We start from the raw sequence: 144,179 nt of genomic DNA on the forward strand, positions 1-144,179 counted from the left end.
TGCAAGCCAAGACAAAAAGGACCCAACTGCAGTAAACGGCATTGAATTCTTTTATGGTTAAATTCTTTTGAGGTCGTCAGATCAGAATAACTTTACAGATGATACCCCACCCTTTTGTGCCTTTAACACGACATGTTACTTCGGGAAGTGTGAAATATAAAAAACCAAGGAAGAGAGAGGGAGAGCTGACTTTTCAAAACCGGAAAGTGGAAATTATCGTCGTGCCTGGTAACAGACCCGACCGCCATTATCGTGCTCCGGCTCCCCGGGTAAAAAGGTGGGCCCCACATCTCAGTAATTCACGGGACACACGCACGAAAACACGTTGGTCCATTTACTCATCTCAGCTACTCTCTGTACTCTACTCCACCTACCCTTCCCATTTCCGATATTTCCTTCTGCAATCGTGCACTGCGTCTCGCTCCTTCTTCTCAGTTCTCACCTCAATTTCTCGTTTCACCTTCTCTTTTGCTCTTAACCTCCTCCTGTTGTTGGGCTTCAGCCACTGCTTCGCCCAGACCACTTAGACCATCTAAAGGTTCAATTCTGATCGGGTCAGGTCGGGTCGATGTCAATCTTAATTCAATCCGCAAGTTGTTGAACCCTCAACGCTAATCGTAATTCAACCCCAAACTTTTTGGGTTATGTTGAGCTTGGAATTTTTTTGTGGTATTAATCATTGTATACAACACCACATCAATAACTCTTTTAGATATGATAATAGTGGGATTAAGAGAGCATCAATTGAAGTTGAACTACCCCTCAGTTTGGATTGCCCTAATTTCACTACTTTTGCCAAATTTTCTTATTTTATAGATTAGGTTGATTTTAATTAAGTATGTATTTAGTTTTATGGGCGTTTATTAAATAAGTATTTGTATTTGATTTGACATTAAAATTGAGAAAAGTGGTTGATAAATGGCTTATTAACAATTGAGCGTTATATCAATAGAACAATGAATAAACGTTTAAAGAAATGTTAAAATGAAGATTCCCCCAACAATTGATATACACATAAATCAAGACCAATTTTTATTAATACCAATGCATACTAATTGGTATGATGGGATAAATATTGGTGTGATGATGACATGGCACCGTTTACATATGAAGTTAAATTGTATTTTGGGTTGACTAAAGCACTAATTATGAGCCCAAATTTCATTCAGTCTAACATGCATCAAGCTGATTCTCCCACTTTAAATAACTTATTAAAACATTAATGCAAGGACACATGTAGAAGTAAAGAGTATAGTTATAATTTAATTTTTATGATCAAGGCAAGTATCCCTTTTATGTAACATACAGATATATAGATAGAGATATCTAATATTTTCTGGTGATTCCTCCAAATAATATTAGATTCAACACCAACCCTAAATTTTTACCCAAAAAAAAAAAAATAGAAACAATCCCAAAATTGGGTTGGTTGGGTCTAACCCTTGACAAGACCGGGAGATGAATTGGATCAACCCACTATTAAGAGCCCTGATTGGGGAATGGGCCCCCAATGAATGTTGCTTTTGAGGCATTAACGTCTTTGTCATCTAGATTTTTTGATTTATAGAACAATAACGTGGAACAAGATGATGGAAATAAAACAAATCTGTACATTTAATGCAATAACAATAAAGGGGGATATTTGGCATCAAGGCGTTGTAATTTTGTTTGGGGTCCACGTCAGTGCTATGTCCACATTTCAAGTAAAACACAAGCAAAACGCGTTTGATTAGACTGTTTGAGGTTATAATGGCCATACCTTCACAATACAGGACATAGGGTGCAAATGACCAAATAGCATCACGATCCGATCCTATTTGGTCGAATACTCCTATCCGATTCGATATACATATTATTTATTTATAAAATATAAATATAATATATATGTTTTTTGTTTATTTATAAATATATATTATATTATACTTTTATAAATTTATTATATTATTTATTTTTATATAAAAAACTGTGTATATATATAATAAAAATAATTAAAAAATATTTTTTATTTTTTGTTTTTATTTTATTTAAATTAATATATTTCATTTTTCTTTTAATAATTTATTAATTTTTAAAGAAAACAAGTTGGATCAACTCAGATCTGAAGATCCAACTTACTAATAGGATTGGAATTCAAATCGAATCCTATTAGATCCAATCAGATCGGATATGGCAAAAATAATGTCAGATTGGATTGAAATATACCCCATTTCGAATATGATCCTCTCCGTTTACATCCCTAACAACCCAATGCAATAAGATGAAACATGAAATAAATGTTTTCTCCGATGATAGACACATTTCAAAATGATGTAACGCTTACCTAGCTTATTATGTGTGGCAGATTATATATGTTAGCGTTTATTTATACTAAACGTGTTTTAGGGTGAAGTTAATGGGGTGTGGTGTGATTGTTTCGAGACTGAATCTGCTCCTTACATAGGGTGCCTCACACCGACCTTAGAGGCACATTCCACCATACATTGGGATTATCTTCCATATTTATACATTATTATTCACGGGAGATGTTCCCAATGCATGGTGAGATGTGCCTATGAGGTCGGTGTGAGGCACCCTGTGTGACGAGCAGATCCCAATTCCACAGCCATCCTCATTTGTTTCACCACACCTCACCATGATACCAAATACCCACAGTGTGACCACTTAGGTGCAAGTGAGTGCTCTTTGTTTTTTTTTTCACCTTGTATTCCCAAGGCTCGATTTGGAAGGAGTACAAATATAAATATGTAGAATGCAAAACATTGTATTTTGTATTAATTTATATGTATTTATATTGTACATATTTATATTTATACTCTTTCAAAAGTTTGGATTGGTTAATACATCTGCTTGAACTTTGAACGGTCTTTACAGCCTTGCATTGGTAATATCTCCGTACTTATGTGCTTTATTTCATTGGAAGATATTCCCAATGCAAGGGTGTGAACATGGGCTTGCACTGATCAAAGCAGATCTCCTCTTTCCAAACTGAGCTCAAAGAAATATGGAATGAAACCAGAATTTTATCATACAAATTTGCATCGTAATTAATCAAAAGGATTAAGCCGATCTCTTCTTTCCAAACAGAGCCCAAAACCAGAATTTTACCATACAAATTTGCATCATAATTAATCAAAAGGGTTAAGCCGATCTCCTCTTTCCAAACTGAGCCCAGAAAATTATGGAATGAAACCAGAACTTTACCATACAAATTTGCATCATAAAGGTTTTACTATGATACTGGGTTTAGAGTCAATCAATCAGTATCATAAAAGAGTTGACCCATAAGGTGGTGTTTAGCAAAACTCACAGGGTGTTCGATTTATCAAATCTATTCCAGTACTATGTTTTTCTGTATCATAAATTTTCCCTATCGATGAGACAACCATTATACCCTATCAAATCTATTCCGGTACCATGTTTGTGTCTATTACTAGTCGGGTTCACCTATTGAATCGGAAGAGGAACAAGATCTACTCCTTAGCGCTTCACATGCACATCCACTGTGCATTAGAAATATCTCTCATAAAAAATAATTTATAAGTATGATAAATATCTCTCATAAATTTATAATCGGAAGGAGATCCGGTCTCACTGGAAGAACACAGAATCATGAATAAGACGATTTTATTTTACCAGGAAATTCATTCATTTCTCTAGTGTGATACTAATTCTGATACTCGATTTTGTTTTTTTTTTTTTTAATTTTGGCTGTTCTTATGTCATATCCTTGGTTCTCCTAGATTTGAACCAGTTTCAAATCTTGTTTTATGTCCATTGTCCAAGGACTGCTCTGCCTTTAACCACACGAATCAGTATAAATGCTTCGCTGAAGCGAGTCTGAGTTGGAGCAGTTCCATCTAAATACAGACAAGATCCATATTGGAGAATCGAGTCGGATCCTTACTACTGAAATGCATTGCGGTGGATCAATACCTATTCATACAGAGTTGGATCCTAAAGAAAAATGCCATAACCGTCCACGATTATTTCATAGAATCTATGTTAGTTGATTTGGGTTTTGTTTGGATAGACTTTAAAATATGGATCTTTTTGACTGTGTGTGGATTGGGGTGGGGGTGGTGGGGGGGGGTTCTTGCATTGACGTTTTCCATTTTCATGTCCTAGTTATGTTTTCCTTTCTATTCCTTTATTTTAATTGAAATTAGGTTTAACCGTTTAAGATCATGATGCTGTTTCCTTATGCCCTGAAAGTCCGAAAAATAGGGGTGGTCAGATTAGAGGAGTTGCCTATATGTAGAGGTGTCGATTGGACTGGATTTGGTCCAACCCGATCTAGTCCAATGTAAGTCCACTTACAAATAGATTGGATCCAAAATTCAATATAAACTAAATCCAATCCAATCCACTAAAATGTAAATGGATTGTATTAGATCCAATTCAATTTGAATAAAATATACAAAATTATATTAAAAAACAGAACATATAAAAATTACAAAAATATATTAAAATAAAAAAATCTGAAAATTACAAAAATATATCCATTTGACATTGAAAAAGCACTTTCGTAAAAGTATTTTCATAAAAGTGCTTTCGTAAAAGTATTTTCATAAAAGTGCTTTCGTAAAAGTACATTTATAAAAGTACTTCTATAGAAATGCTTTTGTAAAAGTACTTTTGTGTAAATGCTTTTATAAAAGTACTTTCATAGAAGTGCTTTCATAAAAGTATTTTTCTAAAAGTGCTTTCGTAGAGTAGAAGTGCTTTTATAATAAAATTACTTTCGTGAAAGTGCTTTTGTAAAAGTTCTTTCATAAAAGTGATTTTATAAAAGTACTTCCATAAAATTGCTTGTATAAAAGTACTTTTGTAAATTTTCTTTTATAAAAGTGATTTCATAAAAGCACTTCGTGTAAAAGTACTTCTATAAAAGTACTTTCGTAAAAGTTCTTTTATAAAAGTGATTTCATAAAAGTGATTTCGTGTAAAAGTACTTTCATAAATGTGCTTTTATAAAACTGCTTCTGTAAAAGTATTTTCATAAAAGTGCTTTCAAAAAGTATTTTTCATAAAATTTCTTTTATAAAAGTGTTTTTACAAATTGGACATTCAGTTTTTATTAGTTTCAAATTGGACATGAATTTGGCATCATGATCGGATTATTATAAATTTGGTTTAGATCCAATTCAAAATAATAAGAATATGGACCAATTAATTTTCAAATTGGCCCAATCCAATAATTATAATAGATTGTCTAAATCCGATTTAATAAGGTTTGGATTGACACCCTACCTATTGTCTAAACCGGTCGATTGACACCCTACCTATATGTCCTCCGATTAAGATCATGATGTTGTTTGCCAAAGCTATAATTCTAGGGGAGGAGAGATGAAGAAAGTGAGTTATTGGTTGCAAAAGAGAGGAGAGGAAATGAAAGAGTATAGAGAGAGAGAGAGAGAGAGAGGTTTCCAATGATTAATGTGTTAGAGTCCCAAAATCCCTAAAAGTCTCAAAATGGGTATGTGGCTCTTATTTATAGAAGCTTAGGTCTTCCATTCTAGATTATTCTTAATTTTTAATTTTTATTGTTTTACCCTTAATTATTCTAAAATATTCATACTTAATTAATGCATATGTTTATTTTGACCAATGTTACTCTATAATATTCAATTTCTTAAATAGTGTATATGCTCTTAATTGTCATTTTGGAATATATAGAGTGCAAAATTTTATATTTTGTATTATTTTGTATACATTTGCAAATATGTAGAGTGCACTCTACATATGCACATGTTTATTTTGTATACATTTGGAATAGTTTGGTAGGAGTACAAATAGTGCAAAACCTTATATTTTGTATACATTTTGCATTGTTCATATTTGTATTCTGCTCTTACTAAACTAAGCCTTAGTTTGGAAAGAGTATAAATACAAATATGTGGAGTGCAAAATCTTGTATTTTGTATTATTTTGAATGCATTTGCACTGTACACTTTTGTATTTGCACTCCTTACGAACTGAGCCTTAGTGCATCTTATATGAAAATAGGCCGATCTGAGTTGGGTTGACCAAGTTAGTGGTCTTTCATGACTTATGGTCTTACATCTGCCTATAAAGATTGATATTATAGGCAGCATGGAGGTACAAATCACGCAGGCTGGGGTGAGTTTAAAGTTAGCCTAGGCCCAACCCCAAGAATTATTCCTAAGGCTAGAGCCTAAACAGAGTGTGAGGTGGAGCCTATTTTGTCTGATCTAAGCCCAACTCGCATTGAAATTAGTATAAATGTGTGTGTATAATATATATTATATGATCATACATTTGAGTGTATACATATAAATATGTATATACATTTGTATTTATATATGTATAAATAAGGGTCATTTATTAGAACACCCTTATAGTTTTACGGAATTTACTTAAACCTTCTTATAGTTTTCCTTTTATTAAAACACCCCATATAATTTGCAACCTATTTACTTAATTGACCTTTGTTTTTCCCTCTGAAAATAGTAACATAATCATCTAAACTGAGTGGAAAATGGGCATAGGTCCCGGATTGTTTATTCCAAAAATACCCTTAATATTTCATATAAAAAACAAATTTAACAAAATAGTGTCAAATAGAGTGGTTGTTCATGTTTTATTAGGGGCAAAAATAATATTTTCATTTTTATTAAATTTATTCAAATGAATATCAAGGTCAAAACTGTCATTTCTACTGTTATATAATGAAAGATTGATTAAGTAAATTTATTGCAAATTATAGGAGGTGTTTTAATAGAATACAAACTATAGGATAGGTTTTAGTAAATCCATAAAATTGTAAAATTGTAGGGACTGTTTTAATAAATGACCCTATAAATATAAAATCAAGCTAGGTTTGAATTGAATAAGATTTGATTAAAAGTAAACTTGGGATCGGATTACCTAAGGGCCAGGTCCAATTAAAATCCAAGTTCGTGCAATATAAAATTGTGGGATTGGATCAATTAGGGATTGGGTTGGATATGACCAAATTGCACCCTAGAAGTAGGGCTGTTAATACGTCCGGTTGGACGCAACAAATTCAAACCGATTGAGTCGGTTCCATTTTTTTGATATATTGTTTCAATTCATATTGATTTGGAATCGGTTCCACTCAACCGAACCGATTTAGATTCAACTCGAACTATATATATATATATATATTAAATTAATAATTTATTAAATAAATTAGTATTATAGATATAATATTTCCAGTAGATTTATTATAATCGGATCCATTGGATCAAACCCGATTATCCCAAAAATTGACCGACTCAATTCTAGAACCTATCGAATTTGGTTCAATTCTAGGTTCTTAGTATTTTCTTGTCGGATTGATTCCAATTCTACCTAGACCAATCCATTGACCAGAATAACAAAAACTGTTATCGTCTCAAAAATAAACTGAATGACTTTACATTGTTATAAAGGCTCTGTTTAAAAATAATACATATAAATACAAATGAATACGTGAGGTTGCATGCTGGCTGAAGTTGAGGTTGGATCAATTATTATAACTTCAAGTATATTTTATTTAAATATTTCATCGAATAAAAGACAAAGGAATAGATTATTCAGTTCAGCCAATTCAGCCGTTGGCAACGGTTCCTGACTCAGCATCTTAATGGATCAACAGAGTGAATGATCCCCAAAGTGCAAAACTCCAGCTGCAAAGGGTGCTGTGCTACAGGACCCAAATTGTACCCATATATTTATTAGTGGCAACCTCTGAAAGACTGAATCTGCAGAAAATGGTTCAACAGTAACGCAGAATGTCTTCATGTATATGCAGCAAAATGAGCCACGGCGCAACAGTGCAAGCTTTATTTACTGATCTATCCAGAGTATAGATGAACCATGAGAGGAGATAATTGTAACTTATCAGAGCAAAACCCGAAATCCCGAATAAATCAGGAGTGCGCAGAAAGTTTGATCTTTCTGGCCCTGACTCATGAAGAAATGAAGAATTTCTGCAGTTGCAGTTTTGAAAAGATATCGAGTCTCGCGAGAAAATGGGGTACATGTGACTGTGATGGAACTGTCAAGTCACTGTTCTTTTTTTATTATTTTAATTACTATTTTTCAGTATTTAACGTCAAATCACATCATTTCAGACCCCCTCCCTACCCCACCTACATCTCAACCTCATCCTCTCCAACGTTTCTTTCTCCTCACTGTAAACCCCTTTTTCCTCTCTCTCTCTCTCTCTCTCTGTATTCTGTCCCCTTTCTCTCTCCCGTTCTGATTTCTCTTTTTCTGTTACTTTTGTTTGGGTGTTCGTTGTTTTATTCTTTAATTTGATCGTTTTCGTTTTAACTCTTTTTAACCCCATGTGGGTTTGGTTTGGTGGGTTTGTTGTTGCCACTGAGAGCAATTTAAGAGGAAGAATTTATTGAAGAAACTCCTCGCGCTCCCTTTTTTACCACAAGCACATTAGTTTTTTCTTCTTTTCTCTTTTTGTACAGAGAAAATTTTCATTCTAAACGGCACTGAAGAAATGACTAAAGATGAAGACTTTAAGTTCCTCAAGATCCAGGTTTGTCTGTCTCTTCCACTCTCTCTCTCTCTCTCTTTGGGCTTTTCTTTTTTCCTGGACAAGAAAGGTGGAATATGGTCTTTTCTCCTCACAAAAAATTTCTTGTTTGTTGGGTTTGTTTCTTTCTATCTTCTACAGACTTGTGTTCTTAAAGTAAACATACATTGTGATGGATGTAAGCAGGAAGTAAAGAAACTTCTTCAGAGAATCGAAGGTACCCACTTTCTTACTGTTTTTTTGCTTTTCTTTTAAGTTTTGAGTCTTTGTTCTTGTAGCTATGCTGGTGGGTTTTGTCTGCAAATCGTGAAAACTATGAAGGCTCTAGCAGAGAGTACAGTGGAGCTTCCCCCATGCCCATTCCCTATTCTGCCATTGATTGGTATAAATTGTTTATTATATTTTGTGTTTTTGCTGGTTCAGGTGTATACACAGTAAATATAGATGCAGAGCAACAGAAGGTCACAGTTTCAGGAAGTGTAGATTCTGGAACTTTGATTAAGAAGTTGGTCAAATACGGTAAACATGCAGAGCTTTGGTCTGCAAAATCTAATCAAAACCAAAAACAACAGCTGCAACAGTCTCGTGGAGCCAAAGATAACAAAAACAACAAGGACCAAAAGCAAGGTGCGATCAAGGGTTTCCAGGCCTTCAAAAATCAGCCGAAGTTCCCAACATTCAGTCCAGAAGAGGATGAATTTGACTGCTCCGATGATGATGAAGATGAAGATGAAGATGACTTACAGTTCCTCCGAGATAAGATGGGCCATCTGGCTATGCTCAGGCAGCAAGCGAATGAGGCCAACAGTGCCAAGAAGGGTGGTGCTGGTGCTGTTCACATCCCCGCAAGCAGCAATGGCAAGGTGAACAATGCTGGAAATGGGAGTGCCAGCAAGAAAGGTGGGGCTGGGGGTGTAGGAAACTTTAACCAGAATATGGGTTTGAAAGCTGCATCTATTGGGATAGATCAGAGGAACATGGCTGCTACAAAGATGGGCAATGCCCATTTAGGTGGAGGAAATATCAATTCTGGCAAGGCAAACGACATCAACCCCATGTTGAACCTAGCAGGATTTCATGGCCATGGTGCTGATGGTGGTGGCCTTGGAGGCAATGGAGTAGGGATTCAAGCGCAAACTAACAATAGGTTTCAGGGGTCTTCTGCAGGGTTCCCAGCTGCTGCTGGCGGGTTTGCAGCAGGTGGACACCAACCACCACCCATGATGATGCCCACCATGCAAGGATACCAACACCCCTCTTCTTCAGTCATGAACTTGCAGAACAGGCATAACGTGAACAACATGATGATGATGAATGATACCAGGTACATGCAACCCCAGATGATGTATTATAGGTCCCCCATCATCCCTCCCAACACTGGCTATTATTATAATTATAACTATAATTCTGCTCCATACCCCAGCGTTTACCCTGAAAACAGGGCTGATCATTCAGCAGCTTATATGTTCAGTGATGAAAACACTAACGGCTGTTCAATCATGTAAAGAGAAACAGAAGTGGGTTTATGGGCAACAGGTAGAGACAGTACTGTCTTCTAATGGGTGGCGGGGTAGATGAGATGTCTCTGATATTTGCTGAGTGATGAATCTTTCTTGGTTTTATGGGGGTTGTTAAAAGGATGTTCTTAATTTCTCTCTTCAATTTTGTTTTCTGTGTTCCCTTTGTTCTTTATTCTGAACTTGTATGTTTGTGTGGACATGGTGAGATATCATCTACCAACGGAAATGAAGATCATAATAATGATAATAATAATAAAGAGAAGGAGATTAGAATGTAATCAAGTTCCTTGACACCACAAGAGTCAACATGGTTTTATTTTACTGGACAAGGTCATTGGCTACCGACAGCTTGGCCGTAGGGTACAGGAATTAGGTGGGGTGGACACGTGATTTTCACGTGCACATTTTGTTGATGTCATGAACTCACTTCTCTTCGTGCATGTGCGCGATGTGCGGGAGAGAGGAGGGAGGACATGCCCTGCTTTCTGTCTGCCTGCTGCAGAGAGCAAATCTGCCCCCCACAACGTCCCAGAGCACATTCAAGCCGTGTATTGGGAACATCTGATCAGAAGTGAAGTGATGATGTCATCATCGTGAGATGTTCACAATACACGGCGGGGATGCGTTGTGGGACGTTGGGGGGGCAATCTGGTGGGGGGCAGATTTGAACACCCTTCTGTATCAGTGTATGGTCCCCCCCGCCCCGCCTACTAGGCTACCACCAGTACTACATAGATGCCTAGAATTTTACATTTGGTAGGAAAATGAATGGTTTTCCTTGGAAAACAGCATCCAATTGGAAAAGGTTTTGTTTAACTTTGGAAGCAAAATAACACAGCAAACTTTGCAAAATATGAAAATTATTCGACTTGGAATGAATTTCATTTTTCTCCAACCAGGGTCATTTGCATAAAGCACCCAACGGTTCTAACCCACTTGAATTCAGCACCCAGTGGTTCAATACTTAATTTGTTGCAAATGCTTTGATTTTGCTGAAATGGGGTTACAGTGCACTCTGGTAATCTGAGAAGTTTGATCTTCTAAATTACTATATTCTTACTCGGTGGTGAGTAGTGAGTGGTGACAACAACTAAAATCCCTTATTAAGCCTAGTCAGACTTTATATTCGAAATTCAAGTGGAACAAAGCGAAAAATGGGTTGGGGGGGGGGGAAGAAAAGGGAAGTTGGGAGTTGGGAATCTCAGAAATTCAGTACTCGACATTGACCTCAACTCAATCAGTCAAACAAAGATGAAGGGGGAGGGCTCTTCACCCAACAAGTTACAAGTAGTGACGTAGGCTTCCTTACAATGGGGCAAATACAGGAGGTTTCCCAATTCCTAGTAATAGTATATGTCATCATGTCATTGCCAAACAGCCCTTCAAGAGAAAGAACATTGTGAATTGGACCTTTGGTACGGTGAGTGAAGAAGAATTTTACAGGGGGATCCCCAACTGAAAGGTCGTCAAGTGATCCATCATCATATAAAGTGGTCTAAGGATGATATTTTATTTTCAGCTTGGATTCTTCTTGCTTTCTTGGTATGAGTTCATCAGTGACGCAACTGGCCTGGGTTGGTTTTATACAAGTCACAACCTTGGGGCTTAGGCATTTGTGTAGGCTAAATCAAATTTTCAATCCGCCAGGTGAGACTTGGCTAAACGGAAATCAAATTTTAATAGGCCTGAAATGGTAAATGGATTAAACACATCTCAGAGCTTGGTCAAAGTCATAAATGCCCCCTAAAACTTTTTGAAATGACCTATATCTCCCCCTCTTTTAAATCCAATTCAAGGTTTTTTCCTCTCTAACAATAGAAGAGAACACTGTCTTTCCCCATATTACAGTTTGCATCTAATCTTGAACAAGCACTACGGGCATTGGGGGTGATGGTGGTGTTCTGTGACATTTGGAGGTTGAAGAGTAATGGTGGCTTTGTACAGAGAGAGAGAGAGAGAGAACCCAACAAAATATTTTGAAGGGCAAAATAGTAAAATAGGTAATTATCTCATATATTAGAAGAACACCCAAACACAAACCCTTCTATATTTTCAAAGGCCTTGAAAAACAAAAAAAAATTATATGTGCCACTTTTTGGACTTCATACATAAAATTAACTTTTTTCAACTTTTCAAACATCAGATTTCAAAATTATCAATTACCACCTAAGTCATATACTCAAAATTGGATTTGCTATGATAATTGGATTTGCTCGGGCCCGTTCGTTTATGAAGTAGATGATAACATGAGCACATCATTAATATTAGGGTAACTCAATCTAATGTGGTGCTCACTGTTGTCTACGACAGTGATTTGACGTTTAAATCCCATAGAGGAATTCAACTCAAAATCTGCTTGGGGCCTTGTAAGAGCCCAGGGCCCATTGGTCAATTGGTATAAAATTTTTTGAGACCCTAGTTTTCCAACAAAAGTTGATTTTCTCATGTGGAGATTAATGCACAAAACAATTCGTATAGATGAAACTATCATGAAAGGAATTGCTTTGGCCTCTAAGGAAAACAAGGGCTCTTATAAAAAATATGAATGTGGCTTTTTTACACAGGGAATTAGGGTGCCTGCCAACTTTCATGCAACAAGGGTATAGAGGCGGAAAACTGGATGGATTTTAATTCAATCAATTATGTTTCTGGAAATCTCACCAACATCTTAGGATGGATTATTTAAAAATCCCTACCTGCACGGATAATGAGGTTTGTTTCTTTTTCTTTTTATGTATTGGGTTTGGGTTGAGTGGCTGAGGAAGTGATTTTGTATTTTGGGTTTTGCACTTTCAAAACAAAAATAAAAGGGGTTTTGGGAAGGTGGATTTTGTTTTCCCCTGCACCTATAAATTCTCCTTTCGGTTATCAAAGCTTTTTTTTTTTTTCTTTCTAGTAAATTGAAAGGACTAGTAGTCATCAGAGCCAAAGGTTTAAAATTATTGACACACACAATAAAAAAACTGGGAGTTTACATTGGCATCCACACAGCATGCCCCACAGCACATCCCAACTGTGTATTGGAAATATCTCCCATTGACAAGTATGAAAGATGTTCCCAATACACGCTGAGATATGCATATGGGGTGCTTATATGATCTCAAAAATTGTTGTAACGGCTGTTCAAACAGCCTTTACAGCCTTGCATTGGGAATATCTCTGTACTTATATACTTTATTTCATGAAAAATTATTCTCATTGCAAGGTTGCAAGAGACTGTTCAAATGGTGTGAATACGAACTTGCACTGACCAAAGCCGAATTCATTGAATTTTGATAACTTGATACCGTACGATGCGCACGACACAGTAAGACATGCATAACCTTGGTCCGAGTATTTCATTGTCCATGAAATAGATTGCACGGTGTCCACGGTCCACCTAAATAGATTGGGAGTCAAAGCGAATTTGCTTTGGGACAGAACCAGTTTACTCATTCAACTGCTCAGACGATGGTTATCTAAATCTCTTGAGTATTTTCAAAAAGAGGGTTGGTTAAGTCATGTTGAAGAAATATGGCAACAAGCTAAAACTTGCAGTTTTATCCCCTTCAATTGCATGCAGATGGAACCATTGGCCAAGCTCTGCAGAGTAGATAAGTATCATCAGACCCATAATGACATGTGGCAGAGGCTAGTCCTAGTGGTCCATATTCTTCGGCAGAGCTTAAACTACAGAAATGAAAATGTACTTCCTAAACCATCCCCATGCTTTCACATTGTCACTAGTAAAGCCAATGAATACTGATGGTGTAGCAGTTTTTGAAATGTAAGTGTCCCTCTGAGGATATACAGTAGCTCTTTTTGAAATGTAATAGAGTGGACTACTTGCAGCTGCAGCTCCATTCCCTCTGTTTTGCTTTAATTTAACATTTCATATTGCACCAAAAAAGAAAAGAGCAAAAACAAATAAAAGAGAGAACCCAACTGCTTTTGTATATTTTTGGAGCCTTGGCAATATTTCCAGGTTTCCTTTGTCCATCCTGAACAAATTACTGGGTTAAATGAAAGGGATACGTAAGTAATTTTAAGGAAACAATGGAATGTGGATAAACTATGGAAAACTCAGGGTCACAGAATTCCACAATTTGGTCAGTAACATTCTTCTTAGCAATCCTGACTAGCAGCCAGCCAAGCTCTTGTTGTTTGACAGACTCGATGTGGCACAGTGGCAGAAATGAGATGGAAAGCACGAAATCATCATGGAAAGTTGAGGATCACATATGCAAGTGAAGAACCACCCTTGAATGCATAAAGCTAATTCATTTAATCATTAAATTAGCTTTCCTTTCGACCTTTAAATTCACTTTATAGTCTTAAATTCAACCAACCTGATTGCAGAAATTCTGTACACTACAGCTTGCCTTGTTTAACTTGTCCAGTTAGTTTTCTTAAGTAGAACAACACCAATATTTTGATTTAAATCTAATCCAATAAGGACAAATCCTTAGAGGCCTAATGAAAGCAATTTTACCTCAAGAATATTCAAGACCGTCCACTATGTTAACTCTGTTGCACCATACACATATCATGAATAGATACTCAAACAGATATTAAGGACAAAGAATACAAAACTAGAAAAAACTAGCTTACTGCAAGCATAAAAAGAAAGTCACCATGAATAATAAGATGCATACTACAAAAAAGTATTAACTGTTGCATCTATTAAATAACCCGTCCAAGAATTTGCCATCAAGAAATAAGAAACCAATTTAAAGAAACAAATCTAATAACTTAATAAAATCCACCTTATAACAACAAATATTCTGTATTTATTGCAACATGGTGTTCATTGTAATTTTTAATTTGGTAAGCATAACAAAGCACTTTAAAAGCAATGTAATAATGCACAAATTAAAGATCCAAAGGGTGTACATGTAACTTGTTTTCAATGAAGAGTAAAAGGATTACTACCTAACGTTTCTGATCCTTCCTCCGCCTTGCTTGGGCTTTTTGCCATTTCCTTCTTGACACCAGTTTGTTCTTTGGCTTCAACTTTAGCTCAGGTGAGAACTTGAAGTTTGGATCTCTCATACGTGCTTGTATATCTTTAAAAAATTCCATGTTTAGCTTCTTTGGTCCTCCCTTTCTAAGTTCTGCATATTCTGGGCCCGAAACAATATTTTCAAAAGCTCCTATTAGAATGTCAATATCAGTCATAACCTCCCACACATTGATATAACGCCCATCTGGCCCTTTCTTCAACTTTTTCAGGGCATTCTCAACAGCAAGCTTCCTAGCTTGTTTTCCTGGGGATAACTCTGGTGGTTCTTTTTCAGCTTTCAACAGTTCAGAGATTGTTCGGTATTTTGGTGTCTCCTCAAACTCAAACAATTTGTCTATATATGCATCACTACTTTCATTTGGATAGGCTTCAGTAGGAATATCATCATCATCGTCACATTCACTTCCTGTCCACAGCGTCTTCTCTTCATCACTTCCAGACCAGACACTTCTCAACTCATCGCTGTCATCAGCATCAATAAGATCTGAGTGTTCCTTCGCTTTCTGTTTAACTTTCCCGATCTCATTTTCTAGATGGCTTCGACCCTTTTTACCATCATCATCATCATCATCACTTCCTGTCCAGAGACAAGCCTCTTCATCCATCTGTTTCTCCCAGGCTTTCCTGAATTCTTCATCACCAGGTTTTCCATTGCCAAAGAGGTCATAATTGCGTCCACCACGGCTGTATGACCGCCATGCTGGGGTGATCAAGAAACTCAACACATGTATACATAGGTACCAGAAATAATGTAACTAAAACAAGATTGCAGTTTGAAAATAATAGTGTAAGTGCCAAGAGTATTACTAAAACTGAAATTTTAAACAATCAGGTCAAACTGTTACAAGAGCCAATGGTCATGTGTTATAAGAATAGATGAGTTTTGTTTGGAGTGGGTAAATTTACATTCTTCAGAGACGTTAATTTAAAGAGGTTGTTCTTAAATGGTTCAGCTTAAAACAATAACCAATAGTTTCATTAAGTACTTTCTACAAGAACATAAAATTCATTAACATCATGTCCCTTTTAAACACGTCATTCGCAGAGAGAGGAACAAACCTTGTACCATGGGGAAGTATCCACTGTCGATATGAGTTTCTAAAATGCTATAAAATAAACTACTCCGAGATTCCAATCTGAAACAAGGATGAATTCGTCATTTGAAAGAAGTATAGAGAGAGAAAGAGAGGCATAAGAGAAACTTAAGACCTGCATTTTCAGTTGGTATTGGGATCAATAGACCCAAATCCACAAAAAAATAGAAGATTGAAAAGAAAGAAACGAAAAACTATATTCAGGTTGGTCTCAAACCTTGAAAGAGATGATGCTTGCAAACGAGACCTATGAATGCAGTGGAGAAACGAAAACAACCATTGGCGGCAAAATACCCTCCGAGACATTTTCCCAAATTAAGGGTTTTGAGGCAACCTGTAAAGCGGTTCTGTTCAATGATGAGTATCGAGTTCATATACTTTGCTGCCTCAACAGTAGCTAGTTTGAAAATTAAAACATCGGCAAATCACAAACGCGTGAGGTGCTGACGTACCCTCTCCTTACCCTGAGACTTCAATGCCTGAAACTTCGATGGAAAGGTTACACGGGCACCCGGCGACACAACCTTATTTCGGCGAGAGCCCCATTTCACACTCACTCACTCACTCACTCACTAGGTTTGGTTGTCTGTCACGAATTCTCACTTCTCTGAGTTTCTCTCTCTCTATGATATTCTTCAGACCTTGTTGTGGTAAACGAAACTAATAAACTTAGCAACCAAACTTTGCTAATTGCCATTAAAGAAAAGAAAGGCTCAGCAGTCAGCAGCTAGACAACCCTTTGGATTTAAGCAGAGCAGCGGTCATTCCTGCTTCCTCCCTCTTCTTTTCGTTTCCAGACTCCAACTCGGCCGGTTCAGGCGCGACACGGACTTCAATACTTTTTTAGATTATTCTCCATTTCTGTCCTCCAATAAGAAGGCCCATGATAGATGGTCCTGATTTAACTTGTTATGAAAGAACATGGTCTATAGTTTTGTTCTGAGTTGGGAACAATATAAACCCTAATTGCCGTAGCCTGTAGAGTTGGATTTGGATTTTTAGTGGGTAATTTATCCTTTGACTTACATGAGGTTTGCATTGGATTTATTATTGTCATTTGTCAAACCCAAATACGATTTAGACCTGATATGATATCTAAAGTTTATTCAAATCTAAATATTAACCAAAAATAATTCGAATTTTGGCATATCTGATTATTCTATTTCATATTTTCATTCATATGCAGCCCAAATTTAGAATCCTTCAGTTCCCTCTAAAGTGAATACTTTGGTTTGGGCAGCAGGTCTGAATAGATGTCTTAGGGAAGATTCCCTTGTTAAGAGGGGTGTGTAGATTCAGGACTTGCTGTGTGTTCTATGTGGTCAAATGGCTGAAGACGGTAAGCATCTGTTCATTCACTGCTCTCTGTTATAAGTTGGCGAGGATCTGCAATCTGGAGTCATTTTCTGTCCGGTTTGGGGCTCCAGTGGTGTATGCGATGCTGTGTTGAGGATATATATGCTATGGACTTGGGAGCTGAAGCACGGTTCCAACTTTCAAGTTGGCGAGGTGCATTTGGAGTGTCCTGTCTGCAGCCATATTTAACAAGGCTTTTAATATGGATTGCTTGATTGCCTTTGCCTTCGGCAAGCTCATCTCTTGGGTGGCTGCGGCCAAGGGCCTTCAAGCTTCAGTTCTTTGTTCTTAGTTGAGATCCAGGGGCTTTCTTTGAGTTACAATGTATTATATCGTGTTTGGTTCCTGACCTTGAGGGCCTTGGTTGTAATCTGTTTTTTCAATCTTTCTTGAATAAAATTTTATCTTACCTTTCTCAATTCAATCGTTTGACTATTCTGTCAATTTAGGTTGTGTTTGGTATCATTACCACCTTTGCTTGTAAGAATATATATATTTTTATCATTGTTGGTTTTTTGGAAACATCAAATTGGATGTTTCTATGTAAGCGCCAACATCCAATCCCATGCCTATATTTTTTAGTGGAAGTGGTTATCTGATGTGATGTGATTATAATTTTTCAAAATTTTGTATTGATAAACTCCGACAGTTTCTTGTAGAAACAACAATGATACCAAACACAATCTTAGGTATTGTGTCGATCATTATTAATAATGATTAAAAGATGATAAAATGAGAAAAAGTGGATTGAAACGGTTTGGTTGGGTGTATAAAAAGACCACTTACAACACCTATTAGAAAAGGTGATCTATTATAAATTGAAAGGGTTAGAAGAGCCGGGGACAGGCAGAAAAAAGACTTGAGTGGAAGTAATAGCAGATGATTTATAAATGCCTATAATTTAATGATGAATATTGCATCAAAAAGTATCAATGATAGACATGACACTGAACAAAATGGAATTGGTAAAAAAGGATTTATGTCACCAACCCCATAGAATTGGGATACAGCTTGAATGATGATCATTAATTCATTATAGTACCCGAACTTCAAAACATGTCATTATAGTACTTGAACTTTCAAAAACTGTTAGTTTAGTTTAAAATCGTTAACTAACGTTAAATGGCATGTGAAAAGACACAAATACCCTTTTGAGTTTTGAACGAACAAGAAAACCATAATTTTGAATTGGTCAAAATAGCCATGTTTAAATCCTTTCTCATTGCAATTGGGCACCACTGTTCACTTTATGCCCTAACCTTTTTACCGAAAAACTAGTGCTTCCTAGTAGAGAAGCTACATGAAAAAATGTTGTCGGGGAAAACGACGTTGTTGTCGAAGAAGAGGGATTTAAATTAAATTGACATTCTTGTAATCCTTTTTTTTTGGGTTATTCAATCTATAATAAAGAGGGGTTTATATTGATGTTGTTCCTAGAAAATACAAGTAATTCTTGCCATCATCAGTAAGGCAATCAAGGTAAAATGGTCTAAAAATATTAAAAAGGGTATTTTGGTATTTTTTTTTTAAATTAAGTCATACATGCCATCATGTGATACAAATAACTAATGGACTATTAGCAATGGGTATTAATTGGCAATTTTTGGAAGTTTAGGTACTCTAGTGGCATGCTTTGAAGTTCAAGTAGTAAAGTGAGATTAGCCCCAAAGTATAGAATACTATTCTACAAAAAAAAAAGGAAAATGTATAGGATACTTATATGCAATTTACCTTATTTTATATTACTAATGAAATAAACTTCAGGGTACCCTTAGAAAACATTAAAAAATAGTAAAAGGATTAAAATATGTGTGTAGATAAGGAAAGCAATATAAATCTTGATACTTAAAAAATTATTAATTTTAATTACCCTGAAGTATATTTCTCCTTTTTTTACTTTTTTAGTTGATATATTTTCACACCTAAAAATAGATACAAATATGTTCAATGCAAAACCTTGTATAAAGTATTTCTTAATCTCCTATGCATCGTACATGTTTGCATGTACACTTGACCCAAATTGAGCCGAAATTGAAATTTTGTAAAATCGAAGAACTGAAATCAGTGGGAATAGACAGAGGCTGGGACAAGATAACTCTAGGGAGATTTTTTAAAGCATGTTTTTTTTTCCCAAAACGTATAAGATATCAGGACTCAACTGCCACTTATTCCATTTTGGTGGTTAATGGTTCAGCTGAAGGACATATTATCATGTCTAGAGGTCTGAGGCAAGGGGGTCCTTTATCTCTGTATCTCTTTATCTTAGGCACGGGGGTCTTGTAACGTATGCTTATTAAGGAAGAAGAGTTAGGGAAGATAAATGGTATTAAGATAGTTAGGGAGGCTCCTTATATTTCTCATCTTTTGTTTGCGGATGATGTGTTTTTGTTTATTAAGGCCTCTAGAAGAAAATTCATAATTTTTTGGAGATTGTAAATAAGTTTCGGGATTTTTGGGGGCAAGTTATAATTATCAAAAATCTGGGGTTTATTTTAGTAACAATATTCATCATAAGTGAGGAAGCTTCTTTCAAGACAACCGAGAATGGGAAATCTTGATTTTCATTCGAAGTATCTAGGTATTCCCCTTTTCTGGACTAAAAATATGAATTCCTCTTTTGAATATCTGTTAGATAAGTTTGAACCTAAATTGAATGGGTGGAAAGTTGCATTTGTCTCAAGCAGGTAAATCGACTCTTCAATCCATTCCTAATCATGTCATGTCTGTTGTTTCTCTTCTGAATGGATTGAATGAAAAACTCAATAAAGTTTAGAAGCAATTTTGGTGGTCTTTTGGGAAGAATCTTAAGGGTTTTACTTGGACAAATTGGAATTAGCTTTATTCTCCTATTTCTTATGGTGGTTTTGGGATTTGGAAAGCCAATAAAATGAATGTAGCTTTTCAATTAAAACTGGCTTGGATATTTATTAATCAAGATTATAGGCTTTGGTTGAAGTTATTGAGAAGTAAAACATATTCAATCTCACAGTATTTTTCCTTATAAATTGAAATCTAATTATTCTAGAATTTGGAAAAGCATTTATATATCCATCTTTCTATTTAAGCCTAATTTGGGATTCAAGGTGTCTTTGAATTCTCATGAGAATATTTGGATGTGCCTTGGATTCAAGTCCGTAATCTCTTTACAGCTCCTATTGGTCCTGTCACCCGGCAAAATAGAAACATATCTTTTAATGAGCCTTTTGATTCTACGGGGAAATGGAATTTGGAACTAGTTTTTTAGCTTCTTGGGGGATAGTTGGGTGTCTTATATTTTGAATGTGCACATTTTTAGGAATGTACAGATTGATATGTTCAGTTGGAGGTTAGCAAAGAATGGGTCTTTGACTATTAAGAATGCTTATAGGTCAATCTGGAGAAGGAAGGAGTTTTGATTATCTTGGAGATTGAAAGGTTAATTAGGCAAATTTGGAAACTATAAGTTGCTCCTAGATATAAGTAGTTTTTATGGAGGGTGATTCCGATTGCCTCTTTTGCTCATGAGAGAGGTTTTAATATTTCCAGTTCCTGTGTCTTTTGTGGTGATATAAATGAAAATGCTATACATCTATTTTTTAACTGTCTGGTGGCAAGAGCTTTATGGTTCAACTCTCCTTGGAGTGTGAGAGTAGAATTCTTTGTTAATTCTGAAGCCGCTGATACTATTATTGGTATTTTGAATCTTTTTGCTGCAGTTACGGATAAAGTGAATGTTCTATCTTGATTGTGATCTCTTGTTATTATATTTGGATTATTAGAAATAATGTTATTTTCAGAAATCAAACTCTTTCAGTTAATCGTTTGGTATCTACTATTAGTGTGGTTTTTAAGATGTTCTTATGCTCTTCTGGAGCAGTGTTTGAGTGATAACTTAGACATTTCCTGTCATGTGGTGCCTCGATCTTTTATTTCCTCAATGCATTATATTTTCTGCGATGAAAGAACTACTGATGCAGACAAGGGTTCTTGGCTTTGTTTGTTATAACTCTAATGAAACTTTTCTTGTTGCCGCAGGGGGGAGATGTTTGATTCGAGAAGGACCAATAGAGACAGAATTGTGGGCAATATAGAAAGCCTTGTGTTTTGCAAAGGAAAGGGATTTTTTTGGCCATGTTTATCTTCTCAGATTGCTCTGTCCTAATTAATGCTTTAGCTTCTGCTTCTATTGGGGATGTTCCATTTTCTTATTTATCTTTGCTGGACAAAGTTACTGGCCTTTTAGGTCCTTTTTGTTTTCAAAAGTTAAATATGAGTAATATGGCTGCTCATTCTATGGTGAGAATAGCCAAATGTACTTTGGATGATTTTTTGTGGGAGGGTGTTCCACCTCCTTGTTTGGACTTATCTTTGGATGTAGATACTTTTTTATAATAGTAATGCTATTTTAATGATAAAAAAGAGTTTTATATACCCCTCTGGCCCTATCGAGAATAGACAACCACAAAAAAGGCTTTTTTTTTTTCAGTACATAAGACATACAACAACAACAACAACAATTACAACAATAATAATAATAATAATAATAATAATAATAATAATAATAATAATAATAATAATAATAATAATAATAATAATAATAATAATAATAATAATAATAATAATAATAATAATAATAATAATATCAATATGTATCCGTTTTTGAAGTTAAGGATATGTGGCACTGGCCACTGGTGGATATGAACCCAACACAAACTGACACTGAAACTGTCGGTTGATGATTTCTTGCCATGGATACACCGCTTGTTGCTTCAAGTTTTCTCAGTTGACAAATATTAAAAATTATATAATTTTAAATATTAACACAAATTATATTGAGTTTCTAAGAATTAAGAGTCTCATGCATATTTTAGTTCTATCAATTTTCACTGTTTACCAATTGTGATCCAGTAGTTCATACATTACATATGACTTGTTTATGCTCATCTAAAACATTGATTTAGTGTAATTTCTACCTACGAAATGGAACAATGTTTTATCCATTCCTTGAGTCATTTGTTCTGCGTTCACATCAGAACTTCAGATCTACAATTTAAATGCAACAGTAGCATGATATACATACTGGAAACTAAGTTCTGCCCTCTGTGACTACAAAAACGGGTTAATGTATGCTTTGAACCATGGACAGCCATCATGTCTGGGATCAAGCGATTGAACACCCTGGCTATGGCAACTGCTGATCAATGAGATACCACAGAATCGCGTTGTTTGATTGAACTTGTTACACATCAGAGCTTGTAATTGTCAACTGTCGCTTTAAGCAGCTGAAGCTTCACTGAAACTTGCGTCATCCAACAGTTCAACAACAGGAGCAAACTACAAAATGGATAAGTTTCACCATTATTTACTGAGCAAACATGGATTACTGCCATACTGGAAATTAGAAAAGAGAGGTTATCCAATTCCATTTGCTGGATTGACCAAATCCATGTGTCAGATGACTTCACCCTCTAGCCAGTTCGACAGCAAGTCAACAACATGGCCAATCCACAATGTACATCAGATAGGTAAAACTTGTCTTAGAAGTACCACATCTATACTCCATGAGATGAGCTCTACCCTAGAAAGAGGCCAGCGTTTTTCCCTGTGGGAGCTATTGAGCTAAAACTTGCCCTCAAGAATATGGAGAACACTATATCACTTCTAGGCCGCAAGAAATTGCCACGGGTAAGATTCCTATCTTGTCTCAACCTCTTTGCTACATGTTTACTTCAAGCAAGCCCGCAATATAATGTCTCAAAGTTCCAGATGTACCTCATCATCATTTTCCGCATAGATGCCATCTACTGCACTGTCCTGGAATTCCCACCCTAGAGTGGTCTCAAGCAATTCTTTAAGTTTGTATGTCTACAATATCAAAAGACTGAAGTTAGAAATTTCCCAAAGCAACATCAATTAGTTTCTGCCATGTAAACAATTGAGAATTTGAGTGTACAAGTTGAAAGCCACAAAAACCAATATGAGATAAACCAATGTGGACCTCAATCAACTGAAACTCAAAACTGCATCTACAATGTATCAGCCAGATGCCATGGATATTAATGCTAACCACCAATTTAGACTCCTAATGTTTACCGAGGTTTGAAACAATGTGGGTTAATTCAGATAACTTTCAAAATAGAATCTTTCCTAGTTTCAATGTAATAGTATTCATCCTAATACCTCTAATGCAGAATTCCATTAATTAAAGCTTTATCCAACTTTGGCATCAGAGACTGAATTGTGCTCACAATGGCTCTATTAACTATATGGATGTCATCATATCCAAATTTTGTTCAGAACTCTAACATTCAACATATCATAAAGCAATAGGAGTATCATCTGGTAAGAAGAAGCTTGAAGCTGGACATACGATAGTTCGTAGTTCATACACTATCAATTGAACATGACGCATTGAATGAACTATGAAGTGCATAACCATCTGAGGAACCATTTCACAGCATGCATGCCTTGAATCCAAGTGAAGATGCTGGGAAGAAAACTGTTCTCCCTGACACTTAACTAAGATGCTTATCGAATAGGTATATTTAAATTTCCTCTACACAGTTGATGTAAATCTCGTGCTTGAAAGCATGAGAACGTGGGTTCAAGTTTGAGAGCACCCACTTTGTGCAAACAATGCAAGGGTTAGGACCATATTCAGTCTACCCCTCCCAAGACCCCAGATAGCTATGACCAATAATGGGCGATGGCCTTTAGTCAAAAGCAAGTTAAAATGCAAATATCCTGATGAATTAAATAGCCATGAGTTTGGCATTTCTTTGCATATAATCTATTAATCTTTGAGAATCATTATTTGAAATTAAAGCATGAAGAACATTGAGAGACAAGAGAGAGCCACGGAGGATGGTATAAGAATACAAACCCATGATAGAAGATCTCCATCAACAACTGAGGCTTCTTTTATTAAAGAAAAGAAATCCTGGAAATAAAATTCCCATACAAATATCAGAAAAAGTAATGCTAAAAAAATATAAGATCAACAGAAGCGAGAAATGCCATTTAAGGCCATTAAAAAAAACCCAACACTGAGTTCCTTCAAGAAAAGTGACTTTAAAATGCAACCAAGAAAAATTGGTGACAGAGTGTATTTCCTGTAATTTATGACTGGCCCACCAGATGTATCAAACATTTTAACAAGTTTCTTTCTCCATAGAGTTGCTTTGTTACAGATATCCTTGGTGACAGTTACAGTTTTCAGATATTTAAACCAATGTTTTTTTTTTCACGTACATCATGATTCAATTATAGAAAAAAAACTACCTTACCAAATCCTCACCCGGCCAAATAAAAAGAAAAATAAATAAATTATAAATAAATAAGATTACCTTGCAAAGACGGTGCAAAAAACTGTCCTTTGAAAGCCATGAATCATCTAAGAGCACTGATGCCCCCTTTTGCACGGCTGATGTATTTATAGAATCTTTCTGAAAACCATACTTCAACTGGTAGTAGATAACTTTTATAAACTGCAGTCTACAAACCGTCAGATAGTAGTTGACATAAAGGATGAAGAAAACAACTAACATGGACATTTGTTGTGATTAATATATTCATTATTGTTATTATTCTATATTATTGTTTTAGATAAGAAATTGTTGCAACATCAATTAACTGGATAAAGCAATCTGTTGATTCTGTTCATCAAAATTGTCCAACAAACATTGAATAAATACCATGAAAATGGGTATACACACTAAAACAAAGTAGGACATGTCAGCATTCCTCTCCTTTCTTTCCCATCCCTTCTCTATTTTTGTGTTTTTAAAATTGAACAAAATAACTCAAGTAGCCAATCAACTTTAAGACTTTCATATTTCCTCATCAACTCACCATTAATTCTCTTCTGTTTCTCATTAACTTCTTTGATTATCTCTCCTCATTAAGATTGCCATTAACTCTTTCTCCTCTAATAACTCATTTCACTAATTCTCTCTCCTCTCAATTACGCCATTAAATTTCTTAAAATTCATGGACTCTTTCCTTTTTATTTTTCTTTTCTTTCTTTGAAAAAATGAATAATAAACCAAACATGCTTTGCTTAGGGGTGATCATTTCAGCTAGGCCTGGGCCTGCATCAGACCCACAAATTTCAAGGCCAAGCCTAGGACTAATACTTCAAGCTCAGCTTGGCGCACAAACAAATAAAGTTAAAAAATTAGGGCCCATTTGGCCATGCGGTCTTTTGGCTGTTTACAAGCCGGGCAGACCGATTTTCGGTCTATTCCCATTTGGCTTGCTGAAGATCTAGCTGCCAAAAGCCAAAGCGCCAAAAAGACACGAGAAGCCCATTTTGTGCTGATTTCAGGAAGCTCCAAATGAAGCTTTTAGCATCTTCCGCATTTTATTCTCATGCGGAAAGACATGGAAAGACGTGCATCTGCCAAACTAGCTTCAGGCTGCTCAGATCTTCATGCAAAAGCTCAATGCGTCTTTTGACTATCAGAGCTACCAGAAGATCTTTCCAAAAAGACTTGCCAAACAGGCCCTTAGTTAATAAAAATATTATAAATAGTTAAATCACCCAAAAATAATGCTTGGGTTAGACATAGAGGGCTCTTTGTATGTGTGTGTGTGCGTGCGTGGTTTTTTCTCCTTTTTTGAATCTTTATTTTTATTCCACATCATATTACATAAATAACCATTCATGAGTGAGTCCCACCAATTGGTGGCATTCCAATAGTTTGAATGCCAAGAGTTACCATCATCCCAAACGTTTGTTTGGGGGGAGGGGGAGTTTTACTCTCTTTCAAATTGCATTTATTTGTTTTATAGTCAAATTCTAATTAATTCATTAATCACAAAAAAAAACTATATTTTGAAATCTAATAATTAAAACTAATAAAAAATTAAAGTTCAGCAAGTTTTTATCTAGCAATTATTAAAAATTAAGAAACTAATAAAAATTAGTAGTTCATAAAGAAAAAAATTAAAATGCATTTGAATTCCATTTAAAAATAACTAATATTAATAGAAAAGTTAAAATTAATAATAAAAAGTAAAAGATCATTTAAAGTAATAAAACAAATAATTTGCATTCCATACAAAAATAATAAAATTAATTAAAATAATAGAAACAATAATGGCTTAATTGGAAATGTCATAAGGCTCCTTCTACTTAGAGATGACCATTTATAACCTAGCCTGACCAGCTAGACCTACAAATTTTCGAGCTCAAGCAACTATTTTCTTCTAGGCTAAGCTAGGGATGGAAATGTTCCCCATTTCCCCAATCCTTGTGGGGATTTTCCCCAAAATGGGGCAAGCATGGGGATGGTTTCCCCCTGTAGAAACGGGGATGGGGAAACTTTCATCCCGTTGGTGAGGACGGAGCGGGGGTGGGGAGAGCACTCCTCACCCCACCCCATCGAGATCCTTGCTATATATATAATTCCAAACCATAGATATTTAGGCTTTTAGTAAATTTAAGGCTTTGAGGTCCAAAACTTGGGATTTATGTTGAACATTTGTGTTTTTCTTATGAATTAGTTAATGAATTTGCTTCAATATTTTTTAACTTTCATCCCTTTGGTGGGTACAGAATGGGGATGGGGAGATCCTTGCTATATATACAATTCCAAACCATAGATATATAGATTTTTTAGTTAATTTAAGGCCTTGAGGTCCAAAACTTGGGATTTATGTTGAATATTTACGTTTTTCTTATGAATTAGTTAATGATTTTGTTTCAATACTTTTAAAAAATACGGTCGAATATGTTTGAATATACTTGGATCTATTTTGATAGGATTGTAATTGTAACTATTTTATTTTTAATTTTTTTTTGGAATGAAATGAAGTTGACATCTTAAAAGAAATGGCGAACGGGGATCTCTATGGGGATGGGGAAATCCCTATCCCCAGTGGCAAGGATGGGGATGGGAAGGGTCTCCCCATTCCTACCCTGCCCCATTGTCATTCCTAAGCTAGGCCTAGCTTGGAACCATACCTAACCCACACATAGTGCAAGTTGGGCCCAAGCTAAGCAACCCCTAAGCTCAGCTTGGAAGTTATATACGTATATGGTAAATATTATTATATAATATTTAGATAACAAATTTTATATAGGTATATGGTATATATTAATATATAGATAACAAATTTTTATAATTTTCTATAGTTGACTAAAATTAAATAAAAACTTTAATTTGTAAAAAATCATAGTTTACAATTAACATGGGCAAGCATGTCCCTATCCCAAGCCTAGACAAATTACTAGTCTTCAGGTGTGGGCTAGGCCGAGCATGGGTAGCCTTAAAACTGTTAATACACTATCAAAATTTGGCTCAATATCTTTTATGTTCTTGCTTCATTGGGCTACACAATGGAGGGTAGCCCATCTCCCATACCCATAACCCCAAAACCCTTGGTGGCACTAGGATTCGATCCCAAGTCTACTAGAACAAGCCAGTGGTAGTACCAACTGAGCCCCACCAATCAGTAGCTCGGGATCAACTTGACCCATTTCATCTATACTTGTACTTTAATTACATGAGCTCCTTCGTCTTCAATTTTTCTTAACAAAGCCTGTGCATCACATGGGTCCCAACTAGTATATAGCAGTGTTTTAAAAGGCGTGGGAGGTGTACGCCTAGAGGCACACCTCTAGGTGAGGCGCTCCCAAAACGCCCTGAGGCGTATGCCAGAGGCACTAACACCTCTGAGGCATACACCTCTTGCGCTTTTTTCATGAGGCGTGCTAGAGGCGTACGCCTCATGCACATCTTATATAAAAAGACAAAAAAAAAGAAAAAAGAAAAAAAAAGGAAAGGAAAGGAAAGGAAAAGAAAGGGAAGGGAAAGAAAAAGAAAGAGAAGAAAAAAAGTGAAAAAAGAAAGACAAGCCCCCCCTTTCAACTAATGTTATGCATCTTTATTCTTCTTAATATAAAAGATTTTTAGAAAAAATGAGATCCCCCCTCCTCTTAAGGAAACTTACGCCTCCTTGTGTTCGGGAGGCTTACGTACACCTCACACCTCTAGGTAGTGGAACGCCTCCATGTTTTAAAACATCGGTATATAGTAAGATTACCACAACTACACAATTGTTTGTTTTCACATGATTAAGAACCTAAGAGAACTGTTTCAAATTAATGAGGAAATTCAACACATTACCTTTATAAACAATTGAGTCCTTGTGCAAAAAGGCTGCAAAACAGTATATAAAATATGTTTGTTTAGACAATTATATGGCAAGATTAAAAATTTATAAAGCAACAACTGGTTTTATGTCCATCATAAGCTGCTCAATGATGTTTCAACCTAAAATTTCATTAATGTTAGAAAATTGGCAAATAAATGTTAACCAATACTTACAGCTTCTGAACAGCTGAAAAATAGACTAACTAGAGCTTTCCACTGAAAAAATGCTTCAAGTGATTGCCCCATCTGCATGTTATCAAATGTAATATAGATTTAGATAATCTTTTATTCATATATAGTTAATTGACAAATATACAAAAATTCCATATTGGAGTGCACATACCAGAAATGCAATAAATGCAAATTGCAACTCCCCCAAAAGTAAATCTTCTGCACCTCCATACTCTTTTACCAATATGGTTTCTAACAGTTGTGTCTGACACAAAGAAAGAAATATTTCTAAAATTAGATGATACAATAATTCAATAAGATTTGCCGCATCTTTTTTTTTTTTTTGGGGGGGGGGAGGTGGATCTTAAGATTGTTCTTGTTACATTCTTTCTTTTCAGCAGTCCTATTCCCAGCGAAAGAGCTGTGAGCAAGCAGGTCCTTCCTAAGATTTGGGCTTTTGTTGGGATTTAGAAAGTGGTACTTAATAAGATTAATACACGAAATATGCTCCTAAAAAGGAGGCCTAAGAGATGTTTTTCACCCAATATCTATTCCTGGTGCAATGCCAATGATGGAACTATATCCAATCTAATAATCCCTTGTTTATTTGGGTCTTGTGTTTGGGACTATATCCCAAAAAAGGAAGTCTAACAGGTGCATGTAAGGTTAATACATAAGCCTGGTCACCTTGTTCTTGGCACAAACATGCACTTTCTCAAAGGTTTGCCTTTTTTTAATTACCCTCTTATACATTCGTATGTGTTTTACACCTTTTTAATGGTTTATTAAGTTCTAAATTGCCTTTTATTGGTGCTTGTGTACTAATAATGGTCTATCAACTTTAAAAAGATAAGAAACAAAGACCTTTTGAATACATGAGCCCAAGTTGTGGAAAAAAAGAATCTCATACAGCAAAGTTTCCACTGAAGAAGATACAACTAATCTATGATCTCTAACCCTAAAAATAGAATTAACTATGGCCAAAATCATAAAACCAACCCTCTAGATCAGCCATATGTGCATCAGTCACATACTCAATCTTGTATTGGAGTATTCCTTGAGAAACACCAACCATCCAAAGTTCGCATCTTTAACTCAAAATATGTGCCAAAAGAAGGGCTTCTTTGGCCATGTGGAAAGGGATTTTAAGCTGAATTTAGGCCCATGAATAAAGGGCAATGAGAGGAACATGTAGGATCCTTTCTCTTTACCATATTGATGCAGGGAAGATTATATGATTCTGTTAACAGGTCAACCAGAGAAGATCACTAGCTGACCCCACCTGGTTTTGCCCAGTGAGGAATCATGTGTGATCTGGTTTCTAGACCATTATTGGATAAGGACTTCTGAAATGGCCAGATGTTAAAAGGGTTTGTTTAGCTCTGCAGCAATGGTTTTTTAAACTAAATTTGCCTAGTGAAAGAGGGAGACTTGGAACCCAGACCTAAACAAAGGATAATAACTGCCTAGAAATCCAACCCCTAAAACAAGAATCATCCATAAAACCCCTTACCAAACTAATAAGACAATACTGACATCATCTATCTTCCAACACCAACAGCAGCAACACTCTTACCAAACTCTACCCTTTCACTCAATATTAGTTACTCAGTCCCTTTCTTAACCAAGCTCATCACTTAATTAGTAACAGCAACTACAATTTCAACACTTGTGATGTCATAGAAATTTCTTCCTCTCAATCAAGCCTTGTATCACCAGATGGGAATACATGAATCCTGTTGCACTATTCCACTTTGTTCAGTGCCATAATCCATTGTTAAATACTTAAATTATGGGCCTTCAAATCATTTCTCACTACTTCAATCCATGTCTCTTTTGGCCTGTCCCCATCTCTTCTAGACCCTTCAACCAGCAACAAATCACTTCTCACTAGTGTCATAGAGGGTCTTCTCTGTACATGAGTCCATGACCAAATCATCTTAGTTTTCTTTTCCTCATTATATCACCTATTTGGACTACTCCTAGATGCCAACATACACGTTCAAAATGACTATAGCTGAGATGAATGAGTGGGAAGACTAGAATTGCAGAATTAGAAAAAAGTGCATTCATGGCACTCTCCATGTATCAAACATAATTACTGTTAAAAGCTACTTATTTTTTTTTATTTAGAATCATTTATTTCTTCTCCATCTCTCAAAAAGTTGATTCAAATCCATTTTCCATGTCTTCTCATTTCACCCAGTGATTTAAAAGGCATGCCTAGGCACACAAGCGAGGCATATTTTAGGGTATGCGCCTCACCTAAGTCCCTAGGTACAGCCCTTTCAAAAGGCACATGCCTGGTGCACCAGGGTGTGCGCCTAATGCACCTTGCGCCTCAGCCCAGGCATGTGCCTTTCGAAAATTTCACACTTTTTTGCTTTTTTTGAACCTAGCAGCTAGGCCAGGGGCTCTGCCCTCAGATCCCTGTACCACACCCCTCGAGGCAAGCCCAAACAAGTCCATGTTAGGGTCTTAAATCCTTAGTTCTCACACAAAAAATAATCATTTTGTAATTTTAATTGCTTTTTAAGAAGATATTTTATTAGGATGAATGAATGAACAACATTAACAAATAGGGGGTTGCCTCGAGGGGCATGGCAAAAGGCGGCTAATAGAATCAGGAATGCAATATGTTTTACATCACATTAGCTACTTGAAGTAATGTACTTGAGGAAAAAAAGAGATTGTGGGTTTAACATGCTTGAAAATGTTTTATATGTTTGATTTTATTTTTAAACTTTCATTTGAATACGCTTTGCACGTTATGTTTATGCCTTTTAATTTTAGATAATAGGCTTTTTAAAACATTTATTTTAAAATTTAAGTTTATATTTTTATCAATATTATGCTTAATATATTTTTTTGAATTTTTGACATTTTTTATTTTTTAGTTTTTTTTTTGTATTTTTTTGTGCCTTGCTTCAAAAAGGCGTGTGCCTCACCTTACGAGGTGCAACCTCACTCTTTAAAAGAAAACAGCACAAAAATTACAATTGGGCCCAAAACAATGAATCCCTAGTTACTCCTTGCTTAGCTAGATAGTCAGCAAATGCATTAGCCTCCCTTCCCACTCATTGTATAGTCAAATTCATATGTTGTGTTACCCATTTGAATTTCTTCATTTCATTTCTATAACACCATATCATGGTTTTAAAAACCGACCTAGAAACAGAATCGTTCTAGCTACCGGTTTCCGAGTAATTTCTTTGCAACCTCTACAATCTTCTTCTTCTTCTTCTTTGTACTGGATCTCATATCTGAGTTTGTGTCTCAGACTCTCAATTCTTCTTGTGCTGGATCTCAGATCCGAGTTCGTGTCTCAGACTCTCAGTTTCTCCCCTCTCTATCCTCTACAACTTTCTTAAATCGCGAACCGCTGTCCGGGTCGAACGAATCGGCGGTTTGACTACCTAGGTCAGCAGTTTTCTGACCAAGCCAATGGTTTTTGACCCAAGAAAGAGTTAAGGGTGAAACGGAACCGGTTGCTTGGACGGTTTTTGGGCCAAACGGTCTGACCGTCTGAGTCAACAACGGTTCAAAAACATTGCACCATATCATTGAGTCTAGGTCTCTAAGCCAACTCACCACCACCTTGGAGTCCCCTTCTATCACCAAATTCTCCAAGCCTATCTCACTTGCAATCTGTATACCTTGTAGGACTGCATACAGTTCAGCCCTTAAGGAGTCTCCATTCCCCATCGGTCCTGAGTAGAGTGCTCTCAGATTCCCGTCCTTATCTTTTATGGTCCCTCCAATTCCAGAAAGGTCTAGGTTGCCCTGACTACTCCCATCAAAGTTCAGTTTCATAAAGCCTTCAATGGGAGTTGTCCAAACCAGCCATGTTTTACTCTTCTACACTGAACTAGAAGCCACTGAAAACCAATTCCTCCAAATGACATCAAAGGAGAAATGTCTAAACAGTTCCATGGTTTGTAACCAATGTATGGTTTTGGTCATTACACAATTCATAATTTGTTGTTTACTTCTCTCCTTCTCTTCGAAGATTCTAGCATTTCTTTCTTCCCATAATGTCCACATCATTGCTGTTGTAGTGCACCTCCACATTACTCTTCCTCTTTATCTTCAGCCAAACAAATGTAGATGGGTCAAATAACATCTTAATCTCCATTGGCATATTCCACCTGCATCCAAACAAAGAGAAACACCACTCCCAAATTTCTGCAGCAAATGAACAGAAAATTAGTAAGTGATAAACAAGATTCACCATCTGATTTACAAAGAGTGCACCAATTCGGGGAAATACACAAAAAAAGGCCTCTTCTTTTGCAAGTGATCCAGAGCGTTAATTTTCCCATATACCACTTCCCAACAAAAACCCTTAATAGGGGGAATCGGCACACTTCCTTCCAAGGAAAAGACTGAGAGGAGGGTGACTGACAAACAGCTTTGAAAAAAAGAGGCACAAGAGAAGAAGCCTTTAGGATGTGGACACTGAACTCTCCTATCTGGTTTAGAAGCCTCTAAGCAGACTTTATCAAGAAGTAGGAAGTAAATCCTTTAAGGGTCGGTCACCAAACCAAGTGTCTTACCAAAAACGAATTAAGTTCCCTAAGTTAACATCATACTTGATAAGATTAAGGAACTTAGGAAGCAGATTGTGAATTGCTTTCCAAGGTGTTGCAAGGCAGCCCGACATGATACACCAGCATCCCAGCCACTCTCCAATCTCCCATGAATACTATCCATTACCTCAACCCACAAGTTTTCCCTCTCTAGAGGCCACCTCCATAACCATTTTCCCAAAAGAGTTGCATTCTTCTTTCTTACATTCCCAAGACCTAGCCCACCCTCTTCCTTTCTTTTGCACACAATCTCCCAGTTAATTAAATGGTCTTTTCTTGTCTCTCCTAGCTCCCAAAGGAAATCCCTAATAATTTTTTCTAATTTCTTTTCTTCCCTTGGAGGGATCCTAAAAACAGAGAGGAAATAAATAGGTAGGTTAGCCAAAGTAGATCTTATCAAGGTAATCCTTCCTCCTAAAGATGTGTAACTCCTCTTCTAGGCGGTCAATCTCTTTTCACATCTTTCTACAACTGAGTTCCAAAATCTGCTTTCCTTAGGATTGGCCCCTAGAGAAAGTCCAAAATATGTCAGAGGCCAAGGGGTAATATGACACTCTAAGCACTCCGCTACCAAGATTAGAACATTCTCCAACAAATTAATCCCTGCTATACAACTCTTGTCCAAATTGCTTTTCAGATTGGACACCTTTTCAAACTTCTAGATCAATTCTTTTATTCTCCTCACTCTCCTAAAGTCACCCCTTTCACAAAAAATTATGATATCATCTGCAAATTGGAGATGAGTAATTGGAACCCTATTTCTACCCACTTTCTATCCTTTAACTTCATCTTCCCTATCTATCTTAGAAAGGAGTCTACTAACCCCTTAACAAAAAATTATGATATCATCTGCAATTTGGAGATGAGTTAATGGAACCCTATTTATGCCCACTTTCCATCCTTTAACTTCATCTTCCCTATCTGCCATAGAAAGGAGTCTACTAAAAATATTTGCCATCAAAGTAAAAAAGAAAGGATGGAAAAATGACAAGACCAAAGGCATCCAAAGACCCGATTACACCATCTTTCCCCAAACCCCCGTTGTTGCAAGAAATGAAAAGATCCAGGAAGGAAGGATTTATGTGCAAATTGGATTTAGAAAAGGCTTATGACTTGGTGGATTGGAAATTTTTATTAGAAGTTGTTAAAGTGTGCTGAATAGGGGTAGTTTAGTCTTCTTATGTTTGTTAAGTAGCTTGCTTATGTGGCAGTGTTATTAGAGTTACTCTGCCCCACACTTAAGTAAGGGCATTTTTGTCTTTGTAAAGATTATTAGTCTAATATAGATTAAGGGGGTCGACTGTATGAGAAACCCATCAGATTTCGACAGACCCTTCTTCTTCTTCTTCTTCTTCTTCTTCTCTTTCTGGTTCGGACTACTGTAGCACTAGTCGAAACATGGTATCAGAGCCATGCTCCTGACCTACTTCAGTTGGTAAAGCGCCTCAGCAGTGTTCGTGACTCTTCTCCTTCGTTTCTGGTCAGTCAATGGAGAGAACTGGTTTGCCCTAGGTCAGAAACATCACAGCTCGTCTCTCTCTGCTGTGCATAAACTTCTTCAGCAAGGAAAGTGACTTCAGCAGTGAATGGTTGGTTGATATTCTCAAAGGAAGGTCGGTTTTCTCTTCTTCTAGTGTTACTGATATTTCTGGGTAGAAACCCTACAAGAAGATGTTAGTATTGATTGGAACCTAGAGAACTAGGTTCATTGTTGCCCTAGAAAGGGTTGTGTGTGCAGTAGCCGAATGGTGTAGGGCTGCTGTGAGTTGTTGAGTGGTGTTAGGGCTGTTGTAAGTGGCTGAGTGGTGTAAGGTGGAATGCAGTGACCTTGCCGAGCTCATTGTGGTTGTGTAATGCCCTCTTAAGTGTGTTAAACAAGTCTGAACTGGGTGTAGCAGTTTTGACTGTGTTATGGTGCTTGTGATGCACATTTTTTTATTAAGTGGTTGTAAGAGGGCCTATTTGTGATTAGTGAGTGGTAATTTGATGCTTATGTGGGTCGTAGGTGTGTGAAGTCAGCAGTAGTGTGAATAAGAACAAGTGTGTGCTCCCACTGTTGTGTTTAGGGGCTATAGTAGTTGCTGAAGTATCAAACTGTGAACAACATCAATCAGTTTGTAGCTGAGAAGTAAGGTTTAAGGCAACTGTGAAAGAGTACAATGGCAGCAATAGGAGATGGGTACAATGATCAGAAACCTAGTGTGGTTATTTCTCCCGACTACCTAGGGGTACAAATGACCTCTATTAAGCTGAATGGGGAGAACTATGTTCCATGGGCTAAATCAGTGGAAATTTTTCTCAAGGCAAAGAAGAAAGTAAAGCATGTAAGAGATGAGAAGCCACCGGTTGACTCTCCAGGGTTTGATGATTGGGAACAAGAAGATGCTCAAATCATGACTTGGCTGTGGAATAGTATGGAGCCCAATCAGGTATTGCTTGCATGTCATCTAAAACTCCTTCCTGGATTATTGACTCTGGAGCCTCAGATCATATGACCAGGACTCTAGGTGTGTTCTCTTCTCTTTCTGAAACCTCCACATCACAAACGGTTACACTTGCCAATGGGTCCTCATCTCCCATCTATGGTGTTGGTAATGTTGACATCGCGTCTGTCCCCTTATCATCTGTTTTATATGTACCTAAGTTTCCATTCAATCTTATGTCTGTTAGTAAAATAACCAAGGCTCTTAACTGTTCTGTTACCTTCTTTCCTTCCACTTGTGTTTTTCAGGATCTCAAGACGGGGAAGAAGATTGGTGGGGGGCATGAAGCTGGTGGATTGTATTACCTTGACGGTGGTGGATCTTCAATTGCACTTCAGACTTCCCTTACTCCTCTACAATGGCATTGTCGACTGGGACATCCATCTCTCAAGGTTCTCAAGATGTTGGTTCCGTCATTGAGTCAGTTGTCAGTTTTACAATGTGAGTCATGTCAGTTTGGTAAACATCGTCGTGTGTCCTTCAGTCCAAGAGTTGAGAGTCGTATGTTGAGTCATTTTTCTTTGGTTCATTCAGATGTTTGGGGTCCAATCAAAATAGAGTCTTATAATGGGTACACGTATTTTGTCTCCCTTATTGATAACTGTTCAAGAATGACATGGATTTACTTAATGAAAGAAAGAAGTGAATTATTTTCCATTTTTCAAAAATTCCATGCTGAAATATGCACACAATTTGGTGTTCCAATCAAAGTTCTTCGTTCAGATAATGGTCGTGAATACTTTCTTACTTCATTTCAACAGTATTTAGAACAACATGGCATTATTCATCAGACCTCATGTGCTTTCACCCCTCATGTGCTTTCATCAGACCTCAGCCTCTTGAAACTGCTCGGTCTATGATTTACCACATGAATGTTCCTAAACGGTTTTGGAGTGATGTTGTACTCACTGCATGTTTTCTCATTAATCGGATGCCCTCTTTTATTCTTCATGGTCGGTCCCCCTTCTCTATCTTGTTTCCCACTTTATCTCCGTTTCCATTAACTCCTCGTGTCTTTGGTTGTGTGTGCTTTGTCCACAATCTGAGTCCTGTCCCCCTTCTCTATCTTGTTTCCCACTTTATCTCCGTTTCCATTAACTCCTCGTGTCTTTGGTTGTGTGTGCTTTGTCCACAATCTGAGTCCTGGAATAGACAAGCTAGATGCACGCTCAATTAAATGTGTCTTCCTTGGCTACTCTCGGACTCAAAAAGGGTACAAGTGTTATAATCCCATTATCCGAAAGTGCTATGTCTGCCCTGATGTCACCTTTTTTGAGTCTGTACCCTTCTTCTCCAGTCATGAAGCACCCTTGTCTTCACCCTTACCTCCTCTTCCTCTTCCTGTCAGTGATCCAGTTCCAGAGGCTGTTGTTGGAGTAGACTCGTCACCTCATCCAGTGCAGGTCACCACTGAACGACCACCGATCCGACAAGTGTATACACGTCGAACGACATCGGCCCCTCCTCCGGCTTCTACCTCATCTGTGGATCCTCTCATGGCTCCTATTGCTGAATCTTCAGACCTTGACCTACCCATTGCCTTACGGAAAGGTAAACACAATTCTACCCTCCATCCCATTTCCAATTTTGTTTCATTATCTCGTCTTTCTACCTCACATCGCCAGTTTGTTTCACTTTTGTCCTCTATTTCCATACCTAACAATGTTCAAGAAGCTCTTAGTTCACCTAGATGGCGGCGAGCAATGGAGGAGGAACTTTCTGCTCTTCAACATACTCAAACGTGGGAACTTACTACTCTCCCACCTGGTAAGCATGCTGTGGGCTGTAAATGGGTGTATACTGTGAAATACTTGCCAGATGGTAGTGTGGAGCGTCTGAAGGCCAGACTTGCTGCTAAAGGTTACTCACAGTTGTATGGAGTGGACTACATGGAGACATTCTCTCCGGTGGCTAAAATTGGTACTATTCGTGTACTCATTTCCTTGGCAGTTATGTATGATTGGCCTCTCTTTCAACTTGACATAAAGAATGCCTTCCTCCATGGTGATCTGGTGGAGGAGGTATATATGGAGCAACCACCTGGGTTTGTTGCTCAGGGGGAGGTTGGTAAGGTGTGCAAACTGAAGAAGGCAATTTATGGGTTGAAGCAATCTCCACGTGCTTGGTTTGGGAAGTTCAGCGAAGTGGTGAAGAGTTTTGGAATGAAGCAATGCCAGGTTGATCACTCAGTGTTCAGCTATGACTCAAAAGCTGGGAAGATTTTATTAGTGGTCTATGTGGATGATATTGTCATCACTGGTAGTGATAAATTGGGGATTGGCAAACTAAAGGTATTTCTGCAAAATCATTTTCAAACAAAAGACCTTGGAACATTAAAGTATTTCTTGGGAATAGAAGTTGCCAGGTCAAAACAATGTGTAAATTTGTGCCAAAGGAAATATGTCCTTGATCTATTGGAAGAAACAGGACTATTAGGTGCAAAACCGGCTGAGACCCCTATGGAACCAAATGTTAAGTTGAGTAGTGATACAGGAGAAGTATTTGAAGATCCTGGAAAATATAGACGACTAGTGGAAAAGCTGAACTATCTGACTATCACGAGACCCGACATCTCCTTTGCAGTCAGTGTGGTGAGCCAATTCATGTAGAACCCTCGTATACCTCACTGGGATGTAATCCTTAGAATTGTGAGGTATCTGAAAGGAGCTCTAGGTCGTGGGCTATTGTATAAACCAGGGGGAAAACTTGAAGTAGTTGGGTATACAGATGCAGACTGGGCAGGCTCAGTGAATGACAGAAGATCTACTACAGGCTATTGCACATTTCTTGGAGGAAATCTTGTGACATGGAAGAGTAAGTAGACGGTTGTGGCCAGAAGCAGTGCTGAAGCCGAATATAGGGCCATGGCCCACACCACCTGTGAATTAGTGTGGTTGAGGAATCTCCTACAAGAAATTGGGTTTCACATGGATAAACCTATGAGATTGTACTGTGACAACTAAGCTGCACTCCATATCTCTTTCAATCCTGTCTTTCATGAGAGAACAAAGCACATAGAGGTTGATTGCCACTTTGTGAGAGAGAAGGTTCTTGCTGGAGAGATAAATACAGAACATGTGGGCTCGAATGACCAGTGGGCAGATTTGTTTACAAAAGCTCTAAGCTCAGGGAAAGTGAACTATCTATGTAACAAGCTGGGATTATATGACATATATTCTCCAGCTTGAGGGGGAGTGTTAAAGTGTGCCGAATAGGGGTAGTTTAGTCTTCTTATGTTTGTTAAGTAGCTTGCTTATGTGGCAGTGTTATTAGAGTTACTCTGCCCCACACTTAAGTAAGGGCATTTTTGTCTTTGTAATGATTATTAGTCTAATATAGATTAAGGGGGTCGATTGTATGAGAAACCCATCAGATTTCGACAGACCCTTCTTCTTCTTCTTCTCTTCTTCTCTTTCTGGTTCGGACTACTGTAGCACCAGTCAAAACAGAAGTAATGCATCTACACATTCATTAGCTATCAAGATTTGATCAATTATTTGTCTCCCATGAACAAATGCCCCTTGGAACTAGCTTATGAGAAAGAGGAGTATTTCTTTAATCCTCGAAGACAGAACCTTAGCAATTATTTTGTAGATACTAGTCACCAAACTTATGGGTCAGAAGTCCTTAAGTTGACTAGCATTTGGGTTTTTCGGAATCAAAGCCAGAAAAGTTGCATTAACTCCAAGGCTAACAATGTGCGTGTTTGAGAATTCTTTGAAGACTTTAATCAAGTCATCTTTCAATACTTCCCAACAATCCTAATAGAAAGCCATTGTAAAGCCATCTGGACCCAATGCTTTAGATCTGTTCATGGAAAAAACTGCTTTTTTTTTATTTCCTCCTCCTCAAAGTCCCTTTCCTGCCACCTTGCCACCTCCTCTTCCAATAAGGGCCACTCTAATCCTTTTAACCTCAATCTATCCCCCAAAGGTCTTCTGTAAAAGGATTTAAAATGGTCCACAAAGATTCTGGCTATTTCATTCTGACTAGAAATTACTTCCCCATTAATCTCCAACCTAGCCACAAAGTTCTTACACCTACCATTGGCCATCGCATGGAAGAATTTTGTGTTCCCATCCCCTTCCTTTATCCATTTGTGTCTTGATTTTTGTCTCCAACAGATTTCCTCTCTGCTTAGAACTTCCTCCAAATCTTTCTTCATTTTGCATCTCAATTTCCCTTCTTCCTCATTAAGGTTTCTCTCATTCTCCAATTTATCCAATTCTTCAATCTGAGATGTGAGAGTAAGCTTCCTTTCTTTTAGTCTTCCGAAATGGTCTCTATTCCACTCCTTGATCTTGCTTTTCAATCTTAGCAATTTCTTATGGAATTTGATTCCCTCCCACCTTACCCCCCTTAGATCCTCCTTCCACCACTCCTCTACTCTGTGAGTAAAATCTGGATGTATCAACCACATATTCTCAAATCTAAAGGGAGTGGGACCATGTAAAAAAATTTCAGATCCTAATCTAATGGGATGGTGATCTGAAGTGACTTTGGGCAATGCTCTAGACACCAAACATTCCCAATGATTTTCCCATCCTATGTTAAACAAAAATCTGGCCAGCTTTGAACACAGTGGATTTTCCTAAAAGTTGTACCAAGTGAAACTAGTATAAAAAAGAGGAATCTCCTTCAACTCGCACATGTCTATAAATTCATTAAATTTTCTCATACGGGTGATTATTGACTGACGGGGGTTAGAAGTTTCTTTTTTTTTTTTTTGACAATTGGGGTTAGAAGTTTCATTAGAGAACCTTATCACATTGAATCCGCTCCCAAACACCAAGAACCCTCCCACAGGCCCCATATTGCATACAATTCCTCCCATAGATCCCACCTTTCTCTATGACTATTTGGCCCATACACATTAGTTAATACCCAGGAGAACCCGTCATCCACATTCTTAAACCTTACCGATACAGTATATCTACCAATCAGCTCCTCCATTGAATCCAATACCTCATCCTAGGGGGCCTCAGGGGGTACAGTGATATTATGGAGAGACTTGTAAATAATGCAGGTAACTAAAGGATTCTGTCATGGATGGTGGGTATTGCAGACAGTGGATTTGAAAGGGGCATAAAAATACTGTGGTAACAAAAGCCCTGATTTAATAATTTTCTCTTCTGATAAATAACTCTAAGTTTAATCAATATAATTTCCTAGGAGCATATTGTTTAATGCTATGCAAATAACTGAATAAACACCACATAATAAAGAGAACATAATTACACAAAGATACACTAAAAGATCTAAATGGCTAATCAAAATAGTGAAATTGTATAAACTTGCATTCACAAAGCCACCAATCTTTTAGCTTAAAAATTATTTTCAGAAGGTAGAGCATTACTTTGTCAATGTTCAAAGAAGTAAGTTCTTGTCCTGAAATGCCCTTATTCTTGACAACACGGGGAATTGATGTGTAGTAACAGCCTCGTCTCTGGGATTTTTCAGCAGATGTTGAGAACTTACTATTCCTTAACTGCTCTGCTAAAGCTTTCTCCATGACTGTCTTAGGGACTTGTTCAACCAGTCCAGATTCACACACAACAGTAATTTCACGTCCAATTGGTTCTGTAATTCCCAAAAAGAAGGAATACAAGGATTCTAAAGATACAGTAAAAGGAAATCAACAAAGACATAAGATGAATTCTACAAGGGCAAAATGGAGGAACAGGGGCACCCATACCTACCATCCAAAACAAAACTCTAACAAAAACTAAGGCGTTTCTAAATATTAAGTCCACAAAATAAGTACAACACAATGTTTTAAAAGGTTCAGGCAAACTAAAAAAACACCTGGAGGTGCACAGTGGAGGCATGAAACACTTAAGGCATAGACCTCCAGCTTAGTGGTGTATGGGGCATATGCGCCTGTTGTGCTTTATACAGGAAGCATATGCTTCATATGATCTTAATTTTTAAGCTATCTTTTTTTTTATGAATGATAATAAATTTATTAATTCAGAAGCAAATTTTTAAGCTATCTTTCTATATTAAGAATGTTATAAATAAAAGTGGAAGAACCATTTTACCGTGCTCCCCATTATACTAACATAATACCTAGGATGGTAGCCCTCCAAATTTGTTTCCGTGTTCTCCATTATCTTTTAAGCTGGCTTTCAATCTGAGAAACTTTCTGACACCCTTCACTACAATCATTCTACTCCTTTGCCTTCCTCTTGTACTTGCTCCTCCCCACTTATGGAAACTTTCCCTTTACTCCTAATTTAAGCTGATTCTGTGCCTCTTGTTCTTTCCATAACTTCTTTAGCAAGAAGTGGATGGGCATGTTGTTGTGTCCAAAGCCTCTTTCCTGATGAGGTTATTGGGTGACATATTAGACTCGATTTGGGAAGAGTACAAATACAAACATGTACAGTGCAGATACAAGGTTTTGCACTGAACATATTTTAATTTGCGCTCTTCCTAAACTGAGTGTTAGTTCCCATAATATAAACAAGAAATACAAAAGAGCATTCCAAGGGTCGCACTAGATTAAAGAAGTGACACCAAACGCCACAATGCATACCAATCCGTTCAATGGTACTCTTTGTGATGTAGTTTGAAATCTGCTTCCAGGTCCCAAAATGATTCAATGCATAAGGCCCCAGTTGGTTGTCAAACTCAAATCTCTTAACTGCCTCATGATACTTCTCCTCCTACAAGGAAAAGAGTAACAAGTTCAATGGTTTCCAATACAATTGCATGTACACAAAAGGAAACTGGTCATCTTTATCGAATTCAATATAAATTATAAGAGAATCACACTTCAGAGAATTTTCCACCAAATTTGGGAGTTACTATCTCAGTAATATCATGACAATGGAACATGACATGCCATGACCATAATATACATGTTCACAGACCTGAAGACTATAGAGAGGTGGGTAAAACCACCTGAGATTTTCTAGTTTCTTTTGAAACTAGGCCTGGATCTTCTACAAAGCCTGAGCTGCTATTACTTTTACAGGGGTTTAGCTATGGTTCTTATGGGCTCTGCCGATCTGGAGGTAGAAGGATATTCTAGAACAGTAATTGGATGGATGGTGAGAGGAACAGTGGGTCTATCATGTCAAGGTAGGAATCAGGAGGATGTGGGTTGATCTATATTACCCAAATATGGCATACATGGCTGGATAAAGTACTAGATATGAAATTTTTACACTAAAAATTAAAGTATCTGACACAATATGGCACCTTTGTGGGTGGGTCACTACCCATTTATGCTCTATTTAAATAGGTTGATGGATTAAGTGCATTTATTTTCTCCATTTTTAGTAATACATTTTTGTAGTCATCCAAATTCCAAAAGTCAAATGAGTACTAAAGAGAACAGGTTTAAGCATCCCCTTTTTTTATCAGTAACTTAAGTCTTTTATTAAAATTAAAATATATACACAAAGTGTACAAGAATACACGAGATAACTGTTATGGACGCATTCCTCGGGAAGACGTACCGTTGCCACCGGCAGCAACAGGCACCTGACCCACCGCCAGCAGCAGCAGTGATTCAATGATTCTCATCCTACCCAATTCGGCAACAGCAGCCTTATCTAGATTAGATTAGATCATCTTGCTTGTTCTTATCTTATTCTATTGCTCTTATCTTATCTTGTTAGTAGCTTATCAGATTAGGATTAGCTTATCTTATCCTTAGCAAGATAGAACCGGAAGTCTCCCTATTCAGCAAGGAGACTCCCTTTGATTAGGACTCTTGTAATCTTCTATTTAAGGAAACCCCATTATTGAATGAGGATATCAAATTTCCAGTCAAGAAAGAAAGTAAAAGGAGAGTTCGGTGATCTCTTGGACAAATCACCCTCTAGGACGCCAAGATAGGTTCAGCTAGAAAGGGGAGGAACAAGGGAAAACAGGAGCTTTTTCCCGTGGACCGACCCGTGACGCGATCCTATTCCCGGGCCCATAACAACTTGGTATCAGAGCCAACCGTCATGGGAGATCTGGAGCAGCTATCATCCAGGGTCCACGAACTGGAGCATAGGCTCGTGGAAACCAACGTGGAGGTTCGTGAGGTCAAAGACGATGTCCAGGAGCTGCGACGCTTGCTGGAATCGTATTTCTCTAACAAGGAGAGGAATCCAGAAGGGGCTGTAACCACAAACAGCCGCCGACCAGACTTGACGGAGTCGTCCGGCGAACAGCGGGACGTCGCCCCGGTAGCCGCAGTCATCCCCAAGTACAGCAGGCTAGAATCCCCATCATACAACGGCAACGGAGACCCCTTAGGCTGGCTGTATTGCTGCGAGCAGTTTTTTCGGAATCAACGGATAGATGACCGGGATAAGGTAAATCGTTCTATATTGCTAGAAGAGGATCGTGTTAAAGCAGAAACAGAACGTGCTAAGGCACCAGTAGATTTCACTACATTGCAGCTCCACAATTTGATGTATGAGAAAATTCATTTTGTGAAAGCCATAAAGGTGCGCAAAGATTTCAAGTCAAAGTATCTGGATATTGAACTTGTGCCTGAAGAAGAGTTTTTCAGTTCAGCCCCTCAAGATATTAAAGGATCTGTACTATCAAAAGACAGTGCACATGACCTGATGCTAAGGCGGTTTAATTTTGAGCTTTTCCAGCGAAAAGAACTCTGCAAACTTCATGAGAAACTGGAGCAACACAAGAAAAGCCTTATGGAGACCATTGCACACCGAAAGAAGTTCCTTTCAAGTCTCCCGAAATCTCTGAAGAAAGCATCCTTGCCTGTCCAACACCAACTAGGGGTTCTGCATACAAAGAAATTAAAGCAGCATAATTTAGCAGAATTACTGCCACCTCCACTCTGTGTGATTTACTCACAATTGTTGGCTCAGAAGGAGGCATTTGGGGAGAGTATTGAATTGGAAATTATAGGAAGGATGAAGGATGCTCAAGCCTTTGCCCACCAGCAAGCAATTAAGGACAATGGTGTTTCTACAAATACAGAAATGAATAAGTTGGAGGATGATGCGCCTGATGAGGAAGAGGAGGGCCAAAGAAGGAGAAAGCGGCCAAAGAAGGTTACTGGAAAAGAGAACCTTGACCAATCAGGAATCTATCGATCTCATCCTCTTAAAATCATCCTTCGTATACATGATGATGAGGTTTCAAATCCCAAGCTTGCAAAACTGGTTACTCTGAGGTTTGAATACTTATTGAAGTTGAATGTTGTATGTGTTGGGATTGATGGCTCTCAAGAAGGACCTCAGAACAACATCTTATGCAACTTGTTTCCTGATGATACTGGTACTGAGCTTCCTCATCAGTCAGCTAAGCTCTTTGTTGGTGCTGCTGTTGAAGTCTTGGTAGAATGGTGTAATTTACCATCGGCCGAAGCCACATGGCTCCCATTGGCAGAGTTCCACGCCACATATCCAAAGTTCGAGCTTGAGGACAAGCTCGTAGTCCAGGAGGGGAGTAATGTTATGGATGCATTCCTCGGAAAGACGTACCGTCGCCACCGGCAGCAACAGGCACCTGACCCACCGCCAGCAGCAGCAGTGATTCAATGATTCTCATCCTACCCAATTCGGCAACAGCAGCCTTATCTAGATTAGATTAGATCATCTTGCTTGTTCTTATCTTATTCTATTGCTCTTATCTTATCTTGTTAGTAGCTTATCAGATTAGGATTAGCTTATCTTATCCTTAGCAAGATAGAACTGGAAGTCTCCCTATTCAGCAAGGAGACTCCCTTTGATTAGGACTCTTGTAATCTCCTATTTAAGGAGACCCCATTATTAAATGAGGATATCAAATTTCCAGTCAAGAAAGAGAGTAAAAGGAGAGTTTGGTGATCTCTTGGACAAATCACCCTCTAGGACGCCAAGATAGGTTCAGCTAGGAAGGGGAGGAACAAGGAAAAACAGGAGTTTTTCCCCGTGGACCGACCCGTGACGCGATCCTATTCCCGGGCCCATAACAATAACCCACTGTTAGGCTATCCCATCAAACATAACCCCCCACAATAAAAACCTTTTACAACAGAGCCCAAAACAACCATTCTTTAGCCATCCCTTGTCTGGCTCTGGCCAAAGCATCAACTAAACTATTTCCTGACCTAGGAATCCAATGAACCTAAGTGTCCCCTCTCAACATAAAGAAACAAGTTCCCTGATCATCTGCACTTCAGAATATCTCATGAAACATGATAGGAATAAATTTAAAGAAAACAGGCTACAGAATATCCAGACTTCTATCCCCGGTTTGCACTGTTTAAGAATATCATTATATATATATACATACATTTTACCAACTTACAGCAAATATATTTATGTTTATATGTCCAGAAACCGCAGAATCGAGGCTTTAAACTCTAAAGCTAACCTGATGTGAGAAACATCAGGCATTCAGGGTCATCAGCATGCATGATGCATCATAGACACAAGGAACGAATGAAAATTAAATTGCTTACTGACCTCTTCTTCTGGCAGTTTGACTAACCGTTCCTCCTGCTGATGCCATCTACGAACAATTACCTATTAAAGTCAAAAGACAACATTGGCAAAGTGCCAAAATCATGCAGCAGTGCAAATTCAAGGCAAGTTTCTTAATTGAAATCATCATCTCCAACATACATACTATAATACAATAACTGGGACAACTCTAGGAAAATCCTACTTTGCCTCCTATCTGTTTCAGGATCACTTGCACCTAATGCATTTCCTACTATAAGCAGCATATTAAAACTAGCCCAGAGGTTGAAATGCTTTTCTCTCCAGGTCAGCACCTCAGAATTTCAACCATCCAGGTCTACAGGTCAACCCATGATGCCATTATCATCATCTAAGCTTATCCCAACTATATGGGTTGACTACATGAATCCTGATTTGTACTTCTTTTCTGCTTAATACCATATCTGTTGAACGCCCAAGTATATCGTTGCCCATTTGACACCAAACTGGGGTTAAGGTGTTGCACATCACTTCTGGAGAAAACCGTAGCATGAGCATTAAAAGATAATTTGGAATCCATGATCATAATACTTTAGCAAAAGACATTGGAGCTATTCAGAGACTTTTCAATCAATGGCATTGTTAGAACTTGGACTGAAGTGGCACAAACAGGTTAGACACATTGAAGAAGTGAGAATGGGTCAGAAACCTCCGGCTGTGAATAAGATGAAGCTGAACTTTGATGGAAGCTCTATGGGCAATCTGGGTAAAGCAGGGCCAGCACGCATTGGGGGAGTGATAGGAAACACCAAGGAGTGGAGGTAATGATGTATTCAGGTCCAATTGGCTTGGGAGACTTGGCAAGGCTGAAATCATGGCACTCTTACAAGGAAAGAGATTAGCACTACAGCTTGGTATTAGGGAGTTGGAAATTGAAGGAGATTCACAACTATCATTCACTGGACCAAGCAAGTCAAATCACCTTGGAAATATAAACATGCTTTCAAGGAAATTGATGTCATAGCAAAGCAAATAAATTCTAGTTTCAATGGGGTGAGAAGAATTGTAAATGGGGTGGAAGATTTTCTAGATAAATTGACAGACCTCATTTGTTTTGGGAAAAATTGTAAACTCATGTGACAAGGGTGTGTTGGAAATTTCTAGAGGTGTAAAACGGGCCGGGCCAGCACGGCACAGCACGGCCCGCGCAAAGTGCGGGCCATCCCGGGCCATGCCACTCTCCCCTGGGACAACTTGGGGGATCGGCCCAGCACGGCCAACGGCCCAAGCCCATTCAGGCCCGTGCCGTGCCACGGGGCTAGGCCGTGGACTGGGCCGAAGCTATTTATTTAAAAAGGATTGAAAAAAAACTTAAAATTTTAATTTTATATGAAATTTGATGTATACAATTGCTTATATATACAATAATTAAATAAATTAGTATAATAAAATTGAAAACAATTGTTTATTTTATTAATATATTATAGGGAGAATGACTGATCAGCCCAGCTCAGAATTCTTTAACCCCACCGTACAAGGGGGATGAATCCTGACCGTGGATTGATGTCAAATCCACGGGCTGGATGCGGTTTATAGGGGGGCTACTAGTAGACTATGGGGGGCTGTAATTCAGAATTCTGCTGTGAGCTGTAGAGTACTTTTCCCTATATTACATATTATATGTTATTATATAATTATATTTTATATAATATATTATATTATTTATATGAATAATATATATGGGTCATGCCAGACTGGGCAACGGGCTGGGCCGTGCCAGAACACGGGCCGCAGACGGCACAGCCCACTCAGTCGTGCCGGGCTGCGGGCGGCACGGCCCGATTTACACCTCTAGAAATTTCCAACAATTGTACTAAGTTTTTTATAAATTTTATTAATGGCATCCTTTTGCTGATGAAAAGAAAGTTTTAAATGTCAGCTGCCAACCTGATGCAACCTTCCTTTATCTAGGCTTGGGACCACCCATGTAAGACAAGCTCAAACCAGCAGAGTTCAACCATGATGTCATTCTTATAAAAAATTCAAAAAATAATAAAACACAAGCAATCCATTGAATGGGTCAGCAGTTCAACCATTCAGGTCAACAGGTCATTGACCAAGTCAAAACTGGGATTGTGACTAGGTAACTGGTCCAACTACTCAGGTGAATGATGGGTTAAAACACTGACTGTAAGGGCTATCACCCAATGTTGGTCTCAGCTAATAGGCTGGATACAGACCTAACGCTAGGTTTTTCTTTTCTTTTTTTTCTTCTTTTTTTAGGCACAATCTGGCAAAGCAAGGGGCATTGAGGAATCAATTTTACTAGGGACAAATACCTCAAGGGGAGTTGTAACTGAAAAGTCTGAGGCTGGTCACCCCCTAGAGGAGCAGTATTATACAATTGTACTATGACAAATCTTTTTAAAGTAACTAAATGGTTTGATAGTTATCTATCAAAAAATAAATAAAAAAAAATCAAAAAGTTGCATCTTAAAAGGGGCATACCTGAAAAGGAACAAAATTAATAGTTCACATACCTCCGAAGGACAAGCATCAAGGAAAAATCCAACTACTGGTGAGAACTCATTGCCATTCCTACACAGGAAACATTCCATAAGATTGGGATGACTGAAACATGGAAAGCAAGTGAAGCCCAAAAAAAATGAATGCATTAACAAAATCCTCACAAAGGTACTACTAACGAAGATAACAAAATGTAAATAAAGTTTGCAATAATAATGAAGTTAGTCTTTTTAGGCAAGAGCAATTAATTTTATCCCACACTAACCTCCCATTACAAGTAACTATACACATCATACTTCTATTTTTTTTGATAAGTAAAATAAAAGAAGAATACAAATAGTTGGTGATAAGGCATCACCTGCTTACATCAAGAAGAAGAAGATGCCCAGATTCAATACAAACTTTCCAAATTACATATTTAAAAACCCAACACTTCCCCCAAGTCCTCCTTTTCACATTGACCGAATTCTGGAAACCATAACCCAATCAGCCACTGATTTGCTAACTGCAGCTACTATCCTGTCCAAATTACAGATTTTGCCATAAAAAACTCATATGTTCCTCTCTCCTTCCAAATATTCCAACAAATTGCGAAAGGAATGCAGCTCCAAACCACCTTTGCCTTCTTGCTACCTCTTAACTTTGGCCTAGAGGTGTAAAGTGGGCCGTGTTGTGCTGGCCTGCGGGCTGTTACAGGCTGTGCCGCCCTCCCCGGTGAATTTTGTGTATACAATTACATACTATATATTATTATATAATTATAATTTATATAATATTATATAAATATATATAAAATATAATATATATATATGGGCCGTGATGGGCCGACACGGCCCACTTGGTCGTGCTGGCCCGTGGACCTAAAACCCCAGGCCCGCATGATCATGCCGGGCCGGTCCAAGTTCGTGTCGGGTCGTGCCAGGCCGCGGGTGGCACGGCCTGATTTACACATCTACTTTGGCCATGAGGAAAAGATTTCTGAAGCTGAATTTGTAGGAAAATCAGATACTCCAAAGGGCCCAAACAAAGCTGTGAACAATCTCCATAGGAAACTAGCAATCTTGCATTCGAAAAATAAATGTTTACATATTTATCAAAAATAAATAAATGTTTACATTCTCCTCCTGATCTTTGCATAAACAGAACCTATTGACCATATGGAAGCCTCTTGGTTTCAAATGATCCACAGTCAAGACACTGTCCACAACCAGCCATGCAAAAGCTTCTACCCTTGGGAGTACCAGATTTCCCCACATGCCTTGTAATTGATCTGATTCTGAACTGCTTCTGCTGAGAGCTAAATAACAAGATTTCACAATGAATTTTCCATTTGAATATTCCTTCCACCACATTTAATCCCTCGTCTGAGAAGATATTTTAACATCCTCTAACTTCCCAAGAGAGAGATGCATCCGTCCACCTCTCTATCCAGCAAAGGCCTCCTGAATTTTGGGTTCCATGTCAACTGATCTCCCTTTCTTTCATAACAGCAGCTAATAGGAACTTCAGCCTCAGCTAGCCTGTATAATATTGGGCATGTCTCACTTAGCTTGCCAATCCCGCACCAAACATCCTCCCTAAACCTTAACTTTTGAGCCATCTCCTACTGAAAAACTTGTTAGATTTCTGAACTCCCTGTTAAAATTCATAATCCCTTTCCACACAGTCACCCAATAAGAAGACCTCACCACTCTAGATTCCCATCCAGACCTTACCACCCCATACTTCCCCACCACCACCCTCCTCCACAATGAATCTTCCTCTCTCCATAACCATTTTCCCATCAAGGCCCTATTAAAAACTCTTACTTTTCTAAGCCCAGCCCTCCCTTCTCCTTTGGTTTACAGACTTTGTCCCATTTCACCAAATGAAATTTCTTTCCCCCTCCCCCTCCACCCACACCCTCCCATAAAAAATTCCTCTGAACCTTCTCAATTCTTTCAGCCACTTGAGTTTGGATCCTCAGCAGACATATAGTATAAATTCGTAGACTTGAAAGTACACTTTTAATTAAAGTTATTCTCCCCCACCCACCAAGTGAAAGATAGTTTTCTTTCCACCCATCCAGTCTCTTTTAAACCCTCTCCAAAATTGGTTTCCACAATGCACCTGAATTTGAAGCCCCCCCCCCCCCCCCCAATTGGTAAACCCAGGTAAGCAAAGGGAAGCTCACCAATTCATGAGCTGTGCATTTAATGTTGGACGAAGATGTAAAACTGTCCTTCAAATCTGATAATTAAACCTGATTACAGCAATAAAAGAAAAAGATGTGATTACAGCAGAAGGAAGAAGAAGAGAAAGGAGAAGAGAGTTTGATGGTTTTCTCCTCTCTCTCTCTCTTAATCTTTTATTAAAATCACTTAACTATGACTAATTACACCTCGGCCCTTAAGTGGGCAGCCAGCACTTAAATAACTTAAAGGAAACACAAAACAGGTTAACAGGCCCATAATGAAAAAAGGCCCATTAACACTTAAAATGTAAACACGATGCTACTTAAAACATAAACAAGTACTAGGGCCCATTCGTCCCAGCCTCTCTACAGACGATATGACAGAGGATTTTGGTGAATGACAAGAAAGATGAATGAAAAGATGAGGGTTTATTATTATAAGAGATTATTAAATGAGGACTGAGCTGTCTGCTATAATATGCCAACACAGGGGCCCTTAAGGCCCTAAGCCCCTAATATGCCAATCTGGTTGTATTTTTCTATATGATATAGGGGAGACACAAATTTGGGTTTGTATTGTCCTTGATATTCTTTTAATGCCACAAGGGATACTGTTATCAGTGCATATTGTGATCTTTACAAAGAATAAAGAAAAAAAAATTCCTTGGTATGATTCAGGTAACTGAAGTTAGAAGAACCTTTGACAAAGATGGAGATGAGAAATGTTTTAAGCGAGAAATACTTCCAATAGAGATCTGGAAGTGTACTGGATAAATTGGTATATCTTGGCTAACCAAGTCATTCAACAAGATCTTAAGCAACTGGTACGAACTGAGAAGTGTCGAGCTATATGTCAACTATATATATGTATATGCATATGTCAACTAATATAAAACAGAATAACAAATCAAGAAGAAAATAAGAAGAGGAAATAGAGAAAACACCAAGATTTAACGTGGTTCGGTTCGGTAGCCTACAGTCCATGGGAAGAGATGGAAAAATATCTACTATGAGAACCATAGATACATGGCTGACCTCTCTACAGATTCACAGCAAAATATCCACTCCCACTCTACCCCTAATCCCACACAACCAATGGCTTAAATAAGCAAAAGGCCAAATTATACCAGAATTTCACACAAGTCCCTCTTCATCACATAAATACATACAAGTCCCCAAAATTTATCAACATTACAAATATACACTTGTAACCTCCAAAAACCCAAATATAACTAAATACAATATATCTTTCGACACCCTCCCTCAAACTCAAGGTGGGGAAACCAACTTGAGTTTGCAAGAAAGATGTTGAAGTAACCTCCATGAAAATAGGTATAATTTTGAAGCAGCAACCATTAAACTTGATATGTTAAAGGGGCATCTTAGAAACCAAAGTTGGATGTTAGAAAGCTAAATGAACTCATGTCAAAAAGCCAAAGTAGAGCCAAGTCATGATCTAGTAATCACCAAATTGAAGTTGGCAAATGAAAGCCAACACATATCATGCCAAAGAATCAAATTTAGCCATCAAAAGGTTAATACAATCTCCGAACTAAAGAACCAACCATGTCAAACAACTACATCATTAGAAATGCCAATAGAATTACCAAAACAGAGTTGGCTAGCAAAAAGCCAACTATGCTGAACTCCATAAATGAGAGCAAAGGTCCAGAATTGATCAATGGAAAGCCAACTATGAACTCTATAAACCAAATTGAGGAATCGGAGTTGGCCAATCGGAAAGTCAACTAGATAAAGTGAATCAAAATCCCATGTCACCGAAGGAGATCAAAACTCCAAAGATTTCTTCATAACTCAGAACTGATGAGTATAATAAAAGATCATGGCTGAAACATTTCGTAAAACATCTTCCATGCAAAACATGTTTGATGTAAAAAACAAAATATAGGTCAATGATAATAAATCCATCATTCACCAAAATAGTCCAAATATCAAACCAAGACACAAACAATATCAGATTAGAACCGATCATAACAATGGAGAACCATTGTAGAAATTTGCACTATCGAGACATTTTGTCAAACACCAAATAGTCACCTTGAGCTCCAGTATCACATGTTGATATTGATAATCATAAATAGACCAAAGAAATTGCAGAACTTCTATAATACTTATTAAAAAAATAGCGCTCCCAAAGAAAACACCAATCTTGGCTAAATGACCAACAACCAACCTTTTAGACAATAAATCAAACAGTTGATAATGCAACATAGAAACCAGAATTTGCTTGAAGATATGAACAAGTTTAGATGCTAGAGAGCATAACCTACAAGACGAGGAGGGAAAATATAAATCCTTCTAGAGAGCCAACAAAAGAGAAATCCAAATAAAGCTTTAATAGTGTTAAAAATAAGGATCGGAAGATGCCCTAATATACGAACCAAATCAAATTTCCTTGCCCAAATGACCATTTTATCTTCTTTCTCATAGAAAAATGACCTGAACTCTAAAAGCTTAAGTCTAGATTCCACTAGGTATGAGAGAACCAAAAGAATATCCAAATCTGATATTACTTTTTCTTGGGTTTCGAAAGAAGCAACGAGAAGCAATATCATCCCTTTTGGAGTCTAGTAAAATTCTAGAAAAATGATGAAAAATACTCACAAGTATTCTTCATTGAATGGTAAAAGTCCCTAACAGATTGCTTCATAGATTCAAGCCCCACAGGCCTCGCGTGAACAGTAATGTGAATAGGGATCGTGAACAGTAACTCAATTGTTAGTTTTCCTTAGTTTACCAAACTAATTTCCACACTAAATCTGCTATGGTACCATATTGGCTAACATAAAACAGAACAACAAATCAAAAAGAAAATAAGAAGAGGAAATAGAGAAAACACCAAGATTTAATGTGGTTCGGCTTGGTAGCCTACATCCACGGGAAGAGAGGGAAAATATCCACTATGAGAACCAGAGATACATGGCTGACCTCTCTATAGACTCACAACAAAATATCTACTCTCATTCTACCCTAATCCCACACAATAAATGGCTTAAATAAGCAAAAGGCCAAATTTTACCAGAATTTCACATAGGCCCCTCTTCCTCCCATAAATACATACAAGTCCCCAAAACTTATCAGCATTACAAATATACACTTGTAACCTCCAAAAGCTCAAATACAACCAAATACAATATATCTCTCGACAGTATATGCATGAAAGAAAACTCACTCAGCCATAATCCAAACAATTTGGGTTTGGCTAATACAAATTCCGTCCTGCCATGCTCTATCAGCTATCAAGAGCCTTTTAGTTGTCAAATTATAAATCCTTATATCAATTTTTAGTTCTTACCATTTCAGCCCATGTTTGCTTTTATCTTCCCATTGCTCTTTTAGAGACTTCTATTTACATCAAGTCACTCCTCACTACTGCAGCATTGGTCATCTATGCAGACAATCAATCTATTTAAGTTGATTTTCTCTAATCTTGTCAACAACCAGGACTACTGCACTTCTATCTAATATCTTTTTGAGCAAAAGGTAGTGTATTGTATTCTGTACTGAGATAATTATATACAAAAAACACATGTACAGTGAATCACTATATGTATGCCCAATACTCAAAACATTAGGCTGACTACCCCTTCTTCTTAAGAAAATAATATCTCAAAATAAAAATAAAATAAAAAGGTTAATGAGGAATATCCTTGAAACTCTCCAGCACTAATAGCTAAGAAAACAAGGAGCTACTTTGTTATTAAAAATTCTGTAGTTTCTGACTCTCCAAATACACCAAATTACTGCTACTGGAATTGTATCCCAAAGTCTTCTGCCTCTCTTGATTAGGCCTTTTAATTTCCAACCCAGCAAATGTGGGCTTTAAAATAAATGATTGTACACCTCTCTTGGGAAAATTAAGAAATAAATGGCCTGTTGTTTCCTTCTCCTCATCACATAAAACACAGCATGATTCAGCACTGCTGTCCAAAGTATGAAACCTACTTTGGAGGGGTGGGCGCGCACGCACGAGGGGGGGGGGATAATAGGTCTCCTTGATAAAGGCCCCCCTTGATGCTTTGAAATCCCACCAATTCTCCATTTATCAATCTGGAGAATTTTAGGGTTGTGATGCACACTTTCACCCAGTTTCTCCATCTTATTCCAAAACTTGTTCTCTTCAATATATGATCATAAGCCTTATCAAGATCAACTTTACATAGCAACTCTGCCTTATCACTTCTGAGCCTTGATTCTATCAGCTCATTGGCTATTAAAATTCCATCTAGCAGCTGCCAATTGGGGACAAAAGCCCCTTTAAGGTGTAGATACGATTAACTCCAGAACCGATCTCATTTGGTTTGCTATAAGCCTTGTGAGAATTTTGTAAAAGCTTCCAATAAGACTTATTGTCCTGTAATCTTTGATCTGTGTAGCATCTCCAACCTTTGGGATCAACGAAATGAATGTCACATTGAGGCTGCATGCCAATGAAGCTTTAGAATGACATTCCTTTATTGCCTAAGATGTCTTCCTTGATAACCTCCTAATTCTGTTTATAAAATAGGGTGGTGAAACCATCATGACCTAGCATTGTCCCCTTCTATTTCATGTTTTTAATTTGGGTTGGTGGGCCTGGTGTCTTCTTTGGTTCACCCACTTGAAGCAGTTCCATTCAGTTCGATCATCAGTTCTTGTTGGTTCTTCTACAAGAATAAACCTTGTTAAACTTTTTTTCTCTTGCTCATCCAGCTGTCTCCCACACATCTCCTCTTATTTCGTTTCTTTCACATGTTCCTTGATCAGGATTTTGAGTTGTTGTCTAGATGTGGACCACATATTTTGCTCACCCTGATTTATTTTGAATTTCGCATGCTGGATCAATCACTCGACCTTCTGGGCTGTCAGGGATCCTATGGCTTCATTGATTTCCCCACTTTCGACCCAATAGCCATCCAACAGATGGTCGAACTCTCTCTGCTCAGGTCTGACACCATCCACCTTCCCTGCCTCTGCCTAGTGGACCATCTAATTCTAATTCTATCCTTTCTAGTCTTGCCACCATCTATCTGGGCCATCTTAACAACACTTGTCTTTTGGATATGTTATTTCTTGATTGTCCACTCTATTCCACATGAAATCAGAGAAAATGACGATGAAGCAAAAACTAAGATGTAGAGGAATCCACTCTATCTTCTTACTTACACAATTCAAAGAGAAGTTCAAGAGAAGAGGAATCCATGAGAAAATAGATATAAAATTACAGAAAGGAACTTCAAGTTGATCCATTGACATGGATAAGAATCTATGCAAGGAAGCAACAACCAGCATGAGAAAATTGGTAAAAAGACCAGAAAGTTTCCAGGTTCAACAATCAACAAGAGCCCTCATGGGGTAATGTTGATTGATTAGTTCAAAGATGGGGCTAAATACAAAGCTAGAAAGAAGAAGGCTCTTTAAGTCTAATGCTCTCAGTTCTTAAAATGAACGAAACAAAGGATGGAACATAAGTAATATAATCTTAGTAAAATGACCATAAAATTCTCAACACTATCATTCAATATCCTGGTTCAACTATTCATCAGAATGGAGAGGCTGAAGAGAAGGCAACCAATAAAATTAGAGTCCAGTGGATAAAGTGGAGATGTGAATCGAGGTTGTTTTTTAATTGTACATACCAATAAAGTTGCATTTCACAGAGCAAAATGTTGGGCAATCAGGAACTAGCACATAAAAAAGATGACTATAGTAGAGATAAGGATCTTGAGATGGAGGAATGGTTAAACTAAAAGGAATAAAACTAGAAATGACTTTCTATAGGAGTAGGACCAACTACCAAGAAAATTAGGGAAGTAGTTTATGACAGTTTGGCCATGTAAAGCAAAGATAATAATGGCAATAATTGATGCTTGGAGCAAGTTAACTTCTAAATAGACAAGTAGAAAGCCCCAAAAGAGTTGAACTTAGATAATGAGCAAAGATGTGTTAGCTAGTTCTTTTATGATATAGCAGAATAAAGGACCATGAGTTCGGTAGCTGATTGCAAACAAAAGTCACGAGCAAATACACACATACATGCTAATGATTTCATCATGATCTTCTCAAACTGTACAAAAATGGCTATATTTCAGGACTACCAAACCTGAAAACAAGAAAGAATTTCCTTTAAAATTTATCAATTTCCTAAAAAAACACTAAACCAAACAATAAAAGATAGGCACCTTACTATCAAAGAACACCTTATCCTTGCAATATTTTGAGCCAATTATTATCTAACAACTCAAAGTAGTTGAAATCATTGGTTCCTATTACTTTTTGGAAAATATTTATGTAAGCCAACAAGGATAAGGATGGTCTAAGAGTCATGAAAGCAGATCAAAAATGCCTTCGGGAGGGAAGACTAGGTCAGTGAAGGTTTGGAAAATGACCAAGTCTGGGATTGAAAGAGCGAGCAAATGAACATCTGAATGAATGAATCTCCCATGTCTTTCTTGCTTGCCTATTTATAGAACCCAAGAGGTAAGTTGCATGCATGGTGGTGCAAGAGTTGGGATATTCTCAGTCCCAACTGTTGCTATGGAAGCTGTTGAAAGCTGTTATTTTCCTAAGTATAGTACCGCAGGGGTACTATTGTATTTTTACCCTTTTATATTTTTAGTTGCTGTCGCCCTAGTATATATAACAAATAGCTGGCGCCGCCAGCATGCTTTTGGCTCTCAAATCTTTCTCCTCTCTTCTTCTCTCTCTCTCTTCTCTCTTCCTCTCTTCTTTTCTCCTACATCACTGCACTGATAACATGGTATCAGAGCGGCACCATTAGATCTGAAAAGGAGAGATTGCACCAGACTTCCAGATCTGCCACCACCATCTACAGTTCGAGTGATTGAAGATCTGCCGCCATCATCTACAGTTCTCACGCCTGAAGTAATCTCTCTCCTTCCCTCTTTTTTTTCTGGTCGTGCACCAGGGCAGAACCCGTATTAGGTCTACTGGTTGGATGTGAGGTGACCAGCACCTCAGTCTTTCCTTTTTTGTGGGGTCAACTGACCCCTGAAAAATTCTGTAGGTCGGTGAAGACCTTTTATGTGCTGCAATAGCAGCTTTTATGCTGAACCTGAAGGTCAAGGTGACCTGTACTTGCTGTAACAGCATCCATGTTTGATGCGTAGATCAAGAATTGACCTGTCCGCCCTGTAACAGCACCGGTGTTTATCAAAAAGGGGCCTGTTAGTGCTGTAACAACACCTGTGTTTTTAAAAAAAAGGGGGTAACAGCACATGGTGTTATCAAAAGGGGGGGTTGTGTTTTCTGAAGAAAAAAGGGGGGCTCCCTTTCTCCCTTGGTGTTAGCCTTTTTTTAAAGGTTTTGCCCCACTCTTAAGAGTCTTTTTTGAATCTGTAACCATGAGCGGTGAAGATTTTGCCACGTCCGGTGTTTCCTCAATGCAAAATGGAATGAGTGGGGGTGCGGACCTACCCTTTCCCATGGCTGTTATTCCTCTCGACGGTTTAAATTATTTGGAATGGTCAAGAGGGATCAAGTTGTACATTACTGCAAGGGGAAAGATAGGTTATATAAATGGGAGAATAAAAGAACCCAATTCTGAGAGTGCTGAATATGACAGATGGAACCAGGAAAACAGCATGGTCATGTCCTAGCTTTTAGTGTCTATGCAACCCCAAATAAAAAGGAACTTTATGTGGGCTGAAACGGCAAATGAAATCTAGGAACTGGCAAAATTAACATATTCTGAGCTGCGCCACTATGCAAAGATTTATCAGTTATAGGCAGAATCGTCCACTTGTAAACAGAGGGAGAGGTATCTTTCTATGTACTACTCAGACTTGACCTCTGTCTGGAAGGAGTTAGATCATTATCAGAGTGTGGCCTGGAAGTGTGATGAAGATGCAAAATTATACAAGAAACTTGTATCTCAGCAGAGAGTGTTTGCTTTTCTACATGGCTTGAACCCTGCATATGATTCTATCAGAGTTCAGATCCTAGGTAGCAAGGATCTTCCCTCCGTCCAGGAAGTTTATGCTCTTGTACAATCAGAAGAAAGTAGAAGGAACTTGATGAATAGTTTTGGAATGGATGCAGTTGGGTTGGCAGCAAAAGGAAGTGTGATTACAGGTGGTGGGAATACCTTTAAGAGGGGGGACTCTCAAAAAGGGTGGATGACAAAGACAAACTGTGGTGTACTCATTGCCAGAAACCTTGACACACCCGAGATACATGCTGAGATCTTCATGGGAAGTCGAAATGGGCTCAAGATTTGAATAAGAAGCAAGATTCAGATCTGAATAAAGAGTCAGGACAGAAAAGTACAAGAAATAACACCGTGGCAAACATGGCCTCTTAGGAAAATCAGCCCCCCATTACTACTATGACCCCGACTCACGTCTCTGGATCTGACCCAAGGGAGGATATTATTAATTCCTTCCTTGACCAATTAGAGCTCTATGGTAGAGCAATTCATCAGATGGATGCTCCTCCCTCAACCTCATTTGCGTTTACATTAGATAACTCTGCCACAGCTTTCCATGTTGCATCTCACACCCCTGACACGATTTTGGCTTGAGGTTGTCCTTTGTGCTACCTATCTCATCAACCGTACGCCCTCTCGTTGGTTAGAGTGCAAAGCCCCACATCAGCTTCTTTTTCCTAAGGCTCCCCTTCTTTCCATTCCTCCTCGTGTGTTTGGTTGTCGTTGTTTGGTCCAAAATTTGTCACCCACTCGTGGAAAATTAGACCTCCGTGCTATTCCTCGCATCTTCTTGAGGTATTCTTTCACTCAGAAGGGATACCGCTGTTTTGATCCTGTTTCTCATAAGTTTTATGTTTCCATGGACGTCTCTTTCTTTGAGAGTGAGCCCTTTTCCCATGATTCTCCTCAGGGGGAGTGTAGGAATGAGGAGAAACTGGTTCAGCTCCCTCATCTTCCTGATCCTCCTCCTTTTCGTGTCTTATTTCGTCATTACAGAGGCCAACCAAGTTCAAGAGCTGTGCAGAACCTAGAAGTTGTACCTCCAATGCCATCAAACCCTCCAGGGGCAGATCATACTCACTCAAGTATCTTGGTTCCTATCGATGTCCCTGACCCTATCGTTATTGATACCTCAATTGCTAATGACCTTGACCTTCCTATTGCTCATAGGAAAGGTGTTAGGACTTGCACCACTAAACACCCCATTTCCCACTTTGTTTCCTATGAAAACATTTCACCCTCTTTTCGGATCTTTCTCACTTCCATTGACAGTGTTCCTATCCCTAAGAATGTGGCAGAAGCTCTTTTAGTGCCTGAATGGACAGATGCTATGAAGGAAGAAATTAATGCTCTACATAAAAATGGCACATGGGAACTAGTAGATCTTCCTAAGGGAAAGGATCCAGTTGGAATGTAAATGGGTGTTCACAGTCAAACATAGGGCTAATGGCACGGTAGAGCGATATAAAGCTCGTTTAGTGGCAAAGGGGTTAACACAAGTGTATAGAGTTGATTATGCAGAGACTTTTACACCTGTTGCCAACCTGAACTCCATTAGAGTCCTTTTCTCCCTTGCTGCTAATCTTGACTGGGATCTACATCACCCTTTTCTCCCTTGAAGATGAAGTTTACATGGTACAACCCCTTGGTTTTCAGGCTCAAGGTAATGAACAGAAAGTGCGCAGGTTGAAAAAATCATTATATGGGCTGAAACAATCACTGAGAGCCTGGTTCAGCAGGTTCCATGCGGTTCAGCAAAAAGGATACAAGCAGTGTCAATCAGATCACACATTGTTTGTGAAAAGAGGGGAAGGAAAAATTGTTGCTTTGATAGTATATGTTGATGATATAATTATCGCTAGTGATTGGAATGATGAAATCCAAAAGTTGAAGATTTTTCTTGCTACACAGTTTGAAGTAAAGGATCTAGGTCCTCTAAGGTACTTCCTTGGAATTGAAGTTGCCCGCTCACAAAAGGGTATCTTCATTTCCCAAAGGAAGTATATCCTAGATCTACTCCAGGATACAAGAAAATTGGGAGTGAAGCCAGTTGATTCCCCTATCGATCCTAACCACAAATTAGGTGATTGCCAAGGTGAACTTATCAAGGATGTGAAACAGTTTCAGAGACTTATAGGAAGATTGTTATATCTTTCTATGACCCATCCCGACATTGCTTATGCAGTCGATGTTCTTAGCCAATTCATGCATGCTCCCAAGACTGCTCATCTTGAAGCAGCAAAAAGAGTTCTCAGATATCTTAAGAAGTTCCCAAGTGCAGGCTTGTTATTTCAAAAGCACGGGCATTTGAAAGTTGAAGTACACTGATGCAGATTGGGCAGGATCCCTGAATGACAAAAAGTCAACTAGTGGCTACTGTACCTTCATAGGAGGAAATCTAGTTACCTGGAGAAGCAAAAAAACAGAATGTGGTAGCTAGATCCAGTGCTGAAGTTGAATATTGGGCAATGGCTCATGGAGTGGCTGAAATTATGTGGCTAAAGAATCTATTGAGTGAGTGGGTTTTCTAGTGGACAGACCTATGACCCTATTCTATGATAACAAAGCAGCCATAAACATTGCTACTAATCCAGTGCTACATGATAGAACTAAACACATCGAAGTCGACAAACACTTAATCAGAAAAAAGGTTGTCACAGGGGAAATGTGTACTCCTTATGTCAGCTCTGAGGATCAACTTACAGACATCTTTACAAAAGGGCTACACCACTCATGGCATCATGATTTATGTGACAAGTTGGGCATGATTGACATCTATGTCCCAACTTGAGGGGAAGTGAAAGTTGTTATTTTCCTAAGTATAGTACCGTAGGGGTACTATTGTATTTTTACCCTTTTATTTTTTTAGTTGTTGTCACCCTAGTATATATAACAAATAGCTGGCGCTGCCAGCATGCTTTTGGCTCTCAAATCTTTCTCCTCTCTTCTTCTCTCTCTCTTCCCTCTTCCTCTCTTCTTTTCTCCTACATCACTGCACTGATAACAAAAGCAAATCCCGCATTTCTCTCTCCTAAGAACACATGTCCCTAAAGACCACATGGTTTTTAAAGCACGCTTTTGAGGCCCTCTAAGAAAGTGATGCATGTAAGTATGGTTACCAAGTATGGCCAATCGTGGTTTCCCTGGAACAACAATCACACATCTATCATTTTCAAAGAAATCCTCAAGTGCTGAAGTTTCCCAAGGTCATCAAGTTTTGATTTTATTTCATCCTCATGAGGTAGTGAGGTTAGGCACCCTTGTGAGGTTGCAAGGTTGAGCACTCACGAAGTCAATAAGACAGTAGACCCGCCTTGCGCCAGGTTCGTGAACTCTTACCTCGCGAGGCATTTCTTCGTGACGCCTTGGTCTCACTTTTACAATTGGGCTTCACCTAAGCGTTTTCAGCTGTGAATTTACTTCTTAACCCTTGAATGTATATCCATTGTCTCACAATTTCCTTTTAGAAACTACTGTTAATCACAAAAGTTCTAAAAGATATTTTCTTAATTTTATTTTCTTGTTATTTAAGGCAAAACTTTAAAATGGGCCCAAATAAAGCAAATGACCCGGATGGGGGTCCACCAAAACATCCTACTGGCAGAAAGGAGGGAGAGTCCATGGGTCAAAGCATTCCAACAGAATGGTAAAAAAACAAGTCCAATTTATTTCTGCAGTTCAGAAAATAAATTCCCTCAAAAAATTCAGGAATTGTTTTCCAGGTTTTTCTTTACTCTGAACAAAATATCACCAATAAATTAAATTCCCTATCGGAACCAAATGACGGGAAATTTTAAAATCTGGAAAATATTCTGTATCAGTATTTTCCTGCGAAGCGAAGTCCATAAATGCTGAACAATAACCGAGCTCAACAAATGAGTGGAAAATATTCGTTTGGTAGTAAATGGATAAAGAACATGGGAAATGCCGAACAATGAAAACCACTGCACATAGAAGTACTTAATTTATCACCTTCTAGTCGTTACGAGTACTTGAGAAAACACAGAACACACACCTGTCTGCGGAGCTATAGTATACAAAATGAGGTCCAGGAGGAATCATTTTTATACCCTTGAAAAGAGGCCCCACCGAAAACATCTGCAAACACATCAAATAACATTAGTTGAGAATGTCAATTTGAAGAAAAAATTGGAAATGGGAGAATTTTCAATGCATTAATCATATAAAGCTGCAATAAAGGATAGGTTTCCATGAGTTGCAGAGGTCAAATGCGAGTGGTTGTTTGGGTCGGCACTGTATTCGCTCACCAACGAGCTAACTACTAGATTTCGGGGATTTGCCATGATTAGATGGAACGAATCAGCAAACTATGAATACCAATAGAACGGAGCGTTTCCGATTTGGGAATAGATGAAAAAAGAAGCCTTACTTGCCTGAGTATCGATGCCTACGAGAGTGTACTGAGGAACATCGAGAAGGAGGAGAGTGGCGCCGTGCTTTACAAGCTTCAGCGCTGTACCGGAGTCCATTTGAAGATCAAAAGGATGAGTCTTCTGCTCCGAACTTGCTTCCATCTCCTTTCGGTCGCTAATTTTTCTCTATTCTTTTGCAAAATGGCGAGAGAAGAATGGAAGGGAAACGAAATAACGAACCACGCTACTATCAGAGCTTACTGGAAGCCTCTACTTTTATCTGTATAGCCTGAAGTCCTGAACCTACTTTTCGTTATAGAGTAGGAATGACCTCCGTATTAAGTAAAAGACCATTAATCTGAATTATTTCAATTTCTTAAATTATTTATATCAGAAATTTTGATTTAGGATTTTTATTTGATTTAAAAGACTTAAGGGGCAGTTACAGTATTATTTAATTTGAAATTTACTATTTAATTATAAAAAATTAAATTAATAAATTAGCATGAATTTTATATATCTTGTTATTGACAATCTATTATGACCTACTTTATTTGAAAATCACTATTAATTTATATTCTTTTTAATATGATTTAAGAGATTAAATGAGGTCTTATTTGTAAACAGCAATCCACTTTAATTGGCATTTACTATTTATTTGATAAATTTATTTTTAAGAGCTAAATTAAGTTATGCTTCCAAAAAATAATTAAATCTAATTTGCAATTAATAAACTATTTCATTTAAAAGAATGAAACTCGCACCATTTGTATTAATTGTTTAGTCATTTGTATGAATTTCATTTGTTTTTATTTTTATCCATTTAATATTTTAAATCTTTTTAAGTTACAGTATTTGTTTAATCGTTACTTTTGAAATGATTGTATTTGAACAAAATTCAGTTAGTACCATAACATTTGAAATTGCCACTTTTTAGGGATTAAGATGATACGTGTGTGTAAATTTTAGGAGAGTGGAGTTGTCATCTTTTTATGAGTAGATAAACTTTTTTAAGAGTGAGAGTTTAACTTCTTATAAGATTCTATCTATTGAAATTTTACAATGCTACAGTCTAAAGGGTGAGGGCTATCCCTTGACCCAACCCGATTGCCAGGTCTAATCGCAACTCTATTTGTTTCTCTCAGCATGTGCACATATGTGATGTTGAGCTCATTGTGATGTTTGATATCCATACAAACTTTGATAAAGTTGTTGATGTTCCACGGGGGCTCCATCCTTCCATATAGGCAGTTGATAATAAGACTTAAATCACCTTCGATGACTATTTTATGATGAGGAAACCTGCTAGCATTTTGATGGGCTTCTATGGCCGCCAAGCTTCGGCTTCATTTTATTGTACATTCTCCTATATCCCTGCAACTATACCATAATGCTTGACCAAATTCATCTCTTATAATAACTCCTAGAGCACTTTTTTCATTTATATTTTGAAATGCATCAAAGTTGATTTTTAGTTCCCCATAATGTGGTTTCACCCAGCCCTAAATGATAGATTTATGATGAGGAAACCTGCTAGCATCTTCACGGGCTTCAATAGCTGCCCAAGCTTAAGCTTCATTTATTGTACATTCTCCTATATCTTTGCAACTACAACCACACTCATCTCTTATAATAGCTTCCTAGAGCACTTTTTCCGTTTATCTTCCAACATGCATTAAAGTTGATTTTTAGTTCCCCATAACATGGTTTCACCCAGCCCACTGATAGATTTACCTTTTCCTTTTTTCTCATGTTTGTTCACCTAGGAGATGTTGGAAAATTAATATATATTAGTTCTAACCTTTTTCCCAATTATTAAAGGGGGAATGCTCTTATTATTAAAAATTATCTCATTCCTCCTCTTTTGTATATTTAAAAGGGTAAATCCCACCTTTTCGATATTGAGGTTTTGAGTGCTATTATTGATGTGACTGTTTTCGGTCATATATCATTTTTTCGTGATGTGTTAATTTTTTTACTAAGTACCTCATCATCTAGTCTACTCCCAAGTGGCCTGTGACTCAGAGGCTGAAGTGGAGCTCTTTGGTGGCGAACTACCTGGTGGTGAACTACCTTGATGAGCTGTTTGGAGGTGAGCTACCTTGATGAGCTGCTTGGAGGTGAGCTACCTTGATGAACTGCTTGGAGGTGAGCTACCTTGATGAGATGCCTGGAGGTGAGCTACCTTGATGACGAGCTCTCTAGTGTAGTGCAACCCGATTGTTACCGGCAGGAGATGACCTGGCTACCAGTAACGACGGGAACTGAACTGGTTACTCCCTGCTGACAATGATCTGCTCATCTTTGTAAGCGGCGGGAGCTTAGGGACCTGCGAGAACTAAATCAGAGAACCCAGGGGTGTTTACCCAATGAGGTCACTTCGCTGGCTAAGTTAGCGCAATATAGTAGTAGAAAGCTTGAAGATGATAAGAGGATGAGAGAGCTAGAGAGCAGAGGTTACCCATCCCTTTTCGCATCATACCTTTGCCCTTGGGGGGTGAGGTCTTTATATACTGGAGTCCTCATGGATTAGGTAGAGCAGTTCCTGGATCCCAGCTGTGATGGGATTGGCTTGCGTGTTAGATGGGTGAAAAGCCATCAAACGGTAATATTGTCCCTTCCCGTTAGAACTGGGGAGTGGGTGAGCTAATATAGCCGTTTCAAGTCACAATCCCGTAAAATGCGGGGTACGGAGGTGTGTTCCTCGAGGTTGTCAGGTTGGCGCCTGTGTCAGGACGCCAAGTCGATGCCTGGGCCAGGCCGTCAGCTCGTGACAGGGCCAAGCTGCCAGCTCGTGCCAGGGCCAGGCTGCCAGCTCGTGCCAGGTCACACCAGTGCCAGGCTGCGCCAGTGTCAGGCCGCGCCAGTGCCAAGCCGAGCCAGTGCCAGGCTGCGCCTGGTGGGACACCATCAACTTAGCAAAGGCAAGTTGTTGTCAAAATGGTCCCGGGTGTCGCCTAGTTGTTCTGAGGTGTCAGGCTAAATGATGGCGAGCTGCCTAGCGGCGAGCTGCCTGTGAGTGCTACATGGTGGCGAGTTGCCTGTGAGGTGTTGCATGGTGGCGAGCTCGAGTTGTCTACCTGTCAAGGGGCTGCACTTAGTTGGCATGAGGTGCCGGGTGTCACAATGTCATTGGAGGGCCAAATCCGCCCTCATCAATTATCAATTTGAATTCTATTCCACCACTCCAACAAGTTTTCATTTGGGATCCAAGGGAGGCCGGTGCCCCCCAAGGAATTCCAAATTAGTCTCGAGTCTCGGTAGTAAAGGAAGAGGTGTTCAGCATCTTCATATTGACCAGAGAATGGGCATTCAACTTCAGTTCTTAGGCCCCAGTTACTTAACTGTACTTTGGTTAAAATGTTCCTTTTCAAGCACAGGTAAAGGAATAAAATAACCCTTTAGGGATATTTCAATTTCCAAATATTTCCTAGACCACCATAGGAATTTGTGTGATCCCAATCTCCTTCCAAAAGCCTATAGGCAGTCTTTATCGAGTACCTACCTTTGGAATCAGGTTTGCAAATCATGGAATCACCCTCATTCATTTGGGGTGGGGATAGCTCTGGTTTTTTCCCATAAATTTTGGGGAAGAGTCTCTATTATTTTTCTTTGTCCCACATCTTATCCTCCTTAATGAATTCACACACGTTTTGATTCTGGATATTATAGCTTGAGTCCCTAGTGCTTTGTAGAGGGGAATTTCCTACCCATATATCATTCTAGAAGTTAATAGATCCCTTCTTAAGAGTATCTCTGATTTCAAGAATGCCTCTCCGGGCCCAAAAGATGTTTTTTTTTCTTTGGGGATGATATATTTGTTTTTTATTACTTTGACCCATAGGTTATCCGTTGAGTAAAAATTTCCCATCCTAATTTTGCCAAACTTGCATTATTTACCCACTGCAACTTTTTCAATCCCCAACCCCATTTAATTTGAACTTACAAAGAGTGTCACATTTAATTAGATTTATGCTTTTATTTACCTTACCTCCCCATGAAAAGTTTCTCAGCTTCCTTTCCAAATTTTCCACCATAATTTTTGGGATCTTAAAAAGACCTCATTAAATACTGAGGCATCATTGAAATTGAGGCTTTTAGGAGGGTGACTCTACCGGCTAAGGGGAGGGAGCTTTTTTTGTTACTCTATCCTTAATGAGAGGGGCCCCAAGTAGTTTTCTTTTTGTTTTGTTTTTTTTCTCCATTGGGATTTTTATTACTCTAGATAGGACTTTTTGTATCCTTTTATGAATATTTTTGAAGAAGAAAATGGTCGATTTGCTACAATTTGGCTTTTGACCATACGCTCCAGCATATCTCTCCATGATTTCCTTTATTCTCAATGCATTATCTATATTTTCCTTTGCAAGCACAATACAATCATTAGCAAATTGCAGAATTGGAAACGTTGGCCCTCCTCTAGAAGGTTTAAACCCAATGATTTCTTTGTCTTTTTGGTCCCGCTTACTAAAGAGCTTACCTAGTGCTTCAATACACAACACAAATATGTATAGTATTGCATTAATTAGAATCTGGTAGAACACTTTGTCAATGCATTGCATCACCCAATTTATTCACCTGCCATGAAAACCCATTTTGATCAGCGTTTTCCTATGAATTTCCACTCTCAAGTGTCATATGCTTTCTCCATGTTGATTTTGTAAGCCATTAGGCCAATCTTGCCCTTTTTTTCTTCATTATATCCATCATTTCATGAACAATCAAAATGTTATCTATTATTTTTCTCCCCAGAACAAATGCATTTTGGTAAGGGGCAATAATTTTCCCTAGTAGAGGTTTGAGCCGATTTGCTATGATTTTTGCAACAATTTTATATATAATATTGCAAAGGCTGATTGGCTTAAAATTTTCCGTAGAATCAAGGTTGTTAGTTTTTTGGATTAATGCGATAAAAGTTTGATTTAGACCTTTGTCATTCGGCCTGAGTGAAAAAAAAAAAAAAAAAAAAATCTTTCACTATGTCTTCTATTGATTTTCCAATGATTGATTTGTATTTTTCGAAAAATTACGCATTTAATCCATTTGGCCTTGTGGTATCTCCCATAGAGTTAACTGCATCCCAAATCTCATACGAGGACACTTCTTTAATTAAGTCTTTATTTTGTCTCTTCATTGTTACTTGTTCCAATTCAGCAATCACATTGTCAGTACCTGTCAAGTGACCCCTTTGAATCTATCTTCAAATTTCTTGAAAAATAGCTCTTTAATTGTTGGAACTTCCTCTACCCAATTACCATTATCATCTTTAATTTTATATATACGGTTTCTATTTATCCTTATAAGGGTAGAGGTATGAAAGAATTTTGTATTTTGGTCTCCTAGCTTTACCTATTACATTCTTGATTTTTGAGCCCAAAATATCTGTTCCTTAATTAGAATTTTATTGAGTTGTTTTCGAAGGGAAGCCTCATAATTAATTAGCTACTTTTTGTTTAGGTTCTCTATTAGACAATTTTTAATTGATCTAGAATATTTTTCTTTTTTTTTTCAAATATATTCCCAAAATTTAGTTTGTTCCAAATTTTAATTTCTCTAATCGTGTGGTTTCTCTTGCTAGTAAATTGATGACCTTTAGAACCCTTATCCCTTTGTTCCCATGTGTTTTTTAATTATCTGTTCCAAGTTTGGGTCATTATCCCACATGGATTCAAATTTAAACGGTTTATAGCCAAAGTCAATATTCTTATTGACATGTACCATGATGGGGTGTGGCTTGAACCCAAGAACAGTAAGTTTTCAGCAAAGGCATATGGGTATTTGATCAACCATTCCTCATTAACTAGAGTTTTTTCTAGTTTCTCAAAGGTGGTTTTGTTTTTCCATGTATATTTGGTGCCTCTTGTTTCTAGATCTATTAGACTACAGTCTTCAATTAAATTGTTGAGAGTGTTCATGTGGTTCACATTTACCGGTCGTCCCCCACATTTTTTGAGAGGAGATCTCATAGCATTGAAGTTGCCAATGACCATCCAAGGTAAGTTAATTATTTAATATCACAATTTCCTGTAGAATATCCCATGTGATGTCTACATTACAAAGATCATTTTTCCAAAACATCCAAATACCACCTGAATATCCAATTGGATTGACTACAAAGTACAAACCATTGATCAAAATGCATTCTACTAGCCAGTTTTCCTACATCAAAAGATTGACATCTTGTTTCTAACATTGCAACAATAGCAGGATGATTATTTTACTCCGGATTAGATTTCCAGCTTACCTACTAAGGATGGGCCTTCCAGCTCCTTTAACATTCCATACAAGTACTTTCATTGGGATTAACCTTCTCAGTTGGCGTTGGACACATTTCCTCCATCATGCATGCAATTTCTTTCACCTTGCTACGTTCATCTATAATGGTGGCCCGTGGGTCTGTTGTGACAAGAGAATAAGTTTTGTCATTTTGAACTACCCACTATTGATCCATGTCTTCAATAGGATCTTCACATTCATCAAGGAAGTCATCATCATCATCAAGATTATCGCACTCATCTTCGTAAACATTCATACGTTCATTATCCAAACTATCCACAATATTAACTATACTAAATCCCACAAGGTCTTCAAGGTTTGTGTAGAATGAGCCAGTTGGGCCAGTGTTTGATTTCTTGACCACCCATTGCTTATCTTGATTGGTAGGAACAAGGGAGGTGCAGCCAGGTCTAATAATTTTTATCTTGGCCAATGCTTTGGCCTTGGATACAACATCCTTCGTTCTGTCTTTGTACCATGAGCTTTTCACTTTTGAATGCACCATTAACCACTAAGCCAATACTTATTTCATGATAATAAGTGAAATACCTTTATTTTTATTCAATTTAATGTCCACAACCAATTGAAATAAATAATATATATTATATTCAACCACCTCAACTATAATTTAAAAAGAATAATATTTAAAATTAATAGTTTATAAACTAATAGAACAAATAATCTATCAAATTCACATTTATATCAAAAAAATAATTTTTAATCTCAAGAAATTTATATAAATAAAAATATGAGCAATAAAATAATTACTTTAGTACTTAAATTTTATAAATTTGCACATGATGTGTATCTTAAAAATATAATAAAACATTAATTAATATTTTAATTTGTATTAAATAACAATGTATTTATTATTTACAAAAATAATAAATATTATTTATAAAAATAAAAATATTATTTACAAATTATTTGAGAATATAATATAAATTGAATCTATCAAATCCACTAATCTACATTTAAATAAACAAATTGATAATTAAAAAAATAAAATTATTAATTATTCCATTATTATTTTAGTAATTAAAATTTATGAATTTACATATGACATGTATCTTCAAAGTTTTAATATATTTAATATATTTTAAGATAATATAGTTTTGTAAATTAATAGTTGATATTTTAATTTACATTCTATAATAACATATTTATTTTTTTTTAAAAAAATATTATTTACCAAACATTTGAGAATTAAAATTTTAATTGACCTTTTTGTTAATATTAAAAATTAAAAAAAGATAAATGTAAAATAATTTATATAATAATTCAAATATAATAGTTGCATATGTTTTTTCTTTGCCTTGGACTTTAATAGAAAATAAAATAATAATGGTCGTGTATGTATTAATTTGTGAAAATATATAATATATCTTTTGGACTCTTGATTAATGCATTATCATCAATAAAGTTGTATGATATCTATACACCCTATTATAGTAATTGTAATGTATTTCTTCATATATACCATTAGAATATACATCTCCTATCTATCTATCTATCTATCTATACACACACACACACACACTAAAGTAGAGCTTGCCATGTCAATAGTCTCTCCTTGCTCCATATACCAAACCAAGCAATACTAGAGGGGGTGCAAGATTCCCTTTAGAAGCACTAGGAGTTGCCAGCTAAGATGGTTTATCTCCTTTTCCCTCTCCTTTTTATTAGGAAACTAACTATCCCCCACTTTTTCCTAAATTATCTCTAATTCCTATTTATCCTCTCCCCCACTTTTCATCTATATCTATCTAAAGAAAGTTTCAATTAAAACATTTAACAATCATTTAATAAATGTTTTTAAAACATTTATTAAAAACACAAAAAATAATTATAATAGGTTTAATAACATTCATACTATTAATAATTTTATATTTTTATAAAATTCATAATGAAATCATGTAATAACAATATGAATTATAATTTTATGGGTTATTAAATTTAATAAATAATTAATATTTTAAAACATAAATAAAAAATTATAAAATAACAAAACATTTAAAATTAAATAATAACTTTAAAGAAATAAAATTTAAATAACAATAATTATAATAGATTTCATCACTTTTGAATTAATAATTTTATATTTTACAAAATTAAAAGAAAAATTATGTAATAATAGTATAAATTATAATTTCATGGATTATTAAATTTAAAAATTAATTAATATTTTTAAATTTTAAATAATGGTATTATTTAAATAATTAAGTAATATTGTAAACAACTATTTTTAAATACTTTAAGTATCAAAACATTAATAACTAAATCATATCTTATATATTATTTCATAAACAAAAAACAGATTAAATAACAAAATTATGTCATAACTTTAAAACAATTATCAAAAGCACAAAAGTAATTATAACTATCAGGGCCCAATGTGATGCACGGGATGTGGCACCCCTCCTTGTCCCTTTCCCCCGTAGTCAAGACACTCTACCCATCCCTGCCCCGTCCTTGGTAGCGAGGCGGGTTGGAGGAGAGGCACCCATTCTCCATCAAAAGATGGATAATCTCTAAATTTTTCCTACCCCGAGGCAACCACCTCAAAATAATCTAATTTTTGGATATTTTACAAATAGGATTATGGGAATCTGGGGTATTTTAAGAATTGGATTATGACAATTTGGGGTATTTTATAAATGGAATTGTGAGATCCTAGGATTATAAGAATATGAGGGAAAACTTAGAGATATTTTAAAAGTCAATATTAAACCAACTAATATTTTAATAATTTACCATCGGGTTTAGGGAATTATATGCAAACCTCGTCCCTGATTTGGAGCAAAAATATTTTCCCCATCCCCACCTTGTCTCTTCCTCATCCCTATTTAAGATTCGAGAAAACTTGCCCCGTTCGGGGTGGGGTAGGGTATTATTTATGTTTTATATACTATTTTTTAAACATGATTTAAAAAATAGATTAAATAACAAAATTCTATAGTAACTTTAATAAGAATAATAAAATATAAATAAATGAAAAAATAAATATTATTGAAATAGTGCAAGTAGATTAAATAACTTAGAGGTATTAAAGCTTTTTATTAGTTATGTATTGTAGTTTTGCTATAAATTTTCAATAATTATTGCATATTAAACTATTGTTATTTGTTAGAAATTAGACTATTAATTTAACTGAAATTAGGACTGCTCACTAGGCAATTCAGTTCGGTTGGAGATTGTTTGGCTAGCCAAATTGGTATAGTTGTGTTAGGGACTTGGTCACTTGAAACTGACCAACCATTAGTGAAAACTAACCATTGGTTAATTAATAAATATTAAAATTTTTAATGTTTAGTGTAATTTACATTAATCATTGTAATTTAATAAATTTTCATTAAATTTTTACAACAATTATTTATTCATAAAAGATATTACTAATTGGCATAATTTACTAATTTCTATAAAATCAATAATTATAGTTAACAATTATCAAATAATTCAGGGAAACTCTTTAACTAATAATGCATAATTTTTAAATAAATAATAATTAAAAAATTAGAAAATTAATCCATGAAAAAATATTATCCAAAACTATTTAACTAAGAGTCCATTATTATTATTATTATTCAACTAAATAATTATTAAAAAAATTTTGAAAAATTAAATTAGGAAATTAATCTATCAGAATTTGTTTCATATTTATTTAAATAACAATCTATTATTATTATTATTATTTTAATAAATAATTATGAAATAATTTAGGAAAATTATTAAATCTATCCACACCAGTCTAGACCACTTAGTTGACTTCAACCATACTTGGTTTTACATTAATTAACAACAAATGATTTACTTTTAATTAAAACTAATGTAATTTACTATAATTACATTAATTTACTAAAATTACATCATTTTGATTAATAGTAAATAATTTATACTTAAAAGGTAAATACTTTACATTAATTCACATTAATTTATTGTTATTGTATATAACTAATTTACTATACACTTTTGCTAATCAACAATAATTTCAATAATTTTTGGAAATTATCATAAATATTGTAATTTATTGTTATTTAATTTACTATTAGTTAATTACTTATAGAAAGTAGATGACAGTTTTTCCTATAAAACTAGGGCCCTACCCTACTCCACCCAAAACGGGGCAAGTTTTCTCGAATTTTAAATAGGAATGGGGAAGAGACATGGTGAGGATGGAGAAAATATTTTTGCTCCAAAACAGGGATGGGGAAGGGATGGGGTTTGCATATAATTCCCCATACCCGATGGTAAATTAGTAAAATATTAGTAGATTTAATATTTATTTTTAAAATATCTCTAAGTTTTTCTCATATTCTTATAATCCTAGGATCCCACAATTCGATTTTTAAATACCCCCAAATTGTCATAATCTAATTCCTAAAATACCCCAAAATTCCCATAATCCTATTTGTAAAATATCAACAAATTACATTATTTTTAGGTAGTTGCTTCGGGGTGGGGAAAATTTAGAGATTCTCCATCTTCGACGAGGAATGGGTGCCTCGCCTCAAACCCACCCCACCATCGGCGAATTGGTTTGTTTGGTTTTATTGAATTTTATAACCCAAAGAAATAATAATTAAAATAGAAAATCGCTTCTCATTTAGAGCTGATGTAGCAGCATGATTCAGTAAGGCATTAGGTGCTGTACCATTTTAGCTGCTACAATAGAGATTTCAGGTATATGTGGGAACATAAACGTTCCCTTTAATACTCAATTGAGGGCAAACTCATCAACCCAAAGATCTGTTTGATACATTACGTGTTTTTGACTTTTTGTCACTCATTATCCATCAAAATCTGCGGCAGCCAATAAAAACTTTGAATTTTCGAGCCAATGAACAATAATACTCAATACAACATGGGTGTCAATTCTCAATTCTCAATTGTCAATCTAATTCAATCAAATAAATACTTTGGACTATTAAGTCTGGATTAGTTCAATTCAATATGTCTTAATGGTCCATTCAATCTGTTCAAATTGATTTTGATTTGGATGAGGTCCAATTAACACCCTAAAATATTAGAGTTGCAAGTCGGGTTGGCCCGAGTCAATAGTTTACACTATTTTGAGTTCGGGCTTTGGTTTGGGCCTATTGAAAATTTGACAAACTCCAACCCTAACCCAAAAAGCTTGCACCCTTACAAAAATATGGAGGAGAATCTCCTCAGGAGAGCAAATGTTGAGCTTGTGTTTTTTAATTTAAAAAATCTTGAGCAAATGAATGACTAATCTGTACTTTTGGTATGTGAATTTAAAGAATTTGCCAAATAAATTTGCAATAAAGCTCCACTAAAGAATTTTAAGAGACTGGAGGGGCCTCCATCAAATAATCTGTACTAACCTATCTAGCTACATTCCCAGTGCTGAAATTTCAGAGACTGGAGGCCCTTGTAGTTCAAAAGAATTTTAAGGTTTTTAGTGCTGATATATAATCAAAGGGAGTTTCAGTGACTTTATTCCCTTGTACTATCATTGCCTAAGGTCTATATAAAAGGCCATATACCCTAATCCATAAGGCCACAAAGTCAATAATCACTGATTTTTTCAAGAGTAAATAAATAGACACTGAAGTGAACAAACAAAAAGAAGATAAATCAGAAATCATACACAAGATCATGGATGCTGCCACAGAAAAAACCTTTTCTTTTATCACTGCACTACTTATTTGCTTTCCAACTTTTCTTTTTATTTTAATATTTTTGGACACATCAAAGCCCACTAAGGAAAAAAGATGGCCCCCATCTCATAAAACTACCTGCTTTAGGCAATCTAAAGTCTCAGACATGATTATATATACAAGTACCCATTAACACAAGAGTTCAGAACTGACCTACATTCTTTACCAACTTTTCTTGCACAAAGTTCTTCTCCTTTCTACGTTCTTTTCTTCTTCTTCTTCTTTCTTTCTTTCAACTTTGATTCTTTCATTTGGATGAAGAAAAAGACTAAGAAAGATACCATGAGAGCTCTTCTTTTCCTGCTCATCTTCTCTGTAGTCCTGTCATGGTCTCCTACTACATGGGCAGCAGATACAAAACTAATCAACCCATCGAAGTTGGAAATGTTTGTGGACGAGCTCCCAGACATGCCAAGAGTTCGAGGTTTCAACATTCAAAACGGTGTCCCTGTGTCGAAATCAATAACAATTGGCATGTTTCAGAAGAAATGGGTAAGCTCCTATCCTCCAACCCATCACTTGAACTAGAAATTGGATCTGTTGATCTGTTTATGGAACTATTTTCGTTTTGAAATTATAAGCTTCTGGGTTTTCCATGGGGTATTTTAAAAGCTTGTGGGTTCAAAGAACAAAGAAGAAGAGAATCCTTTGTCCCTTTGCCTTTCGTGGGTTCCATCTTAGCTATTCTTAAGGGTGGGCGTGGGACCCATCCAATGTGTGTGCATCATGCTTCATGCATGTTCATTTATTCCAGTGCTAGTGTCCGCACGGAAGTATACATAACTCGACAGAGTCAAATTTGAGTTGATGACTTGTATGGTGGGTCCGGGTGTCTGTATTTTGCTGGCTAATCAACTAATCAAGCCTACGCAGCGGCTGACAAAGCCACTATTATCTTTTGTCACTTGTCAGTAAGTCAATTAAGATAAATCCACTAACCACACCCGATAAAACAAGTGATGAGTCCATTATGGGACAGCTCAAATTTCCATCATCAGCACTTGTTTGGAAATTGGGATCCACTACAATAAATAATATAGTAGTGCGCGCAGCATCTGATAATTTCTTAATGATTCGTGGTTCTTGCTTGGCAGAAATTCCACAGAGATCTCCCAGCCACTACTGTTTTCGCTTTTGGGACATCCAAGAAGGTGGCAACTGTACCGGGCCCAACAATTGAGGCCCTCCATGGTGTCGAGACATACGTGACGTGGCAAAATCATCTCCCTTCACAACACATACTGCCGTGGGACCCCACCATCCCCACTGCCAGACCCAAGATGGGGGTCCCAACGGTTGTGCATCTTCATGGTGGAATCGATGAGCCCGAGAGTGATGGGTACGCAAAATCATGGTTCACCGCTGGATTCAAAGAGAGAGGGCCCACTTGGACCAAGAAGACGTATCGCTATCACAATACCCAACATCCAGGAAACATGTGGTATCACGATCATACGATGGGATTAACAAGAGAGAACATCTTGGCCGGGCTGATCGGGGCCTACATTCTCCGTCATCCTCCGGTCGAGGCCCCACTAAGAGTCCCCTACGGTGACGAGTTCGATCGTCCGTTGATCGTCTTTGATCGTAGCTTCTACACCAACGGTACAATCTATATGAATTCCACGGGACATACTCCGTCCATACACCCACAGTGGCACCCGGAATACTTCGGCAATGTGATCGTCGTCAACGGTAAAGCATGGCCCCGGATGACCGTACGCCGTATGAAGTACCAGTTCCGTATCATCAACGCCAGCAATTCCCGGTTTTTCCGATTCTTCTTCACTAACGGTATGAGATTCATCCACGTTGGATCTGATTCCGCTTATCTGGCTCGACCAGTTAGGACCAAGAAGCTCCTCCTGGCCCCATCCGAGATCGCTCATGTGATCGTTGATTTCTCCAAATCAACGTCCGACATGGTGATCTTAGCCAATGGTGCAGCGTATCCGTATCCGTCTGGTGATCCTACGAACGATATCAACGGGAAGGTCATGAGATTCGAAATCAACGGACAACATGAGGTTGACACGACACGCGTTCCACCGAGATTGATGAAGTATCCGAGTCCCGATATATCAAGTGCTTCTACAACCCGATACATATCGATGTACGAGTACATGACACCAATGGCAATGGATATGCCTAGTGTCCTGTATTTGAATGGGAAATCATTCGATGATCCAGTAACGGAGATGCCAAGGGCGGGGACCACCGAGATTTGGAATGTGATCAATCTGACGGGTGACAATCATCCGTTGCACATTCACTTAGGCTTGATCACGGCTTTGGAACAGACGAAGCTGGTTGAACTTGAAGAGTTCAAAGAATGCATGATGATGAAGAACGACGCGATCGAGTGCCAAGTAAGCAAGTATGCACGTGGCAAGAGGAAACCGGTGCCAGCTCATGAGAGAGGGTGGAAGAACGTGTTCAAGATGAGACCGGGTTACGTGACCAAGATCCTAGTCAGATTCTCTTTCATCCATTCAAATGCTTCCTATCCCTTCGATGCAACAGCGGAGCCTGGTTACGTCTACCATTGCCACGTAAGCTATTCTCCTCTCACTTATGCCACTTATCCGGTTCTGATTTCTAAATGTATTCATGTCTAATAATCTTGATTTATTTGGAAGTCTCTTTATTCATTTCTAACAATCCTATTTCCCTTTCCCCCTCTTAATGCAGATATTGGATCATGAAGATAATGCAATGATGAGGCCTTTGAAGCTCATATCTTGAGCAATGAGCCCCAACAATTCACATAAAGGCTAGAGCCTCAATGAGAAAGAGAACAAGGAAGAAGAGGCCATGAATTCAATAAAAATCTGCTTGTATTTTATGGGTTTGTGTATTTTGATAAAGTAAAGTAGTAAAAGTTGTAGGCCTTGTGGCTTTCACTTAATAAAATGAGATGTCTATGGTTTGTTGCCATCAGTTTCATTTTTTCAATTCTTATTCATTATGGACAAGAATCAATTACATGTTACAAAATTTCAATCATTTTAGAATGAAAAATGAATGCATCATGGCACAATAATTATGTTAACATACAACACAAAAAATGACAGTGTTTCATGTTGTTCATTGTCATTCATCAAATATGCTCTATAGATAGATACAACATACATGCCATATTCATTCTTCAAAATGATAGTACTTCATTGTCTTTAGATTTTTAACTACAACATACATACATACATACATACAAATACTTGTAGTGAAAATACATAAGTATATACATGTATACATTTATGGATGCATCCATATTTGCACATACGCATATGCATACATGCATAGATAATAAGAATTTATAAACATAGATACATGTTCGTATAATATTATATATACAAATATAAAGTTAGGTTAAGTTCAGGTTGGTCATGGACTCAACTACCCTAACCCAACCTGAAGTTAAATTGGAATCAACCATAACCCTAACCAAAACTTCAACCCGACCCAACCCAATTTGGTTTTTCATTTTTTTACGGGTGGGGGGCTGGGTTCAGGCTAACCCAGCCCAAATTGTAGCCCTAAGTATAAAGAAGCAACTTTGGTTTATAGTGCACTTGTCTATCTACAGCTTATTCGTAGTTCATTTTGCCTCTATATTCAATTCTTTGACCACTAATCTTCTTTACAACATTTTAATTGAGGATGAATATTAAAAATTGATAAAAATTGGTTGGGTCTGATCAACAAAATAAAAAATATCTTAATTGAATGACTTCATTTCATCTCCAGCCATATTAAGCCATCCAATTCAGCCACTTCAACTGTTATCAAATGGGCCCTTAGTCATGGTAAAGGAGATCTAGGCGGCTTTCTTAGATATTGTACATGCATTTATACACTGCCTACTCTATGTTATTGCATAAGCTTAGCGAACATATTTGGTTAATAGGTTGTCTCAACTAATAAATTTCTAGAACTTTTAGTTTGACCTCGTGTTTGGTTGATGACTTGGTGTTGGTAGAGGTGTCAATGGACTGGTTTTGGATTGGATCCTGTTCAAACCAAATCACTTTGGACGGATTGTATGGACCAATAAGGCATAATGAATTGGACCAGTCCAGACTTAATGCTCCAAAATATTTATTGGATTAGATTGGACCCGGTTCATCCGTAATGAATTTATATTGGATTGAGCCAATATCTGATTCATTGATAAAATATAAGAACACAGGTGTCAATGAATCAGGTTTGGATTAGAATTACTCTAAATTAAAACAAATTTGAACAGATTGGATGGTCTAAACATTGAATTGGACCTGTCCAAAATATTCATTGGATTGGACCTGGTCCATATGTAATGGACTCACATTGGATTGGACCAAATCTAGTCCAAATGACACCCATAGGTTTTGGTTGTTTGATTATTTTCTTGCTTGATTGTCATAGGTCTAATAGGAGAATCTATGATGCTGCAAAGACATGGGTACTGGAAGAGCTTAGACAAATCAAAACCCACACATGAATTTTGATAAATTCCACTAGATTAGTTAACACTTTTATGATACTAGTTGATTAGTCACAAGTTTTTTTGACAACGTGTCTTTCAGGGTGTCATGGTTGAACCTGTCTAATAGGCAAATACCTAATACAAGTAGGGCTCAACATGGACATGATTCTTATTAAAACTAGTTATATAGGCTGTGTTTGTTTGTGATGCATGCAAATCTGAACCAGATAAAAATTTTGAACCCATTTGTTTGTAATTATGATTTGCACTCTTGCGGGGTGCAAAATTTGCAATTTTTCTTTCATTTGCATCTATCTATTAGCCGTGTAAATTTTATATTTTAAAAAATGATGCAAAATAATAACCTCCCTCATACTTCATTTCTCTTTCATATAAATTGGGGAGCACATCACTTTACTTCTTATTTTACTTCTTAAAAACAAAGAAAACAAGGTAAAATCTAAAGAACACATAAACGAAGATTTAAGCTAAGCCCAATTGCACTCTTATGCATTTGCATCAATGCATATGCAATCAAACGGAGTAGGGATGGATTCGAATCGAACCGGATAAAACTCGGCTCACCAAGGTGGTACAAGGCTCGAATAGCTCGTGGCCACCCCTAAAATGGAGCCATAACAAAAAAAAAAAAAATTATTATTAGAACATAAAACGCTAAATACTTTTAACGAAGGATTAACTCAAAACCGGCTTTAGAACCGGGTTTAGATTCAGGTTCAATGGATTGCGCTATCCTGGCACAAAGTTTTGACCTTCTTGGATGCCACAAGTAACATTAAATTATTAATTACATTGATACTCTTTTCTTTCTAACACACGGCATAAGAAATCAAAGGATATTAGATTTCTACTGAGTGCTGTACATAATTCTTTTCCTACTAATATATGGGTTCTGTTCTTTTCCTTCTTTCTTTTTTCCCAGACCAAACGGGTTGGTGGGTTAGTGGGCGAATAGAATTTTTGCACGAGGCCCATGGTATCAACACCCGCAATCAAGTAGGTTAGCGTATAATTATTAGATTAAGCTCATGTTTAGTTTATTAGTCTTTACTTTAAGCTTGCTTTCCTAATTAATATAATATGAGCAGTTTCTCCTATATATAATATGGATATCTTTCTACAGTTCCGGCCGACTTCAGACTCCAAATCCAAACCCTTATATTTATTATTTTCAAATCTGGCTACAATTGTTAATCCCTAAGTAGGATTACGAATCAATTAGTGCCATCATCGTGCACTTATTACAACTCGTTATATTAAATCAAACACAGTCATCTAATCTGATCTCTTGCTTTCAATAAAATCAAACCAGCTGCAATGGTCGTATCATTGCGTTATCTTCGTGATCCAGAATCTGCGATCCATGAAAGTTAAACATAAACATCATTTAATTAGTACAGTCCAAATGATAAAGAAGAAATAGTATGCACACGTACTGGGAATTGAGGGCTACTTACGTGACAATGGTAGACATATCCCGGCGTCGTGGTGGCGTCGAACGGCCACAGCGAATTGGTCTCGACCAGATTAAACTTGACGACGACCGTTGTTTGGGTTGCCGGTGCCATCTTCACCGTGTTCTTCCATGTCATCTCGTTAGCTGGCACGCCATTGCCGGTGGACGGCGGGGTTAGGTATGATGCTACGTTGCAGGCAACGGCGTCGTTCTTTTGCGCCATGCAGCTAGTGAACTGAGTCGGATTGGAAATCGACTGAACCTTGATTGCTTGGAAAGTAGCCAAATGTATGTGCAGCGGGTGATTATCGTTGGTCAAGTTGATCACCTCCCAGATCTCTGTGCTACCGGACTTGGGCGTCTCTGTAACCGGGTCCTCGTATCGTTTTCCGTTAATGTAGAGGTGTGTGGATGACCCGGATGGTGTTGTATATTCGTACAACACAATGTACCTTCTCTTGGTTGCAGTGTCTGTTGTCGATGCCTTGTAACTCACTAGGCTCGCTGGAATCCTTGATGAATCGGGGATGGTTGGGTTTTTGGGTACAATGATGAATTTCATGACCTTGGAGTTAAGGTTATCCACCGGGTTACCCGACGGGAATGGGTAAACTGCATTGTTGTTCATTACGATCTCCGTGGCAGTAGATGTTGAGAAGTCAATGATGACATCGGCAATCTCAGAGGGTGCTAAGAGGATAGATGCCATCTGTACGGGTGCGGGTAGGTAGGATGCATCGGATCCTACTTGGGTAAATGAGAGCCCTTTGCTTAGCGAGAGCTGCAAGTATCGCGCGTTGGAAGCGTTGGTGATTCTGAAGCGGTACTTGCGTTTCTGTACCTTCATGAAGGGCCAGGCCTTACCGTTGACGATGATGGCGTGCCCAAAATACTCCGGTTGCCATTGCGGGTGAATGGCTGGTACGGTGCCGGTGAAGTTCATGTAAAGGGAGCCGTCGGTATTGAAACTCCGGTCGAAGATTATCAGAGTCCGGTCGAACTCTGCTCCAGATGGAAGGTTTAGGGAAGCATCCAAGGTGGGGTCACGGATGATGTAGGCAGCAATCAAGCCTGCTAGGAGATTAACACGTGTCAATCCTATTGTATGATCATGGTACCAGAGGTTTCCTGAGTGTTGGACGTTGGGGTAAGTGTATGTGCTTTTGGACCACGTTGATCCAGTTTCTTTAAAGCCAGAGGTGAACCAGGCAAGCGGGTGCCCGTCGTGTTGGGATTCATGGACCCCACCGTGGAGATGGACTACCGTCGGGACCCCACCTTTTTTAGGAATGGCGGTGGGGATGGACGAATCCCATGGGAGTATGTGGGTTTGAGGGAGTTTATTTTGCCACGTCACCAAGGTTGGGACTCCTTTGATGGCCTCAATGGTTGGACCCGGTACAGTTGCGGCATCTTCCGACGTCCCAAATGCGAAAACCGTCGTTGCAGGCAAATTGCGGTGGAATTTCTGTACGAGAACAATCACGAAAAACTTGGTTACTACTTACTAGAGAGAGAGAGAGAGAAAGAGAGAGAGAAAGAGAGAGAGGGTACCCATTTCTTCCGGTACATGCCAATGGTGAGGCTGCCGGGTTTAGGAGAGGTGGGTCCATTCGAATACCCCAAGAGCGAGGGCATCTGTGGGAGTTCATCGACGAACATTTGCAGAGAACCAGCAACCTGAGTCAGAGTTGCATCAGTTATCGGAGGTAGTGTGGCGGCTCTGCTGCGAATCGTCATGACTAAATATATAAGAGTTAACAATAGTTTAGCCACCATCTTTTCTTCTCGTTGTCAACTTTTCTGTAGGAAGAAGAAAAGAAAACAAAGTAATTTCAAGAAAATAGTTAGCATTGAATTGGACCAGTGGATACACAAGTCAACCAACTCGAGTATGGACTTTGTACAAGTTCGAGTTTTGTGTCCACATTGCAGTCATATCTCGAGCTAGTAGCTAATTAGAGAGAGACTAAATTGAGAAGAAGAGAGACACTTGGGGAGGAGAGATAAAAGGGGTTCACCAGACTTACCTTGAACAGAGAAGTTTGCTGAAAGTAAGGAGGAAGAGAGCAGAAGGGGTGAATGTGGTGATGAATTCTCACGTCCAAGCCATACATGCACACTATAAATGGACGAAGGGTCGAGACAGGGTTGGTAGCATGTTTGGCTCTGCATTGAGCAAGGACGATGTGACGCAAAACCCACCACCGTGGGGTCCAAGAGGAATCAGCCGGTGACGCAAATTTGGTCTGATCCAAGCTGAAGTTCAAGTAATTTTTAATCTTAATTGACGGAAAGAACTGAACCAGAAAGTTTGGTTCCATAAGCCAGCAACAACCTATATATATATATATATATAATTAAACATTATTTTTCGTCAAACAAATTAAACAAACTAATTGAAAGTTTTGTTAAGTGTCATTTTTTTTGTCCTGTTTAGTTAAATGGTTGGTTTAGTTTGGTAGTTGTAGTTGTACCTTGGTGCCTCAATTGGGACCCACGGTCACATTAATATATATGGTCAGTTTATTTTTTTGGTAGTAAGATTAATATATGAATTTCCATGAACAAACGCTGAAAACAAATGTAGGGCTCTGATTGAATTGCACCGAGACAAATGTATGATAGTACAAATGAGAAGAATATAAATTCTAGTGATTAGGTAAATATCGACACCACCTTCAAATAAGGAACTTTGCTAGCTTTTTGCTCGGTCAGTCACCTTGCAAAAGGACTGCCCAGAGGTTGTGGAGGCTTGTGCCTTTCGGGAAGGGCTTGATTCGTTGCAATGAATCAACCTTTGGGCCTTTCAAGAACATTTCGAATTCTATAGGCTCAGTTTGGAAAGAGTATAAATACAAATATATACAGTGTAAGTATATTAAATTAAAATAAAAATAAAGATTTTACACTTTACATATTTGTATTTATACTCCTTCCAAACTGAGCCTTAGGGCATATTTGATTTGATAGTAGAGGAAAATAGAAAATTGAGGGAAAGTTCTTCACAAAATTTGTGATCGAAATTCTGTGTATTTTGTTTGTGAGAGGAAAAATAGGAAATAAAATTAAGTGATCCCCACTCCATATGAAAGAGAATGGAGATGGAAGGAGGATTATTTATTTGGAAGTGTGGTAGGAAGGATGATGTAGTCTCCATTTTGTATGAAATGGTATTGACTATTGAGGTATAACTTAGAAGGATGATGGTGCTGCAAATTTTACCTCAGTTGTAATGCAATTGTAATATTAATGAGTGCAAATGAGATAGAAAGGTATAAATTTTATATTTAAAGGTAAGAGTGCAAAATCATAGTTACAAACAAATTGATCGATACGAAAATGAACCGGGTGCAAAATTTGTATCTAGTTCAGGTTTGCACTGCAAAAGAATAGAGCCTTAAGAACTTGCCACAACTTTTGTTTTTCTGTTATTTTCTGTCAAACCAAACACAGCCCTAAAGTCTCCTTGCATGCATGACTCATTGACTCATGACCGGCATAATGGGCCCCTGACCCATTCTGGGCCTATGTTTTTTTATTAAATCCAGCCGAAGATCAACATTGCTCCTTCTTGATTAACGGCTGTACAAATAGACACACATGGGTCCTCCTCTACCTTTTGTTTTGTTAAGATGTATCAAGCTAATTGTACTAAACTCATCAACCTTAGCGGTTGTTGAGACCAACAATAGATAGTGATTTGAAGCAAAATTACAGAGAGGATTACTTAGCGGTTGTTTGGTAAATAAATGTTTTGTATGATTTTGCTTTGAAAAATGTGACAAAATCTGTTTTTAATATTTTGTAAGATTTTTTTACACTTCAGTACCATTAGGCGCCATAGGCACCATATAAGCCAAATAATAAAAAAACAGTCTTAAAAAAATGAGAAATGTCAGATTTGGCGTGTTTTTGATAAATGACTCTCATGATTCTTTTTTGGGATAATAGCATATAAGGGCAACTTTTGGATCCTAATATCAATAAAAGTAACATTTTTTTTTAAAATTCAAAAATAGGGTAACTTTTGAAAAATAATATCAATAAAGGGCAGAATCACTGTTCATCTTCTTCCTATTGCAATCTATTCACCAGCACCGCCGCTTGCCTCGCCCACCTCTGCCTCTACCTCCGGCAATGTTGCCGGAGGTGGGAAGAGGCAGAGGCGGTGGCGCTGATGGTTATTTCTCTGCCCAACGCCTCCACCTCTGCTCACCAGCGCCACCGCTGCCTTTGTCTCCACCCACCTCTAGCAACATTGCCAAAGGCGGAGGCGGAGGAGAGCGGAGGTGGTAGTGTTGGGTAGAGAAATAACCACCAGCGCCGCTGCCGCCGCCTCTGCCTCCGCACATCTCCGGCAACGTTGTCGGAGGCGGAGGCGATGGACAGCTGCACTGGTGAATAGATTGCAAGAGGAACAAGATAAACAGTGATTCCCTTATATGCTATTACCCTTTCTTTTTTCGAGAGAGCTATTTGTTTGTTAAATGTGTTTATTTGGTTAAATTGCTCAACCAAATAACTTTTTTGACGTTTTTTTGTTAAATGTGTTTATAATACTGAATTGACACCATTTCTTTGAAAAGTTACATCGATACCAAACATCATCTTAATAAATAGATAGACAGAAAAATTTGGCCTTGTAGGATTGAGGTGAATGAACTCGTTCTGAGCCTGCCCTGATTGCAACATTGAAATACAATGTACACATGGGATTGGTTTAATATAGGAGTATTATATATGGGATGGGTTGGGCCGGGCTTGATATTCTCTAATCATTTAGTTGGGTCGGGCCAGGTTTGGGTTAATTCAGTCTTGGATTGGGTTGAGGTTGAGCCAAACACATGATGAACCCAACTCACTGACACCCATAGCTGAATCTGGTCATTTTTTACAGACCATTTGATTTGCAGGAATAGGAATCTGAAATCAATAGACTGAACTATTCCAATTTCAACTGTTTGGTTGAATGAAATCAAAATCCCATTCTTATTCATGGTGGAATGGCAATTCCCCATTTGAGGGAATGGCCATTCCCTCCTCTTCCCTTGAGAATGAAACCCCATTCCAGTTGATTTTAATTCCTATCTGAATCAAACTATTCCTATTCCGAGAGATTGTGATTTTGATTCTAACTATAAATCACATGGACCCTTGTATCTTTATAACATTTCATATTTTAGCTGAATTCAGGTTTGCTATTTCTGAGCCTGACAGGAGTTAGAGATCCTGACCTCTCTCAGTGGACTGGGTCTCGATCATTCGACAGTTGTGAACTTGTGAGGGTTTCACCTAGGCTAACTGCAAGATCTAATCCCAAACCGTCATCCAAGATTCCTTGACGTTATTAGAGATGACGGCAAGTAGAGAATCTGGAGATCTACACGATTGAGGTCGCCATTACTCCGTGAAAGTCTGTTTGGGAGGGTTTCAGTGTTGATTGAAGTGTGTTGACAGAGTGGCTTCTGAAAAATTATTAAAAATAAGTTGATTTATAATTCATGTTAACTTATTTTTGGTTTTCTGGATTTCACACAAAACGCCTAAAAGCCACTGCGTGAAAGCCCTCTCGAATGGATGCAAAATCATGTACTTGAGTGAAGCCCATCTTTTTGCCCAAGGCTGCAAATCATGGTTTTTAAAACCGAACCGGCGACTAAATTGTCAGGGGTTCGGTTACCGGTTTGAACGGTCCGACTGTTCAACTCAAACGGTCAGCCCGTTCTAACAAAAAAAAATGAAAAATGGTCAAAATCGTTTGAACAGTTAACCAGTTGGTTCAGTGGTTTGTTGACCAAAATCAACAGTTTTGGGGAAAACATGATTTTGGGAAAAAACGGAATCGGTCAGGTGACCGGTTTTTCTGATCCAACTGTCTGGTCTGGTCCGGTTTTAAAAACCATACTACAAATAATTGGATTGAAAGGAATGGCAATGGGGCGGGGCAAGGTGGGGATGGGGGCACTTCCCATTTCTATTCCCACAAAAATCCCCATTCCTATCTCTGCAAAAATGTTCATCCTTGTCCCTATCCCCATCCCCATCTCCATGTTGGATCCCTATTCTTAGAGATCACATCTCTGCCCCACAAGGAGCCACCCCACAATGCCCCACAACACATCCCTGCCGTGTATTGGGAACATCTCCCGATGATGACATAATCAAGACTGGTACTATCATCGGGAGATGTTCCCAATACACAGTGGGGATGTGCTGTAGGGCATTGTGAGGCGGAGATGTGAGCTCCTATTCTCAACCATTTTTATGACGTCAAATTCATTTTATTTTTATTTTTAATTTCATTTCAAAAATGCTTTTTAAAAATAGAATAATTATAATTTAAAATCTTAACAAAATAGATCTAAGGCACGTTATACTTACCTGGGTAAGTGCATTTACCCATATTCTTTTATTTCCCAGGTAAATGAGATAATGGCCATTTTAAACATAAAAACCTATTATTAAAAGGGGCAATTTTGTCCCATCCAAGTGTTGGCAACTCCCCCTTCAGGTGAGAAAGTTAATTACCCACGGTAAGTGATGCCTAGAGAAAATAAATTTTCCACGAACCCCACGTAAATCTAAATAAAGAAGATGGGTAAATTTTCCATTGACCAATTTTCCTTCCTCTCAAAATCCAAAAAATGAATAGGTAAATATATTCAAACATATTTAGAATACATTCAAACATATTCAACCATATTTTTAAAAATATTTATACAAATTTAAATGAAGATCCCCATGAGATAGGGATCAGACCCTTAGGGTAGTAGCTCAACCAACATCTATAAAAATTTTTCATATCCATCCCTGTGGGGGGAAATCATGGGACAGGTTACTGTACAAGGATAGGGGTAATGGAAAAATTGCCATCCCTAGATTGGATTGATGATTTGGTATTTCTATACGATGTCAAAGATTAGGCTTTTGTTAAGTTGAACCCGATCTGCCCTCAACTAAAATAGGAAAGGGAGCATTGAACCCGACCCGAACTGTATTACATACAGTACACTTTGTACTCAACCAAACTTATATATAGCATGAATATTTCAACGCTGCAATGGAAACGGGTCGGATTCAGCACGGGTGTATCTCAACCCGAACCTGACACAAAATCCGATTAGGCCAACCTGACCCTAATCCAATGGGATCAGGTCATTGCGGTTTTAGTTACCACGAAACCCGACCCACTGACTATATGTTACGTACTACGATGGGGTTCATTTATGCCTGCGTTGGTTTCTTCAAGTTCGAAATTTTCAAACCACTCACCATCTCACAAATCTGAATTTAAGCAAATCTCCCTAGCAAGCAAAACTCTCATAAACAGATGCATTTTTGTGCCGGTTCAGGTTGGACTTTGTCGCCCGTAGAACAATGAACAGTGAGCCTTGGCCTGTTGGAATACAGTGTACAACAAGAAAAATGGACAAAGCCGGTGGTCTGTAAAGCCACCGGCTCAGGTGTGCCTAAGGTGTGTTTCCTGACCTGCCGGTAGAAATTTGAAGTAAGAAAAATGAAAAGTAAGGCGGCAATTTATTACGACAGTATATTGGGGTTAATCCGGTCTAACCATTTTAAATTAGAATCTCAGTTATATTATTTTTTATATATTTACTATTGGACTCTTTTCTTCACGAAAGAGGGTAGATTTTAACTTTAATTTTGCCGTTGAGCCACTGCTAATAGATTTTAACTTTTGCCGTTGCCGGAGTCAATAAAGGATCTCTCTCTCTCTCTATCTTCGATCAAGGCGGAAACGAAATTGCCGCTATCTACCTCCCTTACAGTTGCAATTAACTTTTGTTCTCTCCCATTTATTCAGGTATGCTGTTATTTTGTTAATGGTTTGGATGAAAGCAATTGACGATGTTTTCTTCAAGGGCTCTGCTTCATTTTCAGTGTTTAACATCCGAACCATTCGACCAATAATTTTTTTCGTCTTACTAGGTTCTTATCAGATGACCTCCTTTTTTCTCTCTTCTTATAACTTGACACACCTTTTCCCTGTTCCTTTTTCTTTAGGCTTGTAATGTTTGAAAAGTAGAAATAAATTATGATTCTTAGTTTTCTAGCGTTTGTTTATTGCTCTGTTTTAATTTTAAATGGCAGGAATGGTTATATTTTTTTGTATGCATCTTCATACCTAATTTCTCATTAATAAAATCTTCTAATATTGCTTATCAAAAAAAAGAGAAGTTGAAACACTATCTTAAATAAAGAAGCAAAGTGTCTAGAACAACTACTATCTCATTGTTAAATTGATCCAAGATTACTAAATTCCATGCCCAAATTCCGTTGAGACTATCAAATTTGATTGACAATTGTTATAAGTGTTTCTTTCCAGGTTTTAGTGGACTAGACAATGGTTCAAATACATAAGCAAGCTTCAGGTTCTGTTTTATTTGTTGACCATTTCACCAATATTTTTCATACTCTAATTTTATTACATATACATATTATGAAGTTAATTGGCTATGGAGACTGGCATATGGTATTCATGTATGCTTTGACAGGTTGTCTTGTTATTTTGTTGAGCAACCAAAACTTCTAGACATATATATATATATATGCCTCCATCCATGTTGCTTCTTTTTTATTGATTTGCGATAGATAAACTCCTACAATGGTTTCTACTGTGACTGGTTCTCTCCTAACACAAGCCCTATAAACCACCCAAGATGTGGACAGAAGTTTGGACGGGCTAGTAAATTGCGTATTCTTTGTTACAGGATCCAAGAAATCCCAATGTTGCACACTAATTTCTGCTTCTTGAACGGTTGAACCCCCCATTCGAATATTAGAGAAGTTAATTATAATTTTGAGAGATATTTTGTCTAACTGTCCCTTTGTTGCAACCCTCCTTAGTTACTCACGACCAATTAAGGATATTGCATTTTCAGTTGCCAAGTTTGTATAGAAAAGTGGATCATTCATTAACTACCACATGGTATGTTCAGTTCATTCTTTTTCTACCAAGTGGATCAAATCCAGCTGGCACATGGTGATTCCAGAATTAACTCATGTTTTCATCAATGGTAAATTATTAGGTAGGCATGCAATTGTGGCCTTTTATGGTAATTTGCCAAATTATTTGTGTTTTATCCCTTCCTTTTCTCTCTATATTGTTTTCGACAAGTGCAATTTGTCTGTTTTATGACAAGAACTGTGTATGGAAGTTTAGAAAAATCCAAAATTGACATTTAGTGACAATGTGAAGCTAATTGTTGGCATTAATAAAATCTCTCTATTAAGCATAGTTGTTGGCCTTCTAGTTTGTTCTTATTCTGTAGATGTTCTTGAAGAGAAGAAATTTTAATTTGAATAAACTATTGCTTAACTTCATGTGATTGAATTCAGAATATTTGGCACACATTTTGAGACATGGAATGCTGGAATACTTGGCCCAGTTGTGTTGAAGGGTATTAATGAGGGGGGCAAGAGACTTGTCATGGAAGAAATAGTCTTACAAGGTTTGCCTTCAATTTTCTTCATCGTTATTCTTGCCCTTTTGTCGGAGCCGTACTCAATGGGATGCTTCTCTATAAATTGGTTCACAGGTGAATCTTTAGGCCTCCATTCACTAAGTGGAAGTTCTTCTGATGAGTGGGAGGGGGAGTTTTTAGTGGCTCAAAAGCAGCCTTTAACATGGTATAAGGTGAGGATTTAGTCTCTATTAAGGCCTCCATGCTAATCTCTTCTGTTATCAATTTCTATGTTTGTCTATTCGTTAAAGGTACCCTTTATTTGATTATATGCTTAGGCTATATTTGATGCCCTAACTAGCTAGGGATGAACCACTAGCTCTAGATATATCTAGCATGGGAAAATGTCCAATATGGATAAATGGTTAGAGCATTGGTCACTCTTGGCTTGCGTACAAGGCATCCCACACTTGTGGTGATTGTATTTATGCTGCCATGCCATAAGGTTATGTAAATGAGCAAACCTATGGACACACTATGCATATAAGTGCTGTAGGAATATTACTTGTTATGTTTATGTTTGTGCCCTTACCTGTAAAGGGTGCAATATGGGCAGGCTTGGGTTGAGTATTTGTTAAAATTTCAAGGGGCTGACTCATGTAGCATTATGATGGTGATGTCCTCTAAAGTCTAAACAAAGTGAGCAAAAAAATTGCTCCAAAGAACTTGTCTGACCAGCTCTTTAGGCAAGGTTTCAATTGTGTCTCATCACTAAAAACTAGTGTTGAACAAACTTGGTAGAATAGTCACAGAATTTGGACAAGCCATATTGGTTATACTTATTATCGATCACTTGAGCCGGAATAGTCACAAAATTATTAATAAACCTTGGTAGAATAGTCACAGAATTTAGTTAGTGCCATCATCAACAAGCACTTATTATCGATCACTTGTTTAATTTTGGAATAGCAGGAATCAGATAATAAAAACACCCCATGCATCTAACTTTGTTTCTCGTCAAATCAAACCAATTGCAATGGCCGTATCATTGCGTTATCTTCGTGATCCAGAATCTGCACACATGAAAAAAATAGGCTTTAATTAGTTTAAAACCCGAAGCAAAATCGAATCAAATTCCGAACTAGTAGTCGAACCAAACAGTGAAAACCATTGAAGACTCACGTGACAATGGTAGACATATCCTGGCTGCGTCGTGGCGTCGAAGGGGAAGGGCGAATTGGTGTCGACCAGATTGAATTTGACGACAACCGTTGTTTGGGTTCCCGGAGGAATCTTCACCGTGTTCTTCCAGGTCTTCTCAGTCGCCGGAATGTCAATCAGTGGCCCGGTTAGGTAGGAAGCCACATTGCACGCAACGGCATCGTTGTTCTGCGTCATGCAGCTTGTGAACTGGGCCTGATTGGAGAGTTGTTGTATCTTGATTGCTTGGAACGTAGCCAAATGTACGTGCAACGGGTGATTGTCGGCAGTCAAGTTGATCACCTCCCAGATCTCTGTACTGCCGGACTTGGCTGTCTCTGTAACCGGGTCCTCGTATCTCTTCCCATTTATGTAGAGGTGTGTGGTTGATCCAGAGGGCGTTGTGTACTCGTACAACACAATGTACCTCGTCGTCGCTGCAGCATCCGTTGTTGATGCCTTGTAGTTCACCAGACTCGCCGGGATCTTAGACGAATCGGGTGCTCTCGGGTTTCCGGGTGCATTGACGAACTTCATCACCTTGGAGTTCAGGTTATCCACCGGGCTACCCGTCGGGTTCGGGTATGCTGCATTATTGTTCATGACGATCTCGGTGGCAGTAGAAGTTGAGAAGTCAATGACGACATCAGCACTCTCGGATGGTGATAGGAGAATGCTTTGTGTCTGTACGGGTGCGGGTAGGTACGACGCATCGGATCCTATTTGGGTAAACGAGAGCCCGTTGCTTAGCGAGAGTTGGAAGTAACGGGCGTTCGCAGCGTTGGTTAACCTGAACCGGTACTTCCGTTTCTGGACGTTCATGAACGGCCAGGCCTTGCCGTTAACGAGAATAGCATGGCCGAAGTACTCCGGTTGCCACTGAGGGTGAATGGACGGGACGATGCCGGTGTAGTTTATGTAGAGGGAACCGTCTCTGCTGAAGCTCCGGTCGAATATCATTAGGTTCCGGTCGAACTCTGGTCCGGACGGGAGGTTCAGAGAAGCTTCTAGGGTAGGGTCACGGATGTTGTAAGCGCCAATCAGTCCGGCTAGAATGTTGACACGTGTCAATCCTAATGCATGATCATGATACCAGAGGTTTCCCGAGTGTTGAACGTTAGGATAGGTATATGTAGCTTTGGACCATGCTGACCCGGTCTCCCTGAAATGAGAGGTGAACCAGGCGTTGGGGTTTCCATCGTGTTGTGGTTCATGGACCCCACCATGGAGATGGACAACGGTTGGGACCCCACCTTGCTTTGCAGTAGCGGTGGGGATGGTCGGATCCCAGGGGAGTATGTGGGTCTGAGGAAGGTTATTTTGCCACGTCACTGATGTTGGGATTCCTTTGATGGCCTCAATGGTTGGACCGGGCACAGTTGCGGCATCTTCGGACGTCCCAAATGCGAAAACCGTTGTTGGTGGCAAGTTACGGTGGAATTTCTGCATGAGAAGGATAAAGAAAACAAGGTTTTCATGGTTGAAAAGAAGCGAAGATATAGCTCAAAAGTTAAGAAAATATTTTTTCCTCCATTTTACGTTCAAACTTAAAACAAAAGGAGACAAATTAAGGATCGATGCATGGTGGTCGGTCGACAATCTGGGTTTTGAAACCTTGGTGGTTGGTGCAATTCCATATATATGAAGGATGCATGGTGGTAGGAAACAAAGAGGATGAAGTTATACCCATTCGGTCTGATACATGCCAATAGTGAGACTGCCGGGCTTCGGCGAGGCGGCTCCATTTGAATACCCCAGGAGCTTGGGCATCTGAGGGAGTTCATCGACAAACATTTGCAGAGAACCGGCCACTTGAGTTAGAAGTGTGTCGGTTATCGGAGTCGGAGTTACCGGGGCGGCGCTGCTACAAGTGAAGATGATGAGGAAAGATAAACGAGCTAACAGAAGTAATTCACTAGCCATCCTTTTCTTGTTATCAACTTGTCTGTAAAAGTAGCAGTTTAAGAAAAATAATTAGCACGCAATGAATTAATAAAGCGATGAACATACAACAATATGAATGCATGATTTTATTTTAATTTGTGAGTTCTGCCTCGTGACCGCCAAGCAGACCCAAGCTGAGGGCATACTCAAAAAACCAATACAAGGTTGAGTTCAGTACTAATTCAAGTGACATATGAGAGATAGACGTAGATGATGGTGGTGGCAACGTCGGTCACGGTGGTGGTGACGGCGAAAGTAGTCTTCGCCGTCATCCAGTTCTTCTCGAGCCACAATTCAATCAAGACTGGCTCTCCACAGAAGATCACTTTAGCTTCCTTACCAAACCCTAAAATCATTTTCTCATCTTCAGCAACATCATCGTCGTCATCCTCATTGTTTGAGTTATATGTGTAATGGGTTCTGAACTAACTAAAGATTGAGAGTATGAGGAGAGGAAAGTGAAGGGACCTTTGGGAGAAAGTAAGTATGCCAAAAGAAAAAAGCAGAAGAGGAGAGGAGAACATGGAGACAAGAGGCGTGTGCCGGGCACAAGTGTACGATGAAGTGGACTCCGAGTCACTCTCTATAAATAGACCAGAGATGAGAGTCGGTAGGAAATCTCGACTGGGGGAGGGGGACACGCATTTCCTCTGTATTGATCAAAGAGCCGAAGAAAGACAGTGGGTGACGCAAAGCCAGCTCGATATGGTCCATGTCAAATCAGCCGGCGACGCAATTCGGTGAGATTCAAGTTGAAATTAGTAATAAATTTAATTTTATTTAATTTACTAATGTTTGATCTTAGTATTAAAAAAACAACTATATACCCCAGATGCATTAATTGTGAAACGAATGGCATATGACCTTAGGCCAAAGAAGAGTTGAATATTGATAAAAAAAATAGAGTAATCGAATTAAGAATTCCTCACAAAGAGAAGAGCAAACTGAGAACTGCGTTAGCAGGAAGAGAGGTTGGTGGCTACCGTCACTTGCTCTCCTGTAGCCTAGCTAAATGGTTTTTTGGCTGGCTGCAATTATATATCTCTTGACTCAGTGCATTACTACGTACTCATTTATGCATTAGACTATGAATTATTTATGCTGATGATATCAACATATATATATACATTTCTGTAAAAAATGTGTTGAAAACGAGTTATTGGTTTAGAATTACAACACCTATCAACAGCCCTGTTTGGCTGTAAGGGTGCCTACCGGAAGGGTTAGTTTGGTGCTTAATTTGTACTTTCCGAGCATCAGCATCTCTTTCTATTTTTTTTCCTTTTATTTTGATGGGTAAGTAATGGGGTATGAGTGTATGACAAGAACCCAAATAGTGTTTGTCTGGGCTAGACCTGTCTGCATATTAATTGAGAAATAGGCTTTTTCTTTCTTTCTTTACTGAACTTGTTCTTCCTTTCTCTCCTCTTATTCTTATAGGCCAATAAAGAATAATTAGGATGTGCTGCTATATTTTTTCCTACACTTCCATTCAGTATGTGGCATGTTTTCCATTCTGTGTCACAAACTGACCGGCCGGAGGTTTAGGAAAAATATATAAGTTCAGCAAATCCAGACTCAACGAGAACTGCATATATAATATCTAATTGTTGGCCAGGACTATAACACCCCATTATTGGGGTTTGATCATCAGGATTGTACTATTCTCTTTAGACCATTTGTGGAGGATGACTTCATGGGTTCAATGACACAGGTCCCTACATTGCTATATAGTTGATCCCATGGTGATTTGTTTGGGCGTGAATACAAACAAAATAAACAGAACAAGAACTGACCCACACTCTCACTCTTCCAGCTTATCCGTGTCTTTATTATTTGAATTATGTATGGTAAGGTCAATTCGCATTCAATTTCCCTTGGCTTATCTTTGATTTTTCAATCAGGGCTTCCATTCGTATTCGCCAGATGTGTCCAAAATGGGTTTTGTTTATTTGGTTAAAATACAAAGAATGGACGTCACGGAGCTTCTGAACACACATGGCTCTGGAGTCTGGACGATACATGTAAGAAAACATATTGATCAGGACCGGGCGGCCTTAGTCAATAAGACAAAACTTGATGACTGGGCGACCCCAACAGTTCATTCTCATTTGTCAAGTAGAAAGCCATCTTTCATGCATGCTTTTCTGTTTGACGTTTTGCAAAAGTTAGTTTGCATGGATTCAAAATTAAGCTTTCTTCTTCTTCTTCTTCTTCTTCTTCTTCTTCATGAATCATATATGGTTAGACGAAGAGTCCAAAACTCCTAATAGCTGTATATCATGGCTCTTGGATGCCCTTGAAACTGTTAATCAACGCGTATTATGCCATTAATATATAGTTGAAGCCTTAGAGATGTTTCTGTCATCAGTACTTAAGCAGTCTATAACCGGAGCTAGCTCGCCAATTAACCAGGTGTGATTTTGATTTTTGACCTCATGCCTGTGATTAAGAACTGAGGAAATTAAAGGCCTTCATATCCACCTCTGCAACCAATTACGTACTCAGATAGAAGATATATAGAACCTTCTTGTCTTATATGAATATAATATTTGAATGTAAGCCATCTTAATTAGTTTGATTTTGATTTATTTTTACTCAGAGCTAGAACGTTGACTGTAGCTAGATTTTATAGGCTTCTAGTTTTTGAGCTTGAATCACAGGTCTACAAGTCTGTATCTGTGCCTAAGAAGTAAGAACCCAATCTATGGATTCTAGGAAAACATGGAAATGTTAGAGAAATAATAGATAATGATTAGGAATAATAGTTAGGCGATAGATCGGGTGGATTCCCTTAGGCAATGTTGATTGGTTTGAAAGAAAATAAGAGGGAAACAGAAAGTTTAGTGTAAGTTCTTAAGAATTTCAAAAATCTAGTTAAGGATTTTTCCTCAACTTTCTGTTTTTCTCTTATTTTCTATCAAACCAAACATAATGAAAGTACCAAGTAACCGTATACAGAGAAAGCAATAACCATATGCACGAGGTATTTTTGTCTTTCACCACCCTAAAAAATTAGTGGGGTTCCCTAATCACAGACCTAACTGTTTTTAACTTTCCTAATTGGCCCGAGTGCCCAACTATGAAACTTTTCTCCCCACTTTAATGATACTCATCCATTCATTCTTTAATTTATTATGAAGAATATCTAGTTACTATATCACCAAATCAAATGTATATATATATATATATGTATATATTATATCAAATCGTTAAAAAGTCTTCGATAAACATAACAAACTATTGAAAACTTGAATTAAAAATGGAAACTATTATAATTGTGGACATAATTGTTGTGGCAGTCTCAACTACCATCACTAAATTTTTATTTATTCTGGGGAGGGGTCATAGGACATCGTCAAGGATTCAATTTTTTTTTTCTTTTATTTGTATCTCAAGCCAATCATGGTTAATATGTTGTCTTCTGTTTCTTCCTCTTCTTCTTCTTCTTCTTTATTTTTTTTCTCCTGAAAGAAGATCTAGATCATCTTATTCCAAACTTTAATTAATGCATCCTTCAAGAAACGACATCTAGATTCTTTACTTGTGCAGGGCGCTATAGCTGGGTAATCTTTTAGGATATGTTTGGTTTAATAGACAATAATAACAGAGAAACTTAGGCTAAGTTTGAAAGGAGTACAAATGGAGACTTAATGATTCTAAGTCTCTGATGGATGATTGTAATGGAATTGCTGCTAACATAAACTGGCGTTTTTTTTTATTGTTCTGGATCGATAAAATTACTGGTTTAGCGAGGGATTTTACTTCTATCAAGTTTTTGTATAGAAACCGAAATTTTACTATTTGTGCCCATACAGTGGCCATGGAGGCAAAAGTCCTTTGTGATAGGTCAGTTTGTTGGGGCAGTCCTCTCTAGTGGCTGGAACCTGTCTGTAATTTCTATTATTCTGTTTAGCTTGAATGAATATTTCAGTTATCAAAGAAAAAATACAATAATAAGAGAGAAAGTATTGTGATAATTTTAAAATGACCTTCAATTAATGTAGATGTAGACAACATGTCTGCTGGACTAAACAATGTTTTGATAATTACCAAAAAAAAAAAAAAACTTGAGGGAAATTTTATGATTTTTTTTAAGACATTTATGAAACTGGCCTATCCAATTAGGAATCTTCCTGATCGGACTCTATCTTCTATATATTAATTCTAAGTTCTCCAAAATTTATAATTTCTAATATTCTTTTGATAAGAAATTGAAAACCACGATTATATATATATCCACACCCCTAGTAGACAATGTCAATTCCTTCTCCTCCTCAGGCTGTACGGCCGTTTCCTTTGGCTGGATCACCTTAGACTACTATTGGCCTGCCATCAAAGCTGCTGCCACATGTCATTTTTCAGGTGGCGTAATCAGTGCCAAGGGACCCATCCAACAAATTGCCACAAATAATCATTATTATCATTGCATAGATGTTGTTATAGAAAACAGTGTCACATTAGTGTTATGTCGGAAAAAACGGTGTTCTAGGAAATGCCCGTTTGTTTGGAATTGTTTTTCCATAAAAAAGGTGTTCCGAATCATGTCTTGAAAATCGAGAAGGTGTGGTTTGGAGAAACGCCAAATTTGGCATTTTCTCATATTATAGCTTGTTGCTGCAAATAAAGATGTGATGTGACAGTGACATGAACTTCCTATAATGGGTATTAGTGCTGAAAACGGACATGAAGCAGTAATTCCAAATAAAAAGTGTTGTTGTTACTCTAAAAAATGTTCTACCTGACAGAAACATTTTCAAACAAAAAAAAAAAGACACTATTTTGAAACGATACTTCCAACCCACACATCAGCAAAATTCCTTCTTAAATACATTGTTTTCAAGTCTATATATATTTAATACATCTACCATACAAAGAGTACTACATTTAATACATATATCTTATGCCTTCTTTAAGTATTGGTATTTTTACTTGCCAAATCTCGGGGATTTCAAACACAGACAGACCACACGAGTTCTCGGGCTTCAGCTCCTAAAAAAATGTTCTGTTTGCTGATTGACTCAGTGTGCAGCATCGTTGTCTATATAGATAAGATTGGCACCTTTATGCATAAGCCACTGTTTGACCCTAAAAAAAATAATCTGAAATTTTACTTGGAGTAGTTTGGTTTGTTTAGAGAAGAAAATGGAAGAAAGAAAAGAAAATTTTAAAGAAACCGACTTTCCTTGTTTTGTTTAAGAAAACCAAGAAATATTGAAAATTGAGACAAAATAGAAGGCGATTTTTTTTATTTCTTTTATTTTTCCCATTAAAAGGTAGAAAAAAAAGGAAAATAGTGGGTGAGTGGAGACTAAAATATTAGCTTTTAAAACAAAAACAAATTTTCTAGTATAGAAATTATATATTTAATTATGAAACATGATGTTAAATAATTATATGAAAACATGTTTTTTTTTTTTTGCATTTATGTTTTAAGAAACAATCTGTTTTCACACAAGATGGTTTTGATTCACATTGTAGAATGCCCCCTTAGATGAGGTAAAACTGGCTCCCCTCTCTTCCTAAAGGAGAAACAAAAACTTTTTTCTTCTCATTTTTTACAATTTATGTAATTAAACAGGGATACATTTCTTTTCTTTTTTTTTCTTGCTTTTAGATGAGGATATAAACAGGGATATTAAACAAAAATAGGGTGTGCCATTTTTAACTATTACTTCTCATTTCTATCAGGAGATACTATAAGAAGGCAAGAAATATATAGGATTCGTTTGGTTTCCAGTTGGAATAGGAATCAAAATCCTTCAGAATTGGGTTTAGAATGGTCTGTTACAACAGTCTGTTTGGTTCATACAAGAATTGGAATTAGCTTGAATGAGATTTCATTTGCAAGGGAGGGAGAAGGAATAACCATTACCTCAAATAGGGGAATGCCATTATATCAGGAATGAAAATAGGATTTTGCTTTTGCTCAACTAAACAATTGGAATCAGAATGATCCATTTCGATTCTAATTCAAAACCCCCATTCTTGTCAATCAAACGGGTTGTATAGTTCTTTTTCTTCTTTTAATTTGAAATAAGTTGGTTATAATTGTTAACCATGGTAATAGTGTTGAACAGTGACCAATCCTTGGATCATATTTCTCATCTTTGGACAGCCAAGGTGCAGGGTGGGTAAAATACAGCCATGCACAATACATTGGTACGGGGTTATTTCCTAAAAAGAAAGGAACACTGGAATTGTATATATGATTTCTCTGACAATATTGGAAATCCTTAACAAGGGGACAAAAATACTGACACATCTTGAGAGGAGGTTAGGGCACACTCTTTATTACACTAGGTGGCTTATGATGTGTGACTAATCATCATGCAGAAAAAACCAGAACAGTAGTTGCCCAAAGTTGTTTGTGGGTGCATATATAAATGACTTTGGGAAGAGAGATAAATACAAGTAATGGATACAAAATCAATTTGCGGGTGGAGGTGAGAGGAGAGACAACCCACAAATGCCAGAGCGCGCGGTACAGAATGCGCACATGGATGGCAATTTGGATTGCCGATCCATGCTGTATGGACCAATAACCTCTGAAACCTCAAGTCCATGTCTTCAATAGATTAAATGAAAAGATATGAATGAACAAATTTATATCAAGAACCATTTTTATTTTTCTTTGTTTAATCTTTGGTACTATTGTTGGGCATTACCGTATATATAATATATGGTGTTGCAATGGCTATAGATATTGTCGGGCTTGCCATAACCCTATTAGCTAGCTAGCTAGCTAGCTCTTCCCTGCGCACAGACTGCAGACTGCCATGCAGCTTATTGCTCAAGTATGATTGTTGTGATAGAGGGCATGAAGCAAGACCATGGTATATAAATTCTGATGTGTGACTTGTAATTTACGGCGGGTAGAGAGTGGATAGAAAATTTGGGTTCTGGAAGGAGGGGGGCACCAGTTTCTGTGCTGCATTCCTGACCACTCTCTTTTCTATAATAAAATTGGGTGATTCAAGTATATGTAGCTGTCTATCTAGCTAGCTACTGGCCTATCTCATAGAGATATATATCCACCCATTCTGTGTATATAGACTTGTCTGTTGGAAATGTTGCATGGGAAGGTGTGTTCTGAGTAAAAGAGTAAGTGATATCTCATAGAGATATCTACTTTATATAAGTCATATTCCACACAGTTCTCTCAAACATACATTAGTAATAAGCAAATAAGGTGACCCAGACAAGCTGGTGAAGTTGTTGTGACTGCATAAGTCCATGCCTCTGTTGAAATAATACATAAACAAATAAAATATATAGCTAAAAGGTAAGTTATGCATTTGATAAATAATCCCAGTACTCTTCCTTTTTATTCGCCCACTGGTATGCCATATCTTATTGTGTCGTTATATGCATGATCATAAGGTTGTTTGTGAAATTAATGATGTGCCACATTGGAAAGGGGGTTTTCATGATTCCTTCATTTCCTAAATTTTGATGAACTAGTAAATATGCACGTACTTTGTATGTAGCAAATTCAAATGATACAACAACAATAATTGTATATATATTGGTGATTTATTGTCTTTCAAACTAAAAACTTGTATCAAATCTTCTTACTCTATATCTCATATCAATATTTTCAATTTATTGAGCTAATTGAACTATTTCTTGCCTAGAAACTGAATAGACTAATTGAATTGTTAGTTGATTTGTATCTTAGGTTCATTTTCCACTAAATTTCTTGTCTATAAAATACCATTGACTTAGCCAACAACATGGTGACCTAACTAACCAAACCATTTTATCATTTGATTTGTTTAGTAGGGTGGTGGAATAGTCATTAATTTTCTCTTTTCATAATTTTTGTATTCCATTTTCATCATTTAACAAACATGAAAGTGGTTTCATTGCTAAGGCAATTTTAAATTTTGTATTCCCTTTTTATCATTAATAAAAATTCTTCTTATTTATCATACTTAAAAACCGGTTTTGTTTCCAAGTTGATTTTCAATATACAAGTTTTTTTATACTATTAAAATTGTTATTCGTGAATTTAATTAGTGAAATTTAAGGATGAAAAACAAAGATACATTAAACATATGATTCAATAAGATCAAGTTAACCTTAAATATGTGACTTAATGAGAGAGAATGGAATGAAATAAAAAATAGTATTCAATTCACAATTTATATCTTCATATATATATATATATATATATATATATATATATATACAAAGAGAGAGAGAGAGAGAGCAAATTCAAAAAGAGGGGTATTTTAAGTCAAGAAAAAATCTAAAAGCCTTAGAGATCTATTGCCACTTCTTATAAATTCCAAATAAATTGTAATTCATCTACAAATCAACATGTAGCTCCAAGTGTCTAGAGTAGTTAAATTTGTCCTAAATACTTCATAGAATTTAAATTATAATTCATTAAGTTCTATGATTTATAGATGTCTATTTAGACAAGTTGTGAGTTATCCAAAAAAAAGAAAAAGACTTGTTGTGTAGTTATTTGAAATGCATAAAAGAATTCCATTTATGTCCTGTTATACAATTCAACAAGAAGTTAACAATGGAGAGCTCAATTTGTCCTATTTTGATCTCATTTTAAACAATTAACAAAATACTTGATTTTTCCTCAAATTCAAATACAAAATCATTAACACAAAGTGGGGGGAAAATACTTCTCATAGATTTTCTAGAAACTCTAGGGGTTCTTAATGGTTTTCCCAAAAATAAAAGACATTAATTTGTAAATCCCTTTCTAACTTGTACTACAATTGCTCCTTGCCTTCTCTTGAGCCTCAAAAGAACAGACTTTGAATTTTACCATTCTTTTTTAGGGTATGTCATTTGAACAACATTTGAAATAGAGGAATTACATTTTCTTTTTCCTTTTTTTTGTTTATTCCATGGAACTATACAATAGGGGTGGCCCATCCCCTAAACCCATAACCCCCAACCCAGGTGCACGTGGGATTTGATTCCAAGTCTCTCAGCTACAACCACCAAGAGACCTTATTGACTGGCTAGTTGGCACATAGTAAATAGAAGAACCACATTCAAAACTTATTTGATAAGGATAGCTCTGTCATCATTAAAAGGAGTTTTCGATTTTTAACCCTAACTTTTCTTCTTAATTTTAGTTGTGATATTATTTGGAGCATTCTTATCAATTATGCCTTGAATAATTGAGCACCCAAATATGGGATGTTCATAATCTTAGAAATCAATTTTTAAAGCTTATTTGGTAATTTTTTTAGAAAAAGATTAACTTTTTGAAATGGATATTTCAGATGAAACCCTTTCAAACATCTTGAGATTGGGCAAAAACTACTTATAAACCAATGGAAAAGCTAACAAAAAATCACTGTTTTAAAAATCAGACCAGATCTGACGATCAAATTGTTTGACCTAGGAAATGATCATAGTTCCGGGTCCGATTTTGGGTTGGACTGCTTTTTATGAAAAAATCATTGGTTTTGTCAAAAAACTGTTGATATGGGCAGTCGAACTGCTAAACCATTCAACCCAGTAGTAGTTTGGGGGGTTTTTGGTCAATTAACGTCTCTCTCTCTCTCTTCCTCCCTACCCCCTATTATATTATGCTATTCTGACACACATTCTCTCTATCACCTCTCACTTCTCACCTTTTATCCCTCCCCTAGTCCCCTATTTTCTAATACAATTAATGAGTCATTATAGGCTTTTAAGTTTTAAACCTTGATTTTAGTAGAACGATAGGAACAAAAATTATAAATTAGAATATGAATCTAATATAAGCATTATGGGTTTTATTTCTCAAAAATTTAATGTTGTGGGTCAAACTGTTTGACCCGGATGGTTAAGCCGCTAACCCAGAAACCAACGATCAAAGTGGTTCCATTTCCGGGTTGGTTTTTAAAATCTTGCCAAAAACCATAGTTAAAATTGTGGAGACACTCAAAATCCACATTCTAAAATCATTAACAGTGATTTTAAAGATGATCAAATAACAACGGTTTTGTTCAATATTAATTAAAAGAGAGAAATACATCTAGCTAACTCTCCATTAAATTTAAGTTACAATTCATTATTAATTAAAAGAGAGATAAATATATCCATCTAACCACTCCATGAAATTTCAGTTACAATTCATTTAAGTAACTCATTAAAACAATCAACAAAATATCAAATTTATCCTTAAATTCAAATCTAAAAACATTAACACAAAAGGGTAAAATTTATCTAATTAAAATTTCAGAAAATTTTAGACGCTATTGGTACTTTTTAAAGTATTATAGATTTATATAATCAAGAATAGTAACAAATATAAAAATCTATTATAATACTGGAGATACTGTAACATTGATGAATTTGGTATAATACACATTCATTCATATTCAGAAAATCAATAAAAATTATGGAGGTCAAACAATAAATTTCCCTATTGAAAAGTATAGGTATCTTTGACTTCTCAATCTTCTTGCAATAACAATGATTTCTGAGGTCGTCCTTAAGAGTGGCATCGATGAACCCCATATGATTAGAGCTGCACTGAAAGTCCAAAACTGATCGAACATCCGATTCGATTATTTCATATTTAGATCATATGTTTATATATAAAATTTGGATTTTATAATTTGTATTTGATTAATTTTTAGTCTTTTGTTTATTATAAAAAATTATTATATATAATTCATTTTTTATTTTTTTCTCTTTTCTTTATTTATAAGTACAGGGTGGATTCAGATTTAATCTAAATCCCTATATTTAAAGGTTGGACTTTTATCAAAATTTGAATGGACCCTGCCCAAAGACTTAAAGCCCAGAACAATGTAAAATACTCACTCGAGCCAACCCGATCGAATTGCACTTCTACGGTTCTACCTATATCTGATCAGATTTGGATTTCAGTTTTTAATGGTCGGTTTATATTCGGATATGGCTGGATCGGATTTGAATCCGACCCAATTATAGCACTACACATCGCCACAGGACAAGGATTAGGAAGCACTCAATGTAAAGCAAGGGCACCTGTTACAAATTGGTCATTCAGTTTGGTTTCTAATCTAAGATAGCCCACTTCCACCTCATATTAACCATATTGAGGTTTCTTTGCCAAGATGCCACATAAGCTGTTAATGAATCTGTGGCATGAGTCTTAAAGGCTTATGTATTTTCAATCTAATTGAGCTGATATTGAGGAGAGCATGCTGCTAGCTAGTTGGGTTGTTTGGGGCCCGATATTTAAGGGTGTTAATGGACCAGTTTTGGATTGGACCCAGTCCAGTGTAAAATTAATTTGGATGGATTGGACAGACCAATAAGACATTGGATTGGACCAATTCTGTTCAAAATATTTATTAGATTGGATTGGATTTGGTCCATCTGTAATAAATTTATATTGGATTGGATTGGATTAAGCCAATATCTGATCCATTGATATAAGATAAGACTATAGGTGTCAATAGACCAGGTTTAGGTTGAAACCAGTCAAATCAAAACGAATTTAAACAAAGTAAACAGTCCAGACATCAAATTAGTCCGATCTAAAATGGTCCAAAATATTCATTAAATTGGATTGGACCTGGTCCATTTAAAATGAACTCACACTTAGGTCCATTTATAATTATTATATTATTTCAGTAATTATTTATTACCTTGTGTTTAAAATGTCAGCTACTATTTTACTTATCAAAAAGAAATGTCAAATGGTTAAACTCAAACCTATATCATCTTGATATTTATTACCTTATGTTTAAAATGTCAGCTACTATTTTACCTTATTTGTAGGCTTTTGGGTTGAGTGATGGGCTAGTAACTGGTTACACAAACCTAGATCATCTTGATACACTACTGTTATCAAATGGTCTTATTTCATGAATTGGAAAGTAAGTCCTAATAAACCAATACCCTCCCAAGATGTTTTTTTGGACCTTTGTACAAACCTTATTCATAATTGACTATTATTGGCTAGATTTTGTATTTTACCATCTCATGCTTTTTTTGTTATATTTTTTCTTATTTTTTTTTAATTTTTATCTGCTCACATGTAATGAAGGGAGGGAACAAGAGAAAAGAGTCAAGAAGGCTTGAAAGGCAACAAAAAAAAAAAAAAAAAAAAAACTTTGTAAAGATGTCATAAGGTAACGTTGCAGAAAAAAAAAAAAGATGGTTTGTCCTTAATTATGTATTCTGTGTCTTAAATATTCAGTGTTTTAACTTTCTTTCTTTTTAATGTATTTTTCTGTTTTGGGGCTATTTTCATGTTTTCACCCCTTTTTTTCTTATATTTTAGCAATATTCCAATGTTACACCTATTTTATCTTTGTCTATTATAATTATTTGTTTATTCTTTTTTGTTTTCAGTCTTCGGCTTCTATTTTCATTATTCTATTTGTGTAGCTATATATATTCCATATTCAGTGGTTTAACTATCCTCATTATTCTGTTCTTTTTACCTATTATACACTAAATATTTTATTTCTGGTGCAGTGGGTATTCTTTGTTGGGGGACCCGTACCATAACAAGGGACTTGCCTTCACTGACAAGGAGAGAGATGCTCACTACTTGTAAGGTCTTCTACCCTTAACAGTAGTTACTCAAGAGCTCCAAGTGACATATAATGACCCTTCTTGATAGTTTAGACCCCTTTTCTTGATGTTTTATCAGAACCAAGCCATGCTTGCTGACCTTCGCTTTCCACAATTCTGCATATTAGGAGAAGAAATTGATACACAAGCTCAGGATCCACTGCAAAGATATATGGCCATGATGGATCTGCAAGTGATTGGATTAAGCCAATTCCATTTGTGGTTTTCCATGGTGTTTTATTTGTGGAATGATGACTGAATTTAGTTGTTTTTGGTTATTTTGTCTTCATTTACCTGAGAGGAATGAAAGGCTGTTTTATAAGCTCCTCATTGATAATGTTGAGGAATTGCTCCCAGTTGTATACACTTCAATTGTTGGTGAAGCTAGCCAAAAATCTGATACCATATTTAGGCATCCTCAGGGTCTTTATATTAGTCTATACGAGAAGTATGTTTTATCGTATTTTGTTTTCAGTTTTATTCCATAGTGCTTGCTTGGATATTTAATGTCTTTCACAATGTTATTCAAGTAGAACTGATAAGTATTTGGGTTAACAGGGGAAAGACTATTGAGGTATTAAAGAACTTCCCTGAGAAGAACATCCAAGTTATTGTTGTCACTGATGGTGAGCAGATTTTGGGGCTTGGGGACCTTGGCTGTCAGGTATATATCTGGAGTGGTTCTCTTCTAATTCATGGCTATGCATAACTCAACTTCAACATTTATTTATATGCTTTTGTTAGTATCTTAGTCTTTGCATCTTGAATGGTAATTATTGTTTACTTAATTGATGATAAATATGTTGAATGTTCTTAGGGAATGGGAATTCCTGTAGGAAAAGGTGCTTTATATGCAGCGCTTGGGGGTGTTCGTCCTTCTTTAGTAAGCATGCTCATCATTAATGCTTTTTGTTCTTTTCAATTGATTGACTTCTCAAGGGTAGAGTACTACAAAGGAAAGAAATTGGTTGGCCTCTCAAAAACAAGAGCCTTTATTAGTGAATGAGACCTCAAACTTATTCATAAAAAAAAATGAGACCACATACCTTGATTTGGTTGCATGTTCCATGACTAGTCCTGATTTGATTGAATTGATGTCACATTTTAATGAAGTTGGCAATCACTTTGCCAAGTCACTTACATATGCTGCCGACTAAATAAGATGATATGACTGACTGTAACAAGATCAATTGGAATTTTGGATACTGATCATGATGGTATTCTTTCTTTCTTTAAATTTTAGAAATTTGATGATTTCCATTGTCATTTGCAGTGCTTGCCTGTAACTATTGATGTTAGGAAAGACAATGAGGAGTTATTAAATGATGAATTCTATATTGGGATCAGACAAAAGAGGGCAATTGGCTAGGTTCCACTATTTAAAAACTTGCTATATTCTAAATTCATGCCAACAATAAGCAGCATTTTAACAAAGATGGTTTCATGTTTTTTGATTGTAGGAATATTTTGAACTTCTACATGAATTCATGTGTTGTTAAGTAAAATTGTGGAGAAAAAGTCCTCATACAGGTACCACCATTACACATTCTCAGTGGATTGACAAATCAAATAATTTTCATCTTTCAAGGCTTGGCTAGAAGTTTCTTAATGACTGAATTTCTTAATCACAGTTTGAAGATTTTGCAAACCATATTGCATTTGAGCTGCTTGCAAAATACAGAGCATCCCATCTTGTCTTCAATGATGACATTCAAGTAACTTAACAGATGATCCTCCTCGTCAGGAATAGGATATTACATCTCAAGAAAAGAAATTTCTGATTTTTCTGCTTTGTTCTTTGTTATTTTTATATTTTTGGTAGGAAGTGCATAGTAAGATCTTACATTTTAGAGAGATCAGTAGGGATCATTGAGTTTTTGCCCCATCAATGAAGTTTCAAAAATTGATATACCCTATTTCATATAAGATGATATATGTGATTGATTATGATTGTCTATTTATCAAGCAGGGAAATTTCCCAGATAATGATAATTCAGCGCACCTTGTATGTAATCTCTATAATCCAAGTGTTGGGACTGATATTTTGACTAATTACCACATGGTATGGTAATTTTCTTAAAGTTTCCAGTGGAGCATATGGGTGTATAGACCTTTTGAGTCTTCTTCCTCCCAAATGAAACAAAATTCCCTATAGATTTTTCAAAGAAATAGGAATTGGGAAAGTTGGTTCTTAGTTGTGAGAATCTATAGTTTCTTGATCAAATTTCATTTCTTCCTTCTCTTTTTATTTATTTGTTTGGTTATCTCTTTCCTTTAACAAAAAGCAAGAACTACACTAAATTTCCTTTATTTTTCTATTGTTGTAGGTTTAGACTAGGCTGCCAATCTTTTCCCTTATTAGCTCTTTAATAATTTATTTTCCATTTTGATTGAGCAGGTTTGGTTTTTATTGAAGATGGAAGATGATGGAAGATGGGACAACCGCAAATTTGATTCTCTATCCTGGCGTTTAATCATAAATCATTAGTCATAGTGTTGAAAGACGAAATTGTCCATTGAAGAACAATGTCTGCTATACAAGGCGATTCAAATAGCTCACCTCAAGTGGAAGATATTAACTTGTTTCCTTAAAGAATGAGTTTTATTTTTTTCTTATTTTGTAAGAAACATATGGGTCGAAACTTTACAACTTAATGTTTCTCTTTAAATTCATATGGGCATTGCCTATTACACCATTTCCAAATATTTAATTAATTTCTTTCAAAAACGTATTCTTGCAACCCTTAATTAATTGCTCACTATTTTTGTGACACACTCTTTTGTCAAAACACCCATTGTGTTCTTTACAGATTGTTAAGACACTCCTTACCATTGTCATGGTAAACTACGGGGGTAGGGACGACAATTTCCCCCGTAAATCCGGAGCCCCGCCCTGCCCCACCTTGAATGGGCCAGGTTTTCCCCGACCCTAAATGAGGACGGGGCAGGGACGGGGAAAATATTTTTTCTCCGAATCGAGGACGGGTTTTGTATATAATTCCTTGAACCCATTCCGAACCCAAAAATAAAATTAGTTAAATATTTCTATGTTTAATATTGATATTTAAAATATTTCTAAGTTTTCCCTAAATTCTTAAAATCCTAGAATCCCATAATTCCATTTTTGAAGTACCCCCAAAGTATTATAGTTCAATTCCGAAAATATTCCCAAATTCCTATATTATATGTGTAAATATTCTACAAAATAATTAATTTTTAAGAAGTTGCCTTAGAGCATGGAAAATTTGGAGATTACCCATCCTTGACGGGGAGTGGATGCCCCGCACGCCCTGAACTCGCCCCGCCACCGGGGATGGGGCGGGGACAAGGCAAAGTATCTTGACTATAGGGCATGGACGGGGAGGGGGTGCCCCGCCCCAAACCTGCCCCGTTGCCATTCCTATACGGGGGTGGGGTTTGGGCGTCTTCATGATGGTCTAACAATCAATAACTTTACCTTCAACCAACTTGTAGCCCCTCCAAAGCAGAAAATCTCACATATTTCAAAAATTGTTTTTCTACACTAATAATAATAATATTATTATTAATTATTATTATTATTAACTTTTTGTATTCCATTTCTATCATAAATAAAAATAATTTTTATTTTTATTTAATATGATGAATATAGAATAAATAAAAATAATTTGTATTCCATTTCTATCATAAATTTTTAACAATTATTTTTATTTAATATGATGAATATAGAATATTAGAAATGTTTTCAACAAAATTCTACACCTTTTTCATTTTTTGTGTTTTATCTTTTTCTATATATTTATTATTCAATTATGACATCATGAGTTTCTTTGAAAAATTGGACCATTGACCCACCATCTAAATAAAAAATATCTTTGCTTTCAGATTAGTTTTAAGTTATATATTCATCTACATTATATAAATAATTTATACTTATCATACTTTTTTATATATTCTTTTGATTAGTTGTACTTTTTTATTTTTTTAAAGATTTACTATTTAGCTATCATATCATCGATTAATCCATTTGACCCAAACCACTAACCTACCACCCAAAAAGAAAAATAGTTTGACTTCTATGTTGACATTAAATTTTGTATTACATTTCCATCATTGATAAAATTATTTCTTATATATAATACTTATTTTTATTCAATGTAATGAATGTATAATATTAGATATGTACCCAATATTTTATTTTTCATAAATATATAATATTAGATATGGCCCAAATGTTTCTTTATTTTTTTTGTGATTCTTTGCATTTTTTATTTTTAAAAATTTTATTATTTGACTATGACATCATTTCATTTCTAGGTTGATTTTAAATTTGGCATTCTATTTTCAAATTTAATAAGAATACTTCTTACATTTCATACTTATTTTTGTTTAGTATAATGAATATACAATATTAGAGATATGCCCAATTTTTTTTATTTTTATTTGTATTATATATTTAATTTATTTATGAGATTATTTATCAACCCATTTGACCCCATATGGTAGAATTACTAACCCTCCACTAGGAGGGAAGAAAATGATTTTGTTTTTGAATTCCTTTTTTAAAATATTTATTTTTATCTATTAAAATTAATGTTATGGATTAAATTAGTAGAATTTAATGATGAGAAAAATATATCTTAAATATAGGATTTAATGAGAGATTATACTTCAGATATGAGATTTAATGAGTGAAAAAGGAAAATAGTTTTAAATTTTACATTTCATTTCCATCATTAATAAAATTATTTCTTATTTATCATACTTATTCTTGTTTTATGTTCCCATTTTTTTAACTTCTATATATTTTTTGCAATTTATCTATTTTTGAATTTTATTATTCAATTGTGACAACATGGATTGTCCCATTTGACCCAAAATGATTTAATTTTTTACCACCGCCTACATGAAAACACTTTTTTCAAGGTATATTTTAAAAGTATAAGTTTTTGTCTGATTGAAATTACTAATTTATTATATATAGATTTAATTAATAGAATTTAATGATGATAAGAAACAAAAATGCCCTAAATATATGACTCAATGAAGGTGAATGCAATTTAATACCTTAAATGTTGGATTTAGTGAGAGGGAATTAAATGCATTGAATATCTTAAAATTACCTCTTTTCAAGTCATTTAATATCAATAACCAATTATCCTATTTGCCCTGCTTTTTATCAATAAATTTAAGTATGAGGGGTAAATGTTATCCTAAAAAAATTCCAGAAATATTATTAAGGCTATTTGTATTTTTTAAAGTAGTATAGATATAGATATTTAGAGAATAAAATGGAATCGTTTACTTATCAATTGGGTCTCCCTACATAGTCAATCATGCTATCTGGTTAGATTGGTCTGGTATTCCTTTTCTTAGATGGCGTTGAGTGTCTTTGGGTTAACACATCTCTAGACTCTTCTCTTTTTATTGAGCTAGAGATAACATTGTATAATTATTCTTAGAGGGGTAAGGTTTCTATGTCCTCCCCTCTTCTTAGGTTTCTTTAGCTGGTTAGGGTAGTTGCCCCAAAGTCAATTTTAGGGTTATATACATACATACATAGATATACATACACATAGGACGTTACGTTGGGTCCCCAAAGTAAACTTGACGACGTCGGTGGTTTGGGTCCCCGAGCTATCTATCTTCACCGTGTTCTTCCATGTTTTCTCGGTGGCCGGAATGTCGAACAATGTCCCCGTCACGTAGGACGTTACGTTGCAGGCAACGGCATCGTTTTGTGTTGCCATGCAACTGGTGAATTGGGCCAAGTTCACAACGTTCTGCACCTTGATTGCTTGAAACGTTGCCAAGTGTATATGCAACGGGTGATTATCGTCCGTTAAGTTAATCACCTCCCATATCTCGGTACTACCCGATTTAGGCGTTTCCGTTACTGTGTCCTCAAATCTTTTACCGTTTTTTATATAAAGGTGTGTGGATGTGATGACCCGGATGGATCCGTGTACTCGTACAACACAACGGACCTGGTCGTCACTGCAGCATCAGTTGTTGATGCCTTATAATTCACTAGACCCGTCGGGATGGTAGACTTATCGGGTATGTTCGGGTTCCCACGTGCAATAACAAACTTCATTACCTTGAGTTCAGGTTATCCACCGGAGCACCCGACGGGTACGGGTAGGGTGCGTTATTGTTCAATACAATCTCGGTGCTGGTAGAGGCTGAGAAGTCAATGACAACGTCAGCACTCTCGGAGGGTGCCAACAGTATACTTTGTGTCTGAACGGGTGCGGGTAGGTAGGATACGTCGGATTCTATTTGGGTAAATGGAAGACTGTTGCTTAATGAGAGCTGGAAGTAACGCGCGTTCGCGGCGTTGGTGATCCTGAACCGGTACTTCCGTTTCTGTACGTTCAAAACGGGCCAGGCTTTACCGTTGACAATGATGGCGTGACCGAAATATTCCGGTTGCCACTGAGGGTGAATGGACGGGACGATGCCGGTGGAGTTCATGTAAAGAGAACCATCCGTATTGAAGCTCCGGTCGATGGGAGGTTCAGGGAAGCATCTAAGACCGGGTCACGGATGATGTATGGATCAATCAGACCTGCTATAAGATTGACACGTGTCAACCCTAGTGCATGATCGTGATACCACATGGTCCCAGAGTGTTGGACGTTGGGGTAGGTGTATGTAGCTTTGGACCAGCTTGGCCCCGTCTCTGCGAAATTGGAGGTGAACCAGGCATGGGCGCTTCCGTCATTGGTTGGATCGTGGACCCCACCGTGGAGATGAACAACCGTCGGGGGACCCCACCGTTCTTAGGGATGGCGGTGGGGACGGTCGGATCCCAGGGGAGTATGTGGTTTTGAGGGAGGTGATTTTGCCACGTCACGGATGTTGCCACTCCTTTGATGGCCTCAATTGTGGGACTGGGTACGGTTGCTTCACCTGCTGAGTGCTGACAAGCCATATGCGAACACCGTTGTGGGAGGTAAATCACGATGGAATATCTGCACGTGGAAAAAAAATTAAGTCCAAATGATGGACTGTTGCTGGATGGTCCGGCCGGTCAACATCTCGGTTGGACCGAAAAGCGTAAGTATGATGGAACTCTCGTCATTATTCGTTAATATAGTATACCCATTTCGTCTGATACATGCCAATGGTGAGGCTGCGGGGCTTAGCGGCGGAGGCGGAGTTGGGTGAACCTGTATAGCCGAAGACGGTGGGCATCTCCGGGAGTTCGTCGACAAACATTTGCAGAGAACCAGCAAGTTGAGTGAGGGTTGCATCTGTTATCGGAGCGGCTGGTGGTGCCGGAGCAGCTCCGCTACAAGCTGCGACGAGTAAAGATATCAGAGCTAACAGCAGTTTACCCAACAGCTCTTTCCTTCACGTTGCTGACTTTTCTGTAAGGTTAAGAAGTATTAGGAAAACGGTTAGTATGCAACGGTCAATATATCGAACATTTGGTTAGTTTTACAAGCTGGGATTGCCATGGCCATTATCAGTGGTCACTGATAAAACCTTCAGCACAAGTGCAGCCGAGGCATATGAAGTGTAATTATATAAAAACCATTAATACAAGGTCGGGTGCAGTATTCATTCGACTGAAAAGAGAAATGAACATAGAAATTTTCCATGATGATGAAGGTGGTGGTGTGGTCGTGACAACAGAAGTGGCTAGTCGAAAGGCGACTAGCCGCCACCACACCACCACCACCACCGCCACCATATTCAGAAGAGATGAAGGATCGGTAGACATACCTTAGAGAGAGAAAGCTAGAGAAGGGAGAGAAAGGACAGAAGGGGGCGTGTGCTGGGCACAAGTTTGATGATGAAGAATTGGACGTCCAAGTCATCCTATAAATAAAAAAGGATACTCGACTTCGGTTGGTGACATGAACTGTATTTTATCGATCGATCTGTACTAGATAACTTGAAATATATATATCCCCGACAAATCAGTTGGCGACGTAATTTGGTCAGATTTCAACTTGAAATCCTAGTAAGAAATGTTTTTAATATATATATATATATATATATATATATATATATATAATCTGAATGAAAATGCGCAGCAAAGAACTGCACTAGATAACGAACAAATATTATTTTATAAATAGATAACCATTACGTTAACGAACGAGCGTATAAGGTCTTATGTCAAACAAAATAGAATCAAAGAGAAAGAACACGCAAAGAAATGGAATCAGTAGTAATTAAAAAGGTATCATGAATAACTGTAATTTTCATTTAGTTGGTTTGGAGGAGGTTGGAATTATCCATTGACTTTTGGTGCTCTTTGCATATTAATGTATAAAAATATATGAGTTCCTGTATAACGAACGTTGAAAACGAGTTCTGAGTTCAGAGTTGGAGAGTTCAATAATGGAGTTTGGTGAGAGCCCAGGTAGCCACCTTAATATTATACACATGCAGATGAAACACATTTCTCCGCCAAGATAGAGGAAGAAATTTTCTTTACCCATAGAGCTGTCCATACAGCTATATAGTTGCATTGAATCAGATCTCCTAGGAAGACTTCCCTTTTATTCTTCTACTTTTGAATGCTAATTGTGAGGAAAATCTCACCATGAATTTAACACATGTATGAGAATTATTTTCAATGTGACGGTGGATGCCAGAACTTTCAAGGTGAGTGCAGAGTTTTTGTGGGGAGGGAATCCAGGTTATGTGCAGAATCGGTTGAGGGACCAAAGCCATTGCGACCTTTAATCCGAGTTCACATCTATGCCCATAAAGAGGCGCCCCACAACGTACATCTTCCGATGATAATGGAACGTTGTGGGGCGCAGATCTGAACTCCTTTAATCCTTCCCAAATATTACAAACAGGAACCTCCAAATCTTGGAGAGGAGGTGAAATTCACTGCGATATGGTGTAGGCTTGTAGCGTGGCCTAAAACCGTGAAATCTCTGGCCCTAAATAGAAGTTTTTTCTTTTGACAGAGGAGAAAATATTCATCTATATACTAGTTGGAGTAGCCTTGGAAAAAAGCTGTCAATCACAGCCCTCAATGTATTGATGTGGCCCCACCTTTGAATTAGATGAAGCGACTTTAAGGTGGGGCCACAAAATACATCCAAGTTCTCCTCTCACTCTATCTCATTCCGTTCTCTCTTTTCTCTTCTCTCTCCTCTCTTTTTCTATATCTTACTCTATGACTTCACTTTCTCTATTTCCTTTCTGTCTCTAATTTATGAAATCCAATTTTTGTTTTCGGATTGAACCAGCGTAGTAAGGACGTGTTTCATTATATGAGAAACCGAAAGTTTAAGATTTTTTCTTTTTCTTTTTTTCTTTCCAACAAGGAATGGTAGACATGGACATATATAGTTTTAAATATTCAAATTGGTCTAGATAGACGGGTTATGGTGGGTGTGGGCTAGGTTGGATTGCAACACATGTACAAGTTGAACATACGGGTTATCAATGGTGGTGTTGAACTGTTGATGGATAGGTTAATAATCAACCCAGTGTTTCACAAGACTGTTGGGGCGAGGATAAGAAAAAAGTTCTAGCCTCACCCCACCAGCAAGGCTTAGGTCTGAGTTGTCTAAGGCTTATGCCTTGAGGCCTTTGGCCTCGAAATGTCCAAGACTTGGGCCTTGATTATTTGGCAATTAGCATGTTAATGTTGAATATGAAGGTTTATACAGGGGCAAAAGTGTAAAATAGAAATTAAAAAAAAAATGCATGCTTTTGTATATATTGGCATATTGAACAAATAAATAAATATAAAAATAACAAATAAATGTATAAAAATATCCCACTTTATTGTTCATGTTGTGTATTGTTTATGCATTATTATTTTTTGATAAAGGTAAGGTAAAATTTATTAATAAAAAAAAACAAAAAATATACAAGGTGTATACAAGGGAGGCCATTGGAACGCCTCAACGTGAGAGAGCACTAAAACAAAAAATAAACCTCAGAAAAGGGCACCCTGACCCACACACAACAAAAGCTGAGCCCAGCAACACCATACCACAACACAGCAGGAAGAGGCTATCAGAGACTGATCCGAGGCCCGAACTCTAGCGATCCTAGGCCCATCAACCAAAACTGGAGGATCTAACACACTAAAACCAGAAGCAAGGAAAGATCCGAAACTCCCCAGCTAAACTCCGCGAACTGAGTCCCTTTCATGCCACTGGGATGCTTTACTACCTTTACATCATAGAGATGCTCGAGAAACTTCGATTTTCTACTGCCTGGAAGGCTGGAAGGTAATCCAAGCTGCCAGAAGACCAATCAGAATCGCAGCTATCTCAATTAAACTCACATTCAGAAACCAAGTTACAAACCGAGGCTGAAGGGTGCACAGAAACCGTTTCGATTTCTCTAGCCTTAAGCCACCACTCACGAGCCTGCTCTTCTTGGCCAAAATCAAATGACACCCCAAGCATTCTCCCAAAGCACATAGCCTTCTCAACACGGTTGGCGATGCTTCTAGGGGCTGCAGCTGCAGGCCCGTCCGCCATGCCTGTCTTCAGAGGGAGTGCTTCCACTACTGAGATGGGCATGCACATGCTATCTGGAATAGGCAACAAATTAGAGGGTTATTTGAAACTAAACCCGGCGCTGCACCCGTGCTAGAAGGAGCCTCCACCATAGAATTTGAAAGAAGTTTAAGCATTGGCTTCCCATTGATGGCGGGCCTGAATAAGGGCTTAAGCCTGTGTCAAATGGTTCCCAGCGGAACCAGCCTTTGGGTGTTACTACATGGAGCCCAATGATGACGATGTGAGTGGGCTATCAGCTAACGAATGGGTCTCAACTAACAGACACAATGGAGGGTTCTCTATTGCAGTTGACTCATCCAACAAAGTTGCCTCCTCCCCCAAAACTGAAAACGCCGATTAATATTAGACCTGGCAAAAAGTTGACTCAACCCGAAAAAACAAGGTTAGGATTTTGCCTGAATTTCAGAATGACCCAACCCGATACAACTTGGAAAAAACTGGATTGGGTTGGGTCATGGATCAACCCGCTGACCCGATTGTCAGGTAACTCAAGTCTAATTAGGACTATTTATGCATTATTAGAAGTTTTCATTCTTTAATTTTTACTATTTAGTCTTTACTCTTTATTTTTTACTCCTTGAATTGTTAAATGTTCATGTTTTTTATTTTATTTTAGGAATTTTAAGGTTAATTCCTTTTATTTTGTCATTTTTCATGTATTTTCTCTTTATTTTTTTTAAATTCCAATTGTTTTTGGGATGACTCGAATTGACCATGGGTCAGCACTAACCCGAACATTTAAGGTTAGGGTTTAGCATTTGACAACCCAACCCAAAATCAACCCAAAGTATCTTGGCCCAACTCGAACCCGACCCACCAAACCCAATTGCCACGTCTACCGATTATGCATTATTCTTATCCACTTGCCCATTTATCCCATATTTGATAATTAATTTCTTCAAAAGAACATGCAATACATAGGTGATCACTTTGCACAAATGCATACAAGTGCCAAAAACAGGAATGCCTTGCTCTTGAAACATGATTGGTTCATGTCCCTGAACTAAAAAGTTTGACTTATAGTCTTGTTCTTATAATGTTTAAATTTTAAGAAAAAACTACTCCATAAGATTCTAAACCATGAAGGTTCAAAATATTGATAAGATGTGCCCTGTATTGAACATATTGCAACCAACTGAGGGCTAGCTTATTGGTGTGTTAGTTGGTTTGTTCCAGCATTGACGTGGAATCAAATCCCGCAATCAACACTTTGGGGAAAAAGGGATCAGCTGAAAGATCTTAATAGTGCATAACACCGAATACCAAAAAAAAAGTATTGGACATATTGCATCATATCTTTGGAGTACTGATGCCCTTTTAAAGGAATTAAAAAAAAAAACTCTTTTTTAATAATCAAATAACATAAAACCTAACCTTACTGTGAAATTAAAAAAATAAAAAACTAAAATAAGATACACATGGTTCAAAGTGTCAATACTTGAGACACCCCTTCCGGCGTATATCAGAATGTATCAATACTTAGAACCATGAATCCATGTCTAATAAATTAAATAAACTATATAACATCTTAATTTTATCTTGTTCATGCCTTTATTACTTATGGAGTATATCCTATTTTTTCTTGATGCTTACACCTAAAAACACCTTGACACCCACCAGCCTCGTCTCCACCTCTAGCCTTTTAAAACCTTTTCAACCCACATCCAACTCAATTCATTCATTTGCCACCTCAGTTTGATTTTATTAAGAATACAAAATATATGCATATAGAACCTTTTCAACTCAACCATAAAGCAATATATGCAATGCCATGAGCCATGGTCTGCATAGCATGAGAATTGTCTTTGTTAAAGTTGCCAATGTTGCCTCATGCCCTCACCCTCAGCTTAAACAACATCAATAGTCTGGGTGCAATTAGCTCTGTAAACACCTTGCGGCTTACACTTCGCCCCTATGACACCCAACAGCCTCGTTTAAAACCTTTTCAACCCACATCCAACTCAATTCATTCATTTGCCACCTCAGTTTGATTTTATTAAGAATACAAAATATATGCATATAGAACCTTTTCAACTCAACCATAAAGCAATATATGCAATGCCATGAGCCATGGTCTGCATAGCATGAGAATTGTCTTTGTTAAAGTTGCCAATGTTGCCTCATGCCCTCACCCTCAGCTTAAACAACATCAATAGTCTGGGTGCAATTAGCCCTGTAAACACCTTGCGGCTTACACTTCGCCCCTATGACACCCAACAGCCTCGTTTAAAACCTTTTCAACCCACATCCAACTCAATTCATTCATTTGCCACCTCAGTTTGATTTTATTAAGAATACAAAATATATGCATATAGAACCTTTTCAACTCAACCATAAAGCAATTTATGCAATGAGATGAGCCACGGTCTGCATAGCATGAGAATTGCCTTTGTTAAAGTTGCCAATGTTGCCTCATGCCCTCACCCTCAGCTTAAACAACATCAATAGTCTGGGTGCAATTAGCTCTGTAAATACTAGATGGAGTGCAACTAATAATTCATAGGTGTAGTCTAGCAGAGCACTTTTTTTTTTTGGATCAATAATACTTTCATTAATTCATTAGTAGAAAATTTACAAGTGGAAGACAAACACACTTATCTTCCAAGAATCACAAAGAGCTTCAAGAAAGGAAAAAAAGAAAAAGAGAAAAAGACACTAACGTTACAGCTTAGCCCAAAACAAAGAATCCCTTTCTGCCCCTTGTTTAGCTAAACCGTCAGCTAGGGAATTAGCCGATCTTTTAATCCAACATGTCTTTACTTCCATCTCCCGCACCAGCCACTTGAATTTCCTCCTCTCATTATTGTACTTCCATAAATCATTTTGATCTTTAGTCAGCCACCCTATCACCACCTCTGAATCCCCTTCAATTATGAGTTTCTTGATGTTCAATTCCTTCGTTTTCCGGACTCCTTCCATAACTGCAAAGATCTCAGCTCTAAGGGAGTCACCCACTCCAATTGGGCCTAAGAATATAGCAGAGATGACCCCATTTTCATCCCTAAAAACACCCCCGATCCCCGATTGTCCCGGGTTTCCCCTACTACACCCATCAAAGTTTAATTTCAAGAATCCACTAGGTGGGGGGGGGGGTCCAAGCCACACTTATTACTGACTTGGTCTGCGTGCAATTTGCAATTTCACCCCACTTCCTCAACATGTCATCCACAGTGTAATCTATGAATAGTTCTAAAGATTTCAGCCACTGTACCGCCCTAATATGTATGATAGCCCTCAGATCTGCTGCTCATCTCTGAATTTCTGAGAATATCCTGGAGTTTCTTTCTTCCCACAGTGTCCAACATACTGCAGCCCTTAGTCCCCTCCACATTGTCCTTCCCCTTTTTATCCGCCACCTGAAAAAGGAAGGGGAGAAAAGGCCCTGCAAGTCTGATGGGGGATTCCAGCTGCATCCAAATAAGGAGAAGCCCAATCCCAAATTGACCTCGCGAAGTGGCAAGACACCAGTAGGTGAAAACCAATCTCACCATCTTCTTTACACAGAACACACCACTGAGGTGACAAGCAAGTATTGGGTATCTTCTTTTGGAGTAGATCACCAGTATTGATTCTTTCCAGATAGGCTTTCCAACAGAAACTACCAACCCTAGGGGATATAGCTCTGCACCAAACCTCACCAACAGGTAAAGGGGGAAGGGTAGGACTCGTGGACTGACTTAAGACTTTGAAAAACGAAGCACAAGAGAAAATGTCATTGGGGGTAGGTGTCCAAATTCTAGAATCCGCTCTAGTGGGGTCTAAGACAACGTTATCAAGAAGTGCAATAAGGCTCAAAATACTGTCGAAGTCTGAGTCCCTCAAATCCCTTCTTAGACCCAAGTTCCACCCAATCCCAGAAATGGAAGAGGACGGGGTGGTGAAAGACGAGATCGACTCATTTTTCAAATCAGAAAGAGCATACAAAGACGGAAACTGATCCTTTAGAGGAGCGCTCCCCACCCAGGTTTATTCCCAAAATTTTATGAAGTTACCGGAATTCAAGTCATACCTGATATTAGGGAAGAAAACTGGTAGCAGGTCATGAATGGCTTTCCAAGGAGAATTGCTTGTGGTTCTAGCTCTGATTCCAGCGTCCCATCCATTGTGCTCCAGCCCATGTATACTTGCCACTATTCTAGCCCATAGCTTCTCCTTTTCCATAGAAAACCTCCACAACCACTTCCCCAACAGAGTCAAATTCCTTCTCCTAATACTCTCAAGCCCCAAACCACCACACGACTGAAAGGGATGGTAGAATCCATCGTATGGACGCCAAAACAGTTGTGGAATGGGTGGGCGAATTTCAAAAATTTTCTACCTACCTTTCAACTAGGAATCGCATTCCCTAATTTTAGAATCAAGATTCAATGATCCTACTTGAACCAGAACTGAACCAGATCTGAACCAAAAGTGAAGGGAGTAATTATACCTGATCCAGAGAAAAAAATTCTCCCAAAGTTGGTGTTCACGCCCAAAGAAGGAACCAAGATCTGCTCCTGCTGAAGATGACACAGCAACTGTGGAACAAAACCAGCAGGGTGCGTCTTACACACTGAATCCTTCACAAGAATCCTTTGGATGACAATGAACACCAAACCGAATCAGCCTTTCAACAAAGACTGATATCAAGAACCATTCTTGATCTTTCTCTAACAGAGAAAACGAACTGTAACAGATGGATAGCTAGAGAAATAGATGGCGAACTGCTTTTCTTTTCTCTAGGGTTTCTGAGATCCTATCTCACAAAACTACAGAATGTGTTCTGTCTCCCTAGGGTTCGAATTCTTGTAATTCGATTAGGGTTTCTTCCATTTGCTTAATGATTAAGAAAGGTTTTCCTGGTCATATCAGGAGTTGCCCCTTATCCAAATCTGTATTTGGATTAAGACTCTTCTTAATCCTATCTACAGATTAGATAAGTTTTTGGGCTCATCCTAATCTCAGATTCACCCCTTAATAATGACTGATCAAATCAGCCCAGTTTGAAATGGGCTTTAGGCCCAATAAAGTTATGTGCTCAAAAGGTCTTTTAAACTGCTACCCAATTGGGCTTCTTTGTATGGCGTGGGACCCAAGCATTGATCTACACATCAGCCACATGGGTTCGGCCTAGCCTCTGTTACAAGGCCTGGCCGAATTCACTGGAAAGCCCAATGAACCCCTGAGCCCATCACATGAACCCTTTGGGCCCAACACTTACACTAAGTGGTCCCTGAGCCAAGCCATCTTATAAAAACCTAGGGATTGTGGGCAGGTGCAAGATTAGCCCATCAGGTATCATCCCAAATGGTCTTATACTTAACCTCTCAGCCCATAATGATCAAGCACTGCCCAACAAGAGAGGACCTCTCCCTCGGCTGCAAAGAACAGTGCTGCACTATCCACTTACATGGATCCCGAGAATTAAAACCATTTGCAAACATTTTGAAACCATACTTAAATATATATCATATATATAAATTTTGCAAAACAAAATTCCAACGATTGAAATCAACTGCCGGCAGTTTGGTTTCCATCAGAGAGAGTGCATCCCCGATGATCACCCACTCAGATGAATTCTCAGACTGTCCCAACATACCCAGGTTTTGACCCCCACTAAGGATCTCACTGATTGGCATATCAAAGACATCCCAATCCGACACCTAGTGCAGTACCATAATCGGGTCTAGGGGTCAGGTGTAACTTTCCAGTTTTGCCCATCAATCTACAAGGTCCAGAGCAATATTGAAAATCTGGTCCGGTTCAAGGGTTCAATTAATCCTACACTGCATGTGCCTTGGGTCTCACCCTGGCGGCTGAGACAAGCCACCCCAACAGTGTCAGCCTTGGCAGGATAAATCTCCCCAGACTTATCCAACAGCTGTGAACATTCAAAACCAACACAAGTCTCATTAGGTGTCCAGTTTTAGGGTCTTACACAGAAGTATACCACACAACATGAATCAAACATGTACTTCATTTATTTACATTAAATATCAAAAGTACATCAAAACTTATTGAAATTAAGGGCATACAAAAACTGTCCAACGACTTACTCCTACACACTATCTCCCAGCTAACTCTATGATATATTTAGATATATTTAAATGATAGAAGTTGATAGTAAAATAGTGAACGAATGAGCTGTCACAATTTTCTGAACGGTAATAATTGTGGTGAGCAAGATCATTCTAGGTGTGCTCGCCTGGATATTGATGAATCCTAGGTTGTGTTCACTGATAAATAGATACAAATCTAAAACAAAGCTATAGGCTATAACACAATAATCGAATAGACAAAAAATCTGTTTCATAAGAAAACGTGAAATTGTTGAATTGAAAATTGCAAGAAAAAAGCTGAAGTAGACCAAATCATCAACTACACTTATTAGTTAATTTAAATAGAGTGAATAACAAGAACCACCTAAGATGGAACTACAGGATACGTACAAGAAAAACAATAACCTGGACTGTTAGAGAAAAATATGCGGAGTACAAAATGAATATCTAATTACAGGTTTCCATGCATGTCAACCTATCAATTATATTTCTCTGCCTTGTAATTAACCTGCGGATTGCATATATCATCCCTACTCTGAATCAATCTTATTTCTAAACTACTTGATTGAGGATCAAAGCCCACGGTTTTGTAGTCATTGACTGTCCTGTATAACAGTGCCTGCACACATTAATAATGTTAAGGATGTGCTTGAAAGTAGTCATTGACCAGATTTTAACAACTCTCTTTCCTACAATTTAGGTTAGGTCCATCTTCCTAGCTATTAGCTAGAGCACAATAGAAAATACTAATGTTTTGATGTTAATTCAGTATTAACAATTTCAATATTGATTCAAGTGATCAAACATTGGCTATTTGACTGCAGTACCAATGATACAAAAAGTAAAAGCTACTTGAACAAGGCACTAATTTTAAGGTACTTGTATAACACTGAACAAAACAAACATTATATACATAATTTTTATTGGTTGTAACTAAATTAGGTATCATGAATCATGTTTAACAACAATGTTCGCAATGTTATCAAAATATCCAGGCTCACCTATGCAATAGAGCACAAGGACATAATTCAATAACTTGGTAAACATGAATAATATGTATTACAAAATTATACTCAAACATACTAAAATAGTTACATCATAATCATCTAAGCCTTGTCCAACTATATGGGGTCAGCTATACTACAATAAACTACATGCATAATTTATTTATATATCATACAGACTGTTATATATGTTTATTAGTCAAAAGGCCTTCTAAACTGCCTACTGACAAGCCTTTCTGATGCCTTGGTCAACAAAAAGACAAGTGAAGGAGAGGAAATAAGAGCAGTAATTTCACAAGGCATACCTGTAAGCTTGATACTGCAAGTTCTGAGGCTCTGTCAAGATTGTCAGGATATTTCTAGAAAGAAAATTGCAATTGGAGTAAGTCTTGCAAGGAAAAAAATCAAGATAGATGATAACACTTAGAGAAAAGATTAATCTAGCAAGGAAATAAAAGGGGCCTTACATTACTCCATCCCAGTAATAGGGCAGTTGTTAGATCTCCTGTACCCTAAGCATATTCAGCCATGAACATCAGTGTGGAGCTATATATACTGTATGCCAGATTATATATAAATAAAGAACATATTGAGAAAACATCTGATCTAGGAGCACATCTAATAACTAGATCATTTATACAAGACATAATAAAGCAATAACTGAACTCAAACATAGTTATCAAGGCAATGCCTAGACAGGTGCCTAAGTGATGAGGTATTTTTTGGGAATCAACTTGTACCTAGCCTAGCTTTAGAATTTCCGTATATAAGGATCACCTCCCTTTTCTCTCTTGAACTTGAAGTAGAATTGGAGTAAGCTAGCAAGTGTTGTTGATTGCAATTCTCATGTATGTTGATAAGACAAAATAGAGGTCCCATGCTTCGTAAACACTAGTATTTATAGCCTAAGGTTAGGGATGCCACCTAAACTCACTTGCTAACCAAATGCTTTTAAGTGGGGTGTTAGGATTAATTCACAAACATGCTCTGTTGTGTAGGAGTTAGTAGTTTTGTGGCGGGGCCTACTCTATTATAATAGAGTATAGGCCTAATTGGACTTGGTACACTTGGACTTCTAGGCCATGGGTCATATCAACTCAGACACAGGCCTTGGACTTTTGGAGGCCAACATTAATTTTAGAGGTTTGTTTTGCAAAACTAAGCCCATCTCATGGCTTGTAATTTTTAATATTGACAAAAATATAGAGAACTTTAGATTTTAGGTGGCTGATAAGGTCTTGGATGTTAGGTCTTAAGTATTGGATCCCTCCCCTTTCTTTTTCGTTAGTATCCAGCTTTTTTCTTGGACTTATGTAGGAGCTCTAAATCCCTACTTTTTCAATGGTATTTCTGGATCTTTGATGCTGGAATTTGGATTACCTCTTTCCAGAATTTCAAGTGATATTTGGGTTAAAGTCCTATATTGAATATCTCAATCAGTGGCAGATTATATATTGGTGCCTTATGGATTTCTTTGCCATCTATCTAATGTATCCTTGTCTTTTTATCCAAGGATATTGCTTTTATTTTGTGATTTTTTCTTTTCAACAAATTAATAATCAGAGAAAACATTAAACAACATACCGTAAAATATGCAGGGATTTTGGGTATCACAATCCTGAATTGCTCTGGAGGCTGACCCTGTAATGATCAGGGATTGAAAGCACAATATTATGAGGGCAATTAAAAAAAAATCTGCTCCTCATATGATGAAGTACATTTTTTATCATTAAAGATCAGAAATACTTTCATTATATTTTATAATAATAGTACGTCAGTGCAGAAGAAAAGCTAATTTTGGTACTCTCCCTTAATATTACAAGTAGCAATCTAGCTCCCTCAACCTTGACAGCATAAGGTTAGGCCAAATAAGGAAGTGCATCAAAATCAGAAATGATCATCACATGATAGAACAATTTCAAAATAGATATTAACATAAGATACTCTCATTTTTAGAGGTTATTGGGGCACAATTTTCAAACATTCATAATTGAAGAGTTTGAAAATTGCAGTTAATGGTTAATATGAGACCAAAATAAATCAAGGATGTGTTTAGTTTACTTTCATTTACATTTTTTCTGGTAATAAAATAAAAATTTATTAAATAGAAAAAGACAATGATACAAGGAAGGTAACCAGGGATCACCCAAGAGAAAAAAGAGAAAATTCACCCAACCCACCCCTCCTCCTTAGCAGAAAACAATCAACCCAGAGAAACAACAAAAGTTCAATTTAAAATAAATATCATACTCAAGGCCCAAAGCTTGATTCTACTTGCACCATAACTACTTCCTATACACTTATAAACAAATAAACCCTTGAAAGCTTTCCAGAACAGAGGACTAATCTCCTAGTTAAGTGATGACCATAATTAGTGAAGCAAGACAAACTTGATCTTAGGATATAAAAATAAAAACCATCAAGTTACAGTTCATGACGATTTTAACGACTCCAAAAGAAATTTTCTAGAAAAATTTTATTACTAACTATTCATGAAAAAACTCTAGGCTTCTTTTCTCCTGGAGATCCCCGTAAACTAGTTTTCCAAGATTAGTCAAACTTTGATGTAATAATATTACTTATCCAACAAAAAGTTTACCTTTTCTTTTTGATGGCTACCAATAAGTAGGAGATTATCCTCTATGTGCACACTGGTTATCACGACCTGGAATATGTACATTCTTCAGCAAGTAATATAAATAAAACAAGTGATACTGACTAAAAGAATATAACCTGAATGGAAAATTCATCTTCTGTACAGAAAGCAAATTAAAGTACAGCTAGCTCATAGACCAAGCTATTCATTGTTATCATGCATAAAGAGACAATTACCCAATGTCAGTTCCAGCTATCTGGAATTCACATCTGCGCTCCACACAGCGCGCCCCAAAAATGCTCCACAGCACATCCCAACTGCGTATTTGGAACATCTCCCAATGACAAATATGGGAGATGTTCCCAATGCACGCTGAGATGTGCTGTGGGGCGTTTTTGGGGAGTGCTCTGTGGGGCACAGATGTGAACTCAGCTATCTGGGGTCTTAGGAGGGGTGGACAGAATAAAGACCTAATGTTTGGCACTTTTTTTGCACACAGTGGCCGGTGGGGGAAGGAGATGGTGTAGGTGTGGTGGTGAGAAACGAGGATGGGAACATCTTGGCACTTTTCTCAGGACCAGTGGGGGAAGGAGACCAGGGCAGAACTGCTTGCTGCATTACAAGGAATTCAGATTGCTCACCAACTTAGCTTGGTAAATTTGATAATAGAAGGAGATTCCAAGGTGGTGGTGGGATGGCTGCAAAACCTGGATTCTATTCCCTGGTATTATAGAAATGAAATCAAGAAATTTAAATGGTATACAAGGGATGAATGTAAGAGTACACTGGGTCAGAAGATCAGAAAATTCTTTGGCTGATTGTCTTGCTAAACAAGGGACAAACAAGGATACAATTTTTTTTTTTATTCTAGATTTGGGGGAGGTCACAACTCAACTCACACCTCTCAAAGGGATTCTTGTACTGATTTAAGCTCTTGATATTAATAAAGTATTAATCATTTATCAAGAAAAAGGACTCAGACTGGACTGACCGGTTGGACCACCAGTCCCAAGAACCAGTAGGCCAATTTGGTTTTTTAATACCCTGGTTCAGTGTTGAATTGGTAAAAATCCACATAACCGTTGAAAATCAGACAGGTTTCAACAAAACTGGTTGGTTTTCATCGCCTGCCCAGGTCACTAAATTGTTAACATATCTAAAATGTCAATACAAGGATTTGAACTTGAAACCTCTTAGTCATGAGTAGATATGCCACCATTAGTCCGGTAAATATGTATATATTTTGAATAAAAAGTAGATTGCAAGACTTGAACCCTGGGCAATTGTATCAAAAACACATGATCTAACCATCTGGCTGCTTGTTAGACATGTGATATAATTCACAAACAATAGTACTTATATTATTCTTTTACCCGCAATCGAACCATTCGACTTGTGACCCAGCAGCCTTTCCGTCTTTGTGTCCGGTCCAAGTCTTACAACATTGGTACCACCAACACAGTTGAAAGTGAAATCTGGCCTCCACTTAAAGAGAGGGAGGACATATAGGTTATCTAGAATGAGACTAATGGACCTTTAGGTTGGCCCATTTGGGTTTTAACTCAACCCTAAATGAACCTCTCTTGTAGAGAAGGATTATTCTGTTTTTTAGAGTAATGGACCTTTAAGTTGGCACACTTGGGATTTTAAGTTAACCCTAAATGAGCCCTCTCTTGAAGAGAAGGATTATTCTGTTTTTTAGAGTAATGGACCTTTAAGTTGGCCCACTTAGGTCTTTTAGATTATTCTGTTTTATGAAAAGAAAAGGCCTGTTAGCTGGTCCATTAGGTTAACAAGGCCCATTGAATTAATAATGCTTATTATGTGTCCCTAAACAAAAAGAAATATGGGTCTTAAAATAATCCCAGCAATTATCCAAAAAAGGAATAAGATGCAACCTGGTGTATGCCAACAAGGTGACTGTAACCCCGTTTCTAAAACATACTTGATCATAAAAAAAAATAACAATTCAGAATCAAATTCTGTTTCAACAAGTGCTAATCTTGATGTAGTGCAATTTTAGGGTTTAAAACTTGCCATCAAATCATGCAACTAAATCTCAATCACTTTTCTAAAATCTTGGCCAAGAGGACCAAGTGAAAATAGGGAAACTCAACCTAACCTGCAGAAGTAAATCAGCCCTCTAAAACTGATATAAACTTGATTAAAAATAGAGAAGAAAGTGGAAGAAAGGTAGAAGACGGCAGAACAGAAGAAGAAGATGGAGAAAAGAAGAGGAAGAAGAAGAAGAGTTCGATAATCTCCTCTCTCCCCTCACTAATCCTTTTGTTAATATTCATTTTCTAAGTTAATTACAAGTATGCCCTTAAGTGGGCAACCAGCTAAGTAAGAACTTAAAATAAACTTATAAAAAGAAGTAACAGGCCCATTAACAAACAAAATAAATAACATACTACATAAATAAAAGAATAGATACTAGGGCCCATTCGGCCCAATCTCTCTACATTCCCCCTCAAGCTAAGCATAGATGTCAATCATGCCCAGCTTGCTTATATAGTGTGTCAGCTTCCCTCTTGGAACACCCTTGGTTAAAACATCATCCAACTGCTCTTATGAAGAGATAAATGGCAAGCAAACTTCCCCTGAAGCAACTCTTTCCCATATAAAATGTCTATCAACCTCTATGTGCTTAGTTCTGTCATGTTGAACAAGATTATGCGCAATGTTGACAGCTGCCTGTTTGTCATAGTAGAGCATCATTGGCTTTTCATAGTCAACTCCCAACTCTTCTAAAAGTGATCGCAGCCACAGTAATTCTGACACTCCATGTGCCATTGCCCTCTACTCTGCTTCAGCAGAGGATTTGGCAACTACTGGTTGTTTCTTACTCCTCCATGAGACAATGTTCCCTACCACCAAAGCACAATATCCCAAGGTGGATCTCCTATCATCAATACATCCAGCCCAATCAGCATCAGTGTATGTTGCGTGTGTTCATGCTTGGAAAATAGAATACCTTTCCCTGGAGTACCTTTCAAGTAACACAAAACTCTTTCTACAGTAGCTAAATGTGTATCTCTAGGAGAATGCATAAACTGACTAATAACACTCACTACATAGGAAATATCTAGCCAAGTCATGTAGAGATATAACAACTTCCCAAGTAGTCTCTGAAACACTCCCCTATCAGGCAAAAGTTCACCATCAGTAGTAGAAAGCTTATGATTGGGATCTATAGGGGTGGAAGCTGGTTTAGTACCAAGTTTACTAGTCTCTGCAAGGAGGTCAAGAACATACTTGCATTGAGAAACGAAGATACCATCCTTAGACCTAGCAACTTCAATTCCCAAGAAATACCTGAGATCTAAATCCTTGATCTCAAATTCAGAGTTAGGAAATCTTTTGAGTTTACTCACCTCCTGGGTGTCATTACCCGTGACCACAATGTCATCAACATAAACAATTAGAAAAGTCACTAAAGAGTTACTTCGTTTTAGAAACAAAGTATGGTCATATTGAGTGTTAGAGTGAGCCGAATAGGGGTAGTTTAGTAATCTCATGTCAGTTAAGTACTTTGCTTATGTGGCTGTTTTATTAGAGCACTCTGCCCCACACTTAAGTGTGGGCAGTTTAGTCTTTGTAAGTGTAATTAGAACCTAATAAACATAAGGGGGTCGACTGAATGGGTGACTAATCAGTTTCGACTAAACCCTCCTGTTCTCTCTTTCTCTTGTCTTCTTCCTCATCTTCTTCTTCCTTCTTCACTGGTTCGGATTACTGTAGCTGCTCCAAAACATGGTATCAGAGCGAGGTTTCTGACCTGCTTCCGCTTGCAAAGCATCTCAGCTGTGTTCGTGACACCCTCTTCTTCGTTTCTGGTTAGTTAATGGAGAGAGCTGGTTCGCCCTAGGTTTGAGACATCACAGTTCGTTGCTCTCTGCTGCGCACAGTTTTCTTCATCAAGGAAAGTGATTTCAGCAGTGAATGGTTGGCTGATACTCTCAAAGGAAGGTTGGTTATTTAGTCCTTTTGTGTTGCTGGTATTTCTGGGTAGGAACCCTTCAAGAATCAGTTAGTATTGATTAGAACCTAGAGAACTAGGTTCATTGTTGCCCTAAGAAGGGCTGTGTGTGCAGTAGCCGAATGGTGTAGGGCTGCTGTGAGTTGTTGAGTGGTGTTAGGGCTGCTGTAGGTGGCCGAGTGGTGTAAGGTGGAATGCAGTGACCTTGCCAAGCTCCTTGTGGTCGTGTAATGCCCTCTTAAGTGTGTTAAACAAATCTGAACTGGGTGTAGCAGTTTGACTGTGTTGTGGTGCTTGCGATGCACAATTTTTTTTATTGTGTGGTTGTAAAAGGGCCTACTGTTGTGTTGTGGTGCTTGTGATGCTTATGTGGGTCGTAGGTGTGTGAAGTCAGCAGTAGTGTGAAGAAGAACAAGTGTGTGCTCCCACTATTGTGTTTAGGGGCTGCAATAGGTGCTGAAGTATCAAACTGTGAACAACATCAATCAGCTTGTAGCTGAGAAGTAAGGTTAGAGGCAACTGTGAATGAGTACAATGGGCAGCAATAGGAGATGGCTACAATGATTAGAAACCTAATGTGGTAATTTCCTCCGACTACCTAGGGGTACAAATGACCTCAATTAAGCTGAATGGGGAGAACTATGTTCCATGGGCTAAATTAGTGGAAGTGTTTCTCAAGGCAAAGAAAGTAAAGCATGTAAGAGATGAAAACCATCGGAGGACTCTCCAGGGTTTGATGATTGGGAGCAAGAAGATGCTCAAATCATGACTTGGCTGTGGAATAGTATGGAACCCAAAATTAGTGCCAACTTCATGTTCCTTGATACGGCTAAGGATATATGGGAGCATGCTAAGAAGCTATATTCTGGACAAGATAACACAACAAGAGTGTATCAGCTTTATCAGGAGTATTTTGATTTACAACAAGGAACCAAAACTCTAGAAGAGTACTATGCCAGCATGAAGAATATAAGGAATGAACTCAATGTCTATCACCCCCTTACTCCAGATATTAAAGTTCAGCAACAGCAAAGGGAGCAACTAGATGTTACAAGATTTTTAGTGGGGCTGAAGTCGGAATATGAACCAGTTAGAGCCCAAATATTGAGGGGCTCTACTCTTCCTACACTTGAGGAAGTATTCTCAAGGCTTCGTAGAATTTCTTTGGGATAGACAGAGAACTCCACACAGTCTGATAGATCAGCACTTGTGATAGCTCGAGGGGTTGGACATAGTACAAGAGGGGGAGGTCATGCTCCCCAAGAGGGCCGTGGCAGTTCCATGATTAGTCGGGGTGGTCGTGACTCAGGGGGAGGCCGTGGTAGAGGGAAGAATAACTCTACAAGGAAATGTACTCATTGTGGTAAAGAGGAACACACAGTGAATTTCTGTTATGATCTACATGGCCCTCCCTCTAAATGGGCTAATCATGCTGTAGCAGGTGAGGTTGATATCAATGACAGTAAACCGGCAAACCGAACTCCTCCCACATCTACATCTACCTCTGGGAGGGAAATGGTGAGCATACCGCGTGATGAGTATGAACGGTTCCTTCAAACTACTTCACAGCATACCACTGCCACACTTGCCCAATCAGGTATTGCTTGCATGTCATCTAAAACCTCTCCCTAGATTATTGACTCTGGAGCCTAAGATCATATGACCGGGACTCCAGGTGTGTTCTCTTCTCTTTCTGAAACCCCCACATCACAAACTGTTACACTTGCCAATGGGTCCTCATCTCCCATATGTTGTGTTGGTAATGTTGACATGGCTTCTGTGCCCTTATCATCTGTTTTATATGTCCCCAAGTTTCCATTCAATCTTATGTCTGTTAGTAAAATAACCAAAGCTCTTAACTACTTTATTACCTTCTTTCCTTCCACTTGTGTTTTTCAGGATCTCAAGACGGGGAAGAAGATTGGTGGGGGGCATGAAGCTGGTGGACTGTATTATCTTGACGGTGGTGGATCTTCAATTGCTCTTCAGACTTCACTTACTCCTCTACAATGGCATTGCCGACTAAGACACCCATCTCTCAAGGCTCTCAAGATTTTGGTCCCGTCATTGAGTCATTTGTCAGTTTTGCAATGTGAGTCATGTCAGTTTGGGAAGCATCGTTGTGTGTCCTTCAGTCCAAGAGTTGAGAGTCATATGTTGAGTCCTTTTTCTTTGGTTCATTCAGATGTTTGGGGTCCAATCAAAATAGAGTCTTATAATGGGTACAAGTATTTTGTCTCCTTTATTGATGATTGTTCAAGAATGACATGGATTTACTTAATGAAAGAAAGAAGTGAATTGTTTTCCATTTTTCAAAAATTCCATGCTGAAATACACACACAATTTGGTGTTCCAATCAAAATTCTCCGTTCAGATAATGGTCGTGAATACTTTCTTACTTCATTTCAACAGTATTTAGAACAACATGGCATTATTCATCAGACATCATGTGCATACACCCCTCAACAAAATGGGGTAGCTGAACGGAAGAACCGTCAGCTTCTTGAAACTGCTCAGTCTATTCTTCACCACATGAATGTTCCTAAACGTTTTTGGAGTGATGCTGTACTCAGTGCATGTTTTCTCATTAATCAGATGCCCTCCTTCATCCTTTATGGTCGGTCCCCCTTCTCTATCTTGTTTCCCACTTTATCTCCATTCCCATTAATTCCTCGTGTCTTTGGTTGTGTGCTTTGTCCACAATCTGAGCCCTGGAATAGACAAGCTAGATGCACGCTCAATTAAATGTGTCTTCCTTGGCAACTCACGGACTCAAAAAGGGTACAAGTGTTATAATCCCATTACCCGGAAGTGCTATGTCTACCTGATGCCACCTTTTTTGAATCAGTCCCCTTCTTCTCAAGTCCTGAAGCGCCTTCGTCTCCACCCGCACTTCCTCTTCCTCTCCCTGTCAATGATCCAGTTCCAAATGTTGTTGTTGGAGTAGACTCATCACCTCATCCCGTGCAGATCACCACCGAACGTCCACCAATCCGGCAAGTGTATACACGTCGAACGACACCGGCCCCTCCTCCAGCTTCTACCTCATCTGCGGATCCTCTCATGGCTCCTATTGTTGAACCTTCAGACCTTGACCTACCCATTGCCTTACGGAAAGGTAAACGCAGTTCTACTCTCCATCCCATTTCCAATTTTGTTTCATTATCTCGTCTTTCTACATCACATCGCCAGTTTGTTTCCCTTTTATCCTCTATTTCCATACCTAACAATGTTCAAGAAGTTCTCAGTTCACCTGATTGGCGGCGGGCAATGGAGGAGGAACTTTATGCTCTTCAACATACTCAAACGTGGGAACTTACTACTCTCCCACCTGGTAAGCATGTTGTGGGATGTAAATGGGTGTATACTGTGAAATACTTGCCAGATGGTAGTGTGGAGCGTCTGAAGGCCAGACTTGTTGCTAAAGGTTACTCACAATTGTATAGAGTGGACTACATGGAGACATTCTCTCCGGTGGCTAAGATTGGTTCTGTTCGTGTACTAATTTCCCTGGCAGTTATGTATGATTGGCCTCTGTTTCAGCTTGATATAAAGAACGCCTTTCTCCATGGTGATCTTGTGGAGGAGGTATATATGGAGCAACCACCTGGGTTTGTTGCTCAGGGGGAGGATGGTAAGGCATGCAGATTGAAGAAGGCAATTTATGGGCTAAAACAAACACCGCGTGCTTGGTTTGGGAAGTTCAGTGAAGTGGTGAAGAGTTTTGGAATGAAGCAGTGCCAGGTAGATCACTCAGTGTTCAGCTATGACTCAGAAGCTGGGAAGATTCTATTAGTGGTCTATGTGGATGATATTGTCATTACTGGCAGTGATAAATTGGGGATTGGCAAATTAAAGGTATTTCTGCAAAATCATTTCCAAACAAAAGATCTTGGAACATTGAAATATTTCTTGGGAATAGAGGTTGCCAGGTCAAAACAAGGTGTAAATCTGTGCCAAAGAAAATATGTTCTTGATCTATTGGAAGAAACAGGATTGTTAGGTGCAAAACCGGCTGAGACCCCTATGGAACCAAATGTTAAGTTGAGCAGTGATACAGGAGAAGTATTTGAAGATCCTGGAAGGTATAGATGACTAGTGGGGAAGCTGAACTATCTGACTATCACGAGACCCGACATATCCTTTGCAGTCAGTGTGGTGAGCCAATTCATGCAGGACCCTCGTATACCTCACTGGGAAATTTTTAGAATTGTGAGGTATCTGAAAGGAGCTCCAGGCCATGGACTATTGTATAAACCAGGAGGAAAACTTGAAGTAGTGGGGTATACAGATACAGATTGGGCAGGCTCAGTGAATGATAGAAGATCTACTACGGGCTATTGCACATTTCTTGGAGGAAATATTGTGACGTGGAAGAGTAAAAAGCAGACGGTTGTGGCCAGAAGTAGTGCTGAAGCTGAGTATAGGGCCATGGCACATACTACCTCTGAGTTAGTGTGGTTGAGGAATCTTCTACAAGAAATTGGGTTTCACATGAATAAACCTATGAGACTGTATTGTGACAACCAAGCTGCACTCCATATCTCATCCAATCCTGTATTTCATGAGAGAACAAAGCACATAGAGGTTGATTGCCACTTTGTGAGGGAGAAGGTCCTTGCTGGAGAGATAAACACAGAACATGTGGGCTCGAATAATCAATGGGCAGATTTGTTTACAAAAGCTCTAAACTCAGGGAAAGTGAACCATCTATGTAACAAGCTGGGATTATATGACATATATTCTCCAGCTTGAGGGGGAGTGTTAGAGTGAGCCGAATAGGGGTAGTTTAGTAATCTCATTTCAGTTAAGTATTTTGCTTATGTGGCTGTTTTATTAGAGCACTCTGCCCCACACTTAAGTGTGGGCAGTTTAGTCTTTGTAAGTGTAATTAGAACCTAATAAACATAAGGGGGTCGACTGAATGGGTGACTAATCAGTTTCGACTAAACCCTCCTGTTCTCTCTTTCTCTTGTCTTCTTCCTCATCTTCTTCCTTCTTCACTGGTTCGGATTACTGTAGCTGCTCCAAAACATTGAGTTTGTGCGTAACCAAAGGAGACAAGAGCAGCCCTGAATCTCTCAAACCAGGCCGAAGGAGACTGTTTGAGACCATAAATGGATTTTTGCAGTTTACACACCTTCCCTTGCATTTCCTTTCCATACACTCCCAGAGGCAAAGACGTATAGACCTCTTCATGTAGGTCTCCATTCAAGAAGGCATTTTTAACATCAAACTGGTGGAGAGGCCAATCAAAAGTAACGATTAGAGACAACAAAACCCGAACTGAGGTCATCTTGGCCATAGGAGCAAAAGTCTCAAGGTAATCAATACCATACATCTGAGTGTAGCCTTTAGCAACCAATCGAGCCTTAAACCTCTCAATAGTGCCATCAAAATGATATTTAATGGTGAATAACCATTTACAACCTACTGGTTCCTTCCCTTCAGCCAAATCCACAATATCCCAGGTATGGTTCTTATGCAAAGCATCCAGTTCAGTCATCATAGCATCCCTCCATTCAGGTTTAGATAGGGCTTCTGGTACAGACTTGGGAATCACATGGGAAGAGACAAAGGCAAGAAAAGAGTAATAGGGAGGAGATAGAAGGCTATAGAACAAGTGTTTAGAGATACAATGTGTTGTACACTTCCGCTTGCCTTTATGAAGGGCAATAGGAAGATCAAGGTCTGGGAAGGAAGTAGGTGGGTCATAGGAAGGCTGACTTGTTACCACAATAATGATGAGAGGTGCAAGAGGCTCTGCTGCAGGAGTGAAAACAACTTGCCCATGCCCGAATTTGTGTCTTTGGTACCACCTTTGGAGAATAGGAAGTGAAGGAACTATAGGAGGATGGGGTGTAGGAACACCTGAGGTAGACACAATGGGAGGAGAGGACAACTCAGCAGAGGACTCAAAAGGAACTGGAAGAGGAACAATTGGAGACATAGCAAAAGGTTCCTCAGATTGCTCCCCCTCAGAAGAAATACTAAAGAAAGGAGTAGACTCGACAAATATGACATCCCAAGAGACAAAGCGAGTGACACCCATCGAATCAAAACAACAATATCCCTTCTGTGTAGAGGCATATCCTAGAAAAATACACTTATGTGCCTTAGGTTCAAATTTGTGTCTTTGTGTTTTAAATTTCCTTTAGGCATTGGAAGTCAGTTGGGTAATGCCAAATTCTGTGAAGGATCTGCTGTTTTGTTGGAAAATTGAGGGTCTCAACAAGAAAGGAACCTTGGTTTGGAAAATTATTCCGGCTGCAATGCTTTGGACTATCTGGATTGAAAGAAATAACATAATTTTTTAGGGCAAAGCTAAATCTCTAGAGGAAATGGTGCAGAAAGATGTGGGTAAACTACTGTCTTGGGTGTTGGCAATAGAGGAATTTAAAAATCAGAATTTGAGATTGTTGTTTAGTTCTCAGACTTGGATGCATTTGTAACCTGAGGTGGCTCTAGGCAGCCTTTACTGGCCTAGGCTCCTTTGTACTGTTATTTGATTTAATAAAATACCTTACCTTTTATAGAAAAAAAAAATGGTTATGAACATGTACATAGCACCCAAAAACTCAAAGAGGAAGAGAAAAAAAATCCTCATCTGGAAAGAGAAGGCTAAATGGAGTTTTGAAACCCAGAAGCTGGGAAGGCATACGGTTAATCAAAAAGGTAGCAGTAAGGACAACATCTCCCCAAAATTTAATAGGAACTTGAGATGCAAAAGGGAGGAATCTAGCAACCTCAACCACATGGCGGTTCTTCCTTTCTGCCACTCCATTCAGCTGTGGAGTGTAGGAACAAGAACTCTAATGAATAACTTCAAAAGTCTCAAAGTAGGATGAAAGGTTCTTCTCAAAATATTCCTTAGCATCATCAGAAGAGAATATTTTGATCCAAGTGTTAAATTGGATAAGGATAAGTTCATGAAATTTCCGCACAATAGTCAGTACTTCATCCCAAGATCTCATGAGATAAATCCAAGTGTAACGATAATAATCATCAATAAAAATGATAAAGTACTTGTAACCCCCCATAGTAGACAAATGACATGGCCCTCACACATTAGAGTGCACAATATGAAAAGGAGAAATAGATCTTTTATTGCTTACTGAATAAGAATATCTACAATGCTTTGCAAGTTCACAAGATTCACAATGAAGACTCGATAAAAATACTCCCTTAAACATATCGGGAAACAAATGACTCGAAGCAGAAAATGGCAAATGACCAAACAGGACTCTATTAATAGACTTTGACAAAACAGACTCCAAAGATACTCCATGAGGTGGTCCAAAACTCCTATTAGGTGTGTCCAGCAAGTATATTCCATCAGCCTCATGGCCACTCCCAATCATCCTCTGAGATTTTAGGTCTTAAAAAACATAATGGGTAGGAAAAAAGGTTATGCTACAGTTCATGGATTTAGTTAAGTTGCTCACAGATAAAAGATTGGTATTAAGTTTGGGGAAATGAAGGACAAAGGATAAAACAAGGGTGTCAGAGGTCTTGATATCCCCCTTGCTAGAGATGAGAGCACGAGACCCATCAACAAGAGATATTTTTTCTTTACCATAGAGGAGATGATATGAACAAAAAAGGTTAGACAAACTGGTCATATGGTCTGATGCACCAGAATCAATAATCCAAGGGATTTTATGATTACCTGAAACAGAAGCATAATTTGCAGAAGCACGAATACTTGAGTGACAAATGCGGATGATGATGTGTTGCCTGAAGATTAGGATGTTAAGACAGTGGTTTCCAAGTGATTCAATAACCTTCCATACTTTTCAAACTCTACTTTCACTGCTGCCAACTGTTCCATTGCTGACTTTTCTTCACTCTCCTTCTCCTTATTCCTTCCTTCAGGCACTGTGGCAACAATAGCAATCTTAGGCTTTCTTGTCTGGCCATTCTTCTTAAAATTGTTGTTATTCCTAAACCTGTCCGGGAGAAGATCTAGATGAAGCTTCCAGCAAGTGTCCTTAGTATGCCTCGATTTCTTGTAGTATTCACATATCACCTCTTTCTTCTCAATCGAACCCTTTGGCTTTATTCCATCATAAAGAGAGATACACAATAAAGTCTTCCAACAAAGAAGCGTGAAATGCAGCCTCGAAATAAAAAAAAAAATACAATTGAACCCAAAATAATTGATTCTTATGCACCCCTTGCTTAGCTAAAAAATTTGCCAACCCATTTGCCGATCTCCTTTCCCATTGAAAACTAATTGTTATATTCATCGTTAGCCACTTGAATCTTCGCAAGGCCCCCTAAATCAGCTAGGGAATTGGCCAACCTGGGAATCCACCTAATGAGCAGTTCAGGCTTCTCCCAAAGGAAGAGGCTTCCCTAACCAATGATCTGAACCTCCATGGTGGGTCCTCTCCGAAGTAAGCCAAGAAATAACCACTTGGAAACCCCCTTCTGTGATCACATCCCTCCAATTTTGTAATGCCAGCAGCTTGAGACCTTGAATTAGGGTCATCATCTTTTTTTTTTATTGGATACAATAACTCTTATTCAGTAGTTCATAAAATATTACACATCAGACACTCCAAATGAGGAGTGCTGACCCCACAAAGTAATTCACTATTACAAACAGCCCCTGAATTGGGGCCATCATTTCTGCTTTCAAAGAGTTACCAAAACCAATGGCTCCAAAAAACTTAATATAATGTTTCCTCCCTTTTCTGATCAGCAATAAAGAAGTAATTCATTCTTTAAATTTAAGAAAAATACAGCAAGAGGTTGTGGATACAAAAGAAAACATACACATTATAGATACAACCCATCATCCCTTTTTTCATTTGAGCCCAAAACATTTGCTGTCTATTCACCCCTTGTTTAGCCGAAAATTTGCAGACCTACATACCCACCTGATTTGTAATTGCATATCTTTTGAAAACCATCTGAACCATCAAAGCGCATTCCTGAAATTCCACACCACATTCTCAACTGCCATTTCCTTAGGTAGCCTAAACAGAAGACTTTCATAGGTAGCCTAAACAGCCTATAATCTTCCAACCTTTCAACCCCCTTCAATGTTTCCTCCATCATCCCTAACCACCCCTCCCACACCAAACTCGCATAAGTAGCCTAAACAGTAACCAAGTATCAGTTGAAAACAGCCCTCTTGAAGTACAGAACTGCTTGAGATTATATGCAAAACCAGAAAACAAGCAAGAGAAGATTAAGAAGAAGAGAGAGAGAGAGAGCTGGTGGCAATGAGAGTTAGAGAGTGAGAGGTTCGAACTAAACCTCCCTCTAACACTCTAAAACATTTTATTAAGTTAATCTTTGAATTATTACAGAGAGGCCCTTGGGTGGGCAAGAAATTACAAAAACAGAATATATAAGAGTATGGGCCCAGAATAAGGCCCATTACAGAGGAAAACATAGACATAACATAGAATGACAGCCTATGGACCTACAGTATCCATTCAACATTCTTCAAGTTATTGAAGCACCATCAACTGGAAGTAATTCCACTTCATAACCACAGATGCAATCAGTTATAGGCATTAAAAAGCAGGACCTGAATCTGGTACTGGCAATCTTGTCAACCAGACTGATACACCCAGGTTTCATCTTAGAACATCAACATCATTATCTTACTGATCTAAGAATTTTCTATGGTGAATTATTGAGAAAATCTTCCTCAGTTTTCTTTTAACCTAGTTGATCTCTAACTGGAAGTTTTCCTCTCCTGCAACCCATACTTCAACCATGGTTTGCAATATCAGCAGTATTTGGCAAGATATTCCCATTTCAATAGGGTGATATGAAAATATTCCAAGAATATTTTTTCCTTTGTATCTCTGATATATTGCTGATAAATCGGGGGTATTTGAATCTCATTGATAAATGTACATCTATCTAAGATTTAAATTTTCAAATATCGTCAAAACTTTCCAATACACAGTTGTTTGCTATGGTTTTTTGAGCCTTAAATGTGCACTTCTTCTAACAATCCATGAAGTTGCAATAACAAATTCCATGTTTTAGTAATTTTCCTAATTTCTTTATATTTCCAAATATCTTAGATAAATTAGTGAAATATCCTTAAATTTATCTACTTTTGCATGGAAAAATGACCATCAATATCGAAAATCATGAACCATGATTTCAACCAAGAATAAAATATAGTTTTAGTCTAATCAAATTTCAAGAAATTTAAGGAAGCTGTGAAGAAGTTCCTTTATGGAACCTAATGATGCATAAACAGCCTCATAATTTGCAACTTGTAACCCTATAAAGTTCAAGTTTATAGATTGGCAGAAGTTTTAGTTTTAAACCAGAAAACAGTTTTGTAGGTTAAAAAAGAAAATCCCTAATTATATATAGAATGACTATTAAAATGAAGTGGCATCACTCTATATATATTGATTGGTAAATGCTCAAGGGCTAATCACACTGAATGGTAAAACTTACTTACCATACATTAGTTTTGGGTTGACAGACCGTAGCTTATCAACAACTTTCAACACAGTCTCAAGAAAGGAGATTGAACCAATGTAACCTGCAATAACACATGTAAGAGTTCCAATCACATAGAACCTCCCAGAGAAAACAGGGATACATTTAAAACTATAATATAAATACCAGATTGAGAACAGAGATCCATAAAGAAATTGTTTTTTCATTCTGTGAGAAGAAAAAAAAAAGGATGCCCATATTTCCTTTCAAGCTTAGGAGAAAATTCCATAATAGCAATACTTTACATTTTCTTTTAAATTTTTTGAATGTTTTATAAGATATATCCTTGGTACATGGAAATGTTACCTCCAACATTTTTTTGGTAGGCAATGAAATCCATTCATTCATTAGAACTAAACATAATGTACAGAGAAATATACGAAGTGGTGAGAGCATAGGAGCTATCTCCCCCTTTTTATATTCAAATTCCAGATTACAAAACCACCCAAAATAATTGATTCCCGTTGAGAATGGCTAGACAGGGGTGTTTTTGGCTTTTTTCTTCTTTCTTATACTCTCTCAATATCTGGGCACCCATATAAGGGCCTTCTTGTAATTATTATTTTCTCAAATTATAAAGTAATCTTTTGAGGGTGGAACAGTGAACAACACACACCTCTCGACACTTGCTCTCTTCTTCCTCTTCTTCTTATTCTCTTCTCTTCTCTTCTTCCTCTCTCTTGAAACCCTAGTTTCTACAACTTGGTATCAGAGCGGGTAGAAGCATCTGGGAGTTGTTCTCTGCTGATCTCCTACCCAGAGGCAAACTGCTGACGTCAGACCACCACTAGATGACGTCAGCAGTCCGTACAAGTGCCGGTGGCAGTCTATGAGACCAGCACAGTTTGATTCGCCCTAATTTTAGAAAAATTTTGGTACGACTCTTGTCATCATATGAAGCTTCTATGATTTTTGGTGGATTTTTTAATGAAAAAATCGCAAAAATTCCAGATCTGATGTAAAGCCATGTACAGCAGGTTTAATGATATTTTTCTGCTGTGAAACCTAGACCATTCAGGTTGTTTTTCAATTTGGGATTGACGGGAAGTGGTTCCGTAATTTTCTGAGCACTGTGTATTTTTGGGAGATTTTTTTCTTCTTATATTTTACCTCCAACCTAGTTTTTTCGGGCTTCCTTTGGTTCTTAACCGTGTGGTAACCTGGTTTTTGGATCTGGAACCTCGGTTAAAGTGTTGGGGGTCCTTTTTGGTTGGTGAAAAGGTGTCTTGTTAGAATATGGAATCATCTAAGGATTTTCAGATGGTTCCGGCATGCTCCTGAGAACTGCAAGTATTTCCAGTGGTATGATAACTACTGTTAAACTGGATGGAACTAATTTTTTAGAGTGGTCTCAGTCTGCTAAGCTTACCATTACTGGGAGGGGTAAACTGGGATTCATCACAAGAAGGGAAGTAAAGTCGAGTCCTAAAGACCCGAAATTTGTAAGGTGGGAACAAGACAACTCCCTTGTTATGTCATGGCTGATTTGCTCAATGCAACCTCATATTGCCCGAAATTACATGTTTCTTCCATATGCCAAGGATATCTGGAATGGGGTGGTTGCTACTTATTCCCAAGTTAACAATACTGCCAGAGTGGATCAACGGAGGGAAGCTTGCAATATGCGTCAAGGGGAGAGATTTGTTGCTACGTATTTCTCTTCTCTACAGTCTATATGGGAAGAAATGGATCACTTGAAATCTCTAGTTTGGAAGGACCCTAAAGATGGTGAGCAATATTGAAAGTACATAGAGGAGAATAGAGTCTTTGATTTTTTGGCAGGCTTAAACCCAGAGTTTGATTTCACCAGGCAACACATTCTTAGTGCAGGCGTTGTCTCTCTTGCTACTGCTTACTCTCTTGTACAAGGGGAAGAAAGTCGAAGAACCGCCATGATGCAATCCTCTGTGAGTGATCATTCTGCCTTTATATCATCACGACCCAAGCAAAATACTAGCAAACATCCCATTGTAGAGAAGGTCGAGGATGTTATTTGTGAGTACTGCAAGAAGCCAAGACACACTAAAGAAAGGTGTTGGAAGCTCAATCCTCATCTAAAGCCGGAGAAGTACAAAACCGGGAAGAAGGGCAATGCTCACTTGGCTACAATTGGTAATGATGCTCAACCCTTGGATGTGCTTGACTCCTCTAATGTGATGGACAAACTCAGGAATATATTGTTGCAGTTAGAGAAGGGTGGTACATCCTCCTCATCTGGTTCTAGACTTAGTAATCTATCTAGTTCATATGCCAAGATAGGTACTGCACTTGCTTGTTCCACCTCCTTTAGCCCATGGGTTGTAGACTCTAGGGCCAGTGCCCATATGACTGGTATGCCTTCACATTTTACCTCATATAAGTTAACCCTGGGGAAGGGCAAGATTACTGTTGCTGATGGATCTCAGACCCCAATCTCGGGTTAGGGTGAAGTCAGAATCACTAATAACCTTTCTCTTGACTCTGTTCTACATGTGCCCCAGCTACAAAAAAAATTTATTGTCTGTTAGTTCTCTAACAAAATCCCACAATTGCTCAATGACCTTTTTTTCCAACCATTGTGTTTTTCAGGACCTGAGCATGGGGAAGACGATTGGAAGTGGGCATGAAGTGGGTGGAGTCTACCTCCTGGATGGACCTTCAGAGCATGGATTGTCAAGCCAAACTGAGTCTTATTCCAATGAGAAAATGAGTCTTTTGAAATTATGGCATCGTCGCCTTGGTCATATGTCTATCAATTCTGTCAAGTTTTTGTTTCCAAACTTGTTTGATTCTGTGTCCAAATTGAATTTTGAATGTTAAGTTTGTCATTTATCCAAACAATGTAGAAACACATATTTTGCAAGCAATAAAAGAAGTAATGTTGCTTTCCACTTGATCCATACTAATGTTTGGGGCCCATATGTTGTCCCCTGTAGGGGGGGTACAGATATTTCATTCTCTTCATTGATGACTATAGTCGGTATACATGGCTTTATTTGATGAAAATTAGAGATGAAGTTCCTATGATTTTTCAAAACTTCATGAATATGGTTGAGACACAAATTGAGAAAAGAGTTAAGGTAATAAGATCTAACAATGCCAAGGAATACTTTGAACATCATTTGCATAGATTTCTTGAAGACAGGGGCACTATTCACCAAAGTTCATGTAGTCATACTCCACAACAAAATGGGGTGGCTGAAAGAAAAAATAGGCATGTGGTTGAAGTTGCTCGAAGCTTATTCTTCCAAACTCATGTTCCAACTCGTTTCTGGGGTGATGCTATTGAGACAGTTG

General features: G+C 37.6%; 7 protein-coding genes and 2 pseudogenes across 20 annotated transcripts; 4 read left to right on the forward strand and 5 right to left on the reverse strand.

Annotated features, from left to right (window-relative positions):
• The first annotated feature begins 8,193 nt into the window (after nt 1–8,193).
• On the forward strand, nt 8,194–10,180 carry LOC104597858 (uncharacterized). Its single transcript, XM_010259644.3, has 3 exons — nt 8,194–8,521; nt 8,660–8,735; nt 8,942–10,180. Exons 1-3 carry the CDS (start codon nt 8,483–8,485, stop codon nt 10,021–10,023), a joined length of 1,197 nt encoding a protein of 398 aa, XP_010257946.1. The 5' UTR covers nt 8,194–8,482; the 3' UTR covers nt 10,024–10,180.
• Nucleotides 10,181–14,746: 4,566 nt separating this feature from the next.
• Nucleotides 14,747–17,110, reverse strand: LOC104597929 (glutamyl-tRNA (Gln) amidotransferase subunit C). 5 transcript variants are annotated; one of them, XM_010259765.3, is made up of 4 exons: nt 16,598–17,110; nt 16,352–16,468; nt 16,100–16,176; nt 14,747–15,740 (listed from the first exon to the last, which is right to left on the reverse strand). In XM_010259765.3, exons 2-4 carry the CDS (start codon nt 16,438–16,440, stop codon nt 14,950–14,952), a joined length of 957 nt encoding a protein of 318 aa, XP_010258067.1. In that variant the 5' UTR covers nt 16,441–16,468; nt 16,598–17,110; the 3' UTR covers nt 14,747–14,949. The 5 variants fall into 5 exon arrangements, with proteins under 5 accessions (XP_010258067.1, XP_010258313.1, XP_010258151.1 ...); XM_010260011.3 differs by having other exon boundaries at nt 16,352–16,481; XM_010259849.3 differs by having other exon boundaries at nt 16,587–17,110.
• A 5,224-nt stretch (nt 17,111–22,334) lies between these two features.
• On the reverse strand, nt 22,335–63,590 carry LOC104598154 (AAR2 protein family). Of its 3 annotated transcripts, none has more exons than XR_016083971.1 (13): nt 63,313–63,590; nt 62,934–63,016; nt 48,812–48,869; nt 46,296–46,355; nt 42,410–42,539; nt 41,228–41,451; nt 28,972–29,064; nt 28,803–28,874; nt 28,602–28,634; nt 24,816–24,963; nt 24,353–24,409; nt 23,242–23,334; nt 22,335–22,803 (listed from the first exon to the last, which is right to left on the reverse strand). XR_016083971.1 is itself a non-coding variant. In XM_010260105.3 (13 exons), exons 1-13 carry the CDS (start codon nt 63,451–63,453, stop codon nt 22,744–22,746), a joined length of 1,245 nt encoding a protein of 414 aa, XP_010258407.1. In that variant the 5' UTR covers nt 63,454–63,590; the 3' UTR covers nt 22,335–22,743. The 3 variants fall into 3 exon arrangements, 2 of the variants coding, with proteins under 2 accessions (XP_010258407.1, XP_010258457.1); XM_010260105.3 differs by having other exon boundaries at nt 24,816–24,956; XM_010260155.2 differs by having other exon boundaries at nt 24,816–24,956; nt 63,309–63,577.
• LOC148801054 (THO complex subunit 5B pseudogene) lies at nt 43,740–45,524 on the forward strand (annotated as a pseudogene).
• Nucleotides 63,591–75,371: 11,781 nt separating the features above from the next.
• LOC104598271 (multicopper oxidase LPR1-like) lies at nt 75,372–78,181 on the forward strand. Its single transcript, XM_010260276.3, has 3 exons — nt 75,372–75,740; nt 76,343–77,800; nt 77,940–78,181. The coding sequence occupies exons 1-3, from the start codon at nt 75,504–75,506 to the stop codon at nt 77,991–77,993; spliced, it is 1,749 nt and encodes a 582-aa protein (XP_010258578.1). The 5' UTR covers nt 75,372–75,503; the 3' UTR covers nt 77,994–78,181.
• A 2,747-nt stretch (nt 78,182–80,928) lies between these two features.
• Nucleotides 80,929–82,972, reverse strand: LOC104598579 (multicopper oxidase LPR1 homolog 1-like). The gene is made up of 3 exons (XM_010260761.3): nt 82,745–82,972; nt 81,192–82,658; nt 80,929–81,088 (listed from the first exon to the last, which is right to left on the reverse strand). The coding sequence occupies exons 1-3, from the start codon at nt 82,967–82,969 to the stop codon at nt 81,038–81,040; spliced, it is 1,743 nt and encodes a 580-aa protein (XP_010259063.1). The 5' UTR covers nt 82,970–82,972; the 3' UTR covers nt 80,929–81,037.
• An 8,499-nt stretch (nt 82,973–91,471) lies between these two features.
• Nucleotides 91,472–94,804, reverse strand: LOC104598402 (multicopper oxidase LPR1 homolog 1-like). 4 transcript variants are annotated; one of them, XM_010260641.3, is made up of 4 exons: nt 94,692–94,804; nt 93,505–93,763; nt 91,801–93,261; nt 91,472–91,691 (listed from the first exon to the last, which is right to left on the reverse strand). In XM_010260641.3, exons 2-4 carry the CDS (start codon nt 93,739–93,741, stop codon nt 91,641–91,643), a joined length of 1,749 nt encoding a protein of 582 aa, XP_010258943.1. In that variant the 5' UTR covers nt 93,742–93,763; nt 94,692–94,804; the 3' UTR covers nt 91,472–91,640. The 4 variants fall into 4 exon arrangements, with proteins under 4 accessions (XP_010258943.1, XP_010258781.1, XP_010258861.1 ...); XM_010260479.3 differs by lacking the exon at nt 94,692–94,804 and adding an exon at nt 94,231–94,354; XM_010260559.3 differs by lacking the exon at nt 94,692–94,804 and adding an exon at nt 93,941–94,329.
• Nucleotides 94,249–109,029, forward strand: LOC104598330 (NADP-dependent malic enzyme-like). 5 transcript variants are annotated; one of them, XR_016084372.1, is made up of 7 exons: nt 94,249–94,502; nt 106,204–106,281; nt 106,861–106,966; nt 107,120–107,185; nt 107,576–107,671; nt 107,763–107,832; nt 108,701–109,029. XR_016084372.1 is itself a non-coding variant. In XM_088901839.1 (6 exons), the coding sequence occupies exons 1-5, from the start codon at nt 94,249–94,251 to the stop codon at nt 107,799–107,801; spliced, it is 543 nt and encodes a 180-aa protein (XP_088757965.1). In that variant the 3' UTR covers nt 107,802–107,832; nt 108,701–109,028. The 5 variants fall into 5 exon arrangements, 3 of the variants coding, with proteins under 3 accessions (XP_088757965.1, XP_088757966.1, XP_019055668.1); XR_016084373.1 differs by lacking the exon at nt 108,701–109,029 and adding an exon at nt 107,934–108,692; XM_088901839.1 differs by lacking the exon at nt 107,576–107,671 and having other exon boundaries at nt 108,701–109,028.
• A 2,795-nt stretch (nt 109,030–111,824) lies between these two features.
• Nucleotides 111,825–113,622, reverse strand: LOC104594478 (multicopper oxidase LPR1 homolog 1-like; annotated as a pseudogene).
• Nucleotides 113,623–144,179: the final 30,557 nt, after the last annotated feature.

Source organism: Nelumbo nucifera, chromosome 3 (assembly GCF_055504915.1).
Source record: "Nelumbo nucifera cultivar China Antique chromosome 3, China Antique-T2T, whole genome shotgun sequence".
Classification (NCBI taxonomy): Eukaryota; Viridiplantae; Streptophyta; class Magnoliopsida; order Proteales; family Nelumbonaceae; genus Nelumbo; species Nelumbo nucifera.

What these genes read in the sequence shown, in the direction of transcription:
- LOC104597858 (XM_010259644.3), top strand. Translation starts at nt 8,483, where the DNA reads ATGACTAAAGATGAAGACTTTAAGTTCCTCAAGATCCAG. An exon ending in TTAAGTTCCTCAAGATCCAG is followed by an intron (nt 8,522 to 8,659) that starts GTTTGTCTGTCT and finishes TATCTTCTACAG; the next exon opens with ACTTGTGTTCTTAAAGTAAA. An exon ending in ACTTCTTCAGAGAATCGAAG is followed by an intron (nt 8,736 to 8,941) that starts GTACCCACTTTC and finishes TTGCTGGTTCAG; the next exon opens with GTGTATACACAGTAAATATA.
- LOC104597929 (XM_010259765.3), bottom strand. Translation starts at nt 16,440, where the DNA reads ATGTCTCGGAGGGTATTTTGCCGCCAATGGTTGTTTTCGTTTCTCCAC. An exon ending in CAAGCATCATCTCTTTCAAG is followed by an intron (nt 16,177 to 16,351) that starts GTTTGAGACCAA and finishes TCCTTGTTTCAG; the next exon opens with ATTGGAATCTCGGAGTAGTT. An exon ending in ATACTTCCCCATGGTACAAG is followed by an intron (nt 15,741 to 16,099) that starts GTTTGTTCCTCT and finishes TGATCACCCCAG; the next exon opens with CATGGCGGTCATACAGCCGT.
- LOC104598154 (XM_010260105.3), bottom strand. Translation starts at nt 63,453, where the DNA reads ATGGAAGCAAGTTCGGAGCAGAAGACTCATCCTTTTGATCTTCAAATG. An exon ending in TTGATGCTTGTCCTTCGGAG is followed by an intron (nt 46,356 to 48,811) that starts GTATGTGAACTA and finishes TGACTTTAATAG; the next exon opens with GTAATTGTTCGTAGATGGCA. An exon ending in TTTTGCACCGTCTTTGCAAG is followed by an intron (nt 24,410 to 24,815) that starts GTAATCTTATTT and finishes TTTTATTTCCAG; the next exon opens with GATTTCTTTTCTTTAATAAA.
- LOC104598271 (XM_010260276.3), top strand. Translation starts at nt 75,504, where the DNA reads ATGAAGAAAAAGACTAAGAAAGATACCATGAGAGCTCTTCTTTTCCTG. An exon ending in GCATGTTTCAGAAGAAATGG is followed by an intron (nt 75,741 to 76,342) that starts GTAAGCTCCTAT and finishes CTTGCTTGGCAG; the next exon opens with AAATTCCACAGAGATCTCCC. An exon ending in GTTACGTCTACCATTGCCAC is followed by an intron (nt 77,801 to 77,939) that starts GTAAGCTATTCT and finishes CTCTTAATGCAG; the next exon opens with ATATTGGATCATGAAGATAA.
- LOC104598579 (XM_010260761.3), bottom strand. Translation starts at nt 82,969, where the DNA reads ATGGTGGCTAAACTATTGTTAACTCTTATATATTTAGTCATGACGATT. An exon ending in GCATGTACCGGAAGAAATGG is followed by an intron (nt 82,659 to 82,744) that starts GTACCCTCTCTC and finishes GTTCTCGTACAG; the next exon opens with AAATTCCACCGCAATTTGCC. An exon ending in GATATGTCTACCATTGTCAC is followed by an intron (nt 81,089 to 81,191) that starts GTAAGTAGCCCT and finishes CATGGATCGCAG; the next exon opens with ATTCTGGATCACGAAGATAA.
- LOC104598330 (XM_019200123.2), top strand. Translation starts at nt 94,249, where the DNA reads ATGCCAAAAGAAAAAAGCAGAAGAGGAGAGGAGAACATGGAGACAAGA. An exon ending in GAGAGAGATGCTCACTACTT is followed by an intron (nt 106,282 to 106,860) that starts GTAAGGTCTTCT and finishes TTGGGTTAACAG; the next exon opens with GGGAAAGACTATTGAGGTAT. An exon ending in GGGGTGTTCGTCCTTCTTTA is followed by an intron (nt 107,186 to 108,700) that starts GTAAGCATGCTC and finishes TTGATTGAGCAG; the next exon opens with GTTTGGTTTTTATTGAAGAT.
- LOC104598402 (XM_010260479.3), bottom strand. Translation starts at nt 94,286, where the DNA reads ATGTTCTCCTCTCCTCTTCTGCTTTTTTCTTTTGGCATACTTACTTTC. An exon ending in GCATGTATCAGACCGAATGG is followed by an intron (nt 93,262 to 93,504) that starts GTATAACTTCAT and finishes CTTCTCATGCAG; the next exon opens with AAATTCCACCGTAACTTGCC. An exon ending in GATATGTCTACCATTGTCAC is followed by an intron (nt 91,692 to 91,800) that starts GTGAGTCTTCAA and finishes TCATGTGTGCAG; the next exon opens with ATTCTGGATCACGAAGATAA.